Genomic DNA, 144179 nt, shown 5'->3' on the forward strand with positions numbered 1-144179 from the left:
GGCCCACTTCTCCCAATTAAAGGCCAGTACCCTCACCCTTTCTTAAAAACTAGGAAGAGACTTCTGCCTTACAAGGTTACACACAAGCGTGCGTGCACACACACACACACACACACACACACAGCACTCTTGATCTACACCCATGTCCTGGCCACCCGAGCAATAACTAGAGTTAAGTCAAAATATAATCTCACTGAAGGAGTATAGGGTCTGCTAAGAAAGCAAAGAAATTACACCTTAATATTGCCACAGGACCCCAAGGGAAATCAGAAACCAGAAGATTATATGCAGGACTGGATTCTAAGAGTACAAGATGGATGGATGGGGGCAGAACACACAAGTAGACAAGAAAGAGTTCATGTCACGGCAGTGCCACTTTACCACACAGAGCTGAGCACACTGCAAGGATCCAGGGAGACTGTGCTAGCACATTGCTAGGGTGGCTCTGGGAAGCCCGGAGAAAATGATGGCCTTTCCTAAATGAAATGGAAATCCCAGAACCATCATAGCAGATGATGAGGAAGGAATCAAAAGACTCAAGAAGTAGGCACGCTAGAGTGGAGTAAATACATCATAAAAAAAAAAAAAATGAATAAATATCTCACCTTTCCTTGGTAAGGTACGTTTACATATTCCTGCTGGAATTATCTTTCTAAAACTCAATTATGATCACATCACTCCTCTTATTGTCACATACCAAATAGAATTAGATTGTTTTAGATGTTATTATATGTGTATGCCACATACCGGTGCTCAATAAATATTTGTTGAATAAATGAATGGACCTCCTAAGCTCTCAAGACTCAGCTCTTCCCATTAACTTCTCTTCCAAACACCTCTCGTTTAAAAGGACAGACACAATGACTTTCTCACCATTCCCCCAATTGTGACAGCCATTCACATTCACAGCCTGTGCCTTTGTATAAGCTGATCCTCTGCCTAAAATGCTATTTCACCATTCACCCAAAAATACATTTTGAGTGACACACACGCCCTCCCTGGCAACTCCCATTCACTCTTTATGGCACCCTCTCTTAGAAGGGGTTCCAGTCTTCCTCAAGCAAAGTGCTGTCTTCTGGGCTGTGGCACTAGGGGCCTTTCCCCCAGAACTTTCCCCTTTGAATTACTATTCGTCAATTTACGTGTCTTTCTCCGCAACATCAGTGAGTGCACTCAAAGCAGAAAGACCACCATCTAGCTCAGACCCCAGCAAACGGGAAGGTGTGTCAGACATATACGTTTATTTTGTCTGCCTAGTTATACTTCCAACATTCTTCTTGTAACAACACTGCTGCTCCTTTTGGGAAGCTACCACCTCCTCCTCCCCATCTCCATGTGGCTCCAACTGCTAATTACAGTAACTCATTCCCTTAGTCACAGGAGTGGGCATATGACCCAGCCCTGGCCAGCAGTGGTGCTTGGGCCAAGAATGGGCACAGGACCTAAGCCAGACCAGTAAGGGTCCTTCTCTGGGATCCTATAAATGGACCCTATATAGGGAAGAACTCCTGCTTCCCTCTGGGTCACTAACTTAAAGCAGGCTGTGGCCATGAACTCCTGCCCTCACTGCATGAAGAAAGCTCATCTGAAATAGAGAATGTGGCCAACTAGCAGAGGGGGAAGCAGAGCAGGGAGAGCAGAGAGACAGACCTGACAACATTTTTTCAGTCTCTAAAATCCCTGAGGCCGGATACACCACTAGTCATCCAGGCAAATCCATCAAAAAAAATTGTTGAATGAACACAAAATTTTTTAAAAAAACACTTTCAAAACAGTGTTCATTGTCAAACCAAGTCAAACATATTATTAAATTATTCCATACATTTTTATTGAGCCTCTACTACATGCTGGGTGTTCTTTTAGATGCTCCATTGATACAGGCCACCACCCACTCCTTTCATAAATAATGCCGTTTTATAATGCTGCTTGAAATGACCGCTTACCTCAAGAAAAGTAAATAAACCCTTATAATATTATTTAATATTTGTGTTTTAGGGTGTTAAACCCAATCCTCTTTTATTACACTTCTATTCTATTCTATGGCTATTGGAGTAATTTCTACTCATATTATTTAACATGAAAGCTGGTAATACCAAAAAAAAAAAAAGCATAAATATTGGATCAGCAATACAAAAGACTAGAAAACATAATATATCAAATGAGGCCAGGAATAACAATGTACGCTATAAATATTTACCCACTAAAACTTGACTTTGATTTTATTCCTGATAAAGAAAGAATGATAACTTAAGCATCTTACTGCTTTTTAAGCCTCTCTAATTTTACCACCTAAACTGACTGACAAGTTTTCCCTAAGGTAGATTAGCATGGAGTAGACGTACAGATTGCAAATTCAGGTGGTCAGTGTTCCTCTTGAAAAACATACAGCTCGAAACTTAACTCCCCTGAAGATGTGAATATGTGGTCAGCTCTTGATTCTCAAGCAGAGGAAAACTCATTTGAACATTTTTAGACAGTGACTAATTCACCCTAATGAAGCCTTAGGGTCAGGTCTGGAAGTACCAGACAGAAAGAGATCCCTAAGCATTATCTACTCTTAATAAGAAAAGTTCTTTCCAGGTTTTTCGATTCTCATCAGGTTTTCTAATTGTAGGATTATATATAATATTAATTAATTTCAACATAAACATAATAGGTAAGCATTCAAATTTCTTCTAACTAGTGACATAATATGATGTATATCACTCCTGTTATTTAGTAATTTCATCTTATCACATAATTTTTCTATGTCATTAAGTTTACTGGATATTAATTCATGAATCATATAAGGAATAATAAATATTATATTCAGGAAAACAATGGCATGTGCTATGCCAAGAAATAAAAATAGACATCAATGTCACATTAAAGAAAATTTTTATTTTAAGTACATTAGAGCAAATTTGGAGCACATTCCCTAATATTTCTAGTTCAGAACTTCTGTTCAACTCTTTCGACTCAATTAAAAACTTTCTTATTCCAAAAAAATCACTAACCTCTCCTAGGCTGTATAATTTTTCTAAAAGCACTTAGCTCTCAAAAAGCTCAATGTCTCAAACCTTGATTTTTTTTTTTATTTCAATATATTTAGGGGGTACAAGTAGTTTTTTGTTCCACAGATGAATTGTATAGTAGTGAAGTCAGAGCTTTTAGTGTACCCATCACCCAAATAACGTACATTGTACCCGATAGGTGACATTTGATCCCTTGCCCTCCTCCCAACCTCCCCCCTTCTGAGTCTCCAAAGTCCATTATATCAATCCATGTGACCACACATAGCCATCATTCAGCTTCCACTTACAAGTGAGTACGTGTGCCAAACCTTCACATTTGAAAAAAAAGGCTCAAAGACAAAGAGGAGCACAATCTAATAGCTTGAATATCTCTTTTTTCCCCCTGTTTAGTGATGAAAAGTATTTAAAAAATAAAGTTGGTAACATATGTTTTAAAAAATCTTATGCCATATTGTGGAGTATTAAAAATACCAAGGACACTCAATATTGAGTTACCTTAAAATGTTTTATTTAAGCCCCTTATTTTTCTTGAAATCAAAAGTCCTGAAAGGACATACAGTAAAATAATCTTAAGAATAAAATTAAGAAATGATGTTATAAAGTAAAAATAATAGAGAAGAAAGCAAATATGTCAACCATAAGCATAAACAATTCTAATTGAGAGTAAATTTATCGGTGATCTTCCTGAGAGATAGGGCTAAAACAGGAAACACAATCACCTATGTTTGATCCTTTGAACTTAAAAGGCTCAAAGCATAAAGCATATCAATTTCTTTGTTATTGATTATTAATATCATCTAGGATTTTATATTTGTACATTGACTGGCTCAATAGCTAATGTTCTTGACAACAGTTTTCCAATAAATACAGAAGTTTGTTTTTTTTTTACATGATTCTTTCTTCTATAGTCCCTGTTTTCCAGAGAACACATCCTAGAGGTAAAAATAGAGTCATGACAGAAGTCCGTCCCAGCTGAGAAAGGTCAACACATTTCAAATCTCTAAACAAAAGTCCCCAGGCAGGGCCTTCTAGGCTACAATTAAGCAACCACCATTTTCCTTTCCTCCTATTTCTGCGATAGCTCCTATCACACCAAAGCAAAAAGTGGCAGCTACGTCACTGAAGCTCACAGAATTGGTCACCGCCAGTGGTTGACAACACCACCAACATTAATGCTGAGACTCTTCACCATCCAAGACAAGACTGTCTCATGTCTGATGTCATGCCTCATAGTGCTCATGTCTATGCTGGGACCACCATGTCCCATTTATGCAGAACTATAGCCACCAGAGGTTTAAGATAAATGTTGAATCAATGGAGATTTTATTGAAAGTTTTATTTCATTTTTTATTGAGGATGTTCTTTTATCTCCCTTACCCTAGAACATGGGGACACCGCTAGAGAGTAAGATGCATTATACAGGATTACCCATCTTCGCTAGCTCTGGCCTTCTCTCTTCCCATGACTTGACTTCTCTTAGAATAGTTCTCTCTGAAGAGGTTTCTGAACACTCATGTAAATAGCCTCCCCCAAAGAATTGCTCCACCCATCCTCTGGACTTACACGGGCATGTCTGAACCCCTGACCTCTCTCCATGCATATCTCCATGTGGATATATAGTGTCCAACATAAATATTCCCATCCTCACCCCAAATTAACTCTTCCCCTAACCTTCCTCATCTCAGCAAAATGGTCCCTGTATCTATCCAGTCAAACGTAGAAGTCGACTATAATTCCTGTTTCCCCTATGCCCTATATCCAATCCCCAACAAGTCATATCAGCATTTTTTTTCTTTTTTTTTCTCTTATACTACAAGTTGAAGTCACATATCAGCATTATGTCCAAACATTTATACTTCTGTGAGAGCCTCCTACTTGGTTTTCCTGCTTCCACTCTTGGCCCTGTGCTTTTCATTTCCCACACAACAGAGTGATCTTTTAAAATGTGATCACATCCCTCCCTGTACTGGAATGGGAATACAAACTCCCTACCACAGCCTATAAACCTCAATGTGATCTGGTCCTCCCTACCTGCATTACTAATCTATATAACAAAGTACACCACAACTCAGTGGCTTGAAAGAACAACATTTACTATCTCACAGTTTTTGTAGGAAAGGAATCCAAGGACAGCTTAGCTGAGTCCTCTGCTTCAGGGTCTACACAGGGCCACGGTCATCTCAGTGCTGGACTGGGGAGCATTCTCTCCCAAGCTCACTCCCATGGTAGTTGGTAGGATTCAGTTCATCATGGGCTGTTGGCTTGAGGGCCTGTTATTCACTGGCTATTGGCCAAAGGCCACCTCCAGTTCCTTGCCACGTGGTTCTTTCCATAGGGCAGCTCACAACATTGCAGCTTGCTTCACCAGAGGGAGCGAGCCAAAAAGAGCCAGAGAGAGCACACGAGACAGTGTCACAGAGTGGCTGGCTGTTCTTGGAAGGTTGTACATTTAGTTCAACAGTTTCTTGCTGGAATATTGGGAGAATGAAGAGTCTCCCAATGCCAACTCTTACTGCAGGGGCATTCACAAAAGTGACAGCAGACATGGGGTGTTCATACTCACCCTCTTCTGCTCTGTGGGTCCGGGTTTGCCAGTTCCCTGCCTTTGCCCATCCCCTCCGGATTGCACCGTCAAAGCCATAAGAAGTCACCATTTTTGACAACCTAATCCCAGAAGTGACATTCCATCACTTTTACTTGTTGAAAGACAGTCACCAAGGCTGGCCCACACACAAGGGCGGGGATTACACAAGGGCATGAATAGCAGGAGGTAGGAACTGCTAGGAGCTGTGTCCATAGCTGCACACCACACCCGCTCTTGGCCCTCACCTCCAACCCCTCTCACCTTTGTTCTCCAGGATCCAGATACCCTGCCCTCCGTCCTGTCATTTGAATCCACTAAGCTTGACTCTACCCTAGGGCCTTTGCCTCAGCTGCTCCTCTGCCTGAAAAGCTTTTTCCCCCAGATCATGTCTGTGGCTGACTCCTTCCCCTGAGTCTCTGCTCAGATTTCCCTGCCTTTCCCTGAACAGCTGAAGTACGATCATCCCCAGTCTCTCTTTCCCCTAGAACCCTGTTTTGTTTTGAATTTGAAACCAAGTCACCAAAACGATCACTCCTTCTTTCTGATTATTCCTGAAGAACCAAACAACAAAACAAATCAAAACAGAACAAACAACAGAAACACTTAGAGCTGGCCAAGTCAATAGGCGGATAGTGGAATGAGTTCCCCAGAGTTGTAAAGTATCAAATAAACTAAGAGCAGCTAGTGCCCCTCCCCCTTTTATGTGGCTGTAAAACTCACCTTGACTTCTGTGACTTTCTGTACAGCAAGAAATAAGAAAATAACAACTACATCTCAGGATGTTTTTCCTAAATTCAATACTTACACAAAATAAGCTTAATTTATCAATAACCTTTAATTTTCCATTCATCCTCAAAATACAAGCAATATTTAAATATGTTTATATTAAAAAAAAACAGAAAAAATGCTGATCCCTAGAATACAGTGTTGACCTATGTGCTACAAATAGGAATAATTTCAATTAAATCTCTGACGTATAATGTATAGTAATGTCAAATTATATCCTCTGAGAAACAGACACTCTTAAAACCTAAAGCAGGGAGGAATCAAAAAAGTGTGGTTAGCTGTGAGAGGAAGTTCTTAATTTCATAACAAGTCAGAGCGTGCAGAGAAGTCAGAACTATTTTGAAAGATTCGCACAGTAGCTCCTTACAAACTGAAAGGACTATCTGGCCATAATCTGTGTACTTCTCTAAACAATGACACCGTGATTACAGCACATGCCCAACATTGATAAGGATGTTTTTCTTACCCAGGGAGTTGATTTCGAAAAGATTCTGGTTTCATTTGCAGAATTTAAGATAAGATTTAAACAAGTAAATAAGTGTTTAGGTTGTCCTTTTTGGGTTTTTGTTGTTTTATTTTTTTGAGACAGAGTCTCAGTCTGTTGCCCAGGCTAGAGTGCTGTGGCATCAGCCTAGCTCACAGCAACTTCAAACTCCTGGGCTCAAGTGATCCTCCTGCCTCAGCCTCCTGAGTAGATGGGACTACAGGCCCATGCCACCACACCTGGCTAATTTCTTTGTATTTTTAGTAGAGATGGGGTCTCTCTCTTGCTCAGGTAGGTCTCAAACTCCTGCCCTCAAGGGATCCTCCTGCCTTGGCCTCCCAGAGTGCTAGGATTACAGGCGTGAGCCACCGCACCTGGCCTAGGTTGTCCTTTTTGAATGTTGGCATGAGAGTGAGGCTGGTTATGAAATGTGAATGTGCTGCTTCCCGTGCTGATGCCTGAACTGAGTGACCTCGCCATTGCTCTCGCAGTCTTAAGGCCATAACAAGGTATGATAATCCTTGGAAAACAGACAGCCACAGGATACTCTAGCAGAACTTGCAAAACACTGAAAAAGCACATTAGGCATTGCTGTAATTCATCTGCCCACTCAAACTTTCAGGACCAACTACTCACAGGACTTTAGGAGATCAATCTCGCTTTTTTTCTGTTATAATTTCAGTCACAAAATTGGTGAATGAGTTCAGGGGACCATTTTGACCAAACCTAAAGCCAAAAAATAAAAAAATTAAATTCCACTTTTTCCTATTTCCTAAAGACAAATGTCCCCTGAGAAAGAGAATCCAACATTCTTTAGATTAAAAATGAAAACTAGGAGGAAAAGGGAGAAAGTATATACCATGTCTTTTGATAGAAGGGTAAAATGTCAACTAGGATTTTCCTAAGTTAGCTTATAAATATAACTTAATTCTAATAATACACGTGAGATTTTTTTAATTTGATAAACTAAATGAAAAAACAAATAAAAAGTTAAAACAGCAGAGATAACTACAAAAGTTCTGAAATGATGATGGTGGTCAGGAGAGACTAGCCTTCCTAGATATTAATTCAATGATAAAGCTACAGTGAGTACAAACAGTATGGTTCTGTCATATAAAATGCAGATAGGTCAACAGAACAGAATAGAAATTGTAGAAATAAATGTAAAGGTGTTTAATATTTGATGAAAGTGACATTTCAAAACAGCAGAGAAAAGATAGGGTACATACAATGTTCTGCAAAATGATGTTTTGATCAACAACAGACTGAGTTGGTAGTCCCATAAGATTGTAATATAAATACGGTATTTTTACTGTACCTTTCTATGTTTAGATATTTAAATATACTAATACCATTGTGTTACAGTTGCCTACAGTATTCAGTACAGTAATATTGCTACTAGGTTTACAAACCTAGGAGCAGTAGACTATAACCATACAGCCTAAAGGTGTAGTAGGCTATACGATCTAGGTTTGTGTAAGTATACTCTATCATGTTCACACAATAATGCATTTCTCAGAAACATATCCCCATCATTAAGCAAGACATAACTATACTCAGTAAAAGATATGGATACAACTAGGTAGCCATCTAGCAGAAAAATAACTTGAATTCCTTACTTTATAACTTACATTAAAAGAACTTCCAGATTGTTCAAATATTATAACAAAAATAAAAGCATTAAGAACATTAGAGAAAACATTGAAACAAATTTTAAATAATTTTTGAGCAGAAAAGTTCTGATATTAATACGAAATGCAGAAGTCATAAAGACTTTAAATTTGATAATGCCACAATAAAACATTTCTACATGACAAAAAATATTATAAATAAAGTCAATATGTCAAAACAAACTGGGAATATTTGCAATTCATGTCAAAAAAGTCTAATCTTTCTAATACCAGGAGCTTCTAGATATCCACAAGACCAATGCAAAGTAAGCAAAGGATACATATTATAGAAACAGACAAGTCACAGAAGAGTAAATACAAACATTTCTTAAAATATGAAAAGATCTTCAGTGGAAGAATAATTTTTAAATGCTAATTAAAACTATAGTGACCCATAAATTCCATATCTAGGAAATACTTGTACATGTGCAAATGACATTTATACAAAGATCTTCACCGTAGCACTCTCTGTATTAGCAAAAGTTAAGAAATTGCCATCAACAGGGCATTTTGCTAAATAAGTGACAGGTCATTTAAACCATGGCAGACACTCTTGCTTGTCTTCTGTTTTGCTAACAGAGTGATTTTTCTAATCCTCTCCCCAGCCCCAGGAGATTAATCTTGAAGAGTCTACGTCAATGACATTCATTCCATTCTCCTTACTGGAATACAGTAAAATATCCAGACCACAGTCTCTGGTGAACCAAGTGCTTGGGAGATAGATGTAGAAAGGAGATTTACTTTTCACTAAAAGTTCTTTTGAACTCTTTGAATTGTGTCACATGGGCCTGTATGTGTGAGGAAAATACATAAAATTTGTTTTAAAAGGTTTTTGCCCATTTTTAATTAAAAAATGGAGGCATAAAAATTAAATTTTCACAGCTTTTCCAAGGCAATAGTAGAAATAGAACCTAAGCCTACAGTACTCCACCTTTAGTAGGAGTCCCAGCCAGTCTCAACATTTTTGGATACATGGTTTGCTGTTATTTAATATCATCTCTTTCCAGTGATTACACAGAATGGATTAGAGGCTGGTGACTATAAAATCAGGCAGACGTGTCCTCATTCTCTCTGTCTTAGTCCGTTTGTGCTGCTATAACAGAATGCCTGGGACTGGGTAATTTATAAAGAACAGAAATTTATTTCTCACAGTTCTGAAGGCTGGGCACGACTGAACCAAGATCGAGGTGGGAGCAGCTTCAGTTGTTTTGGTGAGAGCTGCTCTCTGCTTCCTAGATGGCACCTTGGTGCTGCGTCCTCCGGAGGTGGAGAACACTGTGTCCTTACGTGGCAAAAGAGCAAAAAAGAGAATGGACCCACTCCTGTGAGCCCTGTTTATAAGGGCCCTAATTTATTCCTGAAAGAGTGGCCCTCATAACCTAGCACCTCCCAGAGGACCCACCTTCCAATGCCACTGCTTGGGTGATTAGGTTTCAACGTGAATTTTGGAGGGGACACCACATTCAAACCACGACAGTCTCTGCCACTCTTTACCACTTGTATGACTTCAGGCAGGTAATATAACTACCTAAACTTGTATTTTATTTATCATCAAACAGGATAATATTGAAAGCTCAGGGTTATGGGAATTCCAATCATTTAGATGAAATAATCTAGATAAAGCCCTTAGCCCCGTGCTGGACTTTAAGAATGGGTGCTCTAGTGGATGTCGGTCATTGTAAGGTGCTCATTTGATTAAAGCAGACTAAAAGGAATGTTTGATTCGGTATTTGGGGAATTTCTCAGTACTTCTTAAAATAATCAGAACCACTGCATGAAGGGTCATAAAACTAAGATTGGGATAACTCCTGTTGAATTAGCAAAAGGAGTATTCTGAACAGTGTTTTTCAAGCTTTAACTTTGCCCTAACATTGCAATCAACTGAGGAGTTTTTAAAACTACTGATGCCTAGGCTTCACCCTCAGATTTCTGATTTAACTGGTTTGGGCTACAGTCTGGGCATCAAAAATTTTTTCAGTTCCTCAGGTGATTGTAATGTTTGGCCTTTTCAAAAGCCACTGGCAGAGACTCTTATTAAATCATCTGTTCTTAATTAAGTCTTAACCATTCTCATCAGACTCACTAGAGGTTTTGAGGGCTTATTTCTCCTATAGATTAGAAGTTTCATCAGGGCTTTATTTCTTTATTTGTTTTTTCTTTTTAACCTCTGCCTTTTAGCCTCCCCAAGTGCCATGTAGAATCTCATCATCACTATTAATTGACCAACAATTAAGTGGCAAACTCTGACAGCAATCGGAAGCCTCTCCCCATGAGGGTTGTCTTCTTCAGGTGGTCAGTCTGCTTAATGAGAATCCCAGTTAGGTGTGGCACACCATTGCACAGCTGTGGCTCCTTTTGCAGGCAAATATTTCAGAAACTGGTTCAATTCCCATTCACAGACATCATCTTCCCTGTTGTTTTATTTTTTTCCCTCTTGTGTGTTTTCAAATTTTAACGGATTAAATAATGATACACATGAAACAGTGCCCACAAATGACCAACTATTTTGTATTTGCTTTTGGACATTTAGGGGAGGAATGTGGTATAGCAGAGGAGGGTGGGATTTGAGGTTAGGACATGGGTTCAAGTCCCAGTCTATCACTTACTGCTAGAGAGTCATTTTACATCACTGCTAGTCCTCCTGATTTTAGGAGGGTACTAATAATATAGTGTTGTTAGGATAATAAGATTATGGGTATACAAAGTACTTTATGAAATATAAAGCATTTTTCAAATATTAATTATTAGGATTATGAAAGGAATAAGTGAAAACTTTATGCAGCTGATTAAAATGATATCTGTATAACCATTACTTAGCATCACTCATTTAGAATAGACATAAATTTCCTTTTGTCTGTCCTTTCTTATTTGCCTAATCAGATCACACATCCCTGTCTAAAATTTAACTCAGTTACCTTTATTCTCAGCACTACTGATTAAAATTTATCATATAAACTCTAAGCAGGTGCGTCATTTTTTACGTGCAGTATTCCTTTTTCCCAAGGACCTCTTTAGAAAGAAGCTAATAGGTATTATTCACTCATTCATTGTGCAGGTGCGTACGGAGAACCTGCCAGGTGACAGGCACTGTGCAAGTATCTGTGGTTGAAGAAATGACCAGGGCAGACACTGGTAGAGTGTAAGTCAAGCAGCGAATCATGACAAATGTCACAACTGGGAAAGACGGTGATCATTAGCAGAGATTTCACATAGTCAAGAGTTAGAAAAAGTCACCTTGAGCAAGTGAAGCTGAAAGAATTCACCAGCCCAAACAGAACTGGACAGGGTGGGTGCCCAGGCATGGAGAACAGGAAGGTCTGGATAATAGAGACCACACTTCATTAACATAACTGAAAGACATTCAGTGCACCTGAAGTGTGAGAGAGGGAAAGTGGTGAGAGAAGAGGCTGGAAAAGTAAACATTAAGCCTGGAAAGCCCTGTCAAAGGATTTGGATCTTATCCTAAGGGCATTGAGAAGTCATTAAAAGGTTTGAAACAGGTGAGAAATCAGATTCGGGGGCAGAAGAACGAGGCAAGGGAGACTGGATGTAACACTGCTGAGGACAGGTGGCTGTGACTAGGTCTTGTGTTCTGGTAAATGGGCTTGGAGAGGCATGGACGGGAGCAATCTTTGTAAAATACAAATCTGACTGCATCACTCCCATGATGAAAACTCTTCAGATTTTTCCCGTAGTTCTTAGGATAACACTTGAGAATTCTTCCCATGGCTTACAGGGCCTTTTGTGTTCTGGCTCCCACTCCTCCTGCATACTCACCCGCTCTGTTCCCTGTGTGTACCTGACGTTGATCACACGTAATCTGCCTAGAAACTTCGCTTCAGACATAACTGGTTCACTGCCATATTCCAAAAGCAATGAACTAATGGATGACTTAAGAGATATTTAGGAAGTCAAATCAACAGGATTTGGAGGGGAGAAAGACAGGGAGACATTAAGGATAAAACAAAGGTTTCTGGCTTGAGTAACTGGGTGGTTTGGGGAAGAGTTTGTGGAGGAGACAGAAACGATGGTTCAATATGGCTCTTGTTGAGTTTGAGGTGGTTGCAACTTATCCAAGAGGAGATGCTTAATGGGCAATTGGATTCAAGTACTTAAAACATGCCAGATTCTGTGCTAGGCACTTTCACATATATTATCTCATATAATTAACTAAAGCTAAACGTAGATAGAAACAATTAACTATATGACCTAATTTTAAAGTAGTCTCTACACTAATTATCTTAATGCAGACTATGAATAGCCCCACACCTATTCATCTGGGGAAATGAGCAATTTACCTGGAGGAGTTAAAAACTGTCTAATGATTTGGATCACTTCATTTCCAAAGTATCCCTATAGCACAATTAGGGGAAGACTTAAAAAACAGGTATAAGTGGGTTAGTGAATAATCTCATTCCCATGGAGCAGTTTTAGCCTGTCTTAGTCTTTTGTATGAGTAACCAACAGGGCCCAGCTCATTTTAAATAAGCCCAATAGGGGTAAAGAGGAAAATATCCTACCACTCCTACCTCCAGCAAGCCTAGGTACTCTGTATCACTTCCTAAATCAATTTCTTCCTGCTTTCAGCAAGTTATTAAAAGCCAAATCTACGAAGTGTATCTTCTTCCTAAGTTGTATATTTTATACGTCTTTGTTGTAGGTCTAAGTGCAACAACATGCATTCAAGGATGCATTTCCACTGTATCCTTCAAACCTTCAGACTTCAAGATCCTTGGCACTAGAACTAAGTTCTTTGCTCCATAATATTTTAGAATAGTGGTTCTCAAAGTATGGTCTGTAGCCAAGTACATCGGAATCGACAGGGGTGCTTTCTTAAAACATATACCCAGATATCCCCAGATCTACTAAGTTAGCATTTCTCAAAACCAGAAACACTCAAGAATCTTCATTTTTAAACAGCTGCCCAGGTGATATTTACACACACTAAAGTTTGAAAATTTGGATAATTAAAGAAAAAAAGCAAGGTAGGTAATTCTCATTGCATATCTTGCCAGCAGAAACACTGGCGGAATACCTTCTCACAGAGAAGGCATATGCCAGGACAATAAATATATTAAATAAAGATTTGAATCTTCAAGTGACAACAAGAGACCACTTGAACACTCTGCATTGGACTCCATGAAAGAAGTTTTTGAAAGATTGTATCCACCTACTGCTGTCACTGCAGTATTTGGCTGGATAACTGAGTTACAAATATTTCACACAGAATTACTAAACACCAGGCAAGTATTCACTGATATAAAAAAAAAATAAGCTAATTGAAGGTAAACATAACTGAAGGGGGGTGCTTTACAATTAAGATATTAATATTTTATTGAGAGTAGGGAAGATACACATTGCAAAATGATTCCTGGGTTTTGAGGGGTTTTTTTAGATTTTGTTGCTGATTTTGTTTGCCTTTCAGTAAGTGCCTTTCAATGAAGTTTACTAAAAGGTATGACAGAGTTAATTCACTGAATTAAACTCTCAATTATTGCCCACAAACCTTTATTCAATGTCTGTATCATTACTCACAGAAAAATTGTATTTTTACATATATAAAATTTTTTAATACTCAACCCAAATAGGGGTATTGCAGTGTGGTTAAAACTCTTGTTTTCAAAGACAAATAAATATTGTTATCTGCTGGAAGTATGTAAGACTAGATCTCTGCTTAGGTATATAATCTGTATTTCTTAAATTTGAAAAAGGGAAGAAAAAAATCATTTATGTGAACATTTTTTATTTACAAATCTGCAGTCTTTTTTTTTGTCAGATACTAAAAGGTTAATTTTAAGTACTTTTCTTTTTCAAAATAAGTGGAAAATTCTATTATTCATCAATTAAACCTAGTTAAGAAGTAACAGACAGTGAACAGAAGAGAGATACATATTATGCATGCAAGGAAAATTAAAACTTGGGATGTCAGGGGGGTGTGCTTTGATGTACAAAAGAACCATTGTTAATGTGGGACAAAACCTCCCCAGTACGGAACAGAGATAAAAAGGAGGGAGTTTCTAGCAGATCAAGGTCAACAGAGATACGTGAATAACATAAATGCTATTAATCTAGTACCGAATGAATCACAGGAGTTCAGCAGGGTATGGTTATGTGGCAGAGTTCATGGCAGGAGTGTTTTATGTCACTTTGTATTAGATAATGAGCATATTCATCAAGACTCCTAAATACCATCCAAACTGGCATAGAAGAAGCTTTAAGGAGCTTGAGAGAACGAATCAAAGAACTAGATCTGAGGCTCAGAAAGGTAATAGGGATGTTCAAACAGTGCAGCAAGCTTAGATACTTGCAGGCATCCATACAAGCTCACTCTGCAGGAAATAGTGTGAGAAAGGATTTCTTAGTTAGATGGCTAGGAGCTTGTTATGTATAATGTCGCCTCACTCATTATGTCTTAGTTTAATAGTTAGAAAAGATGCAGACTCTATTACCTTAAATTACTCTATGCTGGAACACATGGATGGTTTTTCCTCTTATAACTTATTTAAAACACAAAATGAGTTGCTTCTCTTTTCTTTAGGAAAACCATAAAATCACTAAATACATATCATTCTCTTTTCTCAGATTCAAATCTACCTAAATGTTTGTGACCCCTTTGGTCTAAATCTTATTTAAATATATATATTAATAATATGTAACTAATATTACCAATATTATTAATATGTATACACATATATAAAACATTCTAGACCCATACCTTTTTAAAAGCACAATGATGAGGAGTTGAAAAAAAGGAAAGGACAAAAAAAGAAAGAAAGAAAGGACATGAAAAGAAGAAAAGGAGAACTGAAAAGAAAAACAGAGAACTGGTAACTAGTCATAGCAGACTAATCCAACAAGAAATAAAGGAAGAAAACAAAGAACAGAGAAATAAGAAGAGAGGAAACGAAAGTAAGGAAATAATATAAAGATTAATTTTTTAAAAGGAGATGACAAAGTAACACTCTTTTCACTACTGGATTGCATTTTCACCAATCTAATGAGGCAGAAAACCTCATCTAAACACATTGCAAACTTGTAAAGAGCAAGTACCCTAGAAGATTGGCCCATGAACAGCATCTTAATTTGAATGCAGCTGACAAAATGTACAGAGTTCTCAACACTTATGCCCTATTTCAACCTCATTCATTCATTTGTTCAACAAATATTAAGTGCTTTGAATGTACTAGGCATTGAGGACCCCATAGGGAATAAGACAGACCATCCCTGTCCTCATAAAGCTTAATGTTTTCAGATTGGTGTTGGCGGTCACAGTGGGTTGAATAGTGTCTTCAAAAAGTCACATCCACCCAGAACCTCAGAATATGACCATATTGGTCATATATTGGTCTTTATAGATATAACTAATTAAGGATCTTGATATTAAGTCCTCCTGGATTTAGGGTAGGCCCTAAATCCAATGACTGGTGTCCTTATAAGATAAGCAGACACAGAGAAACACACAGGGAATAAGGCAATGGGAAGATGAAGGCAGAGACTGGAGTGATGGCTCTACAAGCCAAGGAGTGCGAAGGATTGCCGGCAGCCACCAAAGGCTAAGAGAGCGGCATGGAATGGTTTTTACTTAGAGCCTCCAGAAGGAATAAACCTTACCAACACCTTGATTTACTTTGTGGCCTCTCAAACTGTAAGAGAATAAATTTCTGTTGTTTGAAGCCACCGTGTTTGTGGTAATTTGTTATAGCAACCCTAGGAAACAATAGCAAACAGAGTTAGTGCAAAATGAGCAGCCAGACTGAAGTCTCCTTGTCACAGTGTCACTGATATGTGCATGGCCTGAGAGAACAAAGATGTGGATGTGGCACTGTCTTTAACAAAATCCTCAATAAAGGGACCAAGGAATGAGGATGGGTTCACTAACAAATGCACAGACTATTAGGGTTGGAAGGCACTTTGAGATCAACTAGAGTCATCCCTATTGCCTTCTGGGTTCCTTTCTCCTTTGCCTCAGCAGAGATGCAGATGGTCTGTCCTATCTCAGGCTAGAAATCTCCATCCAGCTGACTCAGCTGCATTCCCAGGGAGGGGGAATTTCTTACCAGTAAGATGGTAACTACAAAATTCATTTATTCAGTAGTCATTCTAGAGCACCTCGTCGGTAAGTCACAATGGGAGAAGCAAGAAATATGAACTCTTGTTCTTTAGAAGCACATACATAATCCTGGATATGAGACCTCTCATATTTAAACCATACGTAAAGCCAAACAAGTATATCTTTGGTTCCCTGGGTTTAAAGACAAAAGTTCAAAACAAGGCAGAAGAGAAAGAAAAATTGTCTTGGTCTTTTCTGGCTGCTATAACAGAATACCTTAGACTGGGTGGCTTCCATGCAATAGAAATTTATTTCTCACAGTTCTAAAGGCTGAGAAGTCCAAGATCAAGATGCCGACAGATTTGGAGTCTGGTGAGGGCCCACTTCCTGGTTCATAAATGCAGTCTTTTCCCAGTGTCCTCACATTGTGAAAGGGTAGGAGGGATCTCTCTGGGTCTCTTTTACAAGGACACTAATCCCATTAAGGGGTTACTTATGATCTCATATTAGTTATGAGTGTTGTCCCCTCATGACCTAATCACCTCCTAAAGGCCTGCCTCCTAATAGCATCACCTTGGGAGTTAGGATTTCAACATAGGAATTTGGGGAGCATGGGACATAAACATTCAGTTCATTGTAAAGCTGCAAAACATTTCCGTCTGTGGTACTTAAAACAAGGGCAGGACTTTGCTTTCTGGCTTATAGCAGACTATTTCTTCTAGTAGTCCTAGGAAAACTAGAAAAGCAGGACAACACACACACACACACACACACACACACACACACACACACCATATTTAATAGCATTAAAGAACTATGAAAAGTAGTCAAAAACTTGAGGAAATTAAGGTCCCTGAAAGAAAAAAAATAAATTGAGCCGAGGCAGAGCAGCTGAGAAGCTGAGAAAAGCTTTTAGAGGTCCCTGGGGCTAGAGAGACAGAAGACTATCAGGAGAGCCATGATGAGAGAGACCAAGACCCTAGAGAGGAGGGAAACGGGAAAATAAGCCTGATAGTTCAAGCTACTTTCCCTCTTGAGACAGTCACCCATTTGTTTGTGGCTTAATCTGAGAGAGAAAGAGAGAAGCTGATCCAGAAAGCACTTGCTAATAGGCTGAAACAGTATGCAGAGATATTGGCCATCTCACTGTGCTGGAGAGATTTTTTAAAGTGGAGTTGAGGAACTGTACAAGTGGAGGCGCCCAAGTAAACATTCCAGGGTTTCATCTGAGACTTCCTCTGCCCTGGAAGTAAAGGCAAACCCCAAATAGTCAAATCCTTCAAATCAGCCTGCTCCCTTATTGGATTAAGGTGATCTGCTCCTGTATTACTGGCCTTCCTGAAGCTAAATAACATTCTTTCTGAAGAAAAAGAATATCGCCTAGACCTTCCACAGTTTTTAATACAGTGTTCAGCCTTCCATGAAAGATTGTCAGGCACACTGGGAGAGACAACTAAGAGAAACAAACCATAGTAGAACTAGACCCAGTAGTGATTCAGATATTGAAATGATCAGACCCAACCTCTAAAACAAGAGCACATTTACACACACACACACACACACACCCCACCACCACAGATAGTTTACAAAGCATCATGGACAAATTTGTAACACATAAAACTAGAAGGGAACCTGACTAGGAATCTTGGTAACTCAGGAATGTTCTCCTCTGAAGGCCATTGTTCTGTGTGGGTTGTTCTTATTTAATAGAAGAGAACTTTGACCCTTTTTCCAGAAGTTCATTTCTTTCCTCCTTAATGATTGTTCATGAAGCCAGGATCTTCCAAAATTCCTAGAGTCTTGAATTGTTGCACAATACTTGAATTTTTAAATATCAAAGCTGAATACTGTGTGAGGATAGACCCAGTAGTGAGGTGAATAGTAGTGATACTTCCCTCTCTCAGAATATAACCAGTGAGTTTCCTCTGAGTTGCAGTGGGGGTCAGATGCTGACACAGACTGTGGGAAGAGAGTAAACAGTTCCTACATAGATCTAATTAATATTTCTTCATTTTTATTCCTCAGAGGTTAGAGGAGGTGGGACAGGTTAGTTCCTTGTTCTATCTGTGTCTGCCTCCACTCTCATTAAGCCACAAATTAAAGAATTAATAAAATCCACACGCCTCCCCATTACCTGCTTCAGTTGACTTTCTTTGGTCTTTTCTCTCTCACTTCTCTTTCCCTGGTTTCCTCCATGGATACTGTATTTCATTCTCTTCCCTTAAGATGTTCTAAAATCTCTGCACTCCTCTGTCTTCCCTAAAGTCCTGACAGGGCACCGTCCCTGTGGTAACAGCTTCTGGGCCAAAGAGTAGCACAAACGAAATGGAGGGGGCACCCTGCCTCATCCCTGGTGGCATTCAGAACTCTCAGAATGAAGGCAAAGCTCTAACCTTGGCAAGTGCCTCCATGGGGAGTGACCCACTCGCTATGCTGTGACAGAGCGGATGACAGGCCTTGCTCTGGGTACCACGTCTGGGGGATGTGTGTGTTTCCGGGCCGAAAACAAAAGAGAGGGGTTTCACCCTCTTTATCCTTTCCCACAATTACTTTTAGTGGTGAAGCAGTTAAGGCAGTATTTTTCCTCTCGGCTAAAAGTTTTCATTTTTTATTGGCACCGTTTTATTCTGAGACAATAGCAGATTGTTTCTGGTGTGCGAGGAAGGTCTTGTTCTGGCAGGCAGGCTTCCAGTCAACAAGCTTAACATCCTCTGGAAAGAACGTGCATGTGCCTTGTTCGAACCTGACTTTCAAGTATCTTTTATAAAGACAGTCATCCTAATCACAAGTATGCAATGGCATTAGGAACTGGCACAAAACTGAAACCAAAAATACTCTTAAGAAAGTCTAAGGCAGAAGTAAACCCGAAGGGGTAGGGGGAAGAGGCTGCTACCAAAATCCTTGGGCCAAAACGCTTCTGACCTCAGACTCTCTTCAAACCACCTGGTTAGAAAAAAGCCTTTTTTTCCCTCATACCTCTGACCTGCTTAACAGCTTTTAACTATCTATATTGGGTAACCTTAACTGCAGCAATCACCCCAGATTAGGAGCTTTCTTGGCAGGAAGGAAAGGAATTGAAAGCAATGCAGAACTCCCTACTTGGGCCTGAGGGTCTGTCCCCAAGGCAGAAATTACCAGCCCCACCCCCTCCCCAGGCCATAATTCCTCCTCCACCTACCCCTGCTCCATTGCGCTGATACCCTGCGGAAAAGCATTGCTTAGATGGCCTCCAAGAGGGGCTCTCTCTGGTGGGAATGAGTTCATAAGAGAAATAATTACCAAGACCTTCATATAGTCATAGTTCATAAAACACAAAACATTTTGGCTTACTATATATCTCAAAAAAATTAAGTGAAGAAAGCAGAGTTTAAAGATAAGGAAACAAACTCATCAAGGTTAAGGGACTGCCAGAGGTCACATACCTGGCAAATGACAAAGCTGGTTATTTAAATCAGGTTTCCGGAGGAGAAGAGACAAACCTCCCACATAGAAAAGTGCCAAATAAGTTATGGAGCGCCTGTGTCCTCAAGGAGGTAGAAAGTAACTGCCCGCCCTTAAGGATGGGCTTCACATAATAACTTCCTTCCCAAGATTATGGTGGGGAACGGGAAGTAATTTCACAGTGGAGAAACCTGACAAACACCACCTCGGGCAGGCAATCCAGGTCAACTATATCAGTGATAATTCATGTTGCTAGTAGGCACCCTTGATTTGCCTTGAGAATGGATTTTGCCTTGAGAATTACTCATATCTAATCTAAATAATATATAGAGGAGACTTTAGACTTTAAAGTTCACACTGGATTGAGTTAAGACTGGGGCAGTTGGGATGGAATGAATATATTTTGCACGTGAGAAGGACATAAATGGGGGGCGGGGACAGAGTGGAATGCTATGGTTTGCATGTGTCCAAAATTCAGGTGTTGCCAATGTGATGGTATTAGACCATGAGGGTTCCTCCCTCATAATTGGGATTCAGTGCCCACATAAAGGGGCTTGACAGAGGGAATGGGTTCTGGCTTGCCCTTCTTCCTGGCACGTGAGGACACAGCAGAAAGGCACTCACCAGACCAAATGCCACCACCTTGATCTTGGACTCCCCAGTCTCCAGAACTGTGAGAAAGAATTTTCTGTTCTTTATAAACTACTTTGTGGTATTCTGTTATAGCAGCACAAAGAGACTAAGACAAGAACTAAAATCTATAAAGAAAAGCAAGAAGATGATAAATACAAGGTTTGGAAGCTTCCTGGTGGTGCAGGGAGAGGGGGGGAACAAGGAGGATCCGAGGGTCCTCAGCTACCCTCAAGCTGAGTGGTGGGCGATGGGTGTTCATTCATTCATGTCACTGTTGTGTTTTATGCATTACAGGCTACAAATATTCTTGGTATTTACAGTATTCAATATTTAATCAATGTCCTATATTTAATGAAAACTATTTACAGAGAAAAAGGAATAATATGAGGCGATCGATTAGATCTGTAGGATACTTTAGAATATTGGAATATTTTTATTTAGAGAACAGAGTTGCTTTGACTCTGTGAGAAGGTTAAGGCCTCCTACTTTTATCCAAGATTGGATAATTAGGTTCTGGATCAAGGCAGCTCACAGGTTTTTGTTGGCAGCTGGACATGATGAAGTTAATAGGTCTACAGTGTAAGGTTTTATGTTTATCTGCCTAGGAGTTAGGCTGTCTTTACTGTTTTCTATAGTTGTAGGTGTAAGAAGCTAAAATTTTTTTCTAGTGTCCTTGTTTTCGTCTCCTCTGTTGTCTTTGGACTTCCCTAGAGATTCTTTCTTAAATAGAGGTTTGCAGTTCTTTCGGGTGTAATTCCCTGTTATTTTACAGGCAGCTCATTTATGTGGTGATAATGTATGGAGAGAGGCGAAGGATTCCCCTCTGATTAGGTCCCAGTCTTTTGTGAGCTCATGCCCCTAGGCTATGACCTTCATAGTGCTGCTTAACTTTTTATCCTCTTTAGGTGAAACAGAAAGACTAGAGAGGGCTGGAGTTATGTATTTCCCTTCCCCCAGGTCAGACAGGCTCCAATGAAACCCATGACAATTAGGCTCTGGTATGATAATTTCTCTTGAGAGAAACAGAATGCTATGGGCATATTTAAAAAGCTTCTCTTCTCTACCCCACCAGGAACATGAGGGGATTTTTCCCCAATCTTCATTCAGAACCTGGTGGGGCTCCTGGAGGTAAAACTCACAAAAGATTGGTGGAACCCCTAAAACTAGGCCTCCAGAGATTTTAACTCTTAAGCTCATCTGCACTGAGTCTCCAGTAATTTGTTGATTGTAGTTCAAGTTTTCCTATCCCAGTACTGGCTTCTGTTTCCAGCCAGCTATGATTCTCTCTATTGGATTTTCTCTTCAATTTTGTGGGCAACCTCTTGCCCTATGACCTCAATCCTCTGATGGATCTAAGAAGAAGTGTTAGTTTTAAGTGTGTTTAGCTTTTTCTTGTTGCGAGGACAGGCATGATGACTTCTAAGCTCTTTACATGTCAGACAGGAAAACAGGCAGCTCACAATTCATTCTGCAAACTTTTACATTGTATCAGTAAAACTTTATAATTAAGATACTTGTTTTATTCCCTTCTTCCTAAATAGTACACTTACGGTCTCTCAGGGAACAGGAAAGAGAGACAAAATCAAAAGTAATAGGACTGGCTGTGATGAGGGGTTTCCTGTAACGGGCAAGGCATTGGGCCACTGGGCTGGGTGGGTCACTCCAGGGGACAGAGCAGGAAATCAAAACCAGCAACTGTGCAGGAGGATGTGCTGTGCCGTAAGGGCTCGCTAAAGCCCTTTGTTGTTTGCGGTAATCACATTTTACAGAATTGGCAGGAATAAGCCGTAAAAGAGCACCTGGAATCTTAATTTCACTTTCAAGCCGCCCTAATGCTTTCTTATTAGAAAACACATTTGCAGATCTGAATATTCTCTACATCAGGTTTAAAATGCTTTCAGGAACAGTTTCACTATAAACAGGGACAAGGGCTAAGTTGCAGAGGGCTGGCTCAATAACCTTCACGAGCTGATTTCAGAAGGGATACTTTCTATTACATGTGTTCTGTACATATTTGAAGTGGGATGTGAAAAGTGTTACATATTTGTTCAGGGAAATAGAGGCCAGAACCCTAGTTAAAATCTTCTGATTTCACCCAGGACATTGTAGTAGGGGCCTTGTGGCCTAAAGCCATTTTTTTTTTTTTTTTTCATTTCATTGAGTGAAAATATTAATGTAAGAAGAATGCGTTGGAACTGTTTCAATTCTAGGTACCAAAAATAATGTTTTGGTGCTTAAAGCAAAAATGATGGAAAAATTTTAGAGAAGTTCATGAAATCCAAAGATTTTTGAAAACCAAGCTTTCAAGACTCCAGTGGGAACCTTACCACTAAGTTCCCTCCTTCCTCCCCACATTGTGTCTCAACTACCAAAATTCCCAGCCTGTGTATTTTAAGTTTTGAATTTCTAGAAGAGAAAATTCTCAACGGTCTAGCTTGGATCAGCTGTCTGGCTTTGGGCCAATTAGCTATGGCCAGGGGGTTATAGAAACAGCTGAAATAGCACCTCCATGTTTAGGTGAAAGGTTCTTCTCAAAGAAACAGATACAGAGATAATATAACAGGGACCCAGTATTTAGTATATACATTTTCCCTCAAAGGGCAAAAAAGCATAGTTCTAACCTATTAGCTCTTCTGAATCAAGGTCCTCATTTCAGTTTAGTTTTATATTACAATATTTTTTCCTCCACAAAAGGAAACTACTGTAACAGCGCTGACATTTATTTCACAAGAACGCTGTTGAAATTGGAGCGGGAGCCCCTTCCAAATGTATTAAATCTTGATGGAACTAATCTATAAAGCGAAAACCTACTCCACCAAAGGCTGATATTTAAATTTTTATATATATTTTATTTGAATGTATAAGGTTCTGATATAAATTTTTGACTAGGTCCTTATGCTAATAACTATGTAGAGACATTGAATCTCATAGGCTGCATATTCAGGTGTGCAAAAAATGTTTACTTTTCCATAACTTAATTTCTTTCTTGAGCCTTTGTTCCATGAATGACATAAAATTAATGTTAGTCTAGCAGAATTTCCTCAGCCAATTCAGAATGTTTTCCCCATTCCCTTTCCATTTCTCTGAGATTCATCTCAGATGCAAAAGGGTCTATGACATCCGGGCATTGGGAGTGGGGTTTGGAGGGCGTCTGGGCCCTGTTCTCCTCTGTCCATACTGGCATACCTTGCTGGTCCCTAGAGTGGGACATCTATCTGTGCTAACACTCACCCTTGACCATAGTCTCATCTGGTCTTCAGTCTAAATCCTTTGGTGGTTCCTCTGTATCACCCTTGGGCTGACTTTGGGGCTCTACAGTTCGAACAGCCTTCTCAGCCTGTTTCTGTGCCCCTCTTAGAGACAGGATGAGGTTTTAGATGTTCTCCCTGTCACAATGCCAAGACATCATGACCCACACCATGATGTGGGAGAAATCTGGGGCCTTGCCCCATTCCTACATGGCTCCCAGGAAACAAAGCAGAGTTCCAATGCACTCCTGCATCCTCAAGCATGAGTGTGGAGTCCTGCATTCCCTCATGCCATCCACCAACCACGGCTCTCCTTTTCTGTTTTCTTCTTCCCCCAAACTGTGGTAAGTTTAGTCTAGGTAGGTGGACTACTCAGATCTGTCCAATGTTCTCCTATACCTCTTGTCTTTGGCGTAGACTTACACTTCAGTTCTTCAGAGTTCTGATTTTCGACACTGATTTTCTTACAACTTGAAACCTTTTTCTGTCCAACTACTATCCTTGCCATGACTGTCAAATGTATCTTTGAGAACTTGAAACTGAATCTTGATTTTTTTCCATCTTTGCAATGCTGCTGGAATAAACATGCACTGAGAACTGTTGGTGCTACCTTTCCTGCACATGGTAGGGAGTCACAAGAAAGACCAAAGAAGGAAGCATAGCCTAAAATAGCATATTTTAGGTTATTATCTCATTGCACTTGTTTGGGATAAACACAAACCGTTTTCTCCTCTGCTCTCATACCACAACAATCATCAGCACAGAAGAAGACATCTGTGACCAAATGTTGAGGCGGTGGGGGTGGGGGGCTCTCTCCACCACCAAACAAGCAATCAATTCTGTAGCAGACACCAGCTGGGCATGCTCCCATTCAATTCTGACACCATTAACCTGGAGATGGCATTAGATCCCACAGGTTGAGTGCTCAGTCCCCAAGACTGCCCCCTCCTTCAGACACCTGTCACGTGTCTGGGCCTCTGAGACTCCTGACCAACCAGCTTCCAGTTGCGGTTCCCATGACCCCCTCTATTGGTTCAATCAATTTGTTGGAGCAGCTCACAGAACTCACGGAAACACTTATATTTACCAGTTTATTATAAAGGATATTGCAAAGGATACAAATGAAGAGATGAATAGGGCAAGGATTGGGGAAGGGGCGTGGAGGTTCCGTGCCCTCCCTGGGCACCCCACCCTGCAGGAACATGCATGTGTTCAACTATCTGGGAGCTCTCCAAACTCTATCATTTTGGGTTTTTATGAAGGTTTCATTACACAGGCATGATGGAATCATGGGCCATGTCAAAATGTGATTGGACAAAAAGGATGTGATCTAACCCCAGCAAGGCCTGTCTGTCCAGATTCTTCTTGGCCTCTCTGTGCAGCACTCCTTCCACCAGGGTATGGGGCAGGACCTTCTCTGGCAGGTGAAAGGAGGGTAGGAGAAGGTCTGAGAGAGACTTTTTGTTTACTGTAACAAGGACTATGGGAGCTATAAGCCAGGAACCATAGATGAAAACCAATATATACATATCATGATACCACAGCACTAAAGAAAAGTTTGTAATTATTTTTGATATTTCACTTCAAAATAAGCATGGCATTAAAAGTGGCATTTTACTTTAACTTGCCATAAATGAGTGAAATGGTACATTTATTAATGGTATATCAATAGACAGCAAACTTACACGTGAACACTCTGATCTGTCTTTATTTGGGAGTTTTCTTTTGACAAATTTTCAGGGTCCTTAGTTAAAAGTAATGACACTAATTAAAATTTCTCTTAAACATATTTCCAGTGGGTCAACTATAATATATCCAACGAAAATTCAGGGTCTCAATATGGTTTGGCAAATGCGCCCTGCCTGTGTGGACACAGATCAGAACTGCAAGGATGCCCTGGGCATTGTGCAAGCTCAGCTCTTTCTGTTGAAGAACCAGGTGTGGTTTGTGCCCATCTCAGGCAGCTGGATTTCTGGTCTACATGGGATCAGCCCCACACAGGCTGCCAGCATCCAGCCTTTCAAAGCGGTTTAATCTCATCTCTCCTCACCATTTCTTTTCCTATTAGGTTACTTTCTCCTAGTCTGGCTTCTAGAGCCAGGTGATCTGAGTCTGCTCAGCGCGTTAGTCCTTTCTCACAGCAAAACCTGATGGGAATGAATGACGTCTACAACTTGTCAACTCATCTCTGCTTGCAGCCCTGCCAATTCTGGGGTGTTGTTTCACTTTTGTTTTGTTCTAAATATCAACAAATGGTTGGGCTATCCCTGGGCCTCGAGTTCTCCTCAGTCTTTTCACATTCTGTGTATCAATGGAGGTTTTTTCCTAAGAGACGTAACATAGGAGGTAGCACTGAAAGGTGACCCAACCTACTGTTAAACTCATCTTGACCATTGGAGCCCCTGGAGCTGACCAGAGACCCATGATTAGAATCTTTCTTTTGGCTACTGTTGAAAGCACCGATGTCATTCATAGTCCATCCAGTTTATAGGCCATGACTTACCACTACGGCACAATGATTGTATTCATTATTTTATTTTCACATATAAGGCTGCCATGAACATCTTTATAGAGTATTTTTTTTTCTTCTGTTGAATTTTTTCCATGTGTTAAAAATTCCCATAAATGAGATTATTAAACTACTACAAATGATAATTATGACAATTATATAAAAATAAAATTTAGGATAAACCACCATTAAGAAAAAATAGAATACAAGTTTGCCTGACAAATAACAATAACTGTGCATGTGGTCGAGACCTGGAAGGAATATGCCAAAATGAAAATTGCATCAAGATAATGGGATTATAAATGATTTCTTTTTTCTTTTGAAAATTTATAAAATAATATTAAATTTTTTGCTGGAATTTTTTTAAAGGACAACTAAAGTTTTCTAATTATAGGTGCACATTAGTGTACATTGAAATTGCTATTCTGTAAAGAGTATATGAAAAAAGAATGACTTTTCTTTAGAGCATTATATATTTTTAATGACCTACATTATACTTGCATTGGTTGGAGGCTTCAATATTTGAAAAGTATATCCAGAATAATACCAACAACAAGAAACAGGACCCTGTTTCTATTGTACTACTTTTCCTTATAAATGTGCACATTTGGTGATTGTAATAATGGCTGATCTACTAATTAAACAGATTAATAGTAATTTTTTCACAGTTTAGTTCTCATTCATTCAGATTTTAATTTACATCTTTTCTATAAATTCCAGAGGAAAGACAAAATAAACAATAAGAATGAAATAAAATTGAGAGTTTAGTGGCTGTGCTGTATGTGGACAAGTGAATACAATATTTCCTCTATTTGTAAAATTATCTTAAAAGATGGCTAAGAGCCATCAATACATTCTAATTGCTTAATTTTAATCAAACTATAAGAGATCTCAATTCTTTCTTTCATTTCCAAGTATCATTATATGTCACTTTATTGTTATTTCAACAATTAGGTTCCAACATTTAATAAAGAGCTTTTATTTTACATCTAAAAATTCTCACATAGGCCAAGGCAGATATTATTAAAAAAAACAAAAAAATCAATGTGCCTGGTTCATTTCACTCTGAAATCATAGTACAAAAATACTGTAGACTGCTGCTGTGGGCGCTGTATTCTATTTTTCATTTTACTTCTTAAAGTTTTTATGGCTGATGACTTTGTGTGCATATGTGTGTGAATGTGACTTCCTCTTTGGTATAATTCAACAGGGGAAAATCCAAGGAAAGGGGAGTTACAAGAAAAAAAGGTATCAAAGTTCTCTATCAACTTGTATTTGCCAATCTGGAAGGGAGTTTTGCAAATAGGTCACTCATTAAAAGTTTATATGGTGAATTCAGGAAGTCAGGAAGGCTGATCTCCGAGAGAACAACAGTGAAGGTTTTATAGAGCATTCTGGGTGGGCATAAGCATCGGCAGGACTCAAAGCCTACACAAACCACTTCTCTTTCAGATACTCATCTAGCCTTCAGTTATTACTTACCCTTAAGTAAACACGTCTAATCTCTTTTTCTTCTTCTCAGGAATCAAGAGAAGAAAAACTTGGTGAAACAATTAAACAAGTCATTCATCCCTCCAGCCCCCTTTAAACACATGTGATTGCTGATGAATGCCAGATCTCGGGGGTGGGGGTGTAAAATAAATTATTTAAGGAATTAGCACTACTTTTTTTTTGTTTTCTTTATAAGAATGCCATCCTTTTTCAGTTTTACAAAATTTTCAAAGTCCACCCCAAAATCTGTACAACAGTCAGCTACAATGTACACTGGTGATAAAAATGTTTAAGATTTTTAAAAGCATTTTTAATTTTTACTAACATGGCCAACAGATAATATATCTACTTAGAAAAACATAAAAATCTTCTCCAGTAAAAGCTAAAAATACTCCCACCTCCAAGATGCTTGCTAGCTTTGTTTTTCTAGATATTTCTAGAAAATTCTCCAACCACACAGGTCCCATTATACCTCTGAATGCTTTAGTCTCATAATTCAAGACCACTGCTTCATGGTTCTCTGGGTGATCTCATTCCCTTCCTTTCATTCTCCCTCCGAGCTCTCATCACGAGGGCTGCGCCTTGTATGTGTTCAGCACAGCATCAGGCTCAGGGTGTAATAACCAAAAGGCTTGCCCTGATTTTCTCTAGTCACATTCTTAAAGACATTGAAATAAATAGCTAACAAATGACTAACCACTCCTATTTTTCTCTGATCTAAGTCAATTGTGAGATTAAATACTTTGACAGTCACGTGAGCATTTCTTGATTTTTTTTTTTTTTCTTCCTGGGTTAGATTGTTAGTAACTGCACGATTGAAATCCTTGTTGCAATGAGTGATTTTGGAATGAAACCTGATCATTTCGTATGATGTTATGAGACTCTGGATGTTATTATTCAACATTCTGTTGGAGCTGGCTTTCTCCAGCACGAGAAGGAGTTGCTGCTTGAGTGGAGAAACTACCAAGCGGAGGGTCAAGTCCCAGATCCCAGCTTTGCCTGTGCTGATGCTGGAGGAGGCTGGGGAGGGAATGGCATTCCAGCTCCCTGACTCTGAAGAGGGGTGACCTTGTTACCACCAGGCAATGGTGATCGTCCTGACTCCCCACTAGGCCTCCTCTGATTCCCAAGTGCAGGTTCCCTGCTGGGCCTTCTCACCGCAGCTGGGGGTGCGGGCTGCCTCTGCCCACCTGGCTGTTAAGTCTAGGCTTCCCACGTCGCCAGTGGAGGTGTGGGCAGGGCCACAGTGTTTTCTGTGTTGTTTGGCTGCAGTAGAGTGATTACTGTCCAAGAGTTTTACCTTGCTAGTCTGCCCCGTTCCTGGTCCTTTGGGTGGAGGGGTCAGAGTTTTGCGGGGGGCTTTTTCTGTCTGTGCCTTTTGGAGTCTCTGGATTGCTGGCTTCTTCAGCTCCATGTCTGAGTTATGTGAAGCAAAAAGAAACTCGGGGAACCCACCCCCCACATTGTTCCTCAGATCCCAAGATCCCCAGCCAGGATGCTGCCTTGTCTCTGCTTGTTGGTGTCTTCCTATGTCCGTTTTATATATAATGTCCTGGGTTGCTAGTTGTACTGGGAAATAGGAAAAGTACGTCTACTCTACCTTCCTGCAAGCGGAAGTTCTCAGTTAAAATCTTTTAACCTGTTTTTATTTTACCTAGAACAAAATCTGAAGAAACTATCATTGTGAGAAGCACACTTTATTACTAAACTCCACTTAACTTCAAACCCAAGTATTTTGCTTTTAAATCAGGTCTAACCAAATTACGTGAAAGCCCATCCTAAGTGGGGTGGATCCTCCAGCTTGGCCATGTTTCCAGGGCACACAGTGTACTAAAGATGCTAATAATTTCTCTCCCATTTCTACACAAGAATCTGCTCCTACCGTGGCTCCATATCAAAGTAGATACAGGCCAGGTGCGGTGGCTCATGCCTGTGATCCTAGCACTGTGGGAGGCTGAGGCAGGAAGATCGCTTGAGGCCAGGAGTTTGAGACCAATCTGAGCAAGAACGAGACCCCATCTCTACTAAAAATAGAAAAATTATCCAGGGGTGGTGGTGTTGGCCTATAGCCCCAGCTACTAGGGAGGCTAAGGCACAAGGATCGCTTGAGCCCACGAGTTTGAGGTTGCAGTGAGCTATGAGGAGGCCACTGCACTCTAGCTGGTCCAACAGAGAGAGGCTCTGTGTCAAAAAAAAAAAAAAAAGGTAGATATGACCACCCCACTTCAACACACCGAGTCAGGGGTTGCCTGGGAGAGGGGCACATCATATTCTGTCTCCTCTAGGTTAGGGGCTGGGACTCAGACTTTGTAAATTTGCTTCCATCCAGTTCACATGGTCAGGTCAAGTAAAGGGTTGAACCAGGCATTTGGAAATGGCTATGATGAGCCAGGCACAAGGGGAATAAGCTGAAGAAACCAATTTGCAGAAGAAAAAAAAATAAAGCAGGCATGCAGAGAGCAGAAGAGACAAGAAACCACTGAGTTCCAGAGAGGGCTTGTGTGTTTCTGACTTGGCCTCTGACCACTCTTCAGTTGCTAATTCCAGGTCTACGTGCATATAAGCTACATGCCTTGCCCTTGGGTTTCATGAGTCAAATACCCCTAGATCCTTCTAAGAGCTTGCTTGAGTATGTTTCTAATCTTTGCAAAGCTTTCTTAATCTCTTTGTAGAGGATCTCTCTGTGGGACTTTGCTCCCGCCACTGCACCTCTGCATATGGAGTATGTTTCTCAAGATGACAGCCAGAAAGTCACTCTACAGCCGGAATTATTGGCTCAGTACGCCTTCCTTCCTACATACTTGCTTTCTTTCCTTTCTCTATCCCTCCTAGCTTTCCTTCTATCTTCCTTTGCTCACTTCCTTTATTGTTCAACGTAGGTATTGAACTTTAAGAAACATTACATAGTTTATGGGAATCCACAGATAAAAAGGACACATAACTGGACAAGAGTTGCCAAAAGGCCATCAAAGAGGACAAGTGAAAAACAGAAAGAACCGTAACACATTGCAGAAAGCAAAGCGTCTTGTAAAACAAGGTCCAACAGACAGTTATGGAAGTTCAGAGGAAAGAGACACTAACTCAAACCTTCCCCTGCTTCACTAGGCTGGGAGTCATGTTCCTGCCAGCAACAAGGACCCATTAGTACATGCTGGCTTAAATAAGAACAGACTGTAGATAGACACTGTGGAAGATACTGACTATTGGGCATCCTAAATCCAAATAACTATGCAGAAATTATACAACCAAGAAATTGTATTGTATTGGTTAAATTATTGGTGGGGACAGTGGGTCATTTTTGAAAGGATAACTTCTTGATATCTTCTAAGCTTCTGCTTGCAAGCCAAGTGGTGTCTGCTTGATGATCTTGCAACAGGAAAAATCCTCCTCTAAGGGACTTCAAGGACAGTCTTGCATTTGAGTCATGTAGATCGAAAGTGGCTAATGGAATGTCTCACCAAGAGCAGATCTAACAGGATGTGTATTGTGAGTCTCTGAGGATCCCAATACAGCACATTTCTTTCCCACCTGAGATATGCAGAAACTGCAGAAATAAGTAATGAAACAAAGCAGTGGTACATGGAGAACCAAAATATTAACTTTATTACAGATAAAACTAGATCAGGGCCGGGCGTGGTGGCTCACGCCTATAATCCTAGCACTCTGGGAGGCCGAGGCGGGAGGATTGCTGGAGGTCAGGAGTTCGAGACCAGCCTGAGCAAGAGCAAGACCCCATCTGTACTAAAAATAGAAAGAAATTAGCCAGACAGCTAAAAATATATATGGAAAAAAAATTAGCCAGGCATGGTGGCACATGCTTGTAGTCCCAGCTCCTCGATAGGCTGAGGCAGAAGGATAGCTTGAGCCCAGGAGTTTGAGGTTGCTGTGAGCTAGGCTGATGCCACAGCAGTCTAGCCCAGGCAACAGAGCAAGAGTCTGTCTCAAAAAAATAAAACAAACAAACAAACAAAAAACTAGATCAGAAGAAATAGTTTAGTTAAATGAACTCAAGAATCAGGCACTGGTCCCCTACTCGGGCAGTGCTAGCTTGTGACCAGCTTCCCTGGGCAGGGTTAGGGTGAGCCTCCCCTGGAGAACAGAGCACAATGGGAACTCCTGTGAACTGTTAGGTCCCCAGAGGAAGAAGAGATGCTGAGCGGAGCATACCCAGGTATTTACATTTCAAATTTACCCATCAAATAAATGACTCCCCTGGGAAGAGCTAATAAAGAGGTAGAGGAAGGCCAGGAGTTACATTCATTACATTCCCTCCACACGGAAGAAACATCAAAAGTGGGGGAGGAACATCTCCCCCCCATCGTCCAACAGTACATTAAATCTTAAAACAAATACATAAACAAAACACGCTAGTTCACAGACATGTAAGATCTTAGCATTAGGAGAAGCATTTCCTAGTATTCGAGGACCCAGAGATTTGCCAATGTATATGGATGGCTGAAGTTAATACACGCTTAAGTATTATTCCTCTTCCAATTCTCGTCCAGATTTTTTAATATTGGGCTTTACTGCTGACTTCTGACAGTGATAAACTTGTTTACGATAGCAAGGAAATGGTGAGAGAGGGAGGAGGAAAAAAGGAAGAAAGGGAAGGAAGTAAGGGAAGTAGAAACAAAGAAGAGAAAAGGGAGAGAAAAGGGAAGGAAGAGGGATAGTGACAGTTACCAAGTAGGTGTGACAGTCCCAGACTTTTCTGGTATATCTCCCTGCATTCTACACAGAGTTGAGAGAATGGTCAATTTCAGAATCTGGAACCTTAACAAGCAAGAGGTACGTATCTTTGTAGGACTTCATTACATTTTCTTTCTTTAACTCCTCCGTGGAAATATTATTTTTGTCTGGGGAATGAAGTTTGGGGTAAGAAATACGTATTTCTAACTAATACTAAGGGGGAGGGTGAAGGAGCACACAAAGCCGTGGTAATCATTGAGAACACATCACAGGGAAGTATCTGTGCAAAGCTTTCCTGGTGTGACAACCAATGATTCTAAGGTTCATTTATCCTGCATTAGACCAGACAGTGGAACTCAGGGCAAGTGGGAGTGAAGACTTGGGGGTGGTGAGGCGGGTTGGGGGGTGTGTTTGGAGCTATACGAAGAGCAGAGTCTTTACCTAGAACTCTCCTCAGCTCCAAAGAAGAATATGACTGAGTTCCATTTCTGAAAATAAAAACCAAGATTACACATTTAGGAGCCCGATTACTATAGAAGGGAGTGCCTTTGTTTTACCAAGCAGAGATTTGAAAATGGCCCCGCTTCCCTTGGCAAAATCTTATTTGTGGTCCATCTGGGCAAGTGAGATAGCCGTTGAAACTGTGGCTGCTGACGTTTTCACTATGCTCATCTCTAGAAGCAATCGGGAAGCGGTTGGTTCTCCATGGGAATACAACTGGAGAATAAAGAGAATGAAAGGGTGAGAGTCAGGCAGATATAAACCCCACACTTTACACTGCCACTGTACAGGTGTGCAGTCTGGTGTGAGGAGTCTAGGTGGTCAGTAATCCTGTGGGAAGACTTGCAACTCTTCTTCATGTTGGTGGCTTTGCATAGCCTGAGAAGCTCACCTGTCAATTCTAGGGAAAGAAGGTTACTGTAAGCACCTTTGAAAAACAAAGTCCAAGATTTTGCGTGTCATTGTAAGCCACTCACTTTGCCACTGCAGATATTACTACCTTCAGACAGGCTAAGTGCAATCCAAACTGTGTATCACTGCACAGTACACAGAACCCAAACTGTGTATCTGGGTCCTACTTCAGCTCCAGACAAAGAATTTGGGGAGAGGAAAGACGGGTGTGGTGGTTAATTCCATGTGTCAACTTGACTAGGTATGAGATGCCCAGCGAGCTGGTAAAACAGTATTTCTGGAAGTGTCTATGAAGGTGTTTCCAGAAGAGATTAGCATTTGAATCAGTACACCAGGTAAAGGTCTGTCTACACCAATGTGGATTTATCTTTAAAGATAAACCCAAGGTTGACCCATGATGATAGGAGAAAGCTGGGTGAAGTAATTTCTCCTAGAATTAGAAACAACCTCCCCATCAACTTACTTCCTGATCACTTCCCAACAGGGAGTTCAGTGCACTGGCTCCTTGAGCAAAAGAGATGAGTCACCGGTTATGAAGTAGTACCATCAAATCAATTCAGAGTGAAAATCTGAAGGACTAACCTCTTGGCTCTCCAAGCTTCTGCCTGGAGGGATCTGTGCAAGCTTCCTCTCTCCCTGCCAGTGAGAGTGCTTTACTGCTTGGTAAAAGACAACTCCCTGCCCCTCTTTGCTTAATTGCATCCCTTAAAATGGAATGTCATCCAGGCAACTTTGGCTTTAATTCCACTTTCAGCAGAGAAGATTCAAGAACAAATACAAGGTTAACACGATCCTATTCTAATCACCCATTTTCCAAGGGGCTGGCAGATACAATGCCCACATGAGGCAAGGGCTTATTTCAAGTCCTGGAGGCATCTGCTGAGACTAACAGGCAGCCTCGTCAGGAAACACAAAGAGCAAACATGTAATCATAATCGCTACCTTTTTCTTTGACATAAATCTCATCTAATCCTCAGGTACATATTGTGCATCCCAATAAACAGGTGAGAAAACTGAGGCTTCAGATAGGCAAACTGCCTGAGCTTGTATGACAGCTGATATTTGAGCCAAGTTAACGTGGCTCCAAAACCCATTCTTCCTGTTACACAAAGCTGCCGCTCTCAATAATCCACAGGCTCCTCATAGATGGAGAAAGGAAGTTGCTAAAGGAAAGAAATTATATTTGTTGAGGCCAGAAAAAAAATAACCATATGGTAGAGCAATTCAATTCTGCTCCCTTTGCAGGATTATGGAGAAAATACCTGCCATCTCAGCACTAACAGTGCCATTCTCCCACACCACCCTGGTGATGAAGCCCTGCAATGCCATGTTTTCTGTACAAAGGCATTAAAACCAGAAGGGCCTTCACTCAGAAGTCATAAAGCAGGAGGAACTCAAGAAATGCTCATTAACCCTTTAAGATCTGATTTTATGTGCCTCTTCCTTTCCCTGCAAGAAGACTTACATCATTGGTCCCAACATGCTTAACTTTCTATCACATATATGTGCAAGAAGCCAGATATAAAGAGGACACAATGATAAGAAAGGAATCTACAGTACCACTAGACCGAAATGCCAGGACTTCATCATTGGGGTAAATTTATTACATTGGAACTTCTGAAAATTGAAGCTTGAATGTTAATTTCCTGAAAACTTGTTGACAATGATGCATCATATTGAGTAACAATCACTGCTCTGGAGAGAGGTCCTATAAGAATGATTCAATCAAGAATTCATCCCTGGAGATTCTATGGGATTAGGGAAATGTAAGACTCAGGTTATCATTTAAAAATTCATTAATCCTAATGAACTGCTGCCACATGTTCCCCATGGTTTGCTCATCATTTTAAAAATCTGGATTTGGGAAGTGATATTTCATACTTACTCCATCACCACTTATTATATTAGGATGAGTGGTCACCAATGCATGTTAGCAAGTAGAGTCTTTAGGTCATCTCTCTGAGTAACAGGAAAATTAAAAATTTCACAGCTCAAATCACATAGATTCCACAGCCAAACCAAATTACTATGTGGGAATTCAGATGGCTGAAAAACTAAATTTAATGGAAAAGAAATAACATATTTTCACAGAAGGAATTTATGTACTGTTCTTGCACCTCTGAAGAAATTCTACTTTCCAGTAAGGTTATTTGCTATGTTCCATATCCTGAAGGCAGTGGCTGTCTTCCAGATTTCTTCTCAGGCTTGGGCAAACTTTTGTTTTACTGCTCATCTTGCTATATTTCTGGTAATGCTAAGAGAAGAAACTCAATTCTAAGGAAGGACAGCCCATGCCCCTTCTTCTGTGTCACGGTAAAGTGTTGATTTAATTAAAATGAACACACACAAAAGAAGTGGGAGAGTAATAAAGTGGTTCTTTCCAAGTACGAAAAGATAGAAAAAAAAAAAAAAACCTCTAAGATTCTGTGAACTGGAAGTGTGATTTTGGTTTGCTATAACCTCAGTTGTTAAAAGGGTAATAGACCATCTCTTCTCTATTTAGTTGCTGGATTTAGTTTTTTTTGTTTTTTTTTTAATTTTAATTGACATCAGGTTGAGTTTTTTAGAAGCAGGTGGTTCAACCTCTCAAAACAAAAACAAAAAAAAATCTAAGCTGAAAACATCAAGAGAGTAAAACAAGCAAATATGCTGAGTTCAAAATAAACATTTTCTTTTTAATTTTTCAAAAACTATGAAATGAACTTTTCTTGCTTTTTTCCTTAATAACTTGAAGGAAATTTTTGCGCTTTAGATCTTATGTTCCAAATAAGAATACATGGTCATAAGCAGGTCTGACCTATGACCACTGATGTTTTACAAAGCAGAAATGAACATAAATTACTTTCAAAATGCTGGTATTTTTGCATTTATTAAAATCAAACTGCAATCTATGTTATAACCTACAATAACTGACAAGTTAAATGATGTTACAACTCCAACCTAATTCCATGACAGAGTTGTTATCATCTCAAATCTTGAAAGGTCTGCCATATAAACATTTTAGTGAGGCCAAGGTAGTGATACTATATTGTGAATCTTAAACCAATTTTCAAAAGGATGCATCACAGGGTCACATTTCCACATCTATACAACTTTATTAACAAGTAAAATACATGCCAGCATATTTTATATATGGCAAGGACATTCATATATAATGAATGGCATATTATCATCTAACAGTTGGAACTTTATCCAGAATGAAGTTTTTAATAATATAATAATATTTTGTATGACTTTGAAGAATTCAATAATAAACAATTAAAATTTAACAGCATTATAAAAGTCATTCATTACTATTTACCATTAGCTGGAATCATTCAAATATAACTTCTATTTTTTAAAAAGATACTGTGCCTCTTTTACAGGACAAACGTGTAAAGTGGTTAGAAAAGGCTGTGACAATAATCAGCTCCTGACCTTACCCCAGTTCCATCTATCAAAGAACAGTGGGGCTAAGACAGTCACTTCTTAGCACAGTGTACAATTATATACAGGGTGATCATATAACTTATCCCCCAAATTAGGACACTTTTCAGCGTGAGAGGAAGCATTATTTAATTAAGCTGGGAAAACGGGAATAACCAGGACTGTTCTGAGCAAATTCAGGACGTATGTCACTTTAGTTAAGTACAGTATCACATTCACTATCAGTACATTCGTGCTTTTTGAAACGGTACATACCAGTTGAAAAAAAATTATGTCAAATTAAGGAACTCTGAATTTTTCTACAATTGGATATTCTGGATTTCACTTTTCCTATTGTGAGAAGTTTTACTGGAAATATTAGTGATGATTATTATAACAAGTTAAAAGTCTATGGACAACTTCAGAGGCATGTCTAAGATGGGATATATCTTACAGACTCAAGATAATAGGTTAGTGTTAATTTTTTTTTCTATTAAGCAGAGATTTTCATTTTAACTGAGTGTAATTGGATTTGAATTTTAATTTTAAATTTCTAAAATCTTGAATATACAACAGAGAAAAATGTATTTTTCCTTAAGTTTGTTGAATATGTAAAATGGATTATTCTAGCTATACCTTACTCAAATATAATAGAAATAATTTAAGAAATTCTTGCAGTAACTTCCAAGCCCCAGTTCATGTTCATTCAAAAATGTTTACACACCCTAACAAGGGTTTTAATTTTCAATCATTAAGGCAAGAGTGCAACGGTGGTCAAGTGTCCCCAAAAGACAACAGCAGCTGTTCAAGCTCACAGGAAATGAAGGCAAGTATGCAGAATTTGAAAAATCTGGAAGGGAATGTTAAGTTTTTGAAAATAACATTTTGATTCCCCTGCTTAATGAGATTTAAGGCTACCATTAAATTATACCAATTATAGAAGATTAAGTAGCATGTATACTTGAACCTTATAGATTTGGGGGGAAAAAATCAAAACAAAAAGTGAAGTTTTGATGTTAGATCAAAAGTAACACATTCATATTCAGAAACCAAGTATAAATACCACAAAAACTAAAATGAAATTTTAATAAATTGATGTTTGATGGCTGAGCTTCCTAAAATTATCATGTATCAAAGCTTAATGTCATTTAAAAGTTATTGAAAAAAAAAGTATAGGTCTATAGAAAATGAATTATCCAGGCTGGGTGTGGTGGCTCACACCTGCCTGGCAAGGGTGAGAAACCTGTCTCTACTAAAAATAGAAAAATGAGCCAGGCGTGGTGGCGCACATCTGTAGCCCCAGCTACTCGGGAGGCTGGGGCAGGAGCACTGCTTGAGCCCTGGAGTTTGAGGTTGCTGTGAGCTAGGCTGACGCCCATGGCCCTCTACTCAGGGCAACAGAGTGAGGCTCTGTCTTAAAAACAAAAACAAAAAAAACAGAAAATTAATTATCCAGCATGAGTTTGAGTTTGCATATGTTATTAGTACATTCTAATTCTAATTAATTTCCAAATTAGGCAAGTAAATTAAATATTTTATTTTCTTTACCCCATATTATTGTTTTACTTCAAGGGGTGTATAACACGGGTACTTTAATTGATAGTAAAAATTCTATACAAGGGAGTAAACTAAATGAGGGAAAACAAAAAATAGGAGGCTTAATTAGCAAAACAAAACTATATGTTTTATTTATCAAAGACAACGAAAAAAATTAGAAAATACAGAGAAATACAAAAGAAGTTATAAAGCATAATAAATTTTATTTTTTCAGCAATGGAAAAATCTCCCTGAATAATTAAATGTACCTTTTAGTAATAGTGTCTAATAATAAATAATCAATTTTATATATTCTATATAGCTGTATTGAATACTTTTTAGGTTTAAAAGATGATATACCATAATTTTTAAATGTTGGTACTCAAAAGCAAAGATATAACTGAAAAGAAAAACAGATGAGACATAAAATGATTTGCAAGATGTGAAATATAGTAGCTTATGATGTAGATTAGATTCCAGTTGTAATAATGGCGACACACGCTAATCACACACACACACCCACACCCCTAGATACCCCAGACACATTTCCATAACTTGAAAATGGGTAATATGTTTTTTATAGGTTAATCTATAATCATAAAAACCAGAAGCTATTAATAGCACAAAATTTTATTTGCTAAGCTTAACAAATTAAACACCTAAAGAACAAATTATTACAATGATATTGAAAGATACTTTTATTGGCTTTTTAAAAGACAAATGCAAATGAGAATATTTGGAAAATTAATTTTCAAAATTCTCTTAAATGAAATAAATATAATATCTAATACAACCTCTTCCTGCAAGAATCTCTAAGATGGGCAATCCTAAAAACCAAGCTTCTTACTTGAAAATCTCTAAAATTAGTAGGTCCCTTAAAAAAATTTTTTTTTCTTATAAAGGACATTTGGTATACCCACATTTTCTTAACATTTGTCTTAAAAACAAATTCTATCTTTAACACTCAAATTTTCTATATATATATTTAGTTCACTTAATTTAAAATTAATGAAAAGATATCTAGACACAATTTCTAAGAAAACAATGCAGAAAGTACTTTATGCATGGTTATTTACAGGAAGAGTTTTCCTAAATAATAATGTAATATCACGTTCAAAAATCTGACAAATCCTTTCCAATAATCAGCACTGCCGGTTTCAATAAACTTTATATATAACAAACAATGTTTCATCTATAGAATTACCAAATGAATCTAAGACCCAGAAAGTAAAGCATTTGACATGGTTAATAATTTCATTTTTATTATACTAAATGTCAGGTCAGAAGTCAATGGAATTTACATGCTGGAAGACTTTACCACTCAATTCTTTCAATTATATCAAACACTGATTAACCAAATGTGACTGGACTGCTACAACTTTAAGGTCTCTTTCAAGTATATGCAAATCTTTTAAATGGGCACATATGCATATGTGCAAAACAAACGAAATATAGATAGGTAAAGAATGAACAGAAATGGCTTTTAAGTATAAACCACCCTGCTATTCAATTTTGATGCTCTATCTTTTCTTCACTAATTTGTCTTCTGTTATTAGTAGTCTTCTATCCTATTAAAGTTGTAGGTTTACAGATGATCTGGAAATTTCACATTGGCGTAAGAAAGGAATGTCAGGTTGCTGCAGTCTAGGGACAAAGAAATAATTAGTCTTAAAATGTATTAAGTTGCACTTATCTAAATCATAGTATAATAGCCCATTTTATAGCAGTATTACATAAGTATATAATGTTCTTTTGATAAAGACAACATAAACTAGTACATAAATCAGAATATATTCTAAAGTGTAAAGCTTTAGGATACTTTCATCTAGAACATACTTACATTATATTTTAGACTCTTCAAAATGCGACATTATATTTTAGACTCTTCAAAATGTGATAAGATAATCACACTACTCACAGAATACCACTCAAATTAGTAAAATTACTTTGTCTTTTATCTTATCATTAATGCTGACAAACTCTTAATGCCATTGTTTACAGACATTTTACTTGTTAAAAAGAAAATGTGACATCTTCAGGGCTAGGTACCTTAAAGGAACATTTAAAATGATATTTTAATATGCTCCAGAAATAAAACTATATTCACTGTTCTCTTCAGTGGACATAAGTAAATAATATAAGCTTATGCATAACTCATAAATTATAAATAAAATTTAAACAACCAAATCACAAACCAGACAATTTATTTATAAAAAAGAATACTTTGTTATAGTAACCCTGAAACACTTTGTCCTTGTAGTCCTACATTCAGAAGTATTTTAGTAGACATTTTGCTTATGGAGTTCAAATACTTTTCAAGTTTAAATTATTTATACATATGAAGTATATGGTATATGCTTTAAAAAATAGGATAGGAAAATAAAAATAAAATATAAGATAGGGTGTAAAGATATTAAGTCTCTTTATGTACAGATTCTCCTGGCTGCACAATAAGTAAATGCTATTACTATATACAATGCCTCCAGAAACTCAGTAAATAGTAAGGCACCCCCTGCTCATTTCTTTATATTCGATTTATTCAAGTTGTAGTTTTCATTGTTGACACACACTGACACATTAAGAAAACAAAAACAGAGCTCCTATTTTCTTCACACAACTTTTATTCCTTGATCCAAATTTCTAAGATGACTATGTGACAAATTGTTTTTCAATCATAGATTTATTTTTTGTTTTTTTTCACCAGATGCTTATGTGGATTTCACATTGTTTTCTGCAAAATGCCAGTCCCTTCTGTGTAAGTACTTTGTTGTATTTGCTTTTTTAAGGCTTTAAATTTTGTTCTGGTGGTTACTTTGCAGATCTCCTGTGATCAGTCTTTAAAAAACAGTTTAAAAAGTCTGATTTAAAGTTACAGTGTATTCATTCCATATTTAAAAAATTAGAATTTATGAAATTTAATTTTAAAAATATAAAAGTTGTCTAAAAAGGTCTATAACTTACTAAATTTCAGTAAGCTATTAATAGTATAAAATATGAAATATGCTAATTTTTAGTAAAAAATCCTGAGTACTCCTTAAGCATTTACTATGTATCTGGTAAATTTGAATGCATAAAGGGAATAAACAGAGTTAATATATTAATATTTCTTACCTCTATAACAAGAAGAAATATCTTGTTCTATGAGCAGCTGCCATACTTTCAGACATGTTTCTGACTTTTAGATAATTAACAAATCCTCTAAAGAAAAGGAGCAGGCCTGAGAAGGTTGAAATAATACAGGTATATTATGTTTTTATACAGAAATGGGTCATGATAAATTTAAAATAGACAATTATAATTAAGATCCTCATGGCTTAAGAAAAGGAATTTAATCTGTAGGATTCCACACATTCCATAATATATTTTACACTATAATGATAACTCCGTCATGAGGAAATACAATAAAATTTTATTGCCACCCACATTCTTTCAATTTGTTAGTCCTAGATGTACCCAAATTAAAGTAAAGCAAATCCAGCTATGAAAATCCAGAATTACATAAAAACATACATTTATTAAGATTTCTTTAAACAGCAAAGTTACCTGATGCATTTAAACTGATTTAACTCTTAGAAATCCCATCATACTGTATTAAACTTTCTGATTAATATAACCACTAAACAAACTAAGACATATATACTTATATAAAGTAAATAAAAAGACAATATACGCATTTAGTTGGCAAACAATTGTGGAAAAAAAACCATAAGCTTATCTATAATAGCAATATCAAGTACTTGTCATCTGTGAAATCTGTACTTGCTATGTGCATTATGTACCTATTTTTAATTATGAGTTCTTGTTTTCAAGCAATAAAAGACTAATTTATAATAAAAATTATGATAAGAAAAGGAGTAGCTTCGGGTAAAAAAAATTATAAGAGTCAGGAAAGAAGACTTGGGAAAGCAGTCATTCTTAGATTATTTGGAATACATCTTATCTCAGTTTTCTCCTCTGTAAAATAGTATTTTAAAATAATAATCACAGATATCTTTAATAATTAAAAAAGCAATGCCGGTGAAAGGCTTTAATGTTTCAGATGAAAAATATTAGATAAATATAAAAACATTACCATTATTAGTATAAGCCTTTGAAATATTTAAGCATATAATTCTTAGGGAAACATTTATTAACTCCAGTAAATTTTTAACCAGGAAATGGGGGTGGGGGTGCAAAAGCACAAACATATACCGTCTATGTGTAATTTTTCTCACCAGGAGGAAAAGAGTCTGTGAATTTAAAATAAAGAAGCCCCAAACTAAATGTGTATCCCAACTCCAAGACAGTATTCGAAGCACTAAAAAAAGAAGCGTGTTTGTAATAAACTGAAGAGGAAAGATAGAAGAGATAGACAAATGATGATTTAAACAAGTGGTATAAATTTCAACTAAATCCAATCCCATCTGCTTCCCATATCCCTCCCTCCATTGGGGACTCCCTTTCTCTGAATTCCACCCTCATGTCCTTCCACCAGATGCTGTTCAAAGATAATGAATCGTTATAATATAAAAATATTATTGAAAAATGTAAACTAAAATCATTTGTGAGATTCCCTCTTTTGTCTATGAAACTGCTGTTTCTGAGATACATTTTGTTTCTTCTCAGGCATTTTCTAAAATAAGCAAATTCATATCTAAAAACCAATCACTCGGTGGCTTTTGTTTCTCAGCATTCTACAAAGTGCTCAATATTCTTCTTAGTGTATGTGAGAGCAACATTTTTATCACTGATTAAATTTTTACATTCCCCTAAATAAGTGCTAGACTCTGGCTCTGAATGTGGAACTGGGATTGTCCTCTTCATTCTACTCTGCCCCTCAGTTACCTTCCTAAGAGTCCTCCAATCTCTAAATAATATATATAAAAACATACTCATTTGATATGCTTAAATACTTGGTAAACTTTATAAGTTTTTTTTCCGTTTTAGGTAAGAAACTCAGTAACACAGAATACAGTCAGTCAGAACAGAATCAACAATATAGAATTGGCTTAACCCCTTATATGAGTCAGACTCCCCAACAAAGTCGTAACACTAAAATAATTTCACTATAATTATTAGAAAAAGAATTTTGTGACCTTAACTGACCACTAAGAATTTGTTTCCCAAAAGATCTCAAAGATCTGATAGCATGACTAAATGAAAACTCAAAGAGAAGACTGCCACCTACTGAAATGAAATGCTATTATTTTCTGCTGCAATTCTTAGAGAAATGTGAGCTTTTAAACCTAAGTAGAAACAAAATGTATTCTTCATGTCAGTAAATATATTTGAAATGTGGATGAAAGATATAATGTGATTTTAAGATTAACTTAATTATCACATGTCTAAAGTGAAAAACAAGGGAACCAAAATTGAAAATCGATAAAATTCCATTAATATTAACGAAAGACATACCTTATAACAAGACAACTCAACAAAAGTACTGTGATCATTAGGCATGAAGCTTTTCCTTATGCCTGACTGATTAATCATTAATGCAGGGCACATTTCAAAAGTATAAAGAATGTTTCCATGAACCAAAAATACAAGAAAGGATAGAACCACCAAACTATCCTGGTCTCAAACTTCCTAAGATCATTAAAAGAAACTATGCATATATATTTCTAAGATGAATGCGAAGACAATTTTTTGGAGTTTTTTTGTTAATCATGTCAGGATTTTAAAATTTTGTAGCATTCAATTGTCATTCAATTTAATGACTGATTTTTTACATTGACAGCCTGTATATTTTAAATCTAAGGAATCTGGAGTGCTATGTAGAATATTTGAAAAGCTGAGATGATATAAGGGTTTGGATATGAGAATTTCACAGTGGAAAAATTATTTCCATATAAGTTGTAACATAATTTTACATCTTCCAATTTTAGGAAATTAAAGTTAAACTAAATACAAATTAGTTAAACTGAAATGCACTAAGAATAACTTACCAAGTACAAGAAATATCCACCAAAGCCAATACTGTCCATTGAAATATCCAGTAAAATAATCAGAAAACTGAAATGAACATAAATATATTAACCACATTTGTATACCAAAATTTGAAAATCACAGATTATCTTTAGTTTCAGAACTATTTACCTCAAATAATCTTTAACACTTAAAAATAGCACAAAAGGAAAAATAAAAATCCTTGGTGACATACATTAACAACATACATATATATATAATTATTTGAGAAAAATCTCAACGCAATAGCAAACAAACTTATACAAAATATTTTAGAAACAAAAAATAATTTTAAACTGCTTGCAAGAAAGAAAAGTAAATGCTATATATCTGAATTATCTGAATCACACATTTTCTCATTAAAGAGTTCACATATCACTCCCTTTTTTCATACTCTCTCAAGGCCACAATTACCATCCCAAACATGCTACGGCAACCCGCTGCTTTAGATATTAACACCAAAAGCCACATTAGTTTAATCTTATCAGATGGGGATGTTCTACTGACCTCTAAAAAGAAGAGCTTTTGACCTTCGGTACATCCCCTACTGTTAATCACTGCCAAAAATACTAGGCACATAAAGACCCCCAACTCATTAGAGTCTTTTTATTTTCAAACTAGATGCTCTAGCATTCAGTTCCCAACAGTGAGCTGAGAACAGCTAAATGAACCTTGAAGTGGCATTTCAACAGTTCCTATTAGTGGCCATGGTAGACAGTTTTATATTCTCTGTGATGTGGGAATATGAACAGGCAGATGGAAGGCAGGGTTTGGTGATATTGGACACAGGTATCTTTTTTCCTTGATTAGATTCTAGACATCAAACTTCACTAATTTAAAAAGGTTTAAAAAAATCATTCTAATGCAGTTACTTCAGATAATTCTTCTCTATTACCCTTTAGTACTTAAACAATGCCCCAAATAATTATTTTTTTAAAGTGTTTAATATAACCTACTCTAAAACTACTAAAGATTAGCTTGAGTTTACCCTGTTTCCACTGGTCTGCAAACTGAATCTGATTTAACTAAAAACGACTGTGCTAAATGCAGATTTGCCCTCAAATCTGAAATTAAAAGTATTTCCACCTTTAGAGGTAATTATTTCCAACCATTTGTTGTAATTTTCATAAAAGCTTAAAAATCCTATAAATTGGATAATAAAACATGTTTACAAATTGTAAGTAATGTCACCATTTAGGAACCATATCAACTAAAAATTATCTAACTGTTATTTAAAGCCTTAAGTATTTTTCTCAAGAAGTATTTTCAATTAATAAATAGGCCATCATCTAAATCAGCTTATACTTTTAGAAATTTCAAAGTAATATTAAAAGATGCAAATCTCACATACTCCTGCACCTTTAAAATATGTACAATGAAGGGAAAATTTGAAAATTGGAAAAATACAGCTTATAAAGTAGGAATGTACTATACTACTTTTAAATCAAGTGATTAATAATTAGATATAAAAGATTTTCATATAGGTTTTAGACGCTATAAGGACAAAAAAGAATAAAAAACCAAAGCAATACTTTAACTTTCTGTATATGACACCCATTAAGGGCAACTAGAAAATCAAGAAGAGAGTCATTTTTCACCAAAAATATTTACCATAAAGCTATTTCTTATTTACTACCAAGGAAAGAATATAATTACCTTCACCTTGAAGTCAAAGAGAAAGACTCACTATGTAAAAAGGATAAAGAAATAAGCTTTTGGACTCATTACTGAGCTATCAAAAATGTTCTAAAATAATAAAACATCGCAGGCTGAGCCACACTGTTGTTTTTTCAAGTAAGTAAACCAATCATGTTGATTGGCCAATGCAGAAATCAAATTTTGGAAAATAAATTGACTAACATTAAGAATTTATCTGATTTTATTTTATTAATATAACGCCAGTATTGTTTATATCCTACTTTCAAAAAAAAACTTGTTAGTTTTTAATATTAATAAAACACATAGGCATTTTTAAACAAACAATAAAAACATCAAAAGCCTTAGAAGTGATATCAGAATCCTGGGCTAAAGGTATTTACACAAAATCTGAGGTTCACGGCAGTGCAGAAACACAAAAGAAAGCAGCAGTATGATTTATAAATTACTTATTGTCTAATGAAAGGAAACACCAGGATTTTAGGAGAAAACCTTTCTCTCAGCACTAAAACTGCAAGAGGAATTTACCGCTTGGAACCTTACAGTAAAAGTCAAAGTACAGTGTTAGTGAGGCAGTACAGAATTAGGAAAACAGGCACAAAATAGAGACCAAGCTCAATTCTAACCTACATAAAAACTGTGGGACTCTGAGCAAGTTTTTAGATGCTTTTTTAGTTTCATCATCAATTAAAATGACTGGACCATCACCAGCATCAGACATACAGATAAGGTTAAAAAAATTGGTGTTTGTAACAAACTATTTCTAGAACACATTAAGTGTTCAATGAATGGGCTGCTATTATTATTTTATACAAAAAATTTTTTAAAATCCTTTTCTTATATCAATTCTCAATATTCATTAAAGGTATAACATTATCCTTAACTCAGTAAAGGTATTTTAAAGGGAAACTAAACAGTTCTGGTGATCAAACCTGATGTCGGTATATACCCTACAAAACTGAGGAACTGTAGTCTTTGAATTTAAGTTCCCCATCTTATCACATTAGCCCCTTTCTCAACCTGGGGTTCTATGGGACAATTAGGTTCTAATACCCTAAAGGCATAGGGTGTATATAATGCATTAACTTCTTTCGTATGGATTTAGTGATACTAGTAATTTACCAACTTTAGGAGAATTAAAAAAATAGTCCTCAAATTATTTTCTGTGTTCTGTGATTCAGATGAGAAATCCTATTTGAATAATAGTACTTAATTCTATTAGTATCATAACCAAGGTTGGACATATCTAGCACCAACTCTTTTGAGGGTTTTCTAGTAATAACTTCTGCAAGGGCAGGGACTGTGTCTTTATAGCTGTATGCTCCCTAACACCTAATAAGTTTATGCCCATGGTGGGAACCCACTATACACCTTTGAAATAAAATTAAAACACGAATCTGCCAGAGGACAGTTCTTACAATGGCCCAGATTTTAATCATCTTAGGAGAAACCAGTCCACAGGTCCCAATCAAGAATCAACTGATTAATAATAAAACCTATAATCTGGTCTGAACCGAGACAGGGTCTGTCTGTTAAGACTACTGAAACCCTGGGAAGCTACAAGTATAAAAATAACAAAGAAAGCTAGGTGCGGTGGCTCATGCCTGTAACGCTAGAACTTTGGGAAGCTGAGGCAGGAGGATTACTTGAGGCCAGGAGTTTGAGACCAGCCTGGGCAACATAGACCCCATCTCTACAAAAAATAAAAAATAAGCATTCATTCTCCTAGGCCTTATCCTAAAAACACTAGGAAGAAACATTTGTAAAGAAAAGCTTTTTAAAAGGGGCCTTTGAAAGGCCAAGGTAAAGAGCTGGGGGGAAGATTATGCTAACCATACCAATGCCTGTGCAATTTTGGGGACCAGAAACGTTATTGAGATGGGGAAAAGAAAAGGACTTATCTTTGTCTCCCTACACACCATCGTGTAAATAAGAAGTAGAGAGGGTGACTTCAGGGAACAACAGGAAAATGAGAAGAAAGGCTTAAAGAAACACAAGGGACAAAAGATAAGTTCTGATAGTCACTTTCATAGCCCTCCACTTTACTTTTGAGCTCTCAATGTGACAAAAAAGTAAAAAGATACTTAGGTTCATAATCTTACTAAAATACAGAAATGTTTATGTTTTAACTGATTTTAGGCACACTGCACCATATCACAATAATAGCAACGATTTACTGAGCGATATATTTATGCAGTAATTGGGCAAAGTACTTTAATTATATTATTTCTGTACCAATAAAAATCCTAGAAGGCAGCTATTAATTATCAGCCTATTTTGAAGAAACCAATGCTCAGAACAATTAAATTACAGACATAAAAAAGAACAGACATAAAAAAAGATGAGATTCAAACTTAAATTTTTCTGATTTCAAAGTTCTTTCCAATATTAACAATCTCTCATATAATAAAGTTATAAAATCTTCATACCACAGAAATTACTATAATAATTAAGTATAGAAATTAAGAATAACCTTGAAATAATTGAATTCATGTGCATAAAATGAACATTTATGAACCACACAGAAAATTTCACGCCTTTTCATTTTAGAGATAAAAGATACAGGCTATGAAGACACTCACCCTGACAATAAGGATCCATTTGATCAGTGAAAGGCCAAATCCACAGATAGCACCATACCTTCCAGCTATGGTATTGGTGATACAGAAGGATAAACAAAAGCCAAGCCAGTTGAAAATAAACGCCACTAAAAGCAACAGAAACAGTTCATTTAAAGACCACACTTTGGAAACAAATTAACACAGACGTTACATTAACTATACTTCATTGCTCAATGGAAACAGCATTTCCCTTTCTTTAAACTCTAAGCCAGTTAACCTTCTTTATAGACTGTAGCTTACCTTTTGCAAATGTATTATTACTTATTTACTATACTGTACACCATCAGATGGGTAAGTGTGATTTCTTGTCAGTTTGGTTCACAGGAATCAATTCCTGAAAGCTTATCAATGGATAAAACTACATTTTTAAACCAGCTAAAAACCAGGTTACAATATAGCTTTCATGTGGTCCCACCCAAGAAGTCCAGCCTAAGCAATCAGCCAACAAAATGTGCTTTTTTAAAAAGGTAAAATAAAATAACAAAATCTAATACTTCACAAATATTTTATGGTTTTCTTAAGGTAGAGTTACAATTCTTAGATGTTCCTTTTCTGAATTCACTCACAATATGTAATCCTATCCAAAAGCTATATAAAAACACAGCTTTCCATGGACAGAACAAGTCATCAATGTATTGTTTTCCAGTGTCTAGATAACCCCTTTAAGAACTGTAACTTTTATGACTTGTATATGGTAGGTGCTCAAAAGAATTTACTGAATAAAGATGCTCAACAGCATTAATTGTTAGGGAAATGCAAATTAAAACACAATGAGATACCTCTACACATCTGTTAAAATGTCTAAAATAAAAAATTTTTAAAAATGCTAATACCAAATACTGGGGAGGATGCAGAGCAACAGGAACTCCCATTCACAGCTGGTGGGAATGCAAAATGGTACAGCCACTTTGCAAGACAGTTTGGCAATTTCTTACTACTCAAAATTCAAAACACTCTTTGAATTCTTTTTAAGTTACAAATAACTTACTTTCTCTTCATGCTTCCCTCAAGTCTAAAATGGGAATTAATGGTGATTAATTATTACCATAGCATGGTGATGTTAAGATTCGCACATGGTACAAATGGCTAAACCTTGGAAGAAAAGTTTTCTAAACAGAGCCAGATAGAGCCTACCACATTTTAAAGCACTGGAGTTCAAGGTCATTTCCACAGACTGTCAGTTATCCAACAAACCAAATCTTAATTTCTAGTGTTTAACTGACTGACAAATAAATGAATTCCATTTCATTTTCTTAAAAAAAAATTCTTAAAAATAAGATCAGAGAGGTTAGGCATGTGTATGAGACATTTTGCAGTAACACTTTAAAGGATTATGAGAAGCAAAAACCTTATCAGGGGATACATACATTTCTCCTTTTATATTTTCTGAACAAGAACATGCAATTATCTTATCAAATTTAAGTATAAACTTTTTTAGGGTTATGTGAGGTAAGGTGTTGAAAACAAAGGCAGCAAAAATTAAACCAACAAAAGGTTTTAATTGAAATATTCTTATTGATATTCACTGTAGTTTTATTTGCACAAGTTATATAACCTGAAATGCTTAAGTTCTAAACCACATTAAAGAAAATCTACTTTTTACCAACAGTAGCTACAAGATCATTTAAATGGCATGGAAAATACAGTAAGTTGCAATTTGAGGAACAGCCACTAGATGGTAGTAATTACAAATAAATCTATGTTTATCAAAGCAAATAAGCTCTAGGACTACTAGAAAAAAACGTATCAGAAAATGAAGGTAAAAAATATAAATTTACTCTTATAATATTGGCGTAATATAGAATAGGAAGCATAAAAAATAAGTTGTGGAAACAATTTAGTAAAAATTTAGAAAAAGATAATTTATATTAAATATATTAAATAAAACATTTATATTAACTAATATTAATGTTATACTAACACTAGCTAAAGTCATCCAGTGTGTCTAAGTTACCATGAATTTACAACACTTACATCAGTGAAATGTTTTCAAATCTAAAAAATTAAGATTAAAAAATGATACCGGGGTTAAGTGGAATATAGAAATGGAGAAATAAGAACTCTCTGAGTGATATAATTAAATGGTATCAAACAACATGTTTTTATTCCTAAGAAACAGATATTCACACTAAAAATAGTACAATAAATTTAGATTCTTTTCTAATTAAGATTCCTTAAAAGATATAACCATGAAAGAAATTAATGTTTAAGCTACTCTTCTTGTAAACAAAATATGTGGGAAGTTTGTTAAGAATTACCAGTTGAACTAAAATTAAGAGAAAAACCAAGGTTCACTAAATAATAGTACAAAACAGTACTCATCTGTAACCAAAGAGTTCATTTACTTTTTGTTGTACCTGATATATCTAACTAGAAATTATAACTAAAATCAATTTAAGATTTAAATATTACATATATGTTAGCTGACTGACAACTTGAATATAATTTAGTAAGTTTGAAGAAAAAAATATAGCTGCCTGCCCTCCCCCCACCTCTGTTCTTCAGCAGATGAAATAAAAGAAAGAAACCATTTCAAAATGGAGGAAAAAGTGAACTTCCAGAGTCAAAAGTAACAACTCATGAAGTATGTATTTTTTTTTTTTTTTTTTTGAGACAGAGTCTCACTTTGTTGCCCAGGCTAGAGTGAGTGCCGTGGCGTCAGCCTAGCTCACAGCAACCTCAAACTCCTGGGCTCAAGCGATCCTCCTGCCTCAGCCTCCCGAGTAGCTGGGACTACAGGCATGCGCCACCATGCCCAGCTAATTTTTTCTATATATATGTTTTTAGCTGTCCATATAATTTCTTTCTATTTTTAGTAGAGATGGGGTCTCGCTCTTGCTCAGGTTGGTCTCAAACTCCTGAGCTCAAAGGATCCGCCCGCCTCGGCCTCCCAGAGTGCTAGGATTATAGGCATGAGCCACTGCGCCCGGCCAAAGTATGTATTTTCTATTTGCTAAAGTTGAATGTGGCACTTTAAATAACTAAACTATTTCTGTTTTCTCATTTAACTAAATTTTATAATTAAAATGAATGAAATCAGCATTCTATCCAAGAATGAAAGCTTAATCATTTAACCAGGTTGAGGGCAGAAATTAACCATATCATAGACTAATAAATTTACTTACATGAATATTGGGTTTCTACCACTGGCTTTAGTAGTTTAAACAGTTTATTGAGTGTCTTAATATTATTTAATGAGTTAACTATTCTGATCCCTCATGTTAGGTACTGAAATAATGAAGACTATGACACAGTCTTCCCTTGATTTAAATCTACTTTATAAGTCTAATATTAAATTAAGAATTTTGCAAGATGTTAAAAAATATTACTTAGGTTTCTGATTTTCTAATTACTCACCATTCCTCCAAATAAAACTTACACTTTCACACCTTTGTGTCTCAAGTGACATTGTTCTAGTTGCCCAGAATATCCCCCCTTTTGTAACCTTTCTTCTGGCCTAAGGACACTCAGATTGAAGTCTTCTCCAAAACCAGGATTTAGTTTCATTCCATAAGCTCCTATGGCAGTGAACGGCACCCCCCACTGCAGCATTTCTCTTACAAAATCCCAATTAGCTTAAATGTGTTTATATAATTTTATATGGTCAGCAATACAGCATAATGGTTGCAATGCATAATTATTCAGTTAAGTGTTTTAAAAATTCTAGGGTGTGGCCGGGCACGGTGGCTCACGCCTGTAATCCTAGCACTCTGGGAGGCCGAGGCGGGTGGATCGCTCAAGGTCAGGAGTTCGAGACCAGCCTGAGCAAGAGTGAGACCCCGTCTCTACTAAAAATAGAAATAAATTATCTGGACAACTAAAAATATATATAGAAAAAATTAGCCGGGTGTGGTGGCACATGCCTGTAGTCCCAGCTACTCAGGAGGCTGAGGCAGTAGGATCGCTTAAGCCCAGGAGTTTGAGGTTGCTGTGAGCTAGGCTGATGCCATGGCACTCACTCTAGCCAGGGCAACAAAGCGATACTCTGTCTCAAAAAAAAAAAAAAAAAAAAAAAAAATTCTAGGGTTTGTACCATAACATACGATCACAGTATTCATTAGTTCAGTATCAGGAACAATCTATATTTTAAACAAGGTAGATACGTTCTAATAATATTTGCTTTTCTTCACTATGTTACTTTAATGCACACACAGCCAACATATGCAAAAAAATAGTTTGGAAAGACCACTTACTGAAAAATGCCAACATGAAAATGCCATCATTACCCACTCTGAGCTGGTCTGCATCACTGAAGTCATCTCTTGGTGGGCACTCTTCCTCCTGAATCTGTATACATGTAACATTAGAATAGCTCACTAAAGTAATCCCAACTTTATCATCTTAAATATAAGGATAAGAACTTCAACAAAATCTAGTGCTCTCAGTAGACAAAATGACATAATGAGTACAATGTCTGGCACAAAGTAAGTAATCAATAAACATTAGCAAGCATTACTTTTCCATGGGCACCCTTAAAAAGAGTAACTTAAAAGGTAAACACAAAAAAGATAATGTTGAATAACAGCAAATGCATGCAAAGGGTATCAAGAAGATAAATGTAATACTGCTGCATTAATATTAAATGGGGAAACAGGAACTTTCATAGTCAGTGGTGGCGTATAAATTGGTTGGCAATTTGGCAATATTTATCAAATATTTATCAAAATTAAAATGTACATACCCTTTGATCCAACAATTCTAGTTTTTACAACATATTGTAGAAATACATACACGTATCCCCACTTACAAGAAATGATGTATTAAAGATAATTCATTGCAGCAATGTTAATAAGAACAGAAGATTAGACACAATCTAAATGACCATCGATAGGGACTATGTTAAGAGAATTCTCCATGGGTCTATTAGGTTTCTACATGTCTTCTAGGCAGAGGCACTGGCTGTCTTTTTCTGAGAGTTGATATCGTGGAGAGCTTTGGAGGAGAGACAGCATCTCCTTTCAGAAGTGTGGGCATTCTTATTGACCATCAGAAAAGAGTTGGGTTCCCTGTGCCCAGGGTTCCTCTCCTATGACTCAACACACTGAGTGTGGAGGTTATCACTTAGCCCTCTTTGTGTTGCCCTGTGGGGACTGGAGGTCAGGGAACTGGCACAGAAAATGCTAATACTCTGGCTACTGCTATTGCTGTGAATAATAATGTCTTTTTCTCTGACCCAGCGGTCTCATGTTTTCTGCTAGCATCCAAAGAACTGTGACAACCTAGTCTATTAGCTTGCAAGTCCAGTAAAATTTCAGACTGTTGACAGTTCTTGACAGGCAGGTAAAATGAATTATCGTATATCTATCCAATAAAATTTAAAAAGCAGTGCAAAAATTTAAAAGTAAATAAAAAAGAACAAAAAAGTTTTGTTGTTTTTTTTTTTGAGACAGGGTCTCAATCTGTTGCCCTGGCTAGAGTGCAGTGGTGCCATCATAACTCACTGCAACCTCAAACTCCTGGCTCAAGCCTCCTAAGTAGTCGGGATTACAGACATGCACCACCACGCCTGGCTAATAAGAACAAAAAAGTTCTTAATATCCCTAATATTGTTAATAATCTCCAAAATATATGAAGTGGAAATTATTTGTACAGCATTTTGTTTATATAAAAATAATATACTCACATATTAATGTATTTGCTTATAAAAGTAAAGAATGTCTCTGAAAGTATACATAAAACCTGTTATCACTCATTGCTTCCAATTTTCAACAAATATTAATGGAATACCTATTCTACATAAGACTTGGCTTCCTGGTCCTTAGGATACATCAGTGTACACAAAACAAATATGCTTGCCCTTGTGGAGCTTATATTCTAATGAGGGGAGCCAGACAATAAACAAAGACATAATAAATAAGTTATTTATATAATTATTAAAAGGTATAAATACTATGCCAAAAAAAAAGGAAAGGAAAGGGAAAATTTGGGAATGCTATGGGGTTAAAGGTTACAGTTTTAAAGATAGTGGTCAGATAAGGCCTCATTAAGGTGACACCTGAGCAAAGACTTAAAAGAAAGTAAGAAATTTAGTTATGAGGCATCTCATAGAAAAGTGTTTCAGGCAGAAGAATTAGCCAAAGCTAAGGTCCTAAGATAGATGGCATGTTAGAGTAACAGCAAAGAGGCTAGCTAGCATGGCTGGACCCCCAGAGTGAACACGAGAGAAAACAGGACAAAATGAGGACAGAGTCTACCGAAGGACCTTGGCTTTTACTGAGTAAAGTGGGAGGTCTTACAAAATTTTGATCAGATGAGTGACTTGACCTAATTTATATATCCATCTTTTCCAAATTATACATACATAATCTCAGTTGACTATTAATGATTCAATTTTGTGAGGCTCAGTCGGAAAAGCTAGAGCCCTGCGCAAGATCATGTAACTAGAAGGTCAAAGTGGAACTTGAGGTCTAGGACACTGACGTTCTTTCCCCCCAATCATGGCAGTCTAAATGTATTACTTTCCTGAAAGAAACTTTCAAAACCATGTTATGTTGCTCATCATTTGGGCACAAAGATCCCTTAAACTCTGCAGTCATGTATCCTAGGCAAACTTTAAATTTAATGACTGGCAATGACAATGCATACTAATAAAATTTTATATAATTTCAAATTAATTCAAGAAATAAACACTAAAGCACAGTTTGAACAAAAAACTGTCAATAAAATGGCAAAAATATAACTATTTCATATTATATATTTTAAAACACCAGTCCAGAGATTTTATCAAAGGACATCATTTTTTAAAATACACAAGACAAAATACACAAAGATTTCTTTTATAATATTAACACCTGACCAAAAAAAACCACAAACATTTGAAAATAATGATTGTTCACTAGAGAAGAATGGCCACTAAATTATAATAGTATATTGATTCCATGAAATTTCCCTCCACCATTAAACAGGAAAGTATTTATATAAAATGTTCAAAAATAAAAGATGGTACCTATGCAATAATTTCAACTATATTAAATATTAATTTATAAATCCTAAAATTGGTAAAAGACATCAAAAAATTTTAAAATGAACAGCTATAAGAGAATACCTGTAGTCTTTTCTTATTCCTAATTTCCCACATTGGCTAATATATATATATAAAACAAAAAGCACTCATTAACTTAGTAAACTGTCATTTATTAAACAACAAATATGCACCACATAACAGGTGTTGGGAATGTAAATGCAAGGTGTGTGTCCCAGAGTTGCTCACAGATTATCAAGTTCTAGTTCTTACATCAAAAGATAAGTTACTGAATCAATTTAAAACAAGTTACAAAAAAGTAAACTCTATCCACTTTAAGATCATAAGATAAGCCTACCTGATGAACAACAAGCCATGTTCTAAAAGTTTTATAAAGTTAATGATTTGGAATTCAAGTATTTTTCGTAGAAATATTAAAAATGGGTAATTCATTTCCATAAATCTTATATTCAACCATTCTATAGTATACAAACAACTATTAAAAATAAGAAATAGAAAACTGTATTGTTTCAGTCTCTTGACTACCTATATTCTCCCAATGAGAGTCCGTTCAAGGAATAAGCGTTCAGCTCATCCAGGTGAGACTCATTTATGACTGAATGTACTCAAATGCTAATCAGACCAAGTGTTTTTTTCAATTTTTAAATTTTTTAATAGACAAATAAAAACTGTATTATTTATGGTGTACAACATGATGTTCTGAAATATGTGTACACTGCGGAATAGCTAAATGGAGCTAATTAGCATATGGATTACTTCACATACTTAGCATTTTTTTGTGGTGAGAACTTAAAATCTACTCTCAGCAATTTTCAAGTATACACCAGTTTTCTGTCTAAATCAGACACAGAGACTCACACACAAACACTCATATTTTGCAGAAAGAGGGTGTTGGAGCACTGGCTTAGGAAACACTGACAAATTTGAAAGATTTTGTCCAAGGACCTACATTAGTCTCTTGTGTACAATTCTACTTTGCTTTCTATGAAATTTTCCACAATGCCCAAGGCACTGGAAAAGATGACAGTGAAGGAATGGAATGGTAACATTTCAGAATTTTCTCTCCAAAAAGGGTAAAACCACCTTTATGCTTTTCTCAAAGCACAAGCACACAAATAAGACTTAATGCTTCCTACTTTGTCTTTAGAGTTCTATCCTATTGTACAAAAGTTAGGGCATTGAAGGATCCAAGGGTCCATAATACTCTTTAAAAGACCTTTGCCACTGTCAAGGTCTCCAGGGAGACACTCCCTGAGAAAGGAGTTACTGTCAGTCTACTTCACTGAGAGATGTGCATGTGCTTTGACAAACACATGTGTTCTAAGCAAGCTAAAGTTCATTTTGACAGAAACTCCCTATTTTATAGATCTATCCTTCTTCTCTATGATTCTCCCCTGACAGCATCAAAAATCCTTATTGATTGAGCTATATTTATGCTACTGTCCTAAGAGACTTATTCCAGCCCCCATCCGTCCAAGAGGGAAAAGGCATAAAAAAATAAGTGTGGGGTTTACTGTCTTTACCTAGCCTCCCATGTCCAAAGCTGTTTATATTGGTGTTTAACCCTGTGTGTGCTGGAGAAAGGGAGTGGGAGTAGGCATGGAAAGTGTTGTAGCTAAGGGAAGAAACACATTCAGGACACATGCTCACCTCTCAGAGGATCTACCCACTGGGCTCTGACCTCAGAGCAGCGAGAAGAGAATGCCATACAGGGAAGCACACCTCTCTCCCTTGGCTTCTCACCTAATTCTAGTTTTCCAGGTAAAATGATTTTTTTGTGTCTTTTTCCTGAACAAAATGGGATGAATACAGGGATCTGAAATGACAACTCACATCTAAAGCAAGAAAAAAAGGCAATGAATTCTAGCCCTGCTTGCAGCCACACTAAAATGTAAGTAATTTTTGCCTCTTACCTGGCTGCAGAACAGCACACATGTATCTCATCTCACTGACTCTTCCTTACTGAAAAGCCACTCCTTTTACCAGAACAAAGAACAACATATATGTGTCTTCGTCTCTGTCTCTATTACTAAGACAGGAAGATGAGGGAGAAAGGGGAGGTAGACAGAATCCTTGACCATTACTCCAAAATTCTAGGATAGGATATGCTAAAAGGGAGGTGGGGATTAGCTGACAAAAATAATTGGAAGCCGTGGTAACTTATTTCTCCATGCTTTTTAGCCTACCTTGAGTTCTTTCAGAGAGTCACTAAACTGGCTATGCTAATATATAAAACATAAATAGAAAAAAAGATAACTCATGATTATAATGACAGACCATGGAATCCAAACTATGTAAGTACACGGACAGTGAAGAGGTCAATGGACTAGAGTTCCAAGTGAAAGAGAAGAACTGTTGGGTGGTAGTAACTAGAGTGATTGAGTTAGAAGGATGGGAGGTGAAGGATGAGATGCCTAAAATCAAAATTTAAGAAGTGATAAATGTATTAGTAAAGATAAGGTCTAGGATGCCCCACAAGTTGAGAAGAAGTGGAGGAGAACAGTCATAGAAACAATAAAGTCAAGGAATGAAGAAGGTGAATTTAACTAGGAGAGTGCCAATTTTACCAAAAAATGACAACATATATAAACAACAGTAGAGAAAATACAGTTGACCCCTGAACAACCAGGGGGTTAGGGACACTGACCCCCATGCAGTCAAAACAGTGTATATAACTTGTGATTCCCCCAAAACTTAACTATTAATACCCCACTGTTCACTGGAAGCCCTACTGATAATATAAACAGTCGACCAACACATAAATAAGACTAGTATCCACATATATTTTATGCATTCAAGACATGCCTAACTTTTTCTTATTTTTTTTAATATTGCAAGGCTATGCAGTTTGTCCACAAGTTTTTTCAAATTGTTACAAATCTCTAAAAAATTTTCTAATATGTTTATTGAAAACAATCTGCATATGAGTGGACCTATGAAGTTCAAACCCATATTGTTCAAGTGTCAGCTGTACTAAAAAAAAATCTACACACACACACATTCTTATGCATAGACTATTTTTGATATTGTTAAATGTACATATCAATTAACAAAAATAATATTATCAAAAGAAACGATAAAGTGCTCTTACTCTTTGAGATGTTTCTGCTGCCGCAGCTGCCATTGCAGCAGCTTTAGCTTTCTCAGCTTCATCATATGTAGGAAGAGAGGTAGCAACACTGTAGGGAGGTGGCACGGGATAAAACTCACTATAAACTTCTGTGTCTAAAGAAAGAGGATTTAAAAGATAACCATTAAAAACAAAACTATCTAATATAAAATTTACAGCCATCACCATAACTTAATAATTTACAATAAGTCACTAAAGATTACTATTGGCATTGTGGTCCTATGTTATAAGCTATAAAACATGTAAATTACTATTATTATCATAAGTCTTATTTTAGTCCAAATTTATCATGAAGAGAAAGAACTGATAAATATCATCTAAAGGCTAATACACAAGAATGAAATTTTGAAAAGGAGTAACAGACAAGAGGTAAAAATAAGCATTCTTACTTATTGTGTACAAAGAACTTAGTTTATTTGCCCATTATCTCACAGCCAAAAACATAAAAAAAGGAATATTTATATAGTACTAACCATTTCATATAGGACTTCTATATGCATTAGTCTTAGCTATGCTGAGGTTCAGAAAAGTTAAGTGATTTGCCCTATTAATACCAAACAACCATTAAGTGGCAGACCTAGGGAGTTCCCAACCCCAAATACTTTGGTCTGATAATATATACAAATGTTGATTTTGGAAACTGTCCAAACTCTTAAGCAAACTCAGTATTTCTCTCTGCTAAAAGATTGAAGAATTTTTACTTTTTTTCCATTCTTGTCCCTTTCTTCTCTGATTTTCCTCTGATTTACCTAGTTCTTTAGATTTTCTTTTTATTATTTCTCCCTCCTCAATTTTTTTTTTTTTTTTGAGACAGAGTCTCACTTTGTTGCCCGGGCTAGAGTGAGTGCCGTGGCATCAGCCTAGCTCACAGCAACCTCAAACTCCTGGGCTTAAGCGATCCTACTGCCTCAGCCTCCCGAGTAGCTGGGACTACAGGCATGCGCCACCATGCCCGGCTAATTTTTTCTATATAGATTTTTAGTTGTCCAGATAATTTCTTTCTATTTTTAGTAGAGACGGGGTCTCGCTCAGGCTGGTCTCGAACTCCTGACCTCGAGCGATCCACCCGCTCCCTCCTCAATTTTAAAACTGAAATATATTACAAAAGTAAGTACAGACTTATTTTAAAAATAAAACTGTATCACTTATTTCCAACATAAGCAGTATAAGTAAAATGATACAGGCCAACCAAATAATTAGACTAATGCTAGAATCAATGACATGGTAAAAAAAAGGCAGATTCTAAAAATAGTATATACAACAGTGTTTGACAACACTTTTGTAATTTCCTCCATTATAACTATAGTATTTTTATACAGGCATACCTGGTTTTATTACGCTTTGCTTTATTCTACTTCACAAATACTGCATTTTTTACAAATTGAAAGTTTGTGGCAATTCTGCATTGACAAGTCTATCACCACCATTTTTCTGACAGCATGTGCTCACTTTGTGTCTTTGTGTAACATTTGGTAATTCTCAAACTTTTTCAGTATTATTACATCATTTATGGTGATCTGTGACCAGTGATCTTTGATGTTACTAGGGCAACTGTTTGGGGGTATAAAAGACATAGAAGACAGCAAACTTAGTTGATAAATGTGTGTGTCCTGATGGCTCCACCAACCAGCTGTTCCCCATCTCTCTGCCACTCCTGGGGCCTTCTCTACTCCCTGAGATACAGCAATATTGAAATTAGGGGCCAGGTGCAGTGGCTCACGCCTGTAATTCTAGCACTCTGGGAGGCCAAGCCGGGTGGATCGCTCGAGGTCAGGAGTTTGAGACCAGCTTCAGCAAGAGCGAGACCCCGTCTCTACTAAAAAATAGAAAGAAATTATCTGGCCAACTAAAATATATATAGAAAAAATTAGCCGGGCATAGTGGTGCATGCCTGTAGTCCTAGCTACTCGGGAGGCTGAAGCAGGAGGATAGCTTAAGCCCAGGAGTTTGAGGTTGCTGTGAGCTAGGCTGACGCCACAGCACTCACTCTAGCCTGGGCAACAAAGCGACACTCTGTCTCAAAAAAAAAAAAAAAAAAAGAAATTAGGCCAATTAATAACTTACAATGGCCTCTTAAGTGTTTAAGTGAAAGGAAGAGTCACATGTCTCTAACTTTAATTCAAAAGCTAGAAATGATTAAGGTTAATGAAGAAGACACCTCAAAAGCCAAGACAGACCAAGATAGGCCAAAAGCTAGGCTTTTTGCACCAAACAGACAATTTGTGAATCCAAAGGAAAAGTTCTTGAAGGAAACTGAAAATGCTACTCCAGATTGGGCCCAGTGACTCACACCTGTAATCCCAGCACTTTGGGAGGCTGGGCAGAGGACTGCCGATGCCAGGAGTTCAAGACCAGCCTGGGCAACATAATAAGACCTCGTCTCTACAAAAAATTAAAAAAACTGGATGTGCCTATAGCCCTAGCTACTCAGGATGCTGAGATAGCAGGATCACTTGAGCTTAGGAGTTGGAGATTGCAGTGAACTGTGATTGTGCCATTATACTCGTCTTGGTGACAGAGCAAGATTGTGTCTCAAACGGGAGGGGGGGGGGGTACTCCAGTGAACACATGAATGATAAGAAAGTAAAACAGCTTTATTGATGATGTGGAGAAAGTTTTAATGGTCTGGATAAAAAAATCAAACCAGCCACAACATTCCCTTAAGCCAAAGCCTAATCCAGAGCAAGGCTCTAACTCTTCAATTCCATGAAGGCTGAGAGAAGAGAGGTAACTGCAGAAGTTTGAAGCTCGCAGAGGTTGGTTCATGAGGCTTAAGGAAGGAAGCTTCTCCATAACCTAAAAGTACAAGGTGAAGCAGCAAGTGCTAATGGAGACACTGCAGCAAGTTATCCAGAAGATCTAGCTAAGATCATTGATGAAGGTGGCTATACTAAACAGATTTTCAATGCAGAAAAAACAGCCTTCTGGTAGGAGAAGATGTCATCTAGGACTATCATAGTTAGAGGAGAAGTCAATGTCTGGCTTCAAAGCTTCAAAGGACAGGCTGACTCTCCTTTTAGGGGCTAATGTAAATCGTGACTTTAAGTTGAAACCAATGCTCATTTACCGTTCCAAAAATCCTACAGCCCTTAAGAATTATGCTAAGTCTACTTTGCCTACGCTCTATAAATGTAACAAAAAAGCCTGGATGACAGCACATCTGTTTACAACATGGTTTACTGAATACTTAACCCACTGTTGAGACCTATTGCCCAGGAAAAAAAAGAATCTTTTCAAAACATTTCTATTCATTGGCAATGTACCTGCACCACACCCAAGAGCTGTGATGGAGATGAATGTTGTTTTCATGCTTGCTAACACAACATCTATTCTGCAGCCCATCAATCAAGGAGTCATTTTGACTTTAAATTCTTACTATTTACGAAATACATTTTGTAAAGCCATAGCTGCCATAAATACTGATTTCTCTGAAGGATCTGGACAAATTAAATCAAAAATCTTCTGAAAAGAATTCACTATTCTAGATGTCATTCAGAACATTTATGAAGCCAGTGCAGTAGCTCATGCCTATAATCCTAGCAGTCTGGGAGGCTGAGGCTGGAGGACTGCTTGAGGCCAGGAGTTCAAGACAGCCTGAGCAAAAGCAAGATCCCGTCTACACAAAAAATAAAAAAATTAGCTGGGCATAGTGGTACATGCCTATAGCCCCAGCCACTGGAGAGGATGAGGCAGGAGGATCGCTTGAGCCCAGGAGTTTGAGGTTACAGTGAGCTATGGATCGCACCACTACATTCTAGCCAGGGTGACAGAGTGAGACCCTGTCTCAAAAAAAAAAAAAAATTATGATTCAAGGGAGGAAGTCAAAATATCTACATTAATGGGAGTTTGGAAGACGATTCCAACTCTTGTGGATGACTTGGAGGGGTTCAAGACTTCAGTGCAGAAAGTAACTGCAGATGTGGAAGAAACAGCAAGAGGACTAGAATTAGAAGTAGAACCTAGATATGTGACTGAACTGCTGCAATCTCATGATAATATCTGAATGAATGAGGAATTGCTTCTTATGGATGAGCAAGGAAAGTGGTTTCTTGAGATGGAGTCTACTCTTGATGATTCTGTGAACACTTGAAATGACAACAAAGGATTTAGAAGATTAAATTTAGAAATTTAGTTGATAAACCAGCAGCAGGGTTTGAAAAGATTGACTCCAATTTTTAAAGAAGTTCTACTGCGGGTAAAATGCTATCAAATAGCATCATGTGCTACAGAGAAGTCTTTTGTAAAAGGAAAAGTAAATTGATGTGGCCAACTTCATCGTTGTCTATTTTAAGAAACTGCCATCTCAACCTTGAGCAACCACCAGTCAGTAGCCATTAACATTAAGGCAGGACCCTCTACCAGCAACAAGATAACTTGCTGAAGCCTCCGATGATCATTAGCATTTTTAGCAATAAAGGTTTTAATTAAGGTATGTATTTTTAAAAAACATAATGCTATTACAAACTTAATAGACTATAGTATAGTGTAAACATAACTTTTATGTGCACTGGGAAACCAAAAAATTCATATGACTTACTCTATTACAATATTTGCTTTATTGTGGTTGTCTAAAACTGAACCAACAATATCTCTGAGGTATGTCTGTATTTTTTACGTATGTTTATAATTTTCTCTATCTTTATCAGCATTTCTTACACTTCCAACATGAAAACACATTTTACTCTAGCAATACTTATCCTATTTTATTTTCATGTACATAGCTTTTAAAATAATTTTTTTTTTTTTTTTTTTTTTAAGACAGAGTCTCGCTCTGTTGCCCGGGCTAGAGTGAGTGCTGTGGCGTCAGCCTAGCTCACAGCAACCTCAAACTCCTGGGTTCAAGCAATCCTTCTGCCTCAGCCTCCCGAGTAGCTGGGATTACAGGCATGTGCCACCATGCCCGGCTAATTTTTTCTATATATATATATATATTTTTTTTTAGTTGGCCAGATAATTTCTTTCTATTTTTAGTAGAGATGGGATCTCACTCTTGCTCAGGCTGGTCTCGAACTCCTGACCTCAAGCGATCCACCTAAAATAATTTTTTAAATGCTATCAGGAACAGCTAAGGATCTGAAGTTAGGTCATTTTTAATCTAATGACAGGAGTGGTAGTAGCAGTATAATACTGAATGTTATCCATCATAAGAGACAAGAGTCATAAATTCTTAGAGAAGATTTCTTTTCAGGATGTAAAAACACCATGCACATTCAACTAAATAGATCTCTTTAGTTCTAACACTAGAGTAGAAGCAAAATCTAAGTGAAAACAGTGGTTATAAAATTTAAGGCAATAATATTAAAATTGTAAATTTAAAAAAACTGGAACAATGACACACATTATCCAAAGAGATATAATCTTTTATATTAACAAGTATATAAATTCTTGAAAAGTTTTAACACTCAAGATAGAAAAAAAATACCCACCACTAATAGATGAAAGTTGGGTACAAGCACTAAATTGCTACCACTTTAATTTTTACTTTTTAATTTTATTCATTTTTCTTCTATTCTTTAAGGTAGTGGTCCTCAACCAGATGATTTAAAGTCTGGGGAGCTCCAGCTCTAAATTCTCTTCTTAGAAGTTCTGTGACCTCAAGCAAATCACTTACGCACTATGAAGTTCCATTTTCTCATCCATAAAACTGACCCAGGGGGACCATTACTTGCTATCATGGGATGAAGTGGAAGAGTATTCAAGAAGACTCTTTAAACTGTGAAGCATTATACAAATGTCATATATTATTATCAATGTTGCTCAGATTTATAAAAACGAGCCAAAAAGTGACCTAATGAGGAATAAAATCTCCACAGAAAACTAGCATGGCCAATGCTTAAAATACAAACACGCATGACTTGACGACAAGGATATGTCCTGACAAACGTGTTAGGTGATTTAGTCGTTGTGGAACATCATAGAGTGGACTTACACCAACCTAGGTGGCACAGCCCACTACACACCTGGGCCATACGGTACAGCCCACTGCTCCTAGGCTACAAACCTGTACAGCATGTGACTGTATTGAATAGGCAACTGTAACACAAAGTATTTGTGTTATCTAAATATATCTAAACACAGAAAAGGTACAGTAAAAATACGGAATTCAAATATAAAAAATGGTACACCTGTATACGGGTCTTGCCATGAATGGAGCTTGTGGGACTGGAAGTTGCTATGGGTGAGTGAGTGGAGAGCCAATGTGAAGGCCTAGGACTTTACACTACTGTAGATTTTTATAAACACTGTACCTACCTTGGGCTATACTAGGTTTATTAAAAAGTATTTTTCTTTCTTCAATAATAAATTAACCTTAGCTTACTGTAAAGTTTTTACATTATTTAACTTTGTGACTCCTTTGTAATAACATTAGCTTAAAATACAAATACATCATACTGCTATCCAAAAATATTTTCTTTCTTTATATTCTTACTTCATAAGCTTTTTCTACTTTTAAAATTTCTATTTTTTTTCTATTTAAACTTTTTTGTTAAGAACTAAGACACAAACACACACATTAGCCAAGACCCACACAAAGTCAGGATCATCTGTATCACTGCCTTCCACTTCCACATCCTGCACTGCTGGAAGATCTTCAGGGGCAATAACACCATGCACGGAGCTGTCATCTCCTATGGTATCAAGGCCTTCTTTTGGAATAAGTCCTAAAGGAACGACCTGAGGCTATTTTACAGTTAACTTTTTAAAAAATAAATAGAAAGAGTACATTCTAAAATAACAATAAAAGTACAGTATAGTAAATACATAAAACAGTAACATAATCCTTTATTATCAAGTATTATGTACTGTACATAATGTACATGCTATCACCTTACCCAACTGGCAGCACAGCGCAGGTTTAGGTACACCAGCATTGCTATAAACACACGAGTAATGCATTGTGCCACAACAGCACAGTGGCACCATAGCGACCACATCACCAAGGGGAGGCAATTTTTCAGCTCCATTACAACCTTATGGGACCACTATCATATAAGTAGTCCATCACTGACTGAAATGTTATGTAGCAGTGACTGTACAAGTTTAAAGTAAATGAAAACAACCCAACATTACACCATCCAGAGTAAGTTATTACTTTTAACATATCTTGAAATATCCTTTACATGGAAATGTTCATGTGGTTTTTTTTAACACATTGAGTACCACGCTAGAAAAATTGTTTTCCCTTGGGGCCACAGTATTTTACTACAAAAATAGAATAAAAACTTCTAAAACAAAATGATCCTCTCTAATTTAATGAAAAATTTGTTATTTTTTATTGTTTTCTGTGCGTGAGTTAGATGCAACTTGAAAAATAGTCCTCGCAGCTCCCAAGATGAAGAGATATTTGAGTTACATATGCTTCACGAGGCCCCAGGCTCAAAGCTAGCATGAGTTAAATACAACTCACATGACAGTTAATGTGTTAATAACGGGGATCACATCATATATGTCATTTGATAGTATACTTTTAAAATTTGCTATTTTCGAAGTATTTAATGTGATATCAGTAAGCATTCTTCAAAAAACCTAATTTTAATGGCTATGCAATACTGTCATTTAAAAATGTATTTAATGATTCCCCTATTTTGAGCATTTGTGATGTTTCTACTTGTTAGTTATTAAAATCACTTGCTGTCCTCTCTTCCTCACTGTCTGTGCTCTCTTTAACCCATTATACCCTAGGCTTCTGTTTGTAACACTCCGAAGAATACATTATGGCAAAGGTCCCCAATGACCTTCTAACAGCCAAAATCATAGGACTCTGCAACTACAAACAGTAACTGCAAACTTTACAATCAGATGTCCTTGTGTTCAACTTCTGTCTTTACCACTTAGAAACTATGTGATCATGAGCAACTTATTTAATTTTCCATGATTTTTTTTCTCATCTGTAAAATAAAGCTCATTTTTACATTACCTTTGCTTATTAATGGCCCCCAAAAGCAAAAGTAGTGATGCTGGCAATTCAGATATGACAAAGAGAATCCATGAAGTACTTCCTTTAAGTGAAAAGGTAAAAATTCCCAATAAGGGGGGAAAAAATCGTAAGCTAAGGTTGCTAAGCTTTATGGTAAGAACAAATCTATCTGTGAAATTGTGAAGAAGGAAAAAGAAGTTTTTGCTAGTGTTGCTCTTGTACCTCCAATTGCAAAAGTTATGGCCACAGGGCATGGTAAGTGTTTAGTTAAGATGAAAAAGGCACTAAATTTGTCGGTGGAAGATATGAACAGAAACTTGTTCCAATTGATAGCAGCAACATGTTACACTGGAAAGAACTGAGCCTATGTTAAGACTTCAGCAAGGGATCCCCTGAAACAAGTGACAAGCTATTTACTCCAAGTAAGTAATGGTTATACAGATTCAGGATTAGGTTTGGAATGAAAAACATAAAAATTACTGAAGAGGCTGCACCTGCTGATGAAAAATCTGCTGGCAGAGTTGAAGAAGTTGTTTAAGGAGAAAGGATATCATCCAAAGCAAGGCTTCAGTTGTGATGAAACTGGGTTCTTCTGGGTGAAGATGCCCAACAGAACCCGGATTCATTAAAGTGCAAAGGAGGCATCAGGGCATAAAACATGGAAGGACAGATTAACTTTGGTACTATGTGGCAACACTGTAGGGCATATAATAAAGCCAGGCATGGTGTACAGAGTGAAGAACCTACGCACTTTCAAAAACAAAATCAAAAATTATCTCCCCATGTTCTGGCAACATAATCAGAAAGCGTGGGTGACAACCATCTTGTTTATGGAATGGTTCCACCAATGATTCATCCCAGAAGTGAAAAAATACTTGGAAGAAGAAAGGTTGAAATTTAAAGTCCTGTTAATAATAGACAATGCACCTGGCCATCCTGAATCTGTTTGCTATGAAAGTGAAAATGTTGAGGTTGTATTTTTAACTCCACATACAACCACACTGCTTCAGCCTCTTGCCCCGGGCATCATTCGATTTGTCAAGAACAAATACCCACCTGGTATTTGATCACATTCAAACAGCAATTGATGCAGACCTTAACCTGGATACAATGCAGTGCTGGAAATCATTCACTATTGCTGATGCAATAATATCCATCAAAGGTGTAACGAATGAATTAAAACCAGAAACTATAAATGCCTACTTGAAGAACTTAGGGAATGAAGTTGTGAGTGATTTTAAAGGCTTCCTAGAGATCGATGGAGAAGTTAGGAAAATCATTCACACAGCAAGACATGTTGGTGGAGAAGGATTTACCAAGATGCTTGACGAAGAAGTTAAAGAACATATTTGAAGGCCCTTGACAAGTGTTAACAAACAAGGAATTGGAAGAACTTGAGTCATCTGCAAAGTAAGAGGAGGTGAAGAAGAAACTGAAGCAGAATCAGCAACATGGCCATTACTAAAATTTGCCAAAGTGTTTTGAGCTGCGCAGACATTAAAGGACAAAATTATGGAATGTGATCCTAGGATGGAACACAATATTAAAGTCACCCATATGATCACCAAAGCATTACAATCTCTTCAGCAATACTTTGACAACTTACAAAGAAAGAGACAACTTCAAATTACAACGTTCTTCCAAAAAATTTGAGTAAAAAAACTTTCAACTATCAAGATCCATAACCATCGACATCATCATCTGTGCCTGTGACTGGACCATCAACATTGTTGTGGCTAGATGATCCAGGATCACCTGAAGTAGATCATCCTCCTTCTGATGTACTGTCAGAAGATCCATAGTAGCCTAATGCTATATCACAATGCCTAAGTCATTCACCTCACTTCATCTCATCATGTAGGTTTATTACCTCATATCATCACAAAAAGAAGGGTAAGCATAATACAAAGAGATATTTTGAGAGGGGGAACCACATGCATATAATTTTTATTACAGTATATTATTATAAGTGTTCTATTTTATTATTGTTAATCTCTCACTGTGCCTAATTTATAAATTAAACTTTATCATAGGTATGTGTGTATACAAAAAAACATAATATATATAGGATTCGTTATTATCAATGTTTTCAGGCACCCACTGGGGGTCTGGGAACATATCTCCCTTAGTTAACGGAGGACTACTGTAATTTTATGATCAGGTACCAAAAAGATGACTTTAAGATTTCTAGGCCAGGCGCAGTGGCTCATGCCTGTAATCCTAGCATTCTGGGAGGCCAAGGAGGGTGGATTGTTTGAGCTCAGGAGTTCGAGACCAGCCTGAGCAAGAGCGAGACCCCATCTCTACTAAAATAGAAAGAAATTATCTGGCCAACTACAAATATATAGAAAAAATTAGCGGGGAATGGTGGCGCATGCCTGTAGCCCCAGCTACTCGGGAGGCTGAGGCAGGAGGACTGCTTGAGCCCAGGAGTTTGAGGTTGCTGTGAGCTAGGCTGATGCCATGGCACTCTAGCCCGGGCAACAGAGTAAGACTCTGTCTCAAAAAAAAAAAAAAAAAAAGATTTCTAGCCTATTTCTAGCCATGGAAGCCATTTATTGAAACTGTAGAAGGAGAAGGTTTGGTGGTAGGGGCAAGATGAAATATGCAGTTGTGGCAGTTTTAAAAGTTAGTTTACAAGTTCTTTGAAACTCTTCTCATCAAGTAGAGACTAATTCCTTACCTCTTGAATAAGGGCTATACTTAGTGACTCACTTCTAACAAACCAAATATGGAAGAAGTGATATCATGTGAATTTTGAGGCAGTATTATGACAGATGAAACAGCTTTCATCTAGTTTTTCCTCAGAACACTTGTACTTAAAAACCAGTCTCCATTCAGTGAAAAAGCCTAGGCCACAAGAGGCCACATACAGGGATCCTGTCCAACAGCCCCAGCTGAGGGCTAGCTATGTGGCCAACTGCCCAGTTCCTAGCTGAAGCCAGCATCAACCACGAAACATATGAAAAAGGAAGCCTTTGAGATGATTCTAGCCCCAGCCACCACCGGACAACAATCACATGAGATTTGGGGAGAGAACAGCATAGCTGAGCCCAGTCCACTCCCAGAACCATAAGATTTAATAGTAATAAATGATTGGTATTTTACTCCATTAAATTTGAAGGCATTTGTTACACAGCAATAGCAATGGTAGCCACAACAAAGAGATCACAATTTCACTCTGAAAATAAGCATCTTCCATTACTCAGACATAGATCTCATCAGGAAAATGACTCATTTTTTGTCTTCAAAGCTACCAAATTGATTTTCTTTTTAAATCTAAGGTAACAAATTCATTATACTATATTCCGGAAACTTGTAAAATATGGAAGAAAATTTAGCCTATATTTGAACAAGCACCAAACCAGCTGTTAAATCTCATAGCCAAAGACAAATAACATTGATGGATATCAATATAAAAATTGTTCAAGAAACTCGGCACTGAAATAAAGTAAATCAAGTAAATCAAGCAAATAAACATTATACACAAAAGGAATAGGCATTTATTAATTTAATTAGTGGGAACACCTTCAAGAAGATGATTTTCAGTAAATGAAAAAAGTAAATGAATTTGGTGTAAGAAATATTGGGTCTATTTACATATTCCAAATGCAAAATGGTAACCAGAGAAAGTTAGCAGGAGTTTGAGAGAAGTAGATGACATTAATTTCAGAATAGGAAATAAGAAACATGAAATATTCTAGTGAAGGTTTTTTTCTATTTAAATGTTTTTAAATAACTGATTTTTAAAACCAATGTTTCATAATGAGTTTATAAACTATTTAGAGAAATTATTTAGAACTTATTTGGAAGTTATTACACTACTTAGAGAATTTATAATAGCATATAAAATCAAACAATCATACAAATCAAATAATACACAAAATCACAATATTATATGAAAGTCATCATAATGACTAATTTAGCATGGCTAGGGGAACAAAAATTGTGGCCAGAGACACAGACTGGTTCTTTAGAATGACTTGAAAAAGATGAACAGTAGCAAACAGGAATTACTGCTTTGTATTCAAGAATCATTAACACATATTTGGGATGACACTATGTATACCCTTCACCTCCAGTCACACATACTCACCACATTCCCACTCACACTCATCAGTAACACCTTGTTTTATGACTACATAAGTATGTACATATATACACACACATATTATGTACTATATGTGTATACATGCACATATATATGTATATATATACATGTGTGTATATACATGTTTGAATATATGTGTGCACATGTTTTTAAAAGCCCATTAATAGACTTGATAATTACACAAAACCATACTGTCAAAAAAAAAAAAAATGAACTATTAAAAAACATTACTAGCTGTTTCATACCTGAACTTGTAGGTACTTCCACAGTAATACTACTATACGGTGGAGGAGAAGAGTCAGTTTCAAGTGCTGATGCTGAAGGAGCAGGCTGCACAACCTGTGGTGATGAGTTTGAAGTAGATGGCTGCTCTACAGCAGATGATTCTGAATTGTCCTCTTCATTGTGAAGCTAAGAGAATGGGAAAAAAAACAGAAAAATTTAATGTAATACTACTTTTTTTTTTAAATTTAAGCTAATTTTAAAAGATCATTTCAGGCAAAGAATCACTTCTTGGCCAAACACAAAGTAAAATCGCTTTTTTAAAAATGAAAAAAAAAATTTTAAAGACCTAATCATCATTTAGATGTTTAGAATTTTAATAGTTTTTCTATAATAAAGATGAAGTTCAAATTAAGAATTTATAAAGAAAAAAATTACAGTTCAAAATAGATTCAAATTTATGTAATAAGTAGATATTAAGAGTCTGCCAAGTATCTGTCAGTACATAGCACAAAGAAAAGCAAAAATCCTAATAACACAGCACAATACCATCTCTACTACATTTGAATCTAGAATAATTGAAAATGGAAATGGAATTAATGAAATGGAATAACAGTTTATAAGCATTCTAAAAATGTGACATATTCTTAAGGTTTTCCCAAATACAAAAAAATTACTTATAATGCAATATGAGCCAATGTGTATGTAAAATTCTAGAAAATGTTCATCACAACAAATTCATTGAGAGCTCAGCAAGTACTAATATGTTGAGATCTTTACTCATTTAACTTGTTTAATCCTCACAACAAACCTATGAGGTAGAAACTGTTATTATCCTCCATTAAAGGAAAACAAAAAACCAGGTCCTCGATTAAAAGGGAAAAAAAAAAAAAAGGCAAGTACAGAGACTTAACTTGCCAAACATCACAACAGCTGGGAAAGGTAAAGTCAGGAATTAAACCCAAGCAGTGTATGGTTGCGGACCTTTTACTTCATTTACGACAACCTCTGAAATGGTCATTATTCAGGAATTGATAATAACTACATGCAGGCAAACTAACGATATGAGCCAAAGGCATCAATACTATAAAAAGTGATTCATCAGCTGGTGCAGTGGCTCATGCCTGTAACCCTAGCACTTTGGGAGGCTGGAGCAGGAGGACTGCTTGAGGCCAGAAGTTAGAGACTAGCTTGAAAAGAGTGAGACCCCATCTCTACAAAAAAAAAAAAAAAATTAGCTAGGTGTGGTAGCACACACCCCTAGTCCCAGGTACTTGGGAAGCTGAGGCAGGAGGATCGCTTGAGCCCAGGAGTTTGAGATTGCAGTGAGCTATGATGATGCCACTGCACTCTAGCCCACGTGACACAGGGAGATCCTGTCTCAAAAAAAAAAAAAAAGATTCATCAAGAAGGTACTATAATGGATCCTTAAATACATTTGGAAAAGGCCTTATTAAAATATTTTTAATATACTTTTAAAACTAGCAACTCAGTTTGAAATGAAACTACCAGTTTTTAATATCATTTAATTTTCATACCTTAATTTATTCCTGTTATTTTAAGAAATTTAATGTTAAAAAGAATTGTCCAAAGAAATTTTGTCATGAAGCTAACTACACATACAAATTTTAATGTAATGTAGTGAAATGAACAGGAATTTTGGAGTTTAGAAAGAACAGCATGTAAATTTTTGCTCCACCTTTTAGGAACTTTGATACACTTATCTTCTCAGTGTTCACCTGTTAAGTTCTGAATACAGTCAAAATCCTCATAGGGTTGTAAAATAGTATTTGAAAAACATCTAACACACAGGAGGCAATTAATAAATACTAGTCTCCTCCTTTTATTTAGTATACTTTATTTCATGAACTCAAAAAAATTATGTGGTACCATCAGTTCAATAAGTAGTCATATACTTATCTCTAAAAAATAAAAAATATATATGCACAGTAAAACAGGAGGTTAATTTACTACACTGCTCTTTGCATATGTCTTGGTAAGTGATCACACTAGCAAAACATTTTGTGAGTTAATACACATATTATAACTTAACTGTAATAAACACACCTAAAATCATTTCTTAAATTACTAAGACAACTCTTTCCACAAAACAATTCAAAGAAATTGAATTTGAAGACCAAATAATAAAGTGTACTTTATGATTATAAACTTCATGAGGTTTACATTTACTTGCAGCAGGTTTCCAAGTAGGCCCTAAATGTCTACCCTCCCTACTAGCAACACTTTGCACCTGGTATTACAATGCATCTCCCATGCTTTCCCATTACATAATACCCAGGAGAATTCCTCATTTAATCATCTTTAACTGATCATACTTTTAAGGGCAAAAATGTTAGATGAGCCAAGTAAGGCAAATAAAAGTAAAGCACAGATATTTACTTGGTAATATCAACTAAATAATTAATAGGAAAGGTGTGAAAAAGAGAAAACCACTTTTTCACATCTCTTATTAAAGCTGCAAATGTAGATACAATGAACTTTACTAAAGAAAAAAATCTTATATAGCAAAACAGCTCTCCTCCAGTTCCTCACAAGAAACGCTCCTTACACCACACACCACATCAAATACATACATGTGCTCCCTAGAATGACCGATCTATTTTTAAAACTTGTCAAAATTTACTCAAAAACGACTATGAAAGAAATAACTACAGACACTCATACATATGAGCTCTGAAATAAAGCTTTGGAACCTGTAAAACATATCCTAATTTATTTCAACAGCCCTACCTAACACGTACAGTTTTACTTTTACAAGATTATAACGTACAGTGAACACCGCTAAAACTCAATAACTCAGTCAATAACCTCTACCTACTGTAGCATATAACTTCCAATTTACTTTAAATGCCACCTTTCAATTTTGACATTTTGTAAGCAATAAAATTGCTTCTACAAATAAACCAACTTTGATTGCCTTTTAACTATCTCCATTACAAGGGTTCAAATCAAATCACATTTATCAAATTAGACAATGCCATTTGGGAATAATTTCTCTTAATCATGTTGTCAAATCGTTCTATTTCGCATTCTTTTAACAACTACCTAAATATTTCCTCAGCCTCTATGTTCAATAAAGAAAAAAGAAAAAATAATTATTAAAAAAAGAAAAAAAACAATTACCTAAATAGCAAAAAAAAAAGGAGGGGCAGGGTGGAGGGGACCTCCTTGTATATACAGTGATGAACTAGGCTCTGTGGCCCTACTCACATTTCACCTCAAAAATTATCATGCCAGCTCTTCATCCTTATGAGCCTCCTGAAAAAATGTGGGCAATATAGCACATGAAAACTAAAATATGTCTTTAATATAGCAACTAGGGTGGTGAAAAGTTGCATGTTGAATGAACCACTATTTTTTTGCCTAAAGGAAAAAAGATGCCAAGAGGGCTAACTTAAAATTATCTGTAGCTAGTTTTATAGATATACATAAACTGTTTTTAATTATAAGAAAACCGTAAGCATTATGATTAATTCTAACTGGAAGTACAGCCTTCCAGTGTCTAAAATAGTGTTTCTTTCACTTTCATTGGCATATCTCCAATAGTATAGACCTTTATTCTATCTTAAGGTGATACAATATTACTGTAATAATCGGAAGTTTTGCTTCTGAGAAGCTAGAGGCCTCACTGAATGTTTTCTAAAAGTACCAAGATGAGAATGGATGGATGTGCTAGCAAGTGTTACGTGGCAAGCAGTGCCCTCTGTCAGTGCTTGGTGAGTTGGCCAGCAGTATGGCCTTTTTTTCATTTGTCTTTCCATTTCTTTTCTTTTCTGTTTTAATTTGGGCATAGGTTGGAACTACAGGAGAGAACTGTGAGATTTTGCTAAAAAAAAAAAAATTAAAGTTGTCAGTAAAAAAGCTATCCTAAAGAGCTGATGTTTTTTTTTGTATTACCATATTATGACTATATTTAGTATCAGAGAGCAAAACTGGAAATGAGTTAGTAGTTGCAGTGAGATAAATTTTAGCTTAATAAAACAGCTTTTTTTTTTATAAAGCTTTTTTTATTATTAGAGCTGCCCAAGGCACTAGCCTTTCTGTGAGACAACAAATATTTTCAAGTAGAGTCTGGAAGATGAACTGGCAAGGCTGTGGTATAACTAAGGTGACCACACCTGGTTTTCCCAGGACACTTTCACTCTATACCTTTTGTTCCAGAGTCCCCACCCAACTGAGCATTTTCCTACCCTTTTCATTCTCAAAAATGTTCACGTTTGATAAATTAAATGGTCAATCTACATATAATGGAGTTCTTGTCCTCAGTAGAATATTAGAGTAGATCACACAAAGGCTCCTTCTAACTCTAAGACACTATGACACTGAAAAAAAAAATGTCTATAGTAGTCTCTATTATTTTATGTCACCTTATTTAACACTCGATTTAGAGACGAAAGCAGATTAGAGTTGCAATAAAATCAAATGGCAGAGGCAAGCTACTCACCTAAGTCACCCAAGAAGAAAGTGAGCTACCTCATCAGTGCTCCTAGGATTAGATAATTGCAGGTGATAAGAGATTTCCACAGATAGCCCAGCTGTTCTAAACCAACAGCTCAGAAGAAACGTTCCCTCATTAAACAGTGCTGCTCAGTAAATGGAGCTAGATTTTCTACCAATAAAACTAAATTATAACAGTCTTTCATACACATAGCCATTTAAGCAAATTAATAGAATTTACTTAAATTTAGGGTTCTTTTCCAAATATTTTCCCACTAAACCTTTGGTCTCTCTAAACTCTTTTCTGCTAGAGGGAGCTGGCGTAAGACAAAGCAAAAATGTGAACCATTAGGAAAAAATGTATAAGTAGCAAATGAATATTAATGAAAAAACTACAAGTTAGCAAATCAAGTCTAATTTTCAGCTTCTTCTTTTGCACATACACTGACGTTTGGTGTGTTTTAATATAGGCATATTTTCTGCTAGTATTAACAATTCTTGTTAGTATGACAGAACATACAAGTATAGCCATGGACCACATAACGTTTCAGTCAACAGTGGACCACCTATATGATGGTGGTTCCATAAGATAATAATACTATATCTTTACCTTTTGTATGTTTAGATAGGTTTAGATACACAAATATTTACTATTGTGTTACAACTGCCACGGTATTCAGTACACTAACATATCATACAGGTTTGTGGAATAGGAGAAATAGGCTACACCATATAACCTAGGTGTAGTAGGCTATACCATCTAGGTTTGTGCACTCTATGATGTTCACAGAACAACAAAATCACCTAAGGACTCATTTCTCAGAACATGAAGTCAAGCGATGCATGACTGTATTTCAAGGTACTCCACAAAGAGCACCATGCGCTCCAATACAGATGGCTCCATTTCTTTTGAAAATAACACAATCTGGAATTGTAACCAAAAAAAAAATATATAAATCAGAAACAGTATCTGTCTTTTTAAGAAAATGTAAAGGAAGGGATAATTAATGGGGCAATGAAGTGATTAAAAAATAAAAACCCAAATGTATGTTGTCAGACTAGACTGTTTTTCTGAGCTCCAGACCTGTGTATCTGTCCATTAGTCCATCTCTTAAAAAGACACTACACATAATCACATACAAAAAATAGCTCTGGGTCTATATATGTTAAATTCTTTTCCTCCCATGCCTCACTCACTGCCTAGCTAATTCTATATATTGTTTAGATCGTAGCTTAAAATCAAATTCTCAGGAAAGCCCTTCTTGTTTCCCAGCCTACTTTTGGGAGACAAGCAGGGCTTTCCTGAGAATCTGACTCTCTCCTAAGAACTTGATTGTCTAACATAATCTTAACCTTAACCCTGTTCTTCAGAGCACTTACCACAATAGCAATTTTATTTTACGCAATCATTCATTTACAATGTTTCTTCCCACTAAAGTAAGATATCTACAAAAGTAAAGGTTGTATCTGTCTTGTTGAACCTGAAAATAAAAGTCAGCCCTCAAAAGCACAGATTCTCTTTTGGTTAAAATTAGAAGAAAATACAATATAGGTCACCAGTCACAATAATAGAAGATGGAAAGCATTGAGAGAGAATAACCTTGTTAACCCAGGTACTTTGAAATCCCTAACAGCTAATTATTACTTTCCTTAGTAAGTTAAGGGAGAGGACTTTGGAGAACATTTATATCTCAAAGACCTCCAAAGAACAAAGAAGCCAAACAGGTAGGGTAATGGTCTCACATGAATTTCTATTACATTTGAATTACAACTCTGGTTAAATCCTGTTTCATATGCTAAAAGTGCAACAGAAATACACTAATCCTAAAATTCCCTCCTTGCATACAACATGCTCTATATAGAACACTCATTAGTTGTGTTCACAGTCCTTTCATTAAATGATGTATGCTTCTTGAAATGTTATAAAATGTCAACAAAAAGATATTCTTCAAAATTCTGTTTATCTTCCTCAGAGCTAAGGGAAGAAAATATGCATTGACAAATCTGTCTACAATTATGCCTCTTTATCAATAGATACGATCTTAACAGTTTATTAACAGCTTGCTGATTTCCTAGTCTTTAAGGGGAGAAAAAAAAAGAAAAGAAAAAAACGACATAAAAGAGAAAAATATTTGAGAGTGCTGGGCTGGCACCTTCTCGTATTTCCTTTGCTCTAAGATTGTCTATCTTCCAGGGCCCTCTCCCTGCTGGCCTCCACTTACCTTCTCAAAGTCTCCTGATTATCCAACAATCTAGCTCGCATCAGTTTAGTATGAAAAGACCATAATGTGTATCATAAATGTCTATATATTTCATCATAGGAAGGTGTTCGGTCTCACTTTTTGTGGTTTTATACCACAGTATGTGTTAGATATAACATATTTTGAGTTTGTTTTTTAAAAACAGCATTTTTTGAAGTCTGGTCACTAATTTGGGCTTGTGTCTCTCCATAGTGCAATATCCTGATTTCATCAATGCAAACAGCTTTTTGAGATATATTTGTTAGTGACTATGCTGTAGTCTTACACAAATAGGGTAGACATGATTGTGTCCTTAAAATATTTTCCACCACTCTTTCATTAAAATCCACAGTAATCTGGGTGGAAATTAACCCACCCAACTCCAGGACTAGGCCCTGACTATCTATTTTATACAACAGTCAGGATACTCCTTTGGCACAGCAACTGGTTCCCAACCAGCATGACCCTCTCCTCCTGAGCAGGATACCTGGGGTCACAGGTAGGCGATAAGATAAGCTGAGATGATCCATTTAGAGGATCCATCCAAAACTGCTGTGGATAGTTGGGAGTGAAATGATGACTAGAAAAGGGAAGTGGGATGAGTGATGAGCACCTCCCCCAACACCTTCTTCAACACAGCTAAGAAAACATCAAGGCACTTTTTAGTCTGTGCATAAATTAACAGAGTTGACTGTTTTCCAAAACAAACCTGCCTCCCATCAAATGTATTTTATTAGAAGTGATAATACACAGTGATTCTAGTTTTTAAGATGTTCCTCCTTCAGTGGCTTGGGGATCATAATTTAGAAACCCAAATGGAGAAGCTATTCCAATGCATTTTTTAAAAGCAGAAGAAATTTTAAATGTTTAGAGTTACAAAACTATTTAAATTTTTAAGTTTTCAAAATATTCCAATGCTCTGATTTTTACAGCTAACATTAGTATTTTATCCAACATAGGCATTGATAATATAACAATGGCAATTTATAATAAAAGGTTTTATTCCTCCTATTTCCTTAATCAAATTAAATAAGAACACTTCGACAGATTCTCCAGTAAGTTTCTGATTCGCATGTACCACGAATTAGTCAATAAATGTGGTAGCTGGTAAAGTTTAAAAAGGTAAACTGCATAAAGAGTATATACCTAATAATAAAGGACAGAGACATTAAAGCATAGTAAAAATATCACAATACAGCAATCAGAATCTGAACATTCAAGATGTTTTAAAAGCAAAACCATTTAGACACAAGAACAGGAAACAAGAGCTAGTAAATTCTAATTGCAACCATTTCCTTCTAGCTAACAATCAGTTTCAAGTTTGCACTGCTTTATGGGGCCCTAGGGGCTAAGGGACCCTGGCAATCTCTAACAAGATCTGGGTATGTTTTGGCTTTCCCAATCAGATCATAAGCTTCTGAAACTTAGGCAGTATTCTTTGTTCATTTTGGTATCCCCTAAAACAGGAAGCAGAGTTTAAGGCACAGAGTTGGCTTCACACTGAATGCACAACAATCCTCTAAGCCTGTGATTCCCAACCCCCCCTTGGTACCGGTCTGGTCCGTGGTCTGTTAGGGACCCGGCTGCAGAGCTCTGCCCCACCCTATCTATTCCCATGGAAAAGTGGAAAAATTGCCTTCCATGAAACCGGTCCTTGGTGTCAAAAAGGTTGGGGACTGCTGTTCCTAGACTCCCAGACTTTTTCTCTAACCTAAATAAGAGCTTAATCGAGTAATGGATGCAAGATGTGCTGAACACGTCAAGATCAAGTATCACAAACCTCACAGATTTCTATGCTTTACACATAGTTGAAACTTGAAATATTTAATCATTCAACTGTTGTGAGGCAATCACCATAATTTAATAAAGAAATATCTTCCCCTAAAAGTTTATTAAATTAAACTATGTCTTCCAAAAACCATAGGTAACTGAAGATGTATCCTAAATAAGAATATAAACTCCAACCCCACATTCACCCAACTCTTGAGATTAACTACTACTTTAGAGATGGCCATGCATAGCACAGCTAGACAAGACAGGTGAAAGAAATAAATTCACCTTAAAATATACTTTGATATATTTTGAGATGGCTGTTCAGACGGCCTGCAAACAGAAGTAGCCCTGCAAAGCTGTCTTTTGTGGAGGAGATTTCCATCTGTAGAGAAAATCTGCATTGATGTAGCCAGCTTTCTCTGAGGCCTTTCTGTGTAGATCTAGGAAAGATTAACTGAAGTCTGATACCTTTAAAGACTGGATAGAAACATTCACCAGCTATTCTTTCTGAGGGCTGCTACCAGTGAGGTTTCATCTACATAACAAGACCAGCTTTGCAACCCAACCCTCCTCTTCTCCGGATCCCATAACCTGTTTTGCCACAATCAATCCAAGCCTCCATTCTTTGTGTAACCTTAAGGTGGTATATAAATTTATGAATCCCATTGAGGATTAGGGCTAGTCACTCTGTGGTTCTCCCCTGTGTGCACGGTAATATGCCATTTCTCCTATTAATCTGCCTTTGGTCAGCTGATTTTTCAGCAAACTTTCAGAGGGCAAAGAAGTTTTCCCTTGGCCCCTACAACAGCCAATAGTAAAGAGAGTTTTAAAAAAAGGTCACAAGGAGCTCATCCTCTCCCACCACAGAATTTAACAGGCTAAGGTTACTAGATTAGGGGTAAACTGCCTGACACTCTATGCACTGGTGGAATAAGCATCAGTGACTTACAGCACAGTTTAACAAATGTTCATGAACAAGACTTTTACTTAAAATAAAAAAGTATATTGTTAAATAACATAAGGACAAAAACCAAAAACAGATCACAAAAGGGACAATTTTTTTATGCAGGTTAGTAAAAATGCTAACTCTAGAAAAACAAATTTTGTTGGACAAAACACATGAAACAACAACACACAGAAGGAATATAATAAAAATAAGAAAATATTCCTAGTAATGAAATAAGTCAAATTGTGTGTTGGAAAGGATGGAGGTGGAATTGAACTACTGCTAGTAAGAGCATAAATTAAGCCAGGTGTGGTGGCTTATGCCTGTAATTTCAGAACTTTAGAAGGTCAAGGCAAAAGGATCACTTAAGGCCAGAAGTTCAAGACTGGCCTGGACAACACAGCAAGACTCCCATCTCTACAAAAAAGGAAAAATTAGCTGGGTGTGGTGGCATGCACCTATAGTCCCAGCTACTTGGGAGGCTGAGGAAGGAGGATCACTTGAGCCCAGGAGTTCAAGGCTGCAGTGAGCTATGATTAAGCCACTGCACTCTAGCTCAGGAGACAGAATAGGACTCTGTCTTAAGAAAAGAGAGAGAGAGAATTAATTCAACCATGTAGAAGAGCAATTTGACAATTCCTAGTAAAGTTGAAGGTGTGCAGGACCCAATAATTCTACTTCTAGATGTCAACACTAGAAAACTCTCACAACTTAGACATAAAGAGACAGGTACGAGAATGTTCAAGGCAACAACAGTCGTAATAGTGAAAAACTGAAAACAACTTTCTGGCTAGTAGGCAATGAATAAACTATTATTCCATGATTTATATGATTAATTAGATCTATATTAATCATCATAGATAGATCTTAAAACCATATTAAGTGAATAAAGCAAGTTCAAAAAGTATAAAACAGCGGAATACTGTAACAAATACATTTTCACACAATCTAAAGTATATATTGTCTAGAGACACATATAAGCATTAAAGGTAAAGCAGATGTGGTATATGTATACCATGGAGTACTACTCAGCTATAAGAAATAACGATGATACGACATCTCTTTGGTTCTCCTGGAGAGAGCTGGAACCCATTATATTAAGTGAAGTATCCAAAGAATGGAAAACCAAGCATCACATGTACTCACCAGAAAACTGGTTTCCCTGATCATCACCTAAATGCACATCGGGGAAGGATACCAATTGGATATCAGACTGAGATGGGGGTGGGGGGAGGGGATGGGTGTATGCCTACATGATGAGTGCATTGCACACCCTCTGGGGAATGGTCATGCTTGAAGATGCTGACTTGGGGAGGTGGGGGGAGGAGGGGATGGAGGTATGACTACACGGTGAGTGCCAGGCGCACTGTCTGGAGAATGAACACGCTTGAGGCTCTGACTCAGGGGGATGGGCGGGACATGGACAATGTATATAACCTGAACTTATGTACCCCCATGATGAGCTGAAAAAAAAAAAAAAAAAAAGGTAAAGCAGAAAAATATTCACAGAAATAATAAATATCAACTTCAGGATAATGTCTACAGGAGTAAGGGGAAGAGAGTGAGTGAGTCTCTCTCCACCCTGGGGGGGCGGGGGGAAGAGAGGAGTAAGGGAAGGGGAAGGCATGGAAGGTAATATCTCTTCTTTAAAAAAAGAAAAACAAAAAAAGTTCGAGATATGAAACAAATACAGCAAAATATGCTAACATCTCCATAGTGCATACAGAACTATATTTTATATTATTTTCTGTAGATTTATTTATGTTTGAAATATTTCAGTCTTAATGTTTAAATTAAAAAAAAAAAAGCTGAGCCAGCCAAGCTGTCTTCTGCAGATAAAGTCAGATATTAGTAAGTCAAGAGAGACATTTTCAAACACGAAAAAAGAGAATACACAGCACCCATGTGTCCTTCGACAAAACTATCCCCGGATGAAAACAAGGCAATCAAAAACTCAATCAAAATAAAAAGCACAGAAACAGAAAAGCAATGGAAAAGATATGGTGGTAAGCACTGAATCTGCTTAAATATAGAACTAAGGCTAAATATAGAGCTAAAGACTAAACTTCTGGTAAACAGAAAGCAAACATTATATGCCCTGAAAAAGGAAAAATACAAGTAACATAAAAGTAAGAACTGGAGAAAGGAGATAAAAGTATTAGTACTGATCACCTTATTTTTCACAGTAATTTAATCTCTAATAACTAAAATTTAAACATGCAGTTTTAAAAATTACTCTAATTTGATACTATTTTTTATAAATTCTTTTCTTAATTTTAGTGAACTTAGTTTGTACAGAACCTGAGAGTTCTGTGGTGAAGAAATCTTTACCTAGAGTTCAGCAGTTCTTTAAGATTTTTTTCCCATGTTATTAAATTTAAACAAAATCATACCTTATATTTTTAGTTTTAAAAGTAGTATAAATAGCATTATCCCATAATTATAAAATTATTCCTATCTGTACATATGCATAAATAGGATGATGTTCACCAAGTGTTAAACATAGATTATTTCTGTTTGGTAAGATTTGGGTGCGTAGATTGCTTGTTTTTTATATTTATATTGCCTGTATTTTAAAAAATAAGTATATGCCACTTTTATAAAATAAAAAAGTCATTACAAAAACACTCAACCACTTCAGCCTAATAATCCCCATTATATGACTATATCCTAGGGAACTACTGAGAAACTTAAAAAAATAAGACTTCTTTATAAAGCTGTTCATCATGATGGTATAATAATAAAAAACTAGAAAAAAACCTACTTATCCAAAATAGAACAGTTAAACACACTATATCAATATAATGGAACATTAGGCAGCCATTTAAAATGATGTTTTGGAAGAATATTTAACAACGTAAGGACATGCTCATGATAAGATGTTAAAGAAGTAACAAAGGTGTGTGTGTGTGAATCATATATTACAATTTTAAATAAGGCAAAATGTTAACAGTTTCAAAATGGCTGTTAATAGACAAAATAGGTAGCATAGTTGCTTAAAAGTTGTATTCTCTTTTTTTTACTTTTCTGTATTTTTTTCTAAGTTCCCTAGAATAGGGATGAAAAGGAACATACTTTTTTTGTTTTTAATGTAGGACAGAATGTGACATGTTGAAGAGATTTCCATCTGTGCATAAAGGAATAAATTTCTACAAGTTAGAAAACCCACATTTGTAAAATTTCTCAAAGATAATAAACAAGATGATCACACATTCTACAACCATTCAATAACCTTTTTATAATCATGATCATCTTCACAAGAAAAGCAGGTATATAAACCCAGATATCATCATATTTGTTATTCCCACCATTATTTAACAATACTAATGTATACAGTATTAGCATGCATCTATTTTAATGTGGTAATTTTCTAATGAAACCCAGTTTAGAGATCAAAATGATTCATTAGGGCTTTTCTTCTCTTTCCTACCTGTAAGATTTTTTTCTTATGGTGCTCTCTGCCATAACCAGTTATTAACCACATTATATATTCATCTATATAATCTAAAAAGGCATTCTGTTTTCACAGTAATACTATCCATTCTTTAGAACTCTGTGAAGGATGGCACACTAACACTGTGAGCAACATGCCACCAATGTCCCAACTGCTTTATTCAACAACCCAACTGATAAAGGACTTTCCACAAACAACTTTGTGAGAAAATGTTCATTAAGCATCCAGCACATTGTGACAGTAACTGTTCTGTTGGACAGTTTTCTTCTACTGTTGCCCTATGTATAAGTGTCAACAGTGCTCCTCCTCAAAGCAAGCTCTAGAAGTCAGATACTTTCACATTATCTAAATGCTCTATGGCAAGAAGGTGAAAAAATGATAGGGACATGGTACAAGGACACAGGAGCAGATGAACAAGGGTCCCATTGGCCAAATCTGGGATGTTCTGAGCCTCAAAATAAATGATGACAGTATCAGATTATAACTCACAGAATAAAACATGAGCCCATGAATTCATATTGATATAAATGAATACATAAATTTGTAACAAGGGGAAACTGTTCCTTACAGAATTCTAATTAATAAATGTAGAAAAAATGATAGCATTAAGAAGTCACCATTTGACAACCATCAATCACAGTTTGTAACTATTTCAAGCAAGAATTACTAATGAACTATAAAACCTGTGGGAGAAAGTATAATAAAAAACAGGACATTTGTGGGCCATACTGCAAAATAACTAACCTGAGCCCTTCCAAAACATTAATATCATAGAAGACAAAAAAGATTAGATGACTGCTTCAGGTAAAGAGAGACTAAGAGACTTGATAACTAAGTATAATGTCCAATCATAGATCAGATCCTGATTTTAAAAAAAGTTTTTACTTTTGCTATATATGACATTTGTAGGAAAACTGGTGAAATATGTTTAGGACTATATAAATGTTATAGATTTTGATAACTGTACTCTACTTATGTAAGAGAATGTCTCTGCTTTTAGGTAATACACACTGAAATATTTACATGTAAAGGGACAGATATCATATCTGTCATTTACTTTCAAATGTTTCAGAAAAAATACATATATATGTGTATGTGCATATATATGTGCATATGTGTATACAAAGAAAGAAAATATCACAAAGCAAATGTGGTGTAATGTTATTATTTGGGGAAACCAGGTAAATGGTACACAGAAATTCTCTGTAGTATTTTTACCACTTTTCTGTAAGTCTAAAATTATTTTAAAATAAAATTTAAAACATAAAATGTTATATAGTAATAAAATAGAATATGTCATATAAAAACGAATTAATTTAAAACTTTACAATTCAGTTTCTAAAATTGCTACTTTATCTCTAAAAATTCTATATGATCATTAACTCCTCTATACCTTCAGCCACTTTACAAAATAATCTCTCCACATTTAATTGAAATCCAGCTTTTTCTAGATGGCACTACATCCCTCAAATCCCTCTCAAATAAGAATTTTGATCCTCCCATTCCATCCCCCTTATCTGGAAACAAGAAGAAAAATTTTCTCGGATATTGTCAATTTCAGATCAAGAGCTTCTTGAAGTTCACACTGTCCATATAGCCTAGCCTGCTAGACTCTCTCTTACCCTGTTCTTATCAGTAGTGTTTACAAGGGTCCACATCATTCCCAGTAAGAAAGATTTACAAGCCAGTATCCCCATCCTCAATATCATCCCCTCAACCTTAAATGCTACTGTAATACAAGACACCTAAACCATCTTAACACTTCAGCTATAAAACAAGAAGTAATGATATCTGTAGTTGAGTCATTCAGTAACTACCTCAGTTCTCTACTCCCCTGACAGACTCCCTGACCTAGTCTTCTCAAAAACATTCATTTATACATCTTGGTTCCTGATCCCAACCTCCTGCCTTTAGCTTTCTTGTTCCCTTACTTTCACTGAATCTATTCTTTGCACCCTCCATTTGCTGCCACCTGGTTTCACCTTCTATCCTATGACTATAAAATGAAAAACTTGCATGATACCAACACCCTCAATTCCCTAGTCTTCTTATCCTTGGCCAAGTCTACGCCATCAAGACCCAATTTAGGATGAGTCTGTCTACGCCCTTCTGGTGGAAGGAGGAAAACAAATCACATGACTATGTAAATTGGTGCCACTACAAATTTAGTTTCCAATTCCAGCAGGGCCTTCAGAAATAGTCATCACCATGGTAGGTGTTTCAACTCCACCACTCTCCTTTCCTCACTTCCAACCATGGAACCCCAGTCAAAATCTTTGCTTCCTACTTCACAGAAGAAAACAAGCTTTCAAGAAAAAATTCCTTCAATTTCTCTACCCTGCAGTTCTAAAGTTAGCATTATGGCACACATCCTAACTTATGTTCTTTGCTCCCAAATGCCAGACAACTGTACAGAGAAGATCCTGCCTCCCAAAGGATTGTTTTTCTTTAAATTATCTCTCCTTCCTTTTCAACACCACTTCTCTCTACCCACATGTATATTCTATTCACACCATATTTTAAAAAGAAAAAAGCTACCCTAGCTGAAAATATTCTTTCTCCTGCTTTTTGAACTAGTTCTATTTCTCCCTTCTTTCCTTCAGTGACAAACATCCTATAAAGGAAAAAAAAAATATCTATTCTCATTCTCTGCACTTCTAATTCTTTGCACTTCTAATTCTGATCTCTTCACCAAACCATTACTATCTGACTTCACTCTAAATCTCTTGCTAACAACAATTACCTTCTAATTGTTAAATCCAAAAGCCTCTTTTCAGTCCTCATACTATTTAAATCTTTAATACACTCAACACACTGGACTGTACTCCCAATTACTTTTTCTTTAGCTTCCTGAGAACTGTTCCCTTCTGGTTTTCCTTTGACCATTCACTCTGCTTCTTTTGTAGCAGTCCTTACTTTCCTCTGCCAACTTTAAAGAGCCGTAGCTAAAACTGAATCCAGAGCTGTGGATACTATCTCTGACTTAGTGACTGGATTGAAGCTGGACGGTGTGTAACTGGTTTGGTTTAGTTTCATTTGCCAGATGTTAAAGCAACTAATCCCACATAATATTGTTAAAGTTACTGTTACAAGCATTCTTTTGTCATTTTAAAAATTAGCATAATGTACTGTCTTATTGGATTCCACATCGTTTTAGAAGGTCATCTAGTTGCTAAATGAATAAACTAAAAAAGAACATGATTTGACGCCAAGACATCTAAATTTAAGATATCTACCACCTACTAGTTGGATAACCTTGATTGTGCTATTTATCTCTTTAAGCCTCATTTTCTTTCTGTGATTCATGCATTTTCATTCATTCAGACAGTCATCGATCATTTAGCCAACATTTACCAAATGCCTAGTATGTTTCAGGTACAATATACAAATCCCATCTGAACAATCCCTAGGACTTCCAGCTTCTAAGAACTACTAATAGAAGCTGTGAGGCAAGGCCATATTACAACATGACTGCAGAAAGGGAAATAAAGGAAAATAAAAGCATATTTTATCATAGGTAAACCAGGGAGGGAAGACCTGTAAGAACCAGGCCTGAAACACCAACTTCCTTCACAGAAAGTTTCATTCTTCCCTCAACAAACACAAAGAAGCTAAGAACAGAATCCTCAAGCAAACTAAATACAGTAACATCAATTACTTAGACATGCTGTTGTTGATGATTCATCCAGGAAGCACGGCAAATGCCAAGACACCACTACAGACGATAGTTAAAGGGGGCTGATCCATCAAATGTTATGTGCGAAAGCAAAAACTCTCAAAAGTTGGCTGTTAAATCTAAACACATGATTTGAATTAATTTGAGACTACCAGAAGACAAACACAAATGCATATACACACTATCACTCACTCTGTTTCTTTCAATGTTAGCAATCATGTACCTCTACAAGGATTCGCCATATCATATTTTTAATAAATTTTATTTTTTAGAGATTTAAAGTCACAGTAAAAGCAAGCATAAGGTACAGAGATTTCCCATATATCCCCTGCCCAGACACATGCAAAGCCTACCCTCTTATCAACATCCCCCACCAGAGTGGTACATTTGTTACAACTGATAAACCTACACTGACACACCATTATCGCCCAAAGTCCATAGTTTACATCAGAGCTCACTCTTAGCGTTGTTTCTATAGGTTTTGACAAACGTATAATGACGTGTATCCACTATTATAGTATCACAGAGTAGTTTCCCTGCCCTCAAAATCCTCTGTGCTCCACGTATTCATCTCTCCCTTCCTGCTAACCTCTGGCAACCACTGATCTTTTTACTGTCTCCATAGTTTTGCTTTTCTAGAATGTCATATGATTGGCATCATACAGTATAAAGCCTTCTCAGATTGGCTTCTTTCACTTAATAATTCTGCATTTCTCCATGTCTGTTCATGGCTGGATAGCTTTTTTTTTTCTAGTTCTGAACAATATTCCATTGTCTGGATAAACCACAGTTTATCCATTCACCTACTGAAGGACATCTTGGTTGCTTCACAGTTTTGGCAATCATGAATAAAGCTGCTATAAACATAGATGTGCATGTTTCTGTGTGGACCATAAGCTTGCAACTTTTTTGGGTATTTGTTGGATAAATACCAAGGAGCACCACTGGTAGATCAGATGGTAAGAGTATGTTTAGTTTTTTAAGAAACCAACAAACTACCTTGCAAAGTAGCTGTACTCTTTTGCATGCCCGCCACCAATAAATGAGAGTTCCTGTTGTTCCACATCCTCACCAGCATTTGTTGTTGTTAGTGTTCTGGATTTGGGCCATTCTAATAGGTACATAGAAGTAACACATTTTAACTTACATTTCAAAATGATGTGGAGAGGCCGGGCGCGGTGGCTCACGCCTGTAATCCTAGCACTCTGGGAGGCCGAGGCGGGCGGATTGTTTGAGCTCAGGAGTTCGAGACCAGCCTGTGCAAGAGCAAGACCCCGTCTCTACTAAAAATAGAAAGAAATTATATGGACAGCTAAAAATATATATAGAAAAATTAGCTGGGCATGGTGGCGCATGCCTGTAGTCCCAGCTACTCGGGAGGCTGAGGCAGAAGGATTGCTTGAGCCCAGGAGTTTGAGGTTGCTGTGAGCTAGGCTGATGTCACGGCACTCTAGCCCGGGCAACAGAGTGAGACTCTGTCTCAAAAAAAAAAAAAAAAAAAATGATGTGGAGCATCTTTTCATATGTTACTTGCCATCTGTATATCTTTTTTGATGAGGTATCCGTTAAAGCCTTTGGCCCAGTTTTTAATAGGGTTGTGTTTCTTATGATTGAGTTTTAAGAGTTCTTTGTATGTTTTGGATATCAGACCTTTATCAAATACATCTTTCGCAAATACTTTCTCCCAGTCTGTGACTTGTCTTTTTATTTTCTTGGCAGTATTTTTTGCAGAGCAGAAATTTTAAATTTTAATGAAATCCAGCTTATCAATTCTTTCTTTCTAAAAAGTCATCACCACATCCAACGTCATCTAGATTTTCTCCTGTTACCTTTTAGGAGTCTCACAGTTTTGCCTTTTACATGTAGATTTATGGTCCATTTAGAGTTAATTTCTCTGTAGGGTGTAAAATGTATTTCTAAGTTCAATTTGTTGCATGTAGATGTCCAGTTGTCCTAGCACTATTTGTTGAAAAGACAATGTATTGCCTTTGCTCTTTTGTCAAGACCAGTTGACTATAATTATGTGGGTCTATTTCTGGGTTCTCCATTCTGTCCCACTCATCTATTTGTCTATTTTCTTGACAATACTACATTGTCTTGATTACCATAGCTTAATAGTAACTCTTGAAGTCAGGTGGTGTCAGTCCTTCAACTTTGTTCTCCTCTAATATTGAGTTGGCTATGATGAATCTTTTGTGTCTCCCTGCAAATTTAGAATCTGTGTGTCAATATTCACAAAATAACTTGCTGGGATTTTGGCTGGGATTTCACTGAATCTATAGATCACATTGTGAAGAACTGGCATCTTGACAATATTGAGTCTATCTATCAATGAACACGGACTATCTTTCCATTTCCATTTATTTAGTTCTTTGATTTCTTTTATCAAAGTTTTGTAGTTTTCCTCATATAGATCTTGTATGTATTTTGTTAGATTTATACCTAAGTATTTCTTTTGGGGGGGTGCTAATATAAGTGGTATTATATGTTTTTAGTTTCAAATTCCATATGTTCATTGTCAGTATACAGAAAAACAATAGACTTTTGTCCTTGTATCCTGCAATCTTGCTATAATTATTTATTAGTTCCAGGAGGGTTTGCGGGGGGGGGGGGGGGGGGGCGGTTGTTGGTTTTTTTTTTTTTTTTGGTCAATTTTGTCATACTTTCATGTCTTCTGCAAACAAAGATAGTTTTGTTTCTTCCTTTCCAATCTACAGAACTTTTATTTCCTTTCCTTTCTTGTGTTATTGCATTAGCTAGAACTTCTAGTATGATGTTGAAAAGCAGTGGTAAGAGGGGACATCCTTGCCTTGTTCTTAGAGGGAAAAATTTGAATTCTCACTATTAAGTATGAAGTATGGTGTTTGATATACGTTTCTAGTAGATGTCCTCTTCTATTCTTAGATTGCTGGAGTTTTACTGTGAAGAGGTTTGGGATTTTGTCAAATGCTTTTTCTGTATCTATTATATGATCATGTGATTTTTCTTCTTTAGCCTGTTGATGTGATGAATTACATTAAATAATTTTTGAATGTTGAATCAGACTTGCATACCTGGGATAAATCCCTCACAGTCATGGTGTATAATTCTTTTTATACATTGCTGGATTCTATTTGCTAATATTTTGTTGAAGATTTTAATATCTATGCCCATAAATGTTCTGCATATTTATTTTCTTATAATGTAATGTCTTATCTGGTTTTGGTATTAGGGTAACGCTGTCCTCACAGAGTATGTTAGGAAGTATTCTCTTTCCTTCAACCTTCTGAAAGAGATTGTAGAGAACTGGAATAATTTCTTCTTTAAATTATTGGTAGATGCTATGGTTTGAATGTGTTTCCCAAAGTTCATGTGTTGGAAACTTAATCTCCAATGCAACAATGTTGAAAGGTGGGACCTCTAAGGGCTGACTGGGTCATGAAAGGATTAATGTTATTATTGCAGGATTGAGCTCCTAATAAAAGGATGAGTTCAGCCTCCTTCCACTTGCTCTCTCATACACTCTTGCCCTTCTGTCTTTTACCAAGGGATTATGCAGCACAAAGGCCCTTGCCAAATGCTGGCACGTTCACAATGAACTTCCCAATCTCCAGAACTCTGAGAAATAAATTTCTTATAAATTACTCAGTCTGTGGTATTCTGTTACAGCAGCACAAAACAGACTAAGGCAGCAGAATTTACCTGTGAACCCATCTGAGCCTGGTCCTTTCTGTTTTGGAAGGTTCACATTTCTTTATTCCTGTATAAATTATACTGATTTTCAAGTTACAATGATCACTATAATGCCACATTTCTAAAGGCACTATTCTCAATATGAAAACTGTTACACTGAGGTTTTAAAAATCTTGACATGGAAGTATCCCAAGAATGGAAAAATAAGCACCACACGTACTCACCATCAAATTGGTTTCACTGATCATCACCTAAGAGCACATTTAGAAATAACATTAATTGGGTGTTGGGCAAATGTGTGTGGGGGAATGGGTGTGTACATACATGAGGGCGATGCACACCATCTAGGGGACGGACACGCTTGAAGCTCTGATTCGAGGGGGGGGAGGGGCAAGGGCAATATACGTAACCTAAACTTTTGTACCCCTATAATATGCTGAAATAAAAAATAAATAAATAAATAAAAATAAAACAAAATAAAATAAAATCTTGACATGACTGGTATTTTCTAGTAAAACTTCATACACCTGCATTTTATTACTGCATTCATTTGCAATAGGAACAAAGATGCACAAGAAAAAAATATGTAAAAGCCATGTTTGTGAAGAAATCAGAGAAAAAAATACTATACAGAGGAAAGCTGAGTAGGTGCTTCTTTGTGGTCTCAAATTCCATTTATCAATAAACCTATTTCGGCATACATAATAAACATATTTACCAAACAGATTTGGAGAAGCAAAAACCTGGTAATCTAAATTTTGAACTTTATTTTTTAAAAAGATTGTATTTTGCTTTAAAAATAAATCCTTATTTAACATAACTAAAACACCAATGAAGAAAGATTTGAAAGTATTTTTTATAAAGTAATTTTGTTTTTAATTAGGTCAATGAAAAGCACTGTGCAAGAATATATAACCTACAGATAAATTCAATAACAAATAACTTGCACAAATAGTTCTGAGCCCATCCTCAATCACATACACTAGGCTAAGAATAAGCAGCACAGTGGTTAAATTCATAGACTCTTGAATCAAATTTTGCAGACTCAAATCCAGGCCCCAACACTTATCAACTTTGTGGCTTATCTGGGCCTCATTTTGATCAGCTATAAAATGAGAATGACTTAGATATAGAGTTTCTGATTACAAAAATTAATAATTTTAAATATTAAGAAATAATGCCTGACACAGTAAAAATCCAATATATGTTAGTTTTTAAAAATCAAACAAAACAAAGACACATTACATATATTATATCATCTATTTTAATACCTATAATCCTCTGAGATGGATATCATCCTCCCTTTTACAGGTGAAGAACAAACTTTAAAGAACAGAAATGGACACATCTAATTAGGGGCAGAGTCAGGATGATTCAAACCCAAGTTTTACTGTCTCTAAATTCAGGCTGTTTCTATTTCAAGATGCCTCCAATAAAAATTCACAGGTAGTAATCCACCCTGCCCTTCTCTCTGTCCACAAATAGATTTTATGAGTATTTGAATACACACACCCACACACACTCCCCTTTGAATCTATCCATCCATTTCTCTTCAATGCCACTACCCTAATCCAAGCCACTATTATCCCTTATCTACCACCGTAGCTTACTAACAAAATTGCAGACACTGACACTTGAAAAGCCCCCAATGAAAAGGTTGGCTCACCAAGAAATGACAAAACACTGAAACCCACAGATCAACAAGTCAAGAACAAAGCCACAGGATATAAATCGGCACAGACAGAACACCCAAATTCAAAGAATACTTTCAACATGAAAGAAAAATAAAACAAAATACTCGGAGGAAAGCCAATTCAGGGAGTAGAAAAAAAAATCTCAAAAATCTATAGTTGGCTCTAGTTCCAAGTTCCAGCATGGCAGTAGCCCCCCTAAAAGGTTACTCTCCCAATGAGAGCAATTCAGGACAAAATACAAAAAAAAAAAAAAAAAAAAAAAAAAAAAAAAAAAACACAACTACCTGGGCATTCTGAACATTAAAGAAAATAGGCAGGGATGTAGAGGATAGCTAAAACCTGGAGAAGCAACGTGCACCAGACAAGTTTCCCTCTTTGCAGCTTTGCTCTGAGGTAGAGCCACAAGTTGTGGACAGGAATAGAGGCATGGCTGCTAAAATCCCAGTAGAAACCTTGCTATTTCTAGCCAGAGAAGGCATGGAATGGAGCCCAGGCAGGCAAGAAAGTGATGGGGAAATAATTAACCCTCAAGCCATGTATGTGTTGGACTGATCCAAAACAGATTAGTAAAGGCCTAAGGAATTGAGCTAAGATTTGAACCACTGCACACAGAGTATGAGACACTGCTTACAATTTGAGTCTAAGTGAGTTGAGTGCCTGCTAAAACAAAAACATCAACATCCCCCAGAGGACCAAAGCAAAACATTCAGAAGATACAGGATAAAATCCAAAATTACTAGAAGTACTGAAAAATACAAATCATTCTTCCGGGAAAAGGCAATCACTAGATGCCAACCCCAAGATGACTCAGGTCATAGTTACCATACAAGGATTTTAAAGTAGCTATTATAATTGTGTTCCAAGAAGTAAAGCAAGATTACCTTGAAATCAATCAAAAGGGAATCCCAGCTAGATAAATAGAAAACATAAAATAATAAACCAAATAAATATTTTAGAATGGAAAAATAAAATATGCAAAATAAAAAATTCACTAGATGGGATCCATTGCACAAAATGAAGATAAAAGAGTGAACTTAAATTGCATGATAGAATTTATACATTATAAAGAACAGAAAAGACTGAAAATAATTAAAAATAACAGAGCCACAGTTACTTTAGATCCTTAAAATAGCTAACAAAAAAGTTTTTTTTTTTTTAATTTAAAAAACATGAAATGTGAAGCTTGAAGAAAATGAGAGAGATTGGGGCAGGAAAAAAATTTGAAGAAACAATACCATAATTCCTCAAATTAGTGAAAGAAGTAAATTTACAAATTCAACTTCAGTAAGGCCAAAACAGTAAATTCAAAGAAAATGAACCAAGACATATCATAAAACTTCTAAAAATCAAAGATAAAGAAAAGTTACCAGAAGCAGCCTCAGAAAAACAATATGTTACATACAGAGAAACAGTGATTCAAATAATTATAGGTTTCTCATCAGAAGCCATTGGTAGTCAGAAGAAAATAGAAGAATATCCTTAAAAAGCTGAAAGAAAGACACTTAGCCAAGAATTCTATACTCAAAAATATATATACTTCAAGAATAAAGGCAAAATAAAGACATTTTCAGACAAAGGAAAGCAAAGAGAATTTATTAACGGCTGACTTGCACTTTAAGAAATGCTAAAGAAAGTGCTTCAGGCTGAAAAAAATGTAATAAAGAGAAACCTGTTTCTTTAGGTGTGAATACAGAGCACAGGAAATGGTAAATACACAAGAAAATATAAAAGATTATTTTTTCCTCTGAAGTTTTTAAAAATATGTTAGGATTTAAAAAATAATTAAAAGGTTGTTTGGTGGGGTTTCCAGTGTAATACATATGAAAACTATAAACATTGAGGTTGCAAGGAGTTTGGGAGCAAATGGACCTATACGGTTATACAGTTCTACATTTTATATACAGTGATACAATATTAATGTTAAATATACATTCATAACCTTTCACTTTGTACTGTAATCTTAAAACAACCACAGAAAGCTAAAAGGTAACAAAAATAGTGAAAGGGACGCTAAAATTCTTTTCAAAAATCAAATGACCCAAAAGACGACAGAAAAGAGTGAAAAGAGAAACAAACAAAAAAAAAAAACCAGAAAAAACCAAATATTTAAATAGAAAACAATATAATGGTAGACCTAAACAAATGATATCAATAAATACATTAAACACAAACACTCCAATGAAAAGCCAGAAGCTGTTAAAAGCAAAACCCAACTATACGGTACCAACAAAAGACATACTTAAAGGACTTAGATAAAGTAAACAGACAGAAAAAGATACGTAAACATCACGCAAAAATATATTATAAGAGGGCTGAGATAGCTATATTAATATTATATAAAACAGGCTTGAAGACAGTTAACTACCAGAAATAAGGTGGGACATTTCATAATAATAGAACCTCAAAATAATGAAAGCAACAAACTGAGATAATTAAAGGGGGATAATTCCATAAACAGGACATTTTAAAACCTCTTACTCAGCAAAAATTAGCAGAATACAAAAGCAAAATTCTGTAAAGATATGGAAGGTCAGAACGATACTATGAACCAACTTGATCTGACAGTTATAGAACACTATATCCAACATCTGAGGAATACACAGTCTTTTTGAGTATACACAGTATATCACCACGATAGATATTCAGGCCATAAAATAAGTCTCAATAAATTTAAAGAATGAAATCATACTGGGTGTGTTCCCCTCCACAGAAAAATTAAATTAGAAAATAAGATATCTAAGAAAGTATCAAATAAGTAGAAATTAGACATAAAAAGCAAAGTAAACCATAAAAGGAGGAAAATAGTAAATAAGTAAGGTGAGAGCAAAAAATTAACAATAGATACACAGGCAACTGAAGAAAAAATATTAGGTAAACTCATGAAATATTTTAAAAAGTTATATAAGATACTCAGTATTTTCATAGTCATAAAATATGAATACTAGGCACTGATTTAACCAAAAATTAGGTGGTTTTCATACATTTAATCCTTACAATAATTCTGAGACAGGTACCTGTACTATCTTTACTTACAAATGAAACTACAGCATAGAGTAGTTGGCCCAAGCACACTATGCTTGTAATGAGTCAAGATTTGAACCCAAGATGTGGGACTACAAAGATCATGACCTGGGTAGGTAAAGCAAGGACATGTAAGAAAGCAAAGTAAAAATAATAAATCAACAAGTAGCTGAATCTGCATATGTTAAAAATATGGAAGTAAACAAAGCAGCTGAAAATAAAGGTCTTTTTTGGTTTGTTTTTATTTTTGTTTTTCTTTTTGGAGACAGTCTCGCTTTGTTGTCCTGGCTAGAGTGAGTGCCGTGGCGTCAGCCTAGCTCACAGCAACCTCAAACTCCTGGGCTCAAGCAATCCTTCTACCTCAGCCTCCCGAGTGGCTGGGACTACAGGCATGCGCCACCATGCCCAGCTAATTTTTTCTATATATATTTTTAGTTGGCCAGATAATTTCTTTCTATTTTTAGTAGAGATGGGGTCTCGTTCTTGCTCAGGCTGGTCTTGAACCCCTGAACTCAAACAATCCACCCACCTCGGCCTCCCAAGTGCTAGGATTACAGGTGTGAGCCACTGTACCTGGCCTTTATTTTTGGTTTTGTTTTGAGCAGAAAGACTTGGATGTCAAAGGGTGGAAAAGGAGATTGCCATTTCTCATTATTGGTCTTTTAATACTCAGACTTTTTAAACTATATATGCGCACTATTTGATTTTTTAAAATATGATGGTTAAAAAAAACTTGACTACAAACTGAATACAGCCCAATGAAAGACTACTGGGTAGTGGGCTCTACACAATCAGCTGGGTTCACTTAGTAGCTAGGGAACTACCAGATTCTTACACTATACCACCCATGCTCCCTGGCTTCACCATGGGAGGTGAGAATTCTGCCACTGACCCACCAATGCTGAACCACCAATGCACCTCCCTAACCCGGTCTCACCATGAATAAAAGAAAGTTAGCTATAATCAAAGTTCTATTCCCCAGAATCTTTGACGTATTTTAACTCAGTTGATATGTTTACAGTAATAAAATAAAATGTGTCTTCCAAGCTTTGTTTCATAACCTTGAACAGCACCTCTCACAGACAGTCTTCTATAAAATGATAATGTTGAAGAAAATGATCACTAAGTACTCCCCCACTTCCACGACATCTGAAAATTAGTTTAAGTTTTCTCCTTTCCATGGGTAGACCAAATAACCTAACCATGGTTCCCATCTTGCAAATGCAAGCCACTGGTCAGAAGAGGAATTACACAAAAACACCAGATTTCATCTAAACTGATTCATCAGCACTATAGCAAACTACATGCCCTAATTATGGACAACATGAACATCATATATGCTGTGCAATATATTATTACTTTTATAGCATAGAAGTCTGTAAAACTATATATTGATTTATGAATATAAGATAATATCTCAGTATCCCCATGCATACCTTGGAATCATTCATGAAAGGTATTCATTTATTTCTTCAGTAAATATTTATTTTGGACCTATGAAAGGTCCAGAACAACACTATGTACTGTTATAAACAAGACAGATCTGAGCCCCTTTCCCACTGAGTTTACAATCTAGTGAGGAAATATAGACCATGAAATGAGGGCTATGACAGTGATAAGTGAGTGTACAGTGTTAAAAGAACACACGTAACTTAAAAGTGAAGAGTGGGAAACGGAAGTGGGGAGGCAAAAGGGAAGGGAAGGTTTCCTGGAGAAAGTAACATCCAAACATAGATCTGAATACAGAATAGAAATTATTCCTGGAGGAAGGAGGGAGAAAAGAGAAAAGAGGAACATGTTCAAAAGCCAGAAAGCAAGAGATAGCATGGTTTGAGGTGGTGGTTGGAGAGCGGCGGGGCAAGAGAGTAAGAGTATTATATAGTTCAAACCAAGACTGAGGCGTGCAATGCAATGACACATTAGGCAAGGATGAGGTAAGCAGGTGTTCCTGTTGTTCTCTAAAGGTTACAAATGAAAACTTAAAAGGTTCTCAAGCGTTACCTCAAAACCCTTCCTTTTCTGGGGAAATCGTGTAAAAGGTCATCTGATATAGATGAAAGCTCTCCAAAGTGAGAACAAATGTTCTATAAAAGCTGTCATTATTGATTTCTTCAGTCCAACATTCAACAGCTATATGTCCTAAGACCCCCAAAATTAGTAAAGAGGTTAACATTATCGTATTAAAAGATTCTTATACATAATAAACTCCAGTTTATTACCTTATTCTCAAAGCCTCTGTCCAAACAGTGCAATTTCTTTACATTATGAGTAATTCTGGAGAAACATCATACACAAAGTCAACCACAGCACATTCCCGAACTTTTAAAATATTAAATTGTTTCATGTTCAAACAAATCTTAAAACTAAGCAAGTCAAAACCTTGAAATAATCTGATAGTAAATCTTAAACTACTGCAGCATTTCCCAACTTGCATTTGGCATGTCTTTAACAAGAATTTTATGCACACCTTAATTCCAGCTAAGTGATCAAACTTCTGAAAGAAACCATAACAATTATGTCCTGAAAACACAGACATATGATGATTTACAATCACATGGTAGAGGTAGGCTAGCCTTAATTACAGTGATCTTGTCAGTAAATTTACATTCAATAAATGTCAGCAGAATTATTCCGTGCTATTCCATAGCTACTTAAACTCAAGTCAGGCCTACACATATAGAAAGTACATATAAAATTCTAAAATAATATATTATCAACATACATACAATTGGACAATGTTTTACAATGTAGGTCTGATATTAAGGAAAAAATAAAAGAAAATAGTTGCTAAGTAAGCAATATAAAACAGATGAGGAAAATCAAAGCAGTACCCACAACTCCACAGCTAATGAAGGCACTAAGCAAGGCCACTACATTACAGCTTCATGGGCTGCTTACTGAACAACTCTAGGGGACACCAGTCAGAAAGAGAGCAAAAGAGACAGAGAGACTCAGCAACAGATGTTAAGCTGGAAGGGAACGCAAAAAACCACCACCACCACCTTAAGGAGCCCAAGTCTAAGCAACAATGATGAAAACAAACATAAAAGAAAGAATAACATAGGCAAGGTTTTGAGCACTGGTCTTGAGCTAGCACCATTTGTTCATTCATTCTTATCAAATACTTATTGAGAATGTACCATATACCAGGTACAAAAAGATACAGCAATGAACAAAACAGACAAATCTCTACCTTCATGAGCCTTATATTCAGGAAGAAAGGAGGTATGAAATTAATAAGGAAAATATTTGGAATATAAGATGGTGATAAGTACTATGGATAAAAACGGAAATAGTGAATGAGGATTGGGAGTACTGCGAAGGAGATATAGTGATTTTAAATAGGGTAGTCAAGAATGGCATCGATGAGGTGACCACTCACACAGAATGAAGATTCCACTAGACTTGAGAAATGTTTCTTTGCCATTCTCACAGGGAGTTTTATACTCTATTCCACTACCCACTCATCTCCACCCCAGTTCTAGTGACATACTGTGCCTGCCTGATTACCAGGTACATGTACGGTACGCAAAACAACCTTACCACATTGCTAAGGATTCATTTAAAGACCAGGGGTGAAATAAAAAATTAATTTCTCAGAAGCATCCTCAACAGGCCCAAGCTTCAGGACTATACAGGGTAATTCCTATAGCATCACATCAAGGTGGGCAGATTTGCAGCCAGCAGGCCAAATCCAGCCCACTGTCTGTTTTCCCAAGTCAAATTTTATTAGAACACAGATACATTCATGTTTTCATATTTGGTATGGATACTGCTATGCTACAATGGCAGGCTTCAGTAGTTGAGACAGAGACCACATTGGCTGCAAAGCCTAAAATATTTACTATCTGGTCCTTCACAGATGAAGTTCACTAACCCGTGGGCTACATCATCGCCATTACCACCACCATGCCTGCAGTGACACTGCTTTCAGGGACATCTTTATGAGCATGTTGATCACCGTAGTCACACAAGACCCCACTCAGGAAGACCCCATGATAGGGGTTTAATGCTGTATGGTCACCGTCTTGAAATTCTAAATAATTTTATCTTTGAAAATGAGTTTATAAGTGAACTTCAACAGGACTCCGGTAAAGCATGTGTGAGGGACTTAGAACAGCTCACAAGCAGTCTGCCTCTGCAGGACGGGTTTTCAGACAGTTGAACCCCCTGGCTCAGCTCAACCTCTCATTCTTACCCTGCGACTGGGGGCAAGGCAAGGCGATGGCCATCCCTATCCCAGATTAGCATCATCATGGCACATTCAGTGGGCAAACTAGAAGGGCCTCTTGTCTATTGCTGACTTAAGTAATGAGCATGTCCTGGCATGGAGACTGTAATCCCCTGGGGGTCTGCAGACCTGGAGAAAGGGGGTCCTGTAGAAAAAGGAGATTGACTCCCCACCCCTGGCCAGAACCCCACATTTTCATTTGTCATTGGGTCTTGCAAATTATGTAGCAAGACCTGACTGCTTTCATGAAACAAAAATTATAAACTGAAGTTATAAATCAGAGTTCCAGTCTTCTGTCAAATCCAGCATACAATTTATTTCCATGCTTTGTTCCATTCCACTCTAAGCCATCTCTTTCACCTAGCTGGAGTCACACAGCTTTCCTTCCATTTCTTAAATGAACAAACTCCTTTCCACTATAGGCCATTATCTCACCTGTAATACTCACCAACTAGAACTAGATCTTTACTTTTCAGTCAGGTCTCAGGCTGACTGTCATACTCTCCGAGCGGATGGAATTCCCTGACTAACCTGATCCCTATCTGAGTGGTCAGATTGACTGGTGTGCTACATCATCTCCAAAAATGGCCACCATCAATTCCTTCCCTCCATGTATGCGCATGCCTCCCCCCCATTGAGAGATGGAGTTTATTTCCTCTCCCTTTGAATCTGAGCTGGTCTTATGACTGTTCTGACCAATAGGATGCAGCAGAAATGACATTCTGAACTTCTACACCCTGGTCTAAAGAATGGCAGCTTCCTCTTCCATCCATGCTATGAGAAGCCAAGGTTACACTGAGAGGGGACACAGAAGAGACCTAAGAGGCTCCAGTCAACAGTCTCAGCTCAGCTCCCAGAAAAGAGTCAACATCAACTGCCAGCCAAGTGAGTGAGCCATCTTGGAAGTTCCAACCCAACTGGGCCCCAGAATGGCTGTGGCCCCAGCTAGCATCACATGGAGTAGAAGAACTACTCTGCTGCTCACAGTCAACCCAAGGAAACTTGAAAGATAATAAAATGCTTGTGTTTGGAGCAGTTTGTTACAGTGCATTACAAGCACCCAGGTCTGAATACTGGCTCCATCACAGCTGGGCCCATTATTTAACTTTTTTGTGTTTCATGTTTCTCATCTGCAAAATGAGAATAATGACATTATCTATTATACTTCAAAGAGGTATTCTAAGGATTAAATGTGCTAATATGTATGTAGCACTCAGCAGAGTTCTCAGCATTACTGACAATGTAATTACTGTCTTATTATTGCCATTTCACTATTGATAAAATTTATTATTTATTCCATTAACCTGCTTTGTTTTCTTCAAAGCACTTATTACTACCTGAAATGATGTTCCCCATGTCATATGTCACCAATCTTGGTGAGATATGACACTGTACAAATATGGAAGGCCTTTTCAAGGAATCTACATGCTGAGAACAGGAATTTTAAACTTCAAAAATTCAGTAAGCCCATTAGAATGATTAAAATTAAAAAGACCGACAACAGCATAATTTTAGCAAGGTTATGGAACAAGCAAAACTTTCACACATTGATGGCAGAAGTGTAAAATGGTAGAACTACTTTGGAAAAAAGTCTGATGGTTTCCTATAAAATTAAACATACACCTACCCTTTTACTCAGTAATTTCACTCAAGAAAAATATAAACATATGTCCATGAAAAGATCTGCACAAGAATATTCATAAGAGCTTTATTCATAATAGCCAAACACTGGAAACAACTCAAATACCCAGCAACAGAGCAATGGATACACTATAATATATTCATACAATTTATATGATGCACAATTATTCCACCAAAAAGGGATGAGCTACTGATACACACAATAACATAGATCTAAAAAACTTCATGCTGAATGAAAGAGCTTTATAGATTATAGCTATGATTCCAGAATAGGCAAAACAAGATAATTATAAGTGAAAAAGTCAGAACAAACACCTGTGGGGTAGAAATTTGTAAGGATAATAAAGGAACTTTCTAGGGTAATGGTAATATTCTATATTGGGTCAGTAAAATTCATCTGTAAAGGGCAGTGGTACAGGCTGAATGTCTGTGTCTCCCCAAAATTCATATGTTGAAACCCTAATCCCCAAAGTGATGGTATTTGAAGGTGGGGCCTATTGGAGGTATTAGGTTTAGATAAGGTCTTAAGGGTGGGGTCATCAAGAGAGCAGTAGCGTCTTTACAGGAAGAGGAAGAACTCTCTCTCCACCTTGTCAGGACACATACTGGCTGTCTACAAGCCAGGAAGAGAGCCCTCACCGAGGAACCAAATTGGTCTGCATCTTGATATTGAATTTACCAGCCTTAAAAACTGTGAAAAATAAATTCCTGTTAAGCCACCCAGTCTATGGTACTTTGTTATAGCAGCCCAAGCTCACTAAAACAGGCAGCATAGCAAATATTTCAGGCTCTGCAGGCTCCGTCTCAAATATAGTTATGTGTAGATTAATGACCTAAGAAATGCTTTGTTAGGTGATTTCATAATCGTGCAAACTTCATAGAGTGTACTTAACACAAACCTAGATGGTATATCTAAGCTATCTGGTATAGCCTATTACTCCTAAGCTACAAACTTGTACAGCGTGTACTCAATACTGTAGGCAATTGTAACACAATGGTATTTATGTACCTAACATAATCTTATGGGACCACTGTCATATATGCAGTCCCTCACTGATATGACATCCTTTGTTGAATGAAATGTTGCATCATTATGCAGCACATGACAACTCAACTCTGCCGTTGTAAATGAATGGGCATGGCTGTGTTCCAATAAAACTTTATATACAAGAATAAAAAAATAAAATGGATTGACAGATATACAACAGTACTAAAATAGCACACCGTTAACAACTGTAGACCCTACAATTTATAGGGCAGTTAACCGTACAATTCTTTCAACTTTTATATATATTTGAAAATTGTAATATTAAAGCTTATTACATGTTGGAGGTAGATTCAGTAAGAGGCCACTGAAGGTTTGTGAGCCAAAAGACAAAACTGAACTTATACAAGTTGAATATTCCTTATTCAAAGGCTTGGAATCACAGGTGTTTTGGATTTGAGATTTATTCAGATTTTAGAATATCTGTATATACATAATGAGATAATTTGGGAACAGGACCCAAGTCTAAACACAAAATTCATTTATAAATTCATTTATATACACTTTATACATATAGCCTGAAGGTAATTTGATATAATATTTTTAATAACTTTGTGCATGAAACAAAGTTTGTGTTGAGTACTTACATGTTAAGTACTTACTTATGGCATCATGTGACACTCAAGAAGTTTCAGATTTGGGGGCATTCTGGATTTCAGATTAGGAATACTCAACTTGTATCCCACAAATATGGCCCATGTAGTGCAAATGATACAATGAAGGATGGTCAGGTGAAGGAAAGAAGTAGTAAGTAGACTAGTACAATATTCCACGCCATGGAAAGTATGAATATTTAAGGAGTATGGATTAAGTACAAAAAGGATTCACTAAAAGAAGAAAAGCCAGAGAAGTCAAGAGAAGCAGAAAGCTTCTTAGTATCAGGAATAAGGAAAGAGTTTCAAGGAGAAAGTTCAGTGTTTACATAACAGAAATCAAGCAACATGAGAACTGAAAAATATCTATTAGCTTATGCAATTGAGTAACCTTCATTATCCAAAAGAGGTATGGTAAGAGTATAAATCAAGATACAGTATAGTGACAAATTCAAAAGTAACAAGTGAAGATCAAAGCAACCAGGCTGGCCAAGAAAAGGTGATAACTAGAGACCAACATAAGGTAAAAGGATAACATGTTTCTTTAAAAGTGGAAAATAGAACAACTACCCCTAAAAATCACCATATGTTATCTCATCCAGAATATGTACTATTGGGTGAGGCAGTCAGCCACAGGCCTGAAAGTCCCTGCACATTCTTGCTGAGTGTGCCAGTTTGCAAAGCTTTCCATTTCCTGATACTGAGCTGTTTCTTGTGTAATAATAAGTTCCATAGGCAACAAAGAAGGTCAAGGCAACAGCAGGTGCCATGTCAGGCAGATATGAACTAGCCTTGTTTGTTGTTTGCTACAATATTTCCTGCTTGTTTTAAAAAAATTTTTTTAAAAAGACACAAACCCACTGCATGTGTTCACATGGACACCCAGCACACGAAAACCTAAGCAAATATGCTGATGTTCATGCTGCTTGCTGTGCCATGAGTAATAATCTTATTTGTCTCTGACCTGGGGGTCTCCTGTTTTCTGCCAGCAACCATGAAACATTAACAAACTTATTAGCTTATAAAAAGAGTACTTATTTATCATGTACCAGTCTCTATGTTTTACTTATATAACATCATTTAATTCTCATAATCCTAATGAGGTAAGTACTTATATGAGGAAACTGAGGCTTCAAGATGTGAAGTAACTAAGCAAAGGTCAAACAAATTGCAAACAGTACAACCTAAATAAAAGCCTAGATGACTTTAAAACCTGTGTTTTTTGACCCACTAATAGTCAAGCCTCCTTTCCAGCTGATTTATCAAGGGCAACTCTAATTCTCCAAATACAAAGCAAAATACCTAGATCTTCACAGAATGAATGCTCCAAATTATGTTCCACAGAAAACTAATAGTTTGAAAATGTTAATATATAATCTTAAAATTTTAAAAACAAAGAGCAAAACAAACAAAAAAACCTGTGGTCAAAAATTAGGAAAAGCTAGGTTAAACACATCCAAACTATTCTTTACTGTAGAATTTCTCTTGGTTTTTATATGTCATTATAATATGTTTCAATATGTTAGGATATGTTAAATCTTCCAAGAACACTTATCATCATTCTGGAATACAGTTTAGGAAACTACTGCTACAATCAACACTGCCAATTTAACTTGGACACAGAATACCTTTTAAGTATTAGTAGTCAGCTTGGTACAGGTACATAATCCTTTAAAATAGAGAACATCAAAGTTAGAATGTGGTCTAACAGCTACAAGCCAAGTCAACTACTTCATAGTTTGGCAACATCGCTCATTTCCTATCAAACAAAACTGAATTTCCCATAACACAATGAAATTATGTATCATACCTGGCTTTTTCTGAACTTAGAAGGGTAACAATCAAGACTTTTGGTAGCTGTGCATTGTTATCCACTGCTTTACTTAACAAAATTTGGGCCCTTATAACTACAGTAGGGAACAAGAGACCACAGAAAAAGCAGTTTCCAGATAAAGCTTGTGCATTGCTTAGTGGTAGTAAGTTATTTCTGATGGTCCTGGGCATCACTCCTAACTTTCCAGTTATGAAGAACTGTATTTTAACTCTTTAAATAAGCGATAAATTAACATCACGTACCACATGAACCCTAAGTATACTTACCTATCTCCTGACTTAGTCATCTCTTAACAGTCAACAACTGAAGTTGTTTATTGCTCCAGTTTATTAATCATTCCAGTTTCCCCAAAAACTGAGCTAAAAGCAACCACAAAATAGCTGAGCGAGACCTACAGATTGATCCCTAGCTTAAAAAGTCTACTGGAAATGTCAATTCAGCTGCTTCTCTGGCATATACCTAGATATACAGTTATTAACCAGGCCATTCTCAACAAAATCAAGAGTTATACTGTACAGATGAAATCACTGTGTTAATGACATTGTAAAAGAAATTAAAATCCAAATTTAAATTGTACTAAGATTCTCTAACACTTTGCCTTACAAGAAAAACAAACTGATATCCTACCTACTTAAAGTTGTAATACCTTTAAAAGGACTAGTACGTCATATCTTTAGGACTGATTTTTGCCCTCTACTCTCAAGGACTACCTCCACCCATTCAAAGTCTATATAGGACAGACACATCTTCAGTTTGAAAAAAGAACCATAAAATATGTCCACTTATTTTGAAAAGAATCACAGAGAAAAAGAAAATATCTTAAAACCGAGAGCAAATTTCAATATTTTGGTAGCAAGAATTTAAAAAAATAAGCCTCAACTATTGAAAGCAAATGTGACAATATAAAAAATTATTTTAAGGCACAGCTACATCAGTTAAAAATATTTTGAATAGTGATGTGTATGAGAACATAGTGGATTCTGATAAGCAAAACTTCCAAATGGAAAGAATTCAAATCACCTTAGCCATTAAGGGAAACACATAGAAATAGGAAAGATTAGAAAAATGCAACAAGCTCCACTGCTAATATTATTCAATATTTATCTATTGCATTTTATTTTTACTAACATTTACAAAAATAAAAATGCCTTAAAAAAAAAAAAAATCAAACCCCCAAAAGGGTGATAAATTGAAAAACACTTTCCAGACTGGAAGCAACAATATTTTCCAAGCAATTCTAAAAACAAACAAAAAAAAGATACAATTTCAGAGGATTCAGAATATGGATCATTTAGAGGTTTCGCAGGATAAAAATCAGTTGAAAATGGAAGCATCATGAGCATATTTTATCTTACAAAAATGCAAAATTACATACGTTGGGACCTCACAGTGTCCTTCATATTTGTCAGAATGTACTTATTAACAGAAATTTTTCATTCAGAACTAAGTGTTACATCTGCAAATACATTTGAAAGGTGAAATCTGGGACTAACATATCCAAATTTGTAAAATTTTACAAACCATAAACTGCACCACTAGCACTACGCTACGTATTAATGCTTTTCCTCTCCTTTGGTAAACAGGCTTAACAAAATCACCATCGGAAAGTTTATAGAATAACATGCTACCTAGCTGCAAGAGAATAGTCAACTATTGCTGAGTCCATTTTTAAACAGGGTTTACAATGGGAATCTCCGATGACACCACCAGAATACACAAAGGAAAAAATATATTAGAAAAATTGACACTGAAAATACAGAGGAACACATGTCACTCATTTCAACTCAGTTACCAAGGTTTGTATGGTTAGGCTGGAAAACCACGTAGTTAATGAAAAATAATTTTTTGAACATGATTGTAATTTTTTCTAATAAAACTTCCTGTTTCCCCTCCCGCCAAAAAAAAAAAAAAAGTGAGGATAGAGGGGGAAAAAAAGAATAGTCACTTTTAATACTAACACAATGGAAAAGGACAAAATAACACGGTTAACTAGAGCAGACAGACAAGATCAGCATCACGGCTATCCATTCTTTACTGTTCACAATTCCGAGCCCACGTTTTTCCCAAATGCACGCCCGTCCCACGGCGGGCTTACACCCCCCCCGCGGCCCTCCCCCCCATTTGTGACGGCGATCACCTTCCAGGCAGGTATGTGGACTCAGCCCCATTTCCAGTAGATAATGGACTAGAATGTCTCAGGCGTGACTGGGTCAGGAAATAAGAAAATGATAAAGTGAGACACACAGACTAAGTTTTAAGGTGTGCCGGGGGAGGGTGTCTTATATGGGGCTTCAGGAGCCAGGGACCTGGCGCGGGAGAGAAGGGTCTCGAAGAAGTCACAGACGGGAGGTTCACAGAGGAGGTGTGGGTGAAGCAGCTCCCAAAAAAAAAAGCACGCCTCCCCCAGGAATAACCCGAGGAAAGGCGCTCTCGGGGCCACGGCGGGAGCAGACCCGGGTTCCGGGAGACACGGGAGGCCGGGAACTCACCACCTGGTAGCGGCCAGTCCCGGGCTGGTGATGATCCATGCTGCCCGGCTCGGGATCCGGCTTCCGAACGCGCGAGTCCGCCGGGCGCTCGGCTCCCTCCGCTACTCTCGTCAACGACGACGTCGCCGCCGCAGCGCCCCTTCCGCCTCGGGTTCTGCCGCCGCGGTTGCCCGGCGGAGCCGCTTCACTTCCTGTGGCTCCCGCAGCGGCCGCGAAGGGCTCCGCGCCGGCCGCGGCTCGGTGGAGCAGCCCCGAGGCGCCGCGCGCGCTACTGAGCATGCTCGGGGTGGCCGCGCAAACTCGGTGGCTCCTCCGGCGGCCCATCCGCGCCACGGGGGGGAGGGGGGGAAGTAAAGCAAGTCCGGGGGAGCCCGGGTGTCGACTTGTGGCGAGCGGACGGTGGCAGAAGGCGCGGGGGTGGAGGCGGGGAAATGACCGTGCTGGATTGGTCTCGTCTGTGTGCACGGGTTTGGGGCAGGCACAAGCGAGCGCAGTCACACCACTGGGAGACGGATGCTGGGGAGGGAGGGGACGCGTTCCTGAGGCACCTGGGGGCAGGTCGCCTGTTCACCCAGCGCCTCCTCTTATTACTCACCCAGCTTAGGACAGGGCAAGGAGATTCCTTTCTGGGACATTCATTTCTGGGAAGCTCATTCAAAATCATTAGTGGGCTAAGGGATTTTTTTTAAAGACTTCTTAGAGCAGTTTTAAGTTCACAGCAAAAAGGAGAGGAAGTTGTATATACTCTCTGCCCCTAGGTATGCGTAGCCTCCCCCATTATCAACACCCCCAACTAGAGTGGTACCTTTGTCACAACTAATAAACCCACACTGACACATCATCACTATCCAAAGTCCTTAGTCCACATTAGGGTTCACTCTTCTTGATATTGTACTTTCTATGGGTTTGGACAAATGTGTAATGACGTGTATCCACCTTTATCGTATTATACAGAGTATTTTCACTGCTCTAAATTTCCTCTGTGGGATAACTTTTTTTTTTTTTAAGAGGGGGTTTCACTACATTGCCCAGGCTGAAGTGCAGTGACTATTCACAGGCCCATTCATAGGGCACTACAGCCTTGAACTCCTCAGTTCAAGCAACCCACCTGCCTTAGCCTGCCAAGTAGCTGGAACTACAGTCGCCAGCTCTGCGGATAATTTAAAAAAAAAATTTTCCCTTTTTGGCAGTAAGAAATTTAAAAATTCAATGGACTGTGCAGACATAACTCATTTATCTCTCAAGGAAAGAGACTTCAAGAGTTCTAGGTTACTGGAAGTGTAGAAGAAAATAATCAAATCACACTATTTTGTGATAATACTTAAATCAATAATTCCATAGGGTTTAACAGTAAGGAATGACTTTAGAGCATTGTAATGCTCAATGTCTGGTTAACCACACATGACCTACTGTGTGTTTTTTTCACAGGGAACAAAGCATGTTTCTCTAGCAGGTAGAGAAGAGCGTGATAGGGCAGTAAAAGGACCTTTTAACCCAAAGACCTGCTTTCTATACCCTGAAAACTATAATCCCACATGATCTGGCCCAGCTGTCTGTTTTAAGATCGCTGACCCCTTTCCCCTAAATGATCTTACAGTGGAGCCTCTGAATGGAAGTTTACTTCTCTCATGAATGTCCAGAGGAGATTTCTGGAATGAAGAAGGCCACTGGACGAGCAGTGGTTAAAATAGCAAGATGCAGTAAAGACAGAAACTCATTGAGAGATTATCAGCTAAACAATTTAAACCTTCCTGATAGTTCTTCTCAAAGCATTCATCAGCAATTCCTATTTTTGCCTTCTTACAAGTCTAGTAGTCGAGAGCATTACTAGGCTAACAATTAGAGATAATGATATCTCACACATAAGTTTCTTTAAACTTGCCTTGTTTTGATCTAACTTAATATATTTTAGATATGAGACAATAAACCTATGCCATTATATTGGTTTTATTGGTATAAGTGCTTACTGTCACAGTTTCACCCAAACGATACTGACTCTCAATGATCAAAACAAATAGCCGGTGTCAGCAAAATGAAATTAGATCCCTACATCACTGACAATCTATAAGATTCATTTAGAACTTAATTTTACATGCACATGTGTTTTCATGAATCATTTATATGTTCATTTGTTTCTCAAATAGACTACTGCAGAGCAGAGACCATTTTTTACAGCCAGAACAGCACTGAAAATGTAACAGTGAAAACCAAAAGACCTGACCCAAAGCAGACATCCTGAATCCTGATAGAGTAACACATTCTTTCAATTTTACCCTCATCCCAAATTCTATAAACATTTCGCTAATCTAGCAAAGCGAGTGGCAAAATTCAACAGGAAAGCATATTTTTAATGAGGAAGATGAAGAAAAAGAGGGGAAAGAGAAGTAGAACAACAGCTTAACAAGTATTAAGCCCTTCCTACGACAGGGACCATGCATGTGTATTTCATCCTCACCACAACTCCGTAATAAAGGCACAATTGTAAATCCCGCTAACAGATGAGGAAACCAAGGCACAGAGAGGCTCAGGAACTCATTCAATGGCAAATCGCTAGTAGATGGTGACAGATATCAGAACCTCCCCATATTAAGCGCTATGCTACAATATACCCTAAAAAAGAAAAGGGTCCTTGTCTCTTTACCCTTTGTAGCTACCACTGCTGTGAAACTTGTACAGAAGACATAAAAAGATAGTGATGCGTGACAAAGAGCCAATCTGACTTCCTTAAATCTCACCTTCTTGATCTACATAAAATAATAATTCTTTCTTATTATCCCCAAAGAACCATTCTGAGCTCCTTTTGCCCATTTTACAACTAAACCCAGGTGACCTATAATGGACCATCTACAAGCAGAGGCACCACGGTGTTCCACTAGGAGCAACTTATTTGGGATGAAATGGAAATAACAATATTCTTTACCCTTTTAGAGGCCTTAAGCAACATCCAATAATATTTTCAATCCTTGATCTTTTGGTGACAACTCTAGTTACCTAAGAAATCGATGGTGGTGCACCACTCTAAGCTACCTCAAGTGTGGAATTTTAGTGCACTTCACTAACACCTCTTGTTCTGTTCTAATTAGTTTTCACCTCCAAACACATAGCCACCCAAAATTTTACGAGTGCCACACTGCAGTACTGGGGAAGACATGAAGATAAGCCATCCAGATTCCCTTTCAAGAAAGCACTCTACCCAGCTGCAAAGAATGTGGCTAGCTGAAAACTTCCAGCTGTTAGCTTTGTCAGGGTCCCCTGCAGCTTTCAACCTCAGGTAGTGATATTTTCAGGGTGGCACCCAGCCATTGACTGAGCAAGACAGTGGTACAAGGCTCCAGCTGTTTTTGCCAGACACTGGAGCCCTTTAAGGGGCAAATGTTGCTTCAGAGCTCCCTGCTGAGCTGGCAGAGACTTTGTCAGCTCTACATCATGTTATGACAGCTCCCCCTGCCCAAACCTTTTTCTTTTCACAGATGTTGCTCCCAATGAATCTCTTGCAACTTATAATTTTATATCAGCATCTGCTTCCTGGAAAACCCGACCTAGGCAAGTACCAAGATGTAAAGTGACAGAACACTGTTAATGTTTTCAAAATTGTGTTAAATGATTACAACTGTCATTTTATGTGGTTGATATTTTATCTTCAGAATAATCGTCAGTACTCTATGTGGTTAGCCTTTTCTCATATGGATATAATGTATCTATAGTCTTCCTGCTAAGAATAACTTTGATGTTGTTCTGCAGAGTGATGCTGTCACTTCATAGGGACCTTTTTGCCTGGGACATACTTTCCCATTGGGAACCCCTCCCACTTTCCCAGAAGCAGAGCAATTGCCTCCAGAGGTAAACTAATTTCTTAACATCCGCCATCCTCTCTTCTTACTTCTAATCAGGCATGTTAGATTACACATATGCATATGCAAGATTCTTTATTGACATTCTCACCAGTTAAATAGCAATAAACATGCTGTTGCCATTGACACTGGCCTAAATCACAGGTTGGCAAATGTTCCCAATTTTCCTTACTTCTTCAGTGATTTTTAGTTTTTTATCATTTCCTCTGCAACATAGAATATATAACATAGAACTGCCCCTCAAAGGATGATAGTTAGTGTGATCTTAATAAATAATTGCATTTGGAATATGTGTGATTTTTGTATATTTATCTGGAGAATGACTGAAAAGAAGTAAGATTACATTCTCTATCTGAAAACGTCTGCATTACCTAGTAAAAATTCACTAGCCATCATTTTCTGATCGTTAAATTCTAAAGTATATTTTAGAGAATACAAGAAACATGCTTTTCACTTTAATAAATGAAAATAAGCATAATAATTAGTTTCATCTCTGTTACCATGTATATGAGACTTTTAATCAGTTTGTAGGCTTAACCTTCAGTTTAGCTTCACATAGTGTTCCTTATTTAATTGATTCTGAGATTCTTGGCATCTGTTCAGCAATATAATTTTAGAGAGGAAGTCTAAAGTGAGCAATTTGACAATCAATTATCTACTCTCATTCCCTCTTTTTATTCTTGTCCAGTACATTGGAAGAATCTAAAATACAGCTAATGTTTTTATTAGTCAGGATTCAACTGAGAAACAATCAGTAGAAGATATATGCTAAGAGATTTATTGCAAGGAATTGGCTTACACAGTTGTGGGGGCTGGCTGGGCAAGTCCTGATTCAACAGCACAGGCCACTGGAACTCCAGGGCAGGAGGTGAGGCTGCTGTCCACAGGTAGAATTTCCTCCCACGGAAAGCCTCAATTCTGCTCTTAAGTACATGTAACTGATTGAATCAGGCCCACCAGATTACAGAGGGTAATCTTCTTTACTTAAAAGTCAACTGATTTAGGACTTTAATCACACCTATAAAATACCATCACAGCAATGCCTATAATAGTGTTTGATTTAATAATTGGGGCTATACCCTAACCAATTTGATATAGAGAACTGACCTCATCTATTTATTTAAATGCTAAAAGTTAAAATGGTCTCTATATAATAAAGATAAATAGGAAGAAAGAAAGAGGAAGAGGAGAGAGAAAGGGAGGAGGTACCAGAGAGTTAGCTTAGAAATTAAAATAAATTTCCTAAATTTAAGTTTTCCTTTCAGCTTTATTTTATATATATTAATATATATAGTTATATATGGAGGCATCACCAGGCAAAAATAGGAAAAGAAGTGAATTCTGATAAGCTGCATCTCAGTTCTAATAATATTTATATTTTGCATTTTAATTTTTCTTTGATAACAGGCAACAAATGCAAGCAAATCAACGGCCATTTTGCCTTGGGGATTTCATATTTGAAATTGGGCTAACTCATAATCTATTAAAATGATCTTTGTTTTACCTTGTATATGGAAGGCTGTTCTTTGACCATACTAAAGCAGGAGGACTTTATATGTTATTATCTCCTTTTTACTCTGCAAGCCAATCACTTTCATCATAGAACAGTAGGGTTGGCACTGAGTATATTGCTATTATCACAGGTTTCTCATGAGTCAAGGGCCTTGACTGACTAATGTGTGATCATTATATAAGAAGACAAAAATGTGTGTATGTGTGTATGTATGTATGTGTAAAATAATAGGAAACAAAAAGAGAGAAAAATGTCTTCTACATGTCAAGATTTTCTTAATATGTTAATGAACATTTGCTCTCTTTTTTCCATAGCAGAAACTAGGCCTCATTTGTTCAAAATAGTCTGATGTCAGTATACTGCTTCAACATTAACAGCATAGTTGATTAACAGTATATTAATAGTTAACCATTGCATGTGTCAGTATACATAGACAGAGAAAGAGATAGAGTTAACAATATAGTTAACCATTATATGTGTGTGTATATATATATATTATGTGTGTATGTATATAGAGAGAGAAAGAGAGAGAGTGTGTGTTAACAATATAGTTAACCATTAGCAACATCAACAGTAAGGTCACCATATAATAAGGATACCTGATTTCAGTATTGAAGATAAAGGACATTTAATATCTGAAGGAGAAAATGACAATGATAATCAGATAGAATGATTTACCAAATGCTTCCTTTCCAGAACTAAGAAGAAATTCATACCTATTTCCTGGCCTTAACATTCCAATAGGAAAACTACTGGCCTGACAGAGCCAAAGCAAGCCAAGATACTGAAAGGAAAAAAAAAAAAGGAGACGTTCCATTTGTATCTGGCAGGTATATCCTAAAATAAATAAAGTATTTATACTGCATCTCACTTCACCTGCTAATACGTGAAGTTCTCATGACATATCTATAAATTCTGCCAATGAAGAATGATTGTTAAGAAATCTGGCATGATTTCCCCAATACAGGTAATGACATCCAGCTCAAGTCTTCTTCTTTCTCCAGATACTCTTTCTATAAAGAAAGCATAAATGTTACAAACACACACACACACACACACAAACACACACACACACAAATACAGCACATATAGTAGAAAGTCAAACTTATTTTTTTTGTTTGTTTGAATGGGACAGATGATTTGGCTCACAATAGGCCCTGAAATTTCCTTAGAAGTCAGCTGTCTAGAAAAGGGAGAAGTGTATATTTTCATAGAGCCATAACACTTTAGCATTTATTTACCATAAAACTTTTAGATCACCCATCCCAACACCTTCATTTGAAGATATGAAAACTAGGCTCAGAGAGGTAAATACAGCCTTAAAGTGATATCTGTGAAGAGACTACCACTCTACTTTCAGCTTTGTTCAAATGTAGTAATTTCTAAAACAATCCAAAATACTCCCATTGACTCTTTCCACCTCATCCAACTAGAAACAGCCCTTCGAAAAAGTACTAATAAAAATTAAAAACATAGAACTCCAACACATCATAAACTCATTGTGTCAAAAATGCTTTTGGAAGAAATATTACAGGCAAATCTATTGTCACCAAAAAGGATAAATTCTAAGGTAGTTATGAATCCTCTCAGGAGTTGCTGCTTTGGAATGAGGAAAACATCAACTTTTTTTTTTTTTTTTTTTGCGATAGTATCTTCCTATGTTGCTCAGGCTAGTCTTAAACTCCTGGGCTCAAGAGATCTTCCTCCCTCAGCCTTCCAGGTAACTAGGATTAGCAGGCACATGCCACAAGAACAATAAAATGTTCTCCATGAATAGTCTCTGAAAATACAGTAGATACCTAATGTTAGTTGTATGCATGCAAGCTTAAAAACCAAAAAAATCTCAACCCATACATACATTTTTATTTATATAAGGTTGGGATGTAAGAGAATCTAAACATATAAAGTGTATGAGATTCTACCTCTCATAGCCTAGCTTCCAGCCCTTGACCATAGGACTTTACCTTAACTCTTTTTTTTTTTTTTTTTTAATAATTTAAAGAAGTTTGTTCTGAGCCAAATTTAAAGACCATGGCCCTGAGCCTTGAGCAAGTGGACTCACTGTGGTTCGGTTACAGTTTGGTTTTATACATTTCAGGGAGACAGGGATTACAGGTAAAGTCATAAATCAACACATGGAAAGCATACATTAGTTTGGCCTGAAAAGGTGGACCATCTCGAAGTGGGAGCTTACAGGTTATAGGTAGGTTTAAAGATTCTTTGACTTGTAATTGGTTAAAGACCTGAAGCTTTGTCTAAAGGCTTGGAAAGTTTTAAGATAAGGAAGTCTGTTGATCAGGGACAAGTCACCAAACATTTGTTGTGTAAATTGAGGACCTGCAGGTTTGTCTTGCATAGCCCTTAGGCCTGCTAATGAGTTACAAAGGATCTCTCCAAGAAGGGAGGGGGGCATTGTCTGATACAATAGCCCCTCGGCACACATGACCATTTAAATATAAATTAAATTACATTAAAAATTCAGTTCCTCAGTCACACTGGCCACATTTCAACTGCTCACTCACCACAAGTGTCTAGTAACTACCATATTGCACGGTACAGATATAGAACGTTTGCATCATCACAGAAAGTTCCATTGGACATCATTGCTCAAGCAAATATTCTCTTATTATTAACCTTAACATATCCTCCTTTCGTCACTTCCTGAGTTATCCAAATAATTTTGTAATAGCTTTAGTCCCAAATCCACCATGTATTAGCAGTGTGGCTCCTGCGTAAGTCACTTAACCTGCTGAACTGGTTTGCTCATCTTTAGTATCAGAATAATAATTTCTTCCCTATCTGTCTCACAGGTTGTTGTGAAGCTCACATGAAAATGTAAACATACAAATATAAAGAATTATTATTCTTGGAGGCCCTTTTTCTTTCTTTCATTTTCTAATGAGTGTCAGAAATGAAAAAGAAATTTTTTTTAACCTTTTGCACTTAAAATGTGGAATAAACATTGTGATTTAGGACAGATAGAGACTACCTAATTGGGCATAGAGTCTGGTTAGTTCTTTCAACTTGGCCACATCATATTTTTTTTTCTAGGCTGTTACTAGGCTATTACTCCACCTGATGACTCATCACAAAATAAGTAACTGATTCTAGCGTGTGTAAGCATAGAAAATATGTCAGTAGTTGTTTATCCAGGAGTAAAACTATTACATAGTGTATTTGTCAATCATTATAATTATGGCAATAATAGCTAACATATATTGAATGCTGCTAGCAATTTTGCTAAATACTTCATATGTTTATGTCATTATATTTTCAAACCAAACATATGGAATAAGCACTATTGTTATTACCATTTCACATATCAGGAAACTGAGACTTAGAGTTTTAAGAAATTTATCAAAGGTCACAAAGCAAGTGAGAGAAAGGAGATATGCTAGATTTTTCTTTTTTTACTTTAGCAACATTTTATTGCAATATACATACATACAAGAAAGTATAAACCTCATGTATACTTGTACATAAGTATACATCTTGGTGATTTTTCATAAACTGGACAAACTCATGTTAGCATTCACATTAAGAAACAGAATCTTAGGAGATCTTTTGGCTTCCTGTCTCTACCCTTGTACAAAGGATAACCATTATCTTGACTTGTAACACCATAAATTAGTTTTGACTGTGTTTTGACTTTATGTACATAGAATCATGCTATATGTACTCTTTCAAGTCTGATTCTTTTGTTTAACTTTATATTTCTAGGATTTATTCATATTGTTGAGAGTACTTGTAGTGTGTTCATTTTCGTTGCATAATATTTCAATGTGTGAATACACAATTTATTTATTTACCTGTTGTACTGAATAAATATAGCTGGTGGGCATGTGAGTTGTTTCTAGTTTGGGCCTTATATTAGTTTCCTAGGGCTGCTGTTATAGAGTACCACAAACTGAGTGGCTTAAGCAACAGAAATTTATTGTTTCAGTTCTGGAGGCTAGAAGTTCAAGATCAAGGTGTCAACAGGATTGGTTCCTTTGGAGGACTATAAAGAAAATGTGTTCTACACCTTTCCCATAGTTTCTGGTGATTTTCTGGCAATCTGTGGTGTTCCTTGGCTTGTAGAAGTATCATCCTGATTTCTGTCTTCATCTTCTTCACATTCTCTCTGTGTGCATGTCTATATCCAAATTTTCTCAATGTATAAGGTCACTAGTTACACTGTATTGGGGGCACATGCGACTCCTGTATGTCTTCATCTTAACTGGTAACATCACCAACAACCCTATTTCCAAATAAGGTCACCTTCTCAGGCTAGGACTTCAACATATGAATTTGGGGGGACGATATTCAACCAATAAGAGGGCTATTACGAACAATACTCCTAAAATATTCTTGTACATGTTTTGGTGAATGTATGTTCTCGTCTTGCTGAGTATGTTTCTACAAGTGGATAGCTGGATCATAAAGTGTGTGTATATATATGTTCAGCTTTTGTAGAGTCTGTCGAATGGCTTTCCAAATGATTATACCAATTTTCCCTCCCATCGCCAATGTATGAGAATATCAGTTGAGCCACAGCTTCACAAATCCTTGGTATTGTCTCTCTTTTTTATTTTAGCTATTCTGATGGGACTATAGTTTATCAGATGATTTTCATTTGGATTTCCGTGATGCCTAATAAAGTTGAACCCCCTTGACCTTCTGGGGATTGTCTTTGCTGATTTGTTCATTTACCTTTTTTTCTATTGAGTTGCCTGCTTCTTTTCTTGGACTTTCATTATTTTTCTGGAAATGAGTCTTTTGTTAGATATAGAAATGGAGAGAGAGAGAGAGAGACAGCAATAGAGATAGAGATATTGGCATCCATTTTCATTTTTCTTGGATTTAGGAACCACGTTTCAGGCAGGTGGACAGATGTGGTTGATTACCCTCACTTTCTGCCTCCTTCTCTATGCATGGATTTAAAATGCCCAAAGTAGAGGGGGAAAGAATCATACCATAAAATAGGAAGAAGAGGAATAAATGGGTGCAGATCTATCAACAGCTGATCTATTTGAAGTTTTTATTGTTGTTGTGTTTTTTGGTTTTTTATCTGACTTTTAGTTTCAGAGAGTGAAAGGGTCTATGGTTATCTATGTGAGCATCAGATTATCTCTCTGCCCCTCCTTCTGATGTTCCTTTCAGAGGACTTCAGCTATTTTGTCTGCTCACATTTCTTCTTGACAGCTTTTTATCTGGGCTTACTTCATCTGTCTTTCAGCTCTGGCTGCAGAGGATTGGATGTGTCCACTTCAGTACCTAACCTGGGACCTGCATAAAGTAGATCCTCACTATTGATTTCTTGACCATAATTGATTGAAGTTCCCATTCCATTGTTATGTAGAAACAACCATGGGATACTGTCTTACTTTGTAAGAATTTTTAATATCAAGAAGGAAACATTCCAGGAGTTTAAAAAAGAAGTGTCATACTTTGCAAATGAGGTTTAGAAAACCACTAATAATTCTCTATGAATTTTTCCCTGATTTTCTCTAAATAGGTCTGACCACTTAAATGGAATCTCATTAATGATCTCCATCTCACTTTTATTTACTATTACAGATAAAGTTTCTTATGAACCTCAACCATATGTTTATTCTACAATGTGCTAGAACTAAAGAGATATTATGGGTCACTTTTTTATTGTGATAAAATATACATAACATAAAATTTACCATTTTTAAATGTAAAGTTCAGTGGCATTAAGTACATTTACATTGTTATACCACCACCACCACCACCCATCTCCAGAACATTTTCATCATCTCAGACTGAAACTCTCTACCCATTAAACACTGACTCCCCCTTCCCTTCTTCTCCCAGCTTCTGGCAACCACCTTTCTACTTTGCCTCTCTATAATTTGTACTACTCAAGGTACATCATATAAGTGGAATTATACAATATTTGTCATTTTGTGTCTGGTTTATTTCACTTAGCATAATGTCCTCAAGTTCATCCATGTTGTAGTATTTATCAAAATTGCATTCTTTTTTGTTTGTAGTATGTGTAAGAATTTCATTTCATGTTGTAGTATGTGTCAGAATATTATTTAGCTAAATAATATTCCATTGTATCGTATACCATACTTCCTTTATCCATTCATCCATGGGTGGACATTGGGTTGTTTCTGCCTGGGTTATTTTATTTAATTTTTACAACTACTGCCCTTGGCAGACCTGAATTTTAAAGCTGGTTCTGTCACTTACATAGCAGCTGACCCTGGCCAAGTTGAATTTTCTCTTTGTATCTTCATTTCCTCATTTGTAAAATGGAAATGAAAATATCCACCTTAATGGACTAGAGTGAGGATTTAATAAGATAACAAGACATATAATATGGAGCCTGCCATATAGTAAGTATCCAACAACTGGCGGCTAGAAACATAATGATTCATCTTGATAACAGAAAATTCAGGAGTCAATCCCATGCATCTAAGGAGATGTCCAGACTAATGTATGCAATGTGTCTCTTGCTTTATCGAAAATCATCTTAGGCCGTATATATGTGGCACATCCAAAAGATATTTTTGGCTTATAAAGTACTAAAATCAATGGAGGAAGACAGGAGCCATATTTTTTCTTCTGTCCACAATCTATTTGTTAACCTCAGAGAGATTAAATGTCAATTTAAAAAGTTCAGTTTTAAGTAGTAACAATTATTTGTCTTTTGGGGGAAAAATGTTTCCCTTTATTTGTCTGGCAAATAAAAAAAATCATACCTTTAAGGAATATGGATTTAATAACATTATAAATAAAAGCATCTTCAGACTCAGCGAAAATTAATCTAATTCTCAGAGTGAGCATCTGAGAAAATAAATGGCCAAACTTTTCAGGAATATTTTTTATGAACTTTTATAACAAACTAGATTTAGATTGCCTTCAATGTAAAATATTAATATAAACCATAAATAACTTTTAAATAGCCTTTATAATTTTAGTAGTGGAAGTTTCATAGCAAACAAATTTTGGACGTAAAAAAGGTAGAAAAAAGATTTATTTCCAGTCTTTTTTTCTAAGCACAGTGTTTTTGGGGGGTGGAGAAGAGGTTAAACACAGTGAATAATTCTGTATATTTAATTTTATATATTTTTTTCACTTTACTTATAATGCAATACCCTACATAGGATTTTTCCAAAGTGGTGAGAAACTTTATGGGCACATTTTTTAAATGGTACTTAATCATTCTCTCTTAATCTTTCTCTAGGCAAATTATTTCAAGAGAGATAGTATAGCAAAGCAATTAAGAATCAATTGAGGCCGGGCGCGGTGGCTCACGCCTGTAATCCTAGCACTTGGGAGGCCGAGGCGGGTGGATCGTTTGAGCTCAGGAGTTCGAGACCAGCCTGAGCAAGAGCGAGACCCCGTCTCTACTAAAAATAGAAAGAAATGATTTGGACAGCTAAAAATATATATAGAAAAAAATGAGCCAGGCATGGTGGCGCATGCCTGTAGTCCCAGCTACTCGGGAGGCTGAGACAGAAGTATTGCTTAAGCCCAGGACTTTAAGGTTGCTGTGAGCTAGGCTTACGCCATGGCACTCTAGTCAGGGCAATGGAGTGAGACTCTGTCTCAAAAAAAAAAAAAAAAAAAAAAAAAGAATGAATTGAGCCAAATTTCTGGGTTCAAATCCTAGCCCCTATTAGTTGTTACCATAAACTTGAGCAAACTGCTGTTTCTGTATCTCTGTTTCTTCATTGAAAAATGGAAATATTAATAGTATACCTACCTGATGGGGTTTTTACAAGGGTTAAATATGTTAATGCATATAAAATGCTTAGAATAATGCCTCACATATGGTAAGCATTCTGTAAAAGTTGCCTGTTACTATTAGCTATTTAAAATCCTTGGTATGGTACTTTGAATAACAAAATCTTAAAGGAAGATAGATGTAATAATTGTCTAACTACACGTAAAATCTGTAATATTATTATGGACTGAACTGTGTCCACTCCCCAAAATTCATATGTTGAAGCCATAACCCCTCAAGGGACTGTATTTGAAGATAGGGCCCTAAAGGGGGGTAGTTAAGGTTAAATAGGTCATAATGCTGGGGCTCTAATCTAATAAGATTGGTGTACTTATAAGAACACTTGTAATCCTAGTACTCTGGGAGGCCAAGGCAGGAAGATCACCAGAGCTCAGGAGTTCCAGACCAGCCTAAGCAACAATGAGACCCGTCTCTACAAAAAAAAAATACAAAAAATTAGCCAGGCATGATGGTGCACACCTGTAGTCCCAGCACTTGGGAAGCTGAGGCAGAAGGATCGCTTGAACCCGTGAGTTTGAAATTGCAGTGAGCTATGATGATGCCACTGCACTCTAGCCAGGCCGACAGAGCAAGACTTTGTCTCAAAAAAAAAAAAAAAAAAAAAAAAGCAAAGAAGAGCAAGACACACCAGATCTCCCTCTCTCTGTCTCTCCATGCACATACAGAAGAAAGGCCACATTAGGACACAGTGAGAAGGCGGCCATCTCCCTGCCAGGATGAGAGACCTCACTAGACGCAAACCCTGACGGCACTTTGATCTTGAACTTGTAGCCTACTGAACTATGAGAAATACCACAGACTGGGTGGTTGCTTAACATCAATAAATTATTACCAGTCAAGTGGTATAACTATTAATACTAATCCCCAATTTCTCCCTTATGGACTAACCTTGTGATTTTAATTTTTACTTGTTAAGAAATACCTATTCGTTACAGAAAAACATAATTTGTCAGGTCTTCTAAAGAAAAGTGCTTAAACATATAAATGAAAATCAATAAAATTAAATTTCCATTCCCCAGTTGCAGTAACCACTCAACAGTTGGCACTAGCCACTTGGTCACACTAGCCAGCTCAATAGCCACACATGGCTAGTGGCTACCATATCGGACAGCACATATATAGTACATTTCCATCATTGCAGAAAGTTCTATTGGACAGAACTGTACTATGTCTCTAGGCAGAGAGTGGCATGCCTGGATTATGCATCAATAAAAGAGTAATGTGGTTTTGCCCCAATTTTATTCAACTCATTATGCAATATTTTGTCATTAAAAAATGTTCCTACTATGACTGAAGCTTAATATTATTTGAGACCAGGATCAATCATCTATGGTGAGGATCAAATGCAAGGAAAGCAATATGTGAGTGTGATATACAGGTCTTATTTCACATTTTTCTTTTCCGCATTAAGTAAAAAACTACTCTCACCATACTTACCAATGTGATCTTTTCAAGTACTTAATAATTAAACAGATTTAAAAACAGCTTAAAAATTTTTTTAAACGTAAAATTACAGGTTGCTCAGAAGTAGAGAGACTAGTATAAACCTCATCGATTCATCACCCCATTTGATTGATTATCAATTAATGACCAATCTTGTTTCATCTATAACCTACCTACTCTCACCTCCCCCTTTCACTGGATTGTTTTTAAGCAAATCTCAAACATGATATCACTTGGTTTGTAAATATTTTAGTATGTATTATGGACTGAATATTTGTGTTCACCCCAAATTCATCATGTTGAAATCCTAATCCTCAACGTGATGTTATTAGGAGGTGGGGCCTTTGGGAGGTGATTAGGTCATGAGGCAGAGCCCTCATGAATGGGATTAGTGTCCTCATTAAAGAAAGCCCAGAGAGCAATCTTGCTTTCCTTCCACCATGTGATGACACAACAAAAAGTCTGTAACCAGGAAGCATGCCCTCACCAGAACCTAACCATGCTGGCACCCTAATTTTGTATTTCCAGCCTTCAGAACTGTGAGAAACAAATGTCTGTTGTTTAAACTACCCAGTCTATCGTTCTTTGTTATAGTAGCCTGAACTTTGTGAGGTAGTATGTAGCACTAAAAGATAACAACTCTTTTTGTAACATAATCACAATATCTATTATCAGAGCTTAAAAAAATTTCCTAACAGTAATTCTTCATATTATCAAATATTCAGTCATTAAATATGACTTTATAAAACAAAACAAAAGCCATTTAGTTTTTCTGACTTTAACACCAAATTTCAAGTTTAGGAAGTACCTGTGATAATGTCATCAATTTAAGATCATCTGATGTTAGAAACACTATAGATAAATATTCAGGAAATGAAAGCAGTATAAACAAACTGAAAAATTATCAAATAAAAGCACTTAAAGCTATCCAATTAATGAGCACTGTAGGCACAATAATCCTAATAATAAAAACAAGTTACCAGCTCACACCCATTAGGATAGCTACTATTAAAACAAAACAAAATAGAAAATAACAAGTGTTAGGGAAGATGTGGAGAAATTGGAACACTTGTACATTATTGGTGGAAATGTAAAATGGTACAGCTATTGTAGAAAACAGTATGGCAGGTCTTCGAAAAATTAAAAATAGAATTACTGTATGTTCCAGCAATTTCATTTCTGAGTGTATGCCTCCCCAAAATTGAAAGCACAGTCTAGAAGACATATTTATGCATTCATGTTCATAGCAGCATTATTCAAAATAGCTAAAACATAGAAATAAATCAAGCGTCCCTCATGGATGAATGGATACGCAAAATGTGGTATATACATACAATGGGCTATTACTCTGAAGGAAATTCTGTCACATGCTACTACATGCATATATGTTTGAAGGCAGGATACAAAGTGAAATAAGTTAATCTCAAAAAGGCAAATACTGTATGATTCCACTTATATGAGGTACTTAGAGTAGTCAAAATCACAGAGACAGAAAGTAGCCCCTGGTTGGCAGGGGCTGCAGGCGGGAGACAATGGGAGCTATTATTTAATGGGTATAGAGCTTCAGCTTTGTAAGACAAAAAGAGTTCTGGAGAGGGATGGTGATGATGGTTGTACAATAATATGAACGTACTTAATACTACTGTATTGTACACTTAAAAATAGTTAAGATGGTACATTTTATGTTATGTGCATTTTATCACAGTAAAAAATATTGGCAGAAAAAAAATTAACACTATCCTATTTGTAACGGAAGACAAAATTTGTGCATAAAGGGTGAAACAAAATAATATTTTGCACACGTTTGCAAATACAGCATATGTACACAAGTGATCCCTATATACCTTGAAGAAGAACAATATTATTTACCTCATTTTTGCTTGGAGATTTTAAAATTTCTAGTTAATATGTAGAAAATGATAGTAAAAATGATTGTGAAAACATAAAAGGTTGATGATAAATGTCTACACAGGTGGGAGGAAATAAGCTGTTTTACTCACTTAAAACACCCTGCTCACAAGGCCAGAAGTAAGAGCTGGACAATGGATTGTGAAATATTTGATCTATTTAGCACAGAGGTGAATAGACAAGAAATACTGCCATTTGAATGGAGGTTACTAGTTGGATTTACTAGATGCATTAGAAATTTTGATAACCATTGTAGGATTTTATGGGAAAGAGAAAGATAAACAAAGGATAGGCCAGAGAGCCAATGCTACAAAACAAAACAGAACAAACTGAGAAACACCTAAATATAGACCCAGTTGGTATAATGAGGCGTATGTGTAAATCTGAGTTATATTTTATATTTTAATTTTTTTAATCTGCAGGCATTTGTAAAATGGATTGTCTGAATTCCAAAATACTGTCTACTTCTAAGTCTAATATTCTAAGTTTCAGTTGCCTTTTGAGATTTTAGTTCACATTCCAGCACTTCTTCCCTGGAAAATGACTTGTTTTGGCTTTTAAATATTTTTTAATTTAATTATTTAGTGATTCATCTAGCCATTTTTTCTTTCCTACAACAATCTATTATGACCTTGTGGTATACAGTAAAGGCCATAAAAATGAATCAGATACTCTGTCTGCCCTCAAGGAGTTACGGGTAACGCCTATATCTTAAAGGGTAAGGAATGAGGTTATGAGGTGGCTAAAGGCTTTCTAAGCAGAAGGTGCTTTGAAATCGTACAAGTAAAACCTGGGAAATGAGAAGGTACAGTGCCTGGAGAAATTGCAAGTGGTTAAGTATTCTTGTAGGGGGCAGGTGATAAGTAATTGGACTGCATGGTTAGGAGTGGCCACATAAATTAGGAGCCCTGTTTGGCATTTTAAGGAATTTGGATTTTATCCTAAAGGCGAGGAGAAGTCATTTAAGGACACAAATAAGGAATGTAACAAGTTAAAATACGAATTTATGACAATCAATTTGAGGATCATGTAGAAGTGTGTTACAGGAGATTAGAGACACACAGGGCAACTGAAAGAGAGCTATAGTGTCCCTGGCAGGAGTCATGCTTTGCCTGGTCCAAAGCAGTGCCACTGGGCACTCAGAGGCAGAGACAGAGCCCAGAGAGATTAAGGAGGTAGAACTGGCTAGACATAGTGAGGGTCCTATTTCAGGATTTAGTAGTGCCCTTTTAGTTCACTAATCATAGTTCAGTAGTTCACTACTAGTTCACTAGTAGTAGTAGTGTCTCCAGTAGGTTTGGAGAAGGATCTTGACACCAATAGCTTAAATAAAATTTCTCAGGTAAGACTGATGATTAGTCAGATTTGGGACTTACCAGTGCCGATTGCTTTTCAAAGAGCTTGAGTGTCAAAGGACCTAGAGGATGGCAGTTAGAAAGCCAAGGGAGGGCATTTGGTGAAACATCAAAGAGCCTTAACTGTTCACATGCCAAAGAAAGAGAATCAGCAGGGAGCAAGAAGTTGGAAACAGGACAAGACAATGTGAAGGGATGGGGCTAGACCCCTGAGGAGCTGAGTTCCTGGAACCCATCAGGGGAAAGGCTTTCAACAGGAAGAGGACCTCAGTTCTGAGACAATGACAACAATGAAAGGATAAGAACACAGAGACAGACAGTTGTAGAGGGAGGGGACAGGCACATAGGTTGAAGGAATTCTATCTGTTTTCCAAGTAGTCACAAGATCTACTAAAAGACTCCTTTTCACAGCCTCCGAAGTAGGTGGACATGGAACTTCCAGAAAGGCTTCTTAAAAGAAGGATAGCCAAGGCCAGGTGCAGTGGCTCACGCCTGTAATCCTAGCACTCTCGGAGGCTGAGGTGGGTGGATTGTTTGAGCTTAGAAGTTCGAGACCAGCCTGAGCAAGAGCAAGACCCCGTCTCTACTAAAAATAGAAAGAAATTATATGGACAGCTAAAAATATATATAGAAAAAAGTAGCCGGGCATGGTGGCACATGCCTGTAGTCCCAGCTACTCGGGAGGCTGAGGCAGGAGGATCATTTGAGCCCAGGAGTTGGAGGTTGCTGTGAGCCAGGGCAACAGAGCGAGACTCTGTCTCAAAAAAAAAAAAAAAAAAAAAGAAGGATAGCCAGATTGCACGAATTTTTTTTTTTTTTTTTACTTCTTTCCGTTTTTCTTGTTTCTTGCCTGGAACTGAAACATGGTAGCAGGAGCTAGAGCTCCAGCACCCATCTTGAACCATGAGAAAACCTTAAAGATAGAAGCCATGGCTGCAAATTGCACAGTAGGAATCTAGGAAGAGGCTGGACCACCCATCCTCAAACTTCTTTTATTTGAGAGAAAAGTAGTAAAAGATTCTGTTATTTTTGTTGTTTTTTACTAGCTGCCAAATGTAAATCTCAACTGTTACAACTGTTAATTGTGCACATAAATAAAGGTGAACATTGCTTGGTTTAGTGATAACAGTAAAACATATTGAGTGCTTACTGTGTGTGCCAATCTCTGAAATACTTTCTAAGCATCTGGTTTAATCCTCAAAATAAGTCTAAGACGTAGGTATTATATATAGTTCATCTTTCATATGGGGAAACTGAGCTCAGGAATGTTAAGTAACTAGCTCAAGGTTAAGTAACTAGCTCAAGGTTATGTAACTAGGAAGTGGTGGTGCTGGGACTCATACCCAGACAGGCTACCATGAAAGCCCTGGTTCTTCACTTCTCAGAGGTGAAATAACATTTGTAGTGACAGAAAGCCAAGGGAATTTTAAAATGTTTAATAGATCAGTAATTCATTTGTGAAATTGTATGTAGCATTTATTATAAGCCTTGATCATTAATAGATGCTGCCTATGTAGAAATGGGTAAGACACATATCCTATCTTTGTAGCTTCTGCTGTAGGGGAGAAGAATGGTTGGGAAATATTTCTTTCACCAATAACATCTGCCAAATATTCCTATGAATCTGTTTACGAATACTAAAATATCCAGTTAGTTTTCATTTTGTCTTCTAATTTTCTGGCTACTGGATTCCTTAGGTTCAGAAATAATACAGACTGCTTTGTAGGAGAGGGAAAAATGGCTTCCCTCCACTCTTCTAGGTTCCTTGGCTGAGCTACAAATTAAATTGACATAAGACAGATCAACAGGGGAAAAACCATTTTAGTCATGTACATATGCACGGGAGTCCCACAAAGCATGAGACTTGAGGAAGGGCCAAATGACTGAAGCTTATATAGTATCCAGAGCTATAGAAAAAAATAGCGGCTTCTATGGGGAGGTGACAACAAGTTACGGGAGCATGAGAGAAGGAAATGCATGGTGAATAGATGTTGTCTTTTTGTGCAGATAAAGAGTCTCATTTAAAAAAATTGTCTGGAACGTTCCTCTTCCTGATATAGACACTTTTACTAATTTAGATTTCCTTTATAGATATAAATTTCTTTTACAAAAGCGCAGATTTTCAGAGCTACTGTGTCTGCAGTTTCTCAGAATAACCAGCTCAAAATACACCAAAGAAGTATAATTTGGGGTGGCACATGCTGGTCTTCTACAGTCACATTTTGGGGTGGTGTGCCCTGGGCCCCAACAGCTTCATAGCGATGATAGGTATTTGCTCAGTTTTCCCGGTTTTGAAAGACACCTAATTGCACAATAATAATCGAGATTCACAAACTCTATCATGCTGAAAGATCTCCCTTAGTTTCTTTTGTATTTATGACTTTTTCTTGGAATTGGGTGAACTTTATACTCTGAAGTTATCTCAGGGTTTTTTTTTTTTTTCCCTAGGTCTTTCCTAAAAGAATAGCCAAGTAGCCAAAAATCTTTGTACCTTATCTAGCTGTCAAATTAGCCTCAGATTAGTATCTCTCTTTCTCTCTCTCTTTTTTTCCCCCAAAATGATCTGCCTGTATCAACTTCCCCTGATGAAGTTCTAGAACAGTTTGGGCTGGGACAAACATTGCAGCCTCACCCTTCCCTCCAGCTGATCAGCCAAGACTTTTTTATACTGGAGGATTGCATTCATGAGTATCAGGAGTTGCATTCATGATCAGGAGTAACTGGAGTGTTGTTTAAGAAGAATAAGGGAGAGATAGTCCTACCCTTTCCTTTGAAGATGATGCAGGCCTTCATGTGCTGATGGTATAGACACAGATCTCAGGCCCGTCTTTTGCAGTAGCTGAGCCACTTCCTCTTTTGCTGAAGAGTCACTGCCCTGAGTCACTGCCCTGTTGTTACTAGGAGCTTGTTTGCTGAGTAGTAACACTCTCCGCCCCCACCTCCCCACACGCAGAGTTCTGGGGAATTACCCCAATTTTCAGCTCTGCTGAGATGGTTTGTGACTAATCCTCTTTTCTCTTCAGTGACCTTTTAAAGGCACAGGGATAACCCCTATTTTTATTATTTATCTTTTTCTTTTGGTCATTTCTCTTATCAGCCTCTTTTAATGTATTTGAACACAAGCTATAATTGTCTAAAATCAATAAATTTGTTTTGCATACCATTTATATAAAATTGGCTTTCTATTCTGCTTTCTAGATAAAATATTTTCTTTCCACTGGGGAAAAAAACAGTGCAGGAGGGTCTTATTTCCTATGGGACAGTCAAGATTATATTTCCCAATAATGTTATTGGGAATTATCCTAAATAAGGTATAGAGCTACAATCCTAGGAGTTTTACTTAGGACCTGTTTCTTCATAGCTTTATATACGATACTGTCCCTGGAATGAGAAGGATTGCCAGTGCAAGCAAAGTTGAACTATCCAATCTTTGCTCTATTCTGCAATGGTAAGTGCTTTAAAAAAAAAAAAAATTTAATTCTAATATGTTTGTTTCTTTGTTTCATTTTATTGTTATAGTTTAAAACTGTTATCATAATTAAATATCCTCTACTTTTTAGAAAATCCCTTACCAGTATTTCCTAAGTTAGAATTCTTGGCATGCTTATTAGCAATTTAGCCTCCTATAACATGAAGAACCCATATGGATGGGCTGCAGAAGATATGTCTTTGTGTAGCACTTAATTGCTATTATTACTCTTAAAGTCACCTGGGTTTGAGAATTATAAACAGACTAATTTTGTTGGAATATAATGTGTGAAGGTGGGAATGGCAGGAGATGATATAGGAGAGACAGTGTTAAAGAGCTTACATTTTTGTCATTTCGTTTTGAAATTTATATCCTTAAATTTATAAAATTTCAAAAAGTTCACGGCCAGGCACAGTGGCTCACGCCTGTAATCCTAGCACTCTGGGAGTCTGATGCGGAAGGATTACTTGAGGTCAGGAGTTGGAGACCAGTCTGAGCAAGAGTGAGACTCCCCCTTGGCCCCCACTCCCCATCTCTACTAAAAACAAAAAATAGAAAAAAAAATTAGCCAGGCAACTAAAAATAGAAAAAGTTAGCCAGGTGTAGTGGTGTGCACCTGTAGTCCCAGCTACTTAGGAGGCTGAGGCAGGAGGATTGCTTGAACCCAGCAGTTTGAGGTTGCTGTGAGCTAGGCTGAGGCCACGGTACTCTAACCTGGGCAACAGAGTTAACTCAATCTCAAAAAAAAAAAGTTCAGAGGAAAAAAGTATAAGAATCCTCTATAATTTAAGAGAGTTTAAAACTCCACAAAAGCATTTCTAATTATATAATTCAAATGGCACTAGTAATCACAACAATACTGGGTAGATGTTCTATACTAGAGTGTTAATGGTTTAACATATGTGTGGGTATGTGAGTGAAAGGGAGATATCAAAAGAAACTGTGATTCACAGTAAACTTTTTGGTAATCTCACATTTAAAACTGTACAGTTTTATTTATTTAATTTTTATTATTATTTTATGTAAAAGATGTGTTAGTAAAAAACTGTATAGTTTTATTACCTACACCTACATACACACACCCATGCACACATGTATATATCATGGAAATACAAAGCACATAACTAAGGAGCTACAATCCTAGGAGTCCTAGGGCACCAAGATGCCTAAAGAATGAACTGAGATTATTTTTAAAATACTATACATAAGTTGTTTCTTCATTTCCTTCTTTCCTCCCTCCCTCTCTCCCTGCTTCCTACCCTCTTTTTTCCTTTTCTGTTACATTTGACAAAAGAAGGAAGGAAGGAGGGAAGGAAGGAAGGAAGGAAGGAAGGAAGGAAGGAAGGAAGGAAGGAAGGAAGGAAGGAAGGAAGGAAGGAAAGAAAGAAAGTGAGAAATAAAAATAAAATCTTAAGCCCCCCAACCAACTGAATGGACCCCCTCTTGGCCAAGGATACCCCAGAGAAACCTTAAAAAGTAAGTTCCTGGCCATGATGGGGCAGGAGGTCAGGCATGCCTCGGTATACCCCCTCCCTTGATAACTGCCATTAGACTTTCTTTCCTAAAGGTTAAACAGATATTAGCCCTTTCAAAAGACTTGTTCCACCGCTGATTTCAATCAATCACCTGAAGCTGCCCCTCCTTTTCGTAGTTTCAACACAAAAACTGAGCAGCATTCCTTCCTGATAAAAGACCACTGACCATGGGGTGGTTCTGGCCAGTCTACGGAGGCTGCATGCTGAGTACCTTCTTGTCCTCTGCTTCACATTTTGATGTATAGGGCCTAACCGTATTACATTTAACATATTGACTGCCACACTAGAAAAAAAAACTTTTCCGTGGGGCCACAGTGTTTTATTATGAAAATAGAATAAAAACTTCAAAAACAAAATAATCCTTTCTAATTTAATGAAAAAAACTGCTATTTTTTATTGTATTTTGTTTGTGAGTTATATACAACTTGAAAAATACTTCACGCAGCTCCCAAAGTACAGAGACAGGTGAGTTACATATTCTTCACGAGGCCCCAGGCTCAAAACTAGCATGAATTAAATACAACTCACATGGCAGTTAATGTGTTAAACGTTAAGTCTCCACCCCAAGGTGAGCAGGAGACACATGTAACATAAATGGTTGCTTACTACAGATGCATGCCTCCCCTCCATAAATATTCATATCTCCTCCTATAACCTGTTGAATATGTATTACTAGACAATCTGTTCAACACAAATTTCTGTCTCATTCTATCTTTCCTCGAAGTGCTTGCTCTTGGCTTCTGCCAGAGGCAATACTTCCCAGCCTGCCAGGATGGCCAGCCTGCAGTCTGCAGCCTTTATGAGAAATAAAGCTCTCCTTTTCAAGATTTATAAACCTTGTGATTCTTCAGTTGAGGAAGGAGAAAACAGAAGATCAAGATCAAGAAAGGAGAACATCAAGTTCTAGTTCCTGAGGCTGGGAGCTGCACGTGGTTGGTCCCCGCCCGGCCTGCCATACCTCGTGCATGTTGCATAATGCCAACTAGACATGAGTGCAGTGCCAGGGTACACAGATAAGGCAATCATTCTGGTGGACCATGAGCAAGATGATGTCTATGACTCAGTAAAGAACTGTACCTATTACCTGGATGATGATCCAAATAACGTACTTTCCTTAAGGCAGTTTTAGTTGCCGTACAAGGTAATTATCTTGGAGTCTCAGGCGGACGTGGCTTAAGTTAAGTAGAATAGCAGCAGATCCAGGTTTGCGGTGTCTGAAACTTATTCAGTTTATGGGTGGGCCCTACTTAACAAGAAATAAAAACTGACAAGTTCAGAATTTCTATGGTCTCTCCCAAAGCCTTGGGAAAGGCTCATGCAGGTGAGGGATCCTAAAGCTTAAGCTTAAACATGCCTTTGCTCCAATCGGGGACTTCCTTTGATATGACAGGACCTTATCCTGGACAATTACAAAACTATTGCCACTACTTGTCTTAGTTCTTCTGGGCTGCTCTAACAAGATAGTCTAGACTGGGTGGCTTATAAAGAGCAGAAATTTATTTCTCACAATTCTGGAGGCTGGAAGTTCAAGAATCAAGTGCCAGCAGACTCAGTGCCTGGTAAGGGCTCACTTTTTGGGTCATAGATGGTGCCTCCTCACTATGTCCTTATGTAGGGGCAAGGGCAAGGCAGTTCTCTGGGGCCTCTTTTATAAAGGCATTAATCACTTCCCAAAGGTTCTACTTCTAATACCATCACCTTGGTGATTAGTGTTCAACATATCAATTTGGGGGGACACAAACATTTAGACCATAGCATCACCCAAACACATGTCCTCTGGGGGGCTCAAGAAGCCATAATCTCTGCTCATCTGAGCCACAGAACATGCGGAAATGATTTGCCTGACAATTTTCTCAATTACCCCAAAATGATTACATAACTAGTACTCCAGAAGCATAGGAGAGAAGTTAATTATTTGCATTTAATAGATACCCTAGTGCAATAGGACTTAATTCTCTCATGGAATTACTGGAGAAAGACTGCTTTAGTCTCATATCTTATTACTCTTTACTGAAAATTGATCACTGGAAGTTACCCAATAAAATTTATAAAATATATATGTCAGAGTACTCACTTTTATTACTCTTTAAAACCAATTTCTGTGAGACTAATTCATCACCCTAGACTATGGTCCCAGAAATAGGGCTTACTCACAATGGGACACACATAAGCAGATATGATCCTCTGGTTAGTACCAGAGAAACAGCATCAATTATTAGGGCTAAGAGGCAAAGATGAAGCCATAAACATGGTCAGGAAAAGAGTATCAAGTCTAAACAAGGAGGAAATGTTGCAAACCTGTTCTTAACAGGTGCTAGTCACACGGCACAAACATGAGCATCACAGGATGAGTACAAAATGAGAGTCAGTGGTGTGCTGCTGACACAGAGAAAGAAGATTTTTCATTTCCTGTGCTATTCTCATGCTTTCCATCTTTTGATGGGCAATCATAAAATGAAGATTAGTAAAGAGTAGAAACCCACAATTAAAGAAAAGGTTGAAAAGAACATGTCAATACTCTAAATGAAAGTCTGCTAACTTGAGCAAGTTCCATGTGGTTGTGGGATGTGCAGTTAAGTATTAGCTATGCCAATTGGGAGATGGGCACCTAGGAAGGATTCTCAGAAAAGGCAATGCTTAAGATGAATCTGAGAGATGAATAGAATATTTCAGGTGAATAAGGCAGGGTAAGGAAGGCAAAGTGGTATGAACAAGAACTTGTGTGTATATTAGTGTGCTGGAGGGGCTGTGAAAGATGGATTGCAGAGCAGGAATAAAATGATTATCTAACATTCAAAAGAGATAAGAAGATCATTCTGCAAATTTCCCAAGAAGGATTCTAAATTGGATTATTAAAGAATACCTCAAGGTCTTCTAGTTCCCAGCATGGATTAACTTGAAAAGATCGACACATCCTAAACTTATCTCTCCAAAATCCATTCCTACCATTCACAACTGGCAGTAGAGGAGTGTGTCAATGTGCTTGTGGAGGGAGTGGTGGGGAGGAGAGGAGAGGCGTTGGCTAAGGGGCTGGAAGAAAAGGCCAGAAGGTTGAGAAAAGCAAGAGAAAAAAAATGTGCTGCCAAGTTTCAAAAATATTAGAAAAAAAGATACAGGAATTGAAGGCAGAATATGGTACAAAAAATATGGATCTTAGGAAAACAATAGCACATGCAAACAGTTTGGGATCAAACAGGGGGAAAGGGAGAAAAATGGGAGAAGACAGAGGAATCCTTGCCCTAAAACATGGTTTTTAAAGTGTGATTCCTAGACAAGCATCACATCAGAATCATCAGGAATGCAAATTATCTGGCTCTGCCTACTGAATTAGAAACTCTTAGGGTGGGATCCAGAAATCTCTATTTCCATGAGCCCACCAGGTGATTCTGGTGCACACCAAAGTTTGAGAACTGCTTCCCAAGAGTATCAGCTAGAGTTTTCAGCTTGCATTAATGAAAGTAGGGAGCTCAGTCTAACCTCAAGGGCCAGTTCTGTCTTGCTATATGTTATTTTTTTTAAGCCATCCTAAATCTTTGCATTGTGTTCAGATTTCAGAGACCAACCACACATACTTTTGTTAAAAATACCTGCTGCAGAAAAAAATGCCATTTTTTCCTAACCATGAAGAGTTAGAGATTTTTATAGTTCTGAAAATAAAAGACCCAAAAGAGGAAACTTAGTGAACTTCCTGATTATTCATTTGTATCAACCAATAGAATTTATGAACCGCCATCAAGTTTTCACTCCAGCCACTGTATTATGACTTTAGGCAATTATTTAGAACAATGTTTCATGAAACCTCAACACTGATTCAAGTATGAAATTTCCTGTTGTGTATTTCATAATAGATAAAATCAGGTTCCATAGCACATCCTCTTCTTCTTGGGGACAGGAGCTTAGAGAGAACAAAGTACACTATAAAACAAAATGCAATCTGATTTAGGTCCTTTATCTCTATCCTAATCAATCCAGTGGGCAAAAGGCAATTTACTTGATAAAAGAAAAAAAAGGACATGATTTCCTTTTCACAGGGTTTATGAGTCAGAGTCCAGGCAGCATACAGAACCACACTAGTTATTTAACAGAATAAAGTTCAATATAAAGAATTGTTAGATAGTAGAGGGTGGTCATCTACCAACACAGGTAAAAGGAATCCAGAAGTATCAAGTGTAAAACAGCAGCTACTATCTCTAGGCTGTGAAAACACAGACAATAATGGGACTAAGTACCAGGGGAAGGCTGACTCCCAACCCCAGGCTGAGATTCAGACCTCTTCAGAGAGGGAATGGCTACCACAGGGACACATAGCCTGCGGGGGGTGGTGAATGAGATTGCCAGAGTATAGGTCAGCACTGCCCTGCAGAAGAGGCTCACAACTGCCAGAATGTAGGTGCAGGCTAGAGCTGCTCAGAAGTGGCTTCTGGTAGGGAAATCATGGCCTCTGCACATGGGTAGGGCTCATCTGCACAGCTGGCTGCTGATCTGCTCTGAATAATAGTATCTAAGCACTGGAATCTGGAAGGGACGTGTCTTCCTGCCGCTATTGCCTGGCAGGGCCACACAAGTGTGCCCTACTGGTGGCAAGGTCTAACATTCCCTGAGCAGGCAAATGAACTGTTTACAGCATCCAGCCACAGTATCACAAAGCAGGGCGAAGAATGGTGCATTTGGAGCTGAGAGACAATAAACTGATGACTGTACAGCCCACCCTTTGGCTACTCAGCTTCCACATACACCGTTCTACACACATTTAGACTTCTGCTCAACAACAAAAGCACTTGAGTTTTCCACCCAAAAAGAGGCAGCTATCCCTCGCAATTGGGAAGGAGTTCTCACCCTCTCCCCAAAGCGAGGAGACGCGCTGTTCTAAGAGTTGTTGCAATTACCGTATTGTAATTTAATCATAGTCCTACTAAATATTCTGCTATCTAAAGTCCAAATTGTAAATTTAACCTTCAAAAACTGTATATAAAATAATAAATGAAAGAAAGAGAAAAAATCACTAATATATACAAATAAATGCATACATGTAGCAAGCAAATAGAAAATATGCCAAGCTATCATAAATCCTGTTTCTATAAATGGCCATGAGGTTGTAATTAATAACTACTCCTTTCTTCAACTCTCCTTTCCATATTTCCCTTGCTTTCAGGAAAATAACAGCTAGCTAGGCCTCTTTACCTGATAGAATGACCCAAAACTTAATTCCTGGAGGGTCTGCATTCTCAGTAATCTTGTCTTTCTTTTTTTTCTTTTCCTTTGTTTTTTTTTGGTTGCTGAGTTTTCAATTAAATGTAGAGTATGAAAGTATTATACTCAGAGGCAGCACAGAGGATTCCAGACATAGTACTTCTTGCCTTTATGTGTAGTAGCACCCCAATTTCCCCTTTGTAATTGACATTAGTTATACCAGCCAGTGAAATAGATTTTTTTGTAACTTCCTGTTGATTTAGCGACATAAAAGCTTCAAATGCCCAGGTACCAATCTTACCTTCCAACTCAATAGAACCATTATCTTGTCTTCTGCTAGAAGTATTCCCCTCTGAGAAATAAGGAGTAAAAATTCTGTAGGTGGGTTATTAGGCGTAGTAGTAACAGAAGCCATTCCTACTTCTACCCCTGGATTCCCACTACCAGATGTTATGGGGGAGAGAGTACATATAACAATCTCTTATTCTAAATGTATACTGTATTCTGTAAGATGGAACCCCTTATTCAAGGTGGCACCCCCTTAAACTGGCACCACAATTGAGTCTTCCATATGTCATTTACTATTCAATTAGGCCAGCTGCTTCTAGGCCTTTGATTTCATATATTTTCCTAAAAGAAAGGACCTATATGTTTGTTTTTGGAGCAGAAAATGAAAATGGGTTAGATCCAGTGTGGTTTGGACTGCAGTGGAGTATTTGACAAGATGAATCATGACACTCTTATAGGACATTTGGAAATATGGGTTGAATTGATGGCTTGGATTAGCAAATGATTGACCACTCATTCCCAAAGATTCACAGGTCAATTCCCTGGCAGGGAAACGTCTAGTGTGTTGGTGCAGAAGAGAGTCCTTGGGCCACTAATGTATGGCATCCTGATAAATGACATGCCTTATGATGTGATGCTGAGGGCATACTCTTCATATCTGTGGATTACACAAAATGAAAGGGGATATAAAACACATTGAATAAGAGTCAGGATATTAAAATATTTAGCAACTTAAATTTAGGACTTAATAAGATTAAATTTAACAATATCAGTGCAAATATTAATGAGCTATTATGGTGTTAGATAAGTTGATAATAAAGTTTATATAGAAAAACACTGGAAATGGAAAAATTTCCAAGAGAAACTAGCCCTATAAGACATTAAAACATGATACATACAAATCCTCAAAACTGTGTGGTACTGGCACGTGAATAGACAAACAGACCAGTGGAATAGAATAGAATTGCCAGAACTAAATCCAAATACTTACAGAAATTTAGTATATGATAAAGATGACATCTCAAAACACTGGACTTTTTAATAAATGGTGCTGGGACAACTGGGTAGCCATTTGGAAAAAGATTAAATTAGATTCATATCTCACATTATACATAAAAATAAACTCCAAAAGGATTAGGAATAAATATAGATTTAAAAACCATACAAATATTAGAAGAAAACGTGGGTGAATTTTCCTTTAACCTTGGTATAGTGAAAGGCTTCTAATTGTGACTCAAAATCCAGAGGCAACCAGAAAATGATAAATTTGACTACATGAAAATTAAAATTTTGCATGACAAAAAAAATCACCATAAACAAAGTCAAGGTATACAGACAGACTGGAAGAAATACTGATGACATATAAAAGAGACAAAGGGCCAAGAAACTTAATATACAACAAATCTTAAAATTAAGTGACAGTTGCTAAAGCAGTGCTTACTGGGATATTCATAACATTAAATATTTATACTAGAAAGGAAGAAAAGTCTCAAATCAATATTGTAAGTTTCCAATTTAGAAACTCGCAAAAGAAGAGAAAAATAAACTCAAAGCAAGAAGACTGAAGGAAATAATAAAGATTAAAGCAGAAATAAATGAAATTGAAAATAAATAATAGAGAAAGTCAATGAAACAAAAAGCTGGCTCTCTGAAAGAGAAATAAATGTAATCGATAAACTTCCAGTAAGACTGACAAAAAAAGAGAGGGATGCACAAAGTACTCATACCAGAAACAAAAGAGGGGATATCAGTACAGACCCCACGGACAATTAAAGGATGATAAGAGAATACTAGAAACAACTCCATGCACATAAATTTAATAACACTTATGCACATAAGAAAAGGAGCAGTTCCTTGAAAACCACAAACTACCAAAACTCATTTAAGCTGAAATAAATAACCCAAATAGTCCTTTAAATATCCAAGAAATTGAATTCATAGTTTAAATTCTTCTGAAAAAAATATCTAGGCCAAATTGTTTCACTAGAGTATTTAAAGAAGAAATTTTGTACAATCTCTTTGAGATACAAAAATCCTCAAAAAAAAAATCCTCAACAAAATATTAGCAAATAAGATTCAACAATATATAAAAAGAATACGTGACAACCAAGTGGAGTTTATCCCAGGAATGTAGGTGTAGGGGTGGTTTAGTATTCAAAATTTAATCATTACAATTCATCATATTAACAATCTAAAGAAGAAACACCACCTGATCATTATTTGTCGCGCCGCACTCGCCTGCAAGGACGACGCAACAAACTGGAGTTCTTCCAACAGCAGTTTAATGAGGCATCTAGTCTAGTTACATGGCGAGAGACTCCGAACAGGAAGGACAGTGGGCTTATATACCATTGCAGGTAGTCGTGGCGGGAAGTGATTGGTAGAGGGCCCTGACAAGGCTCCCAGCAATGATTCTATTGGCTATGTGCTCACCCGTAATCAGAGACCGCTCCCAACAATTATTAATTGATGCAGAAAGAGAGTTCCACAAAATTCAACATCTATTCATGAAACTCAAAAAACTAGGCTTGACAGGAACTTCCTCAACCTAATAAAGGCTTCTACAGAAAGCCTGTAGCTAACCTCCAAGCTGAACAGCCCCAACCCAATATCAGATATATATATATATATATGCCATGAGTAAGATATTTATTTCTTATAAAGTTAGTATAAAGGCTTTCTCTAATAGATGATGCGGATCACATATTTGCACACACAGTACATAAAGAAGATAATCTTTCCCTTCTTTCTATTTTTCCAGAATGTTACGACATCATCTTCTGATGACCCTAATCTTTTTTGGCTAAAAAAGAAAGCCACAGTCCCTATGTAGTTTGTTCTAACTTTTAATCTTTTCACTAGTTATAAGGTAGAAGTGTCTCATATAAATGAAATGACTTTAGTTATATAATCACTACAAAGAAAATAGTCTTGTGAAAAACACCCTCAGGTTTTTCCTCACTTATGCTGAAAAGGTAATATAATTATCTTGCTTATTTATGAAACATAACACGATATATTGCAATTACAAATGCCTGTTTCAAGCATTGTTAATTCTCTTTATAAAAGGGAAAAAGTCCAGATTTATTTTAATCAGAGAGTTCATTTATATGAAGACTTTGGGAAATGTAAGCTCAATTTATCTCATCAGCCTCATTAATATTTGCTTCTACACAGATGGAATGTTAATATAGCTTATAAAAACTACTGAATTGTAATTAGTATACACAATTTTCCAAACAAATGGCTAGAAAAAAGGTGATTTTATAATTTATATCTCTTATTTAAAAATAATTTAAGTACTTACATTTTATTTTGTTTTAGTATACAAACTTGGTAAGAGTCAAAATTATAAGATCAATACAAAAAAGTGTTTGGGCTGAACTGTGTTTGGTCCCAAAATTCATATGACGAACTCCTAACTCCCAGTACCTTAGAATGTGCCAGTAGAAATAGGGCCTTTAAAGAGGTAACTAAGATGAAATAAGATCATATGAGTGGGTCCTGATCCCAAATGAAGGGTGTCCTTATAAAAAGAGATTAGAGGCCAGAGATGTGGGCATGCATAGAAGAAAGACCATGTGAGGACACCATGAGAAGGTGGCCATCTGCGAGCCAAGGAGAGAGGTTGCAGAAGAAACCTACCAACCCTGTAGACACCTTGATCTTGGAATTCTAGCCTCCAGAATGGTGAGAAATAAACTTCTGTTGTTTAAGTCACCCAGTCCGGCTATGTTACTTTGTTATGGCAGCCATAGCAAGCGAATACAAGGAATTCTCAACACTTTTCCAACCTGTGTTGAAAAATGTCTACTGTATGCTAGGCACTGTGAGGAACACAACTGTTTTAAGAAACAGTTGTTTCACTCAAATTTAGAATATTCAGACTTAATGGGGTTGACGATCACTTCTGTAGATCTTACATTCTCTAATAAGCAAAACGATATATGTATATATACATACACTCATATACTTTAATAAACAGAAGAGAAAATCAAGTTTTCTCTTCATGATAGCCAAAATAGATCTTACAGTGTTTGTTTGAACCTTTCAATGACATGTAAATGTAGTTTTTTTTTTTTAAGAGACAGTTTCTCACTCTGTCAACCAGGCTAGAGTGCAGCCTTGAAGTCCTGGGCTCAAGCCATTCTCCTGCCTCAGCCTCCCAAGTAGCTAAGATTACAGGTGGGCACTATCACGCCCAACTAAGTTTTAAAAAAAATGTTTTGTAGAGATGGGGTTTCACTATGTTGCCCAGGCTGGTCTCGAACTCCTGAGCTCAAGCAGTCCTCCTGCCTTGGCCTCCCAAAGTGCTAGGATTACAGGTGTGAGCCACTAAATGTAGTTTAAGCAAGGAAAAACTATTAATGGGAAATAATATTTCTTCAGCTCAATTGCACTATCACAAGAAATACAAAAGCAAAATTAGTGAAACTTATACTACATTTAATTGAGAATGTCCTAGATCTCTAAACAGGTACTGACTACCAACTGAACACCCACTGAAAAATAATAATTTGGGGTCAGAGGACTGATCACTGGAGCTGAGAAGAGAACAGGATCCAAGCACCAATGGAGCTGTCATCCAATATGTGCTATCCAAAATTTTACCGTTATTACAAAACAGGAGTGGCTCTGGTATTTGTGATTGTTCTGAAGAGTAATTACAGACAATTTCTCTTTAGTAAGAAGTTTTCAAACTTATACAACTGCTTTTTCCACTTAAAAAAAAACTTGGGCTATTAGTTATAAGAAGATAAGTTAATAAATGAGAGTTTTGTTTGTTCTCTGTGGTTTGGTACAAGCTGTATATTCCATTCCAACCCACTCATTTACATTACTCATCTCTATTACTGAATAATTGAAAGTTAGCCTCACATTTCGGCACTTACTGCATTGTCTTCTCATACATTCTTAATACTGTATTGCTAATAAGTTGACAATGTACCCCCTTATATTAGAAATAAATAATTAATCAAAGGTGCTAGACTCTGGAAATATGAGCTGTCAGCCTTCCATTCCTTCCTAAATATTAAGTTCATCACTTTCATCACTTGGACCAGTGGTCAGGGTTAGTCCATTCTCTGTTGAATATTAAATAAGGATTTAAGGAAAGTGCCTGGAAATGAACTTATTAATTTTATCAGAAAGGGACTAAGGGAGATTTACAGATGTGTTATAGGACTTACTAACAAATATTCCCAATACATATTTATTGCTAAGAACTATATGAAATGTTCTTAGGCTGTGTCTACCTCTTATGATTAACATTAAACAAGGTTAATCAGTTCATTCAGTCATTCAGTCATTCAGTCAGGTTCATTCAGTCATTCAGTCATTCAGTCAGTCAGTTCACAAAGATGTGCTGAATGCTTACTGTAAGATATTATCTACATCAAAGTCTCTAGAAGCAGAGCCTGAGATGGGGATTCTGGTTTAAATGATTTGTTGAGGGAATGCGCTCAGAAGTGGGGGAAGGAGGAAGGGTGGGGCAGAGGGAGAAAGCCTAGAAGGATGTAGTCCCATCAGGGCACGACCTTCAGTCTAGTCCCACAGGAAACTCTGGTGCCAGTTTGAGGGAAGGGAGTCAACTTTTGTGGCCCGCGTCAGTCGATTATTGGATGGGGGCTGTAGCCCTCTAGAGTGTGGCCGCTCTAGTCTCCTGTTCTGCTGAGAGGAAGAGAACAAGTCTGCTGAGAGGGGACAGCTGTATGTTGTTAACGGCAAATGCTCATCACAGATAGATAATAAGAGTAAATCAGCCAGGTCAAGGCCCGGGGGGTAGGAGGGTGGGCACCAACATCATCCACTAGATGACTGTGTTAGATACAATTATAACATAATTAAGTTGATAGATATAGGAAGTACCACAGAGATCACACAAAAAATTATCACTCATTTTCCCTATATTGAAAACTGAGGCTCAGAAACACCCAACTTGGCATAACTTGGATTAAAGCACAAATCTGACTTCCAGCAGATGTCTCTTCTATTATATCCTAATTCCTATTTAGTTCTAGAAACTTTTCTATGGATTAGTATATAGGTAGCAGAAATCTTACATCTAATGTCCTTCTTTTTAGACATATAAAGAGATATAAACGGACTTTATAACATTTTGGGACTGAATGAGTGTTGTAATAGGAAAGAATTAACTGTTCAAGAAGCGATGACTGGATGACTTCTTCTTGCAATAAGTTTAAGAATTTAACATCAAAATTTAGATGCGGGCCGGGCGCGGTGGCTCACGCCTGTAATCCTAGCACTCTGGGAGGCCGAGGTGGGTGGATTGCTCAAGGTCAGAAGTTCGAGACCAGCCTGAGCAAGAGCGAGACTCCGTCTCTACTAAAAATAGAAAGAAATTATCTGGCCAACTAAAAAATATATATATAGAAAAAATTAGCCGGGCATGGTGGCGCATGCCTGTAGTCCCAGCTACTGGGGAGGCTGAGGCAGTAGGATCGCTTAAGCCCAGGAGTTTGAGGTTGCTGTGAGCTAGGCTGATGCCATGGCACTCACTCTAGCCTGGGCAACACAGCGAGACTCTGTCTCAAAAAAAAAAAAAAAAAAAATTAGATGCGAATGCAAAAAAAAAAAGAAAAAGAAAAATCCCAAACTTAAGAATAATAAAGAGATCAATTTCTTCCTGTCATAAGTGATGAGGCAAAAACAAAACAAACCAAAACAAAATTGGGGCTGGAATAAGGCCTAGAATGAGAGAGCTGAAAGAGAAGTGTCATCACTAGTTTTGTTTTGTCTTGTTTTTAACAGCACTGAGTATTTTGACCACATTTTATGAGGCAGCATCTTGAAAGAAAGAGAGTCAGGATTCTATTTTCAAGTCTTTAGAATTGACATAGACAAAACCAGGAATTTTCCTTTTCTCCTAAAATGTCGCGACTTTACAAATGTATTTATACTGTCTTTAAGAATTCTGTAATTATACCAAATAGCCAAAATGTGAGGGTCATAAATTCTGTTTAATTTAGCTATCTGTTTATATCAGGAAATCTTAACCAGGAGTCCTTGGATGTGCAAAAGGTATATAGATGGAATTCAGAGGGTCTTTGAACTTGAATGGTTAAAAAAATTGCATCTTTATTTTCAGTAACATTTAACTGAATGCAGAAAGTCCTTCAGGTATGAATGTTGGCAAGAATCTTATTAGTCCTTATGACCTTGCCATGAATAGAAATTATAGATACTTTCATATCACAGTGAAGTTATTACACGTATCTCAAAATACCATATATGCTCATCACTCCCCCCCAAAATACTGTTGTATTAGATCTCAGCCTCCCTGTCTACAGACAGTCATGTACTGGAGTTGGCCAACTAGAGTGTGGCTCTTGCCCCCAAATGGTGAAGCTGTATAACCTCATAATAGAAATTCAACTCAAACAGATTTGGAGAATTTTAGTATTTGCAATGGAGTGACTTTGTGCCCATCCAAAATTCATATGTTGAAATTCTAACCCCCATTGTGATGGTCTTAGGAGTTGGGGCCTTTGGTAGATTAGGTCATGAAGATGTAGCCCTCACAAATAGGATTAGTGCCCTTATAAAAATACATGAGAGAGCTTTCTTCCTTTCTCTCTGCTTTCTACCACGTAAGGATACATGAAGAAGTCAGCAGTCTGCAACCCAGACGAGAACCCTCACCAGGACCTGACCATGCTGGCACCCTGATCTTGGACTTCCAGCCTCCAGAACTGTGAGAGATACTTTTCTGTTGTTAAAGTCACTCAGTCTGTGCTAATTTGCTATAGTGGCTTAGTGCCGTTTAACTAAGATAGTATTTCATGAGGAAACGTATCCGTTTCTTGTTAAGCAAGCTATGGAAACTTTAATTACGTTTATGGTAATATATTTTTGAGAATCTGGATTATCAAAACTTTTAACAAAAAAAACAAAAACCAGAAGTTAACTAAATGTCTCTTACACAACATGTGCATTGCCTTGTCAAAGAAAGTTTATTGTTCTTATTCATGCTAAGCAACAACAGCCTGCACACTGATTACTGTTATAAAAATAAAATTTAAATTTTACTTGCCAAT

The 144179-nt window shown here is 36.9% G+C and overlaps 1 protein-coding gene across 1 annotated transcript; it reads right to left on the minus strand.

Annotated features, from left to right (window-relative positions):
* Positions 1 to 38688: 38688 nt before the first annotated feature.
* Positions 38689 to 108144, minus strand: NDFIP2 (Nedd4 family interacting protein 2). The gene is made up of 8 exons (XM_045566638.1): positions 107806 to 108144; positions 71062 to 71227; positions 58749 to 58882; positions 52869 to 52962; positions 48637 to 48761; positions 44380 to 44446; positions 41564 to 41669; positions 38689 to 40096 (listed from the first exon to the last, which is right to left on the minus strand). The coding sequence occupies exons 1-7, from the start codon at positions 108127 to 108129 to the stop codon at positions 41566 to 41568; spliced, it is 1014 nt and encodes a 337-aa protein (XP_045422594.1). The 5' UTR covers positions 108130 to 108144; the 3' UTR covers positions 38689 to 40096; positions 41564 to 41565.
* Between the last annotated feature and the right edge of the window lie 36035 nt (positions 108145 to 144179).

The sequence above is a fragment of the Lemur catta genome, chromosome 13 (assembly GCF_020740605.2).
Source record: "Lemur catta isolate mLemCat1 chromosome 13, mLemCat1.pri, whole genome shotgun sequence".
NCBI classification, from domain to species: domain Eukaryota; kingdom Metazoa; phylum Chordata; class Mammalia; order Primates; family Lemuridae; genus Lemur; species Lemur catta.

Coding starts and splice junctions, on each gene's coding strand:
- NDFIP2 (XM_045566638.1), bottom strand. CDS start 108,129: ATGGGCCGCCGGAGGAGCCACCGAGTTTGCGCGGCCACCCCGAGCATG. Junction 71,228..107,805: donor GGACTGGCCGCTACCAGGTG/GTGAGTTCCCGG, acceptor CCATTCTCTTAG/CTTCACAATGAAGAGGACAA. Junction 44,447..48,636: donor AATGGATCCTTATTGTCAGG/GTGAGTGTCTTC, acceptor TGTTCATTTCAG/TTTTCTGATTATTTTACTGG.